General features: G+C 43.9%; 1 long non-coding RNA gene across 1 annotated transcript; it reads right to left on the reverse strand.

The window, feature by feature from the left end:
• Window positions 1–10,677: 10,677 nt before the first annotated feature.
• Window positions 10,678–111,746, reverse strand: LOC124774880. The gene is made up of 3 exons (XR_007015568.1): window positions 111,680–111,746; window positions 90,774–90,876; window positions 10,678–10,758 (listed from the first exon to the last, which is right to left on the reverse strand). It is a non-coding gene; the product is annotated as an uncharacterized LOC124774880 (long non-coding RNA).
• Between the last annotated feature and the right edge of the window lie 32,433 nt (window positions 111,747–144,179).

A 144,179-nucleotide genomic window follows, 5' to 3' on the forward strand; every position in this document is an offset into this window, starting at 1 on the left:
GAGGAAACTATTTAGTAAAAAAGAAAGAAATTATTTTTCCGCATCTTAAAGCCGCAAATCACAGCTCGACAATGAACTGATTTTCTTTTCGTTATTGCCTATAGGTACTGTATAAAGTACAGCGCCGCGGATACTAAGTTTTGCAGATGTGACGAGCTTGGCACAAATCCTCGGAAATCAAAGAAACAGATAAGAAAGTGCTGCGGACTTTGTGCCATCGTTTTTACCTCATTATCTTCGTTATACATGTACTACACTAAATAAAGTACCACACTATGTGCTCTTATTAAAATAAACTCTTCATGGTAGCTATTTTAATGTAATTTAAACACATTCAACATCTTACCGTATTGTAATGAGTAGGTTATCAGCGGGAGACATTGCAAGACTAAAATTTGTCTTGGTTTATCAAAGTAGATGATACTGCTTGCTCTGAAAAGTGGAAACTGTCTGGACTGTTTCTGTAATATTCGTGGAATTTGTGTCGGTGTGTGAGAGAGCTCACGAGAGACTGAACCGAATTACGCTGATGAGCCAAAACATAACGACACTATCCACCGCGACGTGGGATGCTGCCTGGAGGCATTGTGGGCACATAACGTGGTAACAAAAGCATGTAAGGGGAGCAGACATGGATGAGGAATCATCCTATAGAAGATATGATCTCCAAATGGGAAAATCCATTGAGATAAGCGGCTTCGACAAAGGACATATTATTACTATTATTATTCAGAGATTGTGAATAAGTGTCTCGAAAATGGCGAAGCTGGTCGAATGTCCACGTGCTTCTGTCGTGAACATGTACTGAAAGAGATAGGACAGTGAAACTAGCACTAGGCGCTAAATGATTGGATGTCCACTACTCTTCACAGAATGTGGGGTACGGAGGCTTGTCTACTCTGCAAAATAGGATAGATGGTGATCTGTGGCATCTCTGGCGAAAGAGCACAATGCTGGTGCACGCACAAGTGTTTCGAGCACACCATTCACCAGACATTGTTGAACACTCAGCTCCACAGCAAAGCACTCCTACGTGTTCACATGTTGACCCAACGACATCGCCAATTACGACTGCAGTGGACACGGGACCATGGGGATTCAAGCATCGATCAATGGAAGCGGGCCGGCTCTTCGTCTGAATCACATTTTTCGTACTCTAGGTGGGTGGTTGTCTCCACAAATGCCGTCATCGAGGTTAACGGCGGCTCTAAACGTGCAGCACGCCACGGACGCAGGCCGGTAGAAGCAATATTACGCTACGGGAGATATTCTCCTGTGCGTGCTAATGTAGCAATCGAAGAGAGGCTGACAGATACGAACTACCTCCATCGCTTCATGCTTAACGTCTTCTCCGACGAAGATGACAACTTTCAGCAGTATAATATAAAATTTTTGAATACATTAGCAGTCAGTTCAGCGTCGTGGATCGGCGCAGCCTGCTCCATGGAAGTCCACATGCCTTTCTGGAGTCTGAAGATGATCCTTAAGGATTGAAACCGGCCACCCCGATTAAAAGAAACATGAGATCAAGGCTGCTTCTTAATTATCGTAATAATATGCCGTGCCTCGGAGCCAAGAACCGTGCTACAGTACTTTTGAGGAGCCTTATAGGGAACTGATTGTGATGTCTCGGCGACACAACTGGCTCATCTGGCTCGCTATTGGGCGCCATCACTGCGTACGCAAATCAGCGGCCGTTATTTAAGCGAATTACATTAGTTGTGAGTAGACGTATAATTCCACGTACCTCCATAAACCTACCAACAGAATCAGTGATGTATTTCGTTCTAAAGACGGACAACCATGCTATGCTTTGGTTCGTCAGTGTATGTTTGATATTAATAGCATTGTATGGGTGCACCTAGTAGTTCCTTCTCTTTTTCGGTTGTTTGAGCTTTAAATACTGATAAAGTCACAATAACGCCCTCTTCAAAAGAGCTCGTAATTGCAGCTGAGCCAGAAAAAGGATTCGTGCTCTCTTGTTTGTAGTAACGCAGGTCGCATCGCGTATCCTATCGCCCCAGTAGGAACACGACTGTTGCACCGATATGCGTCGTGTCGCGCGACCTTACACTGACGTAAAAAAATCGCAACACCAAAAAATTATCACTGTAGAGTAATGAAATTTACGCAGTAATTTGTCTAGGTAGCATATTATGCTATTAACATTGCAAGATCGCAGGTTAACATAAGACCGAAATACAAATGTGAAATGATGGTACATGAATAATCAGGGTGGCCTCCAGAATGCTGACTAAAAGCATGCAAACGTGCACGCGTATCGTACAGGTGCCGAATGTCAGTTCGTGCGATGGAGTTCCGTGCCTATTGCACTTGGTCCGGCAATACAGGGAGCGTCAATGCTGTTTGTGGAGGACGCTGGAGTTATCACCCGACAATGTCCCACATATGCTCGATTGGCGACACATCTGGAGATTGATCAGGCCAAGGAGCGTATTGGGTTCCAACAGCGGTATTTGGGCGAGCGTTATCCTGTAGTTCTGTAGTAAAACACCTTCTGGAGTGTTGTTCATGAATGGGAGCACAACAGGTCGAATTACCAGCTTTATTTACGAATTGACAGTCAGGGTGCATAGGATAACCGCGAGAGTGTTGCTGCTGTCATACGAAATCGCACCCCAGACCATAACTCCAGGTGTGCGTCAATGTGTCCAGTACGCAGACAGGTAAGATGCAGGCCTTCAGCTGGTCTCCTTCTAAACGGTACACGGCCAACACTGGCACCGAGGTAGAACCAGATTTCCATCAGAAAACACAACAGATCACCACCCCGGCCTCCAATGAACTCTAGCTTGAGACCACTGAAGTCGCAAATTGTGGCGATTCTGGGTCAGTGCGAGCCGGGTTGCGGCTCGCGTTGGTGCTGTTGGTAGGTTGGCATTGTGTAATAGGGATAGTGCCGTCTAATTCTCTTCTCGTGTTTACTGGCTCCACTACATTTGCTGGCGTGGTCTGTTCACGAGTGGCAGCAACAGCGGTTATCGATATCTAGTATGGTGGTACTATCTATGGTGGGACGTCAAGTGTTTTCCGGATCGGTGTCTGTCGAGGAGTTGGGACGGAGCAGGAGTGAGCTCCAGCAGCGCTAGGACATGCCGGGACCGCTGGCAGCACGCAGGCACTGCCTGATTGAGGGGCTGTAGTTGCGAGGGCCACAACCTCTTTGTCCACTGGACCCAGGACGTTTGTGTTGAGTGAACATTAACCAAGTAGTGAAACCTCATCTATATTGAGATCACGCCGTTTGTTTGCGCGTCGCTGCTCGCAGGGTCACTGAGACAAAGAGCAACGAGTGGAGTGTTTGGAGTTGGCGAAATTAATTAGCCTCCACTTCTTATTATTAATCATTGAATTCCTTGTGTTATTATTGGTGAAGTTCAACCAGAGGTACTTTTCTGCCTAGTGGCCGCTAACGCCCCAGTTACCTGCCCTGGAGGTTACCGTATTTTCGTGGCAGTGTATCTTTCCTCGCCTTTCCGCTGCTGTCCGGTAAGGCGTGTAAGTCTGACAACTTCTTGATTGTGGTGCGGATATTTGTTTCTTTTGGACTACTCTGGTCGTAGAGGTTCCATCTGCTTCTGGATGTTCTAAACACCAGATTCAGAAGACGCAGTGCTGTCCGCCGGTTCCACCTTGCCTGAGTTATTCCATCGTTGTGTTGGTTACCAGACGTTAGGTAGATTTTGCAAGAGTGTTGGTCTGCGTTTAAACAGTCACTAGTTTGAGTTGCCATCCGGTTAAGTGAATACAACTCCTAGCTGCCTTTCTCATCGTTTACGAAGTTGAGCGACTTTCCCAGATCAATCCTCGGAGCGCTGTCTGAGGCCCACTTCTCTCTTGATTTGGTCAGATTGTATTGATTTTGTTTTAATACTTTAATTTTGTATTATTACTGTTTGGGCCTTCAGCCGACAAAGAGTTTGAATTTCTTGTTAATAAGGCCTTCTGCTGCGAGTGTATCTTGTCTTAAGAAATTTTAATTAGACAAAATATCTTAACACTGAAATGTTGATGATCGTTCTTTAAATATCTCTCAAAGAAGTTTAATTGCTTCTCAAAAATTTGCTATCCAGATCTTCAGCCATCCAAATGTTTTCTGAGTTATTACTGTTGGGGCCATCAGCCGACAAATAATTTGAATTACTTGTCAATGAGGCCTTCAGCCATGAATGCAATTGGTCTTAAGAATTTTTAATTACGTATTGTCTCTTAATAGTGAAATTTTGATGATTGTCCTTTTTTAAATATTTTAGTATCTCTTGGAGAAGTTTAACTGGTTCTTAAGAATTTGCCATCCAAGCCTTCAGCCGTCAAATTGTTTTTTGTTATTACTATTGGGGCCTTCAGCCAACAAATAATTTGAATTACTGGGTGAATAAGGCATTCAGCGGTGAGTGCAACTTGCTTAAGTATTTTTTTAATAAGAGATTGTGTCTTAACATTCAAATTTCATGATTGTTCCTTATTGTCAACTTTATTTGAAATTATTTCCAAATAAAGTGCACGTGATTTAAAGAAAAACTGAGCAACAAACGCTAACTGATTACCACCCTGTGCACACCGAATACTGCCTTTCCCTAAGTACCACGTCTCAGTCAGTGGAATGTACTACGTCACAGTGCGTCTGGCTCGGAGCTTCCTTGAAGTAACAGATTTTTAACTGTTCGTTGTGTTTCTGTGATGCCAAATGCTGCTCAGATTGCTGCAGTGCTGTGAGCCATAGCCATACACCAAACAAGATGGTCTTCCCTCTTCGCAGTACCTTGTGGCCATCCAAAGCCGAGTCTTCTTGCGACCGTACAGTCCCGTGCCCACCGCTGCCAGCAATCATGTACAGTGGCTACATTCCCGTCAGGTGTTTTTGCACAGTATCACAGACGGAGCATCCAGCTTCTCGTAACCCTGTTACGCGACCTCGTTCGAACTCAGTGAGGTGTTGATAATGGTGACTTTGTCGCCTTATAGGCATCTTGACTAACGTCAGTTCATCACGTCCATTCTCAAAGGTAACTAACAAATGCTTCAAATTGCTCTGAGCACTATGGGACTTAACTTCTAAGGTCATTAGTCCCCTAGAACTTAGAACTAATTAAGCCTAACTAACCTAAGGACATCACACACATCCATGCCCGAGGCAGGATTCTAACCTGCGACCGTAGCGGTCGCGCGGTTCCAGACTGTAGCGCCTAGAACGGCTCGGCCACCCCGGCCGGCGGTAACTAACACTAAGGATCGTTATAGCGTGTATTTAAAACAAATATACCAACATCGCCCACACGCTGCTGGGGTAAAATACACTACTGGCCATTAAAATTTCTACACCACGAAGACGACGTGCTACAGACGCGAAATTTAACCGACAGGAAGAAGATTCTGTGATATGCAAATGATTAGCTTTTCAGAGCATTCACACAAGGTTAGCTCTGGTGGCGACACCTACAACGTGCTGACATGAGGAAAGTTTCCAACCGATTTCTCATACACAAACAGCAGTTGACCGGAGTTGCCTGGTGAAAAGTTGTTGTGATGCCTCATGTAAGGAAGAGAAATGAGTATCATCACGTTTCCGACTTTGATAAAAGTCGGATTGTAGGGTATCGCGATTGCGGTTTATCGTGTCACGACATTGATGTTCGCGTTCGTCGAGATCCAATGACTGTTAGCAGAATATGGAATCGGTGGATTCAGGAGGATGATACGGAATCCCGTGCTGGTTCCCAACGGCCTCATATCACTAGTAGTCGAGATGACAGTCATGTTATCCGCATAGCTGTAACGGATCGTGCAGCCACGTCTCGATCCCTGAGTCAACAGATGTGGACGTATGCAAGAAAACAACCATCTACACGAACAGTTCGACGACGTTTGCAGCAGTATGGACTATCAGCTCGGAGACCATGGCTGCGGTTACCCTTGACGCTGCATCACAGACAGGAGCGCCTGCGGTGGTGTACTCAACAACGAACCTGCGTGCACGAATGGCAAAACGATATTTTTTTCGGATGAATCCAGGTTCTGTTTACAGCATCATGAAGGTCGCATCCGTGTTTAGTGACATCGCGGTGAACGCACATTGGAAGCGTGTATTCGTCATCGCCATAGTGGCGTATCACCCGGCGTGAGGGTATGGGGTGCCATTGGTTACACGTCTCGGTCACCTCTTGTTCGCATTGACGGCACTTTGAACAGTGTACTTTACATTTCAGATGTGTTACGGCCTGTGGTTCTACCCTTCATTAGATCTCTGCGAAACCCTACATGTCAGCAGGATAATGCACGACTGCATGTCACAGGTCCTGTAAGGGCCTTTCTGGATACAGAAAATGTTCGACTGCTGCCCTGGCCAGCACATTCTCCAGGTCTCTCACTAATTCCAAACGTCTGATCAATGGTGGCCGAGCAACTGGCTCGTCGCAATACGCGTCGCTACTCTTGATGAACTGTGGTATCGTGTTGAAGCTGCGTGGGCAGCTATACCTGTACACGCCATCCGAGCTCTGTTTGACTCAATACCCAGGCGTATCAAGGTCGTTATTACGGCCCGAGGTGGTTGTTCTGGGTTCTGATTTCTCAGGATCTATTCACCCAAATTGTCTGAAAATGCAATCGCAAGTCAGTTCTAGTATAATATATGAATAGACAGCACCTTTCAGATGTAGAAATCCATACACCAACTTTCGCTTACGTCGTACAGCTCCTTCTTGTTGTTGTGATTCTTTTGCCGTCGGTGCACAACGAATCGTACCAGAGCGAGAACTGCACCTTACAGTTACACGCTGCGTTAATGCAGAGTATGATGCGATACCGCGTGGCCCATTTTCGCTGAGAACGCCACCGGGCACCTTTCAAATGGAGCCGGGTCCCAGCAGAATGCGGGTCGCGGTACAAAGGCAGAAAAGTGCTGAACAGCGAACAGCGGCCGGCCGAGATGTATCCACTGTGCCGTGGACACCGCAGACGGCTGCTGCGGACAATGGCCGCCACTCTCCCGGATTACAACCGCGGCGCGCGACCCGGACCCACAATGCCGTGCGGCGTGGTGCCACGTCACGGCTCCCGCCTTCCCCTCCGCTGGAACTCGCGGCCGCAGCGGCCCTCCAGAAATAACCCCCTCCCCTCTTCCAGGTTTCTGCACGATGTACCCTCTGCGATGATGCCCGTGCTCAGGTGCTACAGCGATCCTGCGCCTTCTGCAGAGAGTATGCTACCGTTCGCTCTATTGTCCGAGAGCAAGAAGGCTGCTAAACTCGTGGTCGTCGGCCGGAGTAGTTCTAAGTTCTAGGGGACTGATGACCTCAGACGTTAAGTCCCATAGTGCTCAGAGCCATTTGAACCATTTGAACTCGTGGTCACGCCCACAGCAACATCACTATAACGGAAGGACGCTCCACGAAAGCACATGAAAGTATTACCCTCGGAGCTAACACTCTCACGGGCTCTAATGCATTTTGGAGACTGTGGAAATTGTTGTATAACTCTTGAATACTAGCATGTTTCCAGATACAAGTAAGTTGCGTGGTGATCGGGCAGTGACATTTGTTGTGTGAGAAAAGTATTATTTTTACATATGAACGACGTTAGTTCCATGTCCTCTAGTCGAGTAGCAGCTTTGTTTTCGGCCCACCCGAAGGCCTACTGGCTGTGTGACAAAGTTTTAACTGCCGATCCATTGTAAAATCAGTGAAAAACAGTCTAGATCGGTATGGTTATTTTATTAAAATGACCAGTTTCGATCTAGTCTTGGGCCATCTTCAGAAAAGCACCATTAGCTGATGTTGATGATGTCTAGAACAGTCAGTAGACCTTAGTGGCTGAAACCGCTCAAGTTTCGCTGGAACAATTTCAGCGACTGAGAGCGATGTGCTCACCACATGCCCCTCCATATCTGCATCCAGTGACGCCTATGGGCTGAGGATGACATGGCGGTCAGTCTGTACCATTGGGCCTGCATGGCCTTTTCGGGCGGAGATTAATTTTTTTAAGTAACCTGACAGAAAATATATAGAAAATGAAACACAATAATTTGTTATGTTACAGGTCCAATTGAAGGACTTGGGAGTTACAGCTACACGGCATGCTTCCACCTGGTGCAGCAGTTACAGGGAGCATCGAATGTTGACGCTTACATGATATCTTAAATACGGTACCAAAGTGTAAGGAATGAATCTATATCATCAGATTTATCATTACTTTATATTTAACATGAAAGAAGAAAACCTATTTCTTGTGTGTCTAAAGAGGGCTACCTACTTACAGTGATCGCAGGCAATTCTATTCGCACAACACCTATCCTGGGGCAAATGAGTAGCACAATAACAGTAGGGCAAGGGCGGCACGAGGACAGTTTGTACTGTGGGTTGCCTACATCAGGGGCAAGCATGTCTCAGAGGCCAATCTATTGTTCTTTTTTCATTGACATGTTATGAACCCCTGGGCATAATCCTTCCTTTTAATTGACAGGTCCTTAACCTATTGTTCCCCCATTCCTTCCCCCCCTTCCTCCCTTCCAACCCCTCAGGAAACCTCCAACTCCCCCCCCCCCCCTCCCCCTCGCTGAAACAACTACACTTTCAGACCTGAGTTATTCAAGTAGAATCCTCTCACTCTATCAATTTGATTGACTGGTTAATTAAGCTGATCAATTAATTAACGCCTCACCCTCTGGTAAGCCCCTCCACCCTGCCCTCCCCTTTATCCCTCCCCTGCCTGGAAATTGGAGGCTCTGTGGTGAAGAAGAAGGCTCTCAAGACAGAAAATTCAATCACACAGCAGAGGGTATATTCTTTACATATAAAAAATTAAGTTTTCAGGGGTTGGATTTCTCTTCGTCATCACTCTCTGTTGTTTGGGAAGATGCAGGTCTTGTAAAGAAGTAACTAAATTGATCGCTTTTTTTATTCCGATCGCGCAAGGAATACTGTCATGCAACACCCATCGTGTGTAATTACGCTGTTAAAAATCGTTCCATCGCAAAGCATGCGCCGTCCACTGGACCACACAAGTTGCCACCTGTGCAGGCTGGCCGGAGTCGGGGTGCACGGGCGAAAGCCTGAGAGGCGGCTACGACGTGCACAGCTGTCCGCTAGGGGTCCATGACTGACAGACTGTCTGTCATGCTAAAACCCAAACGCAGCATGAAGCATCCGAGAAATTCCCGTCGAAACACGTGCCATTGCTGGGCCTGGACGCTCCGTTGGTCGTGATCGGACCGAACCGCAAACAAAGCAGCATTTACCCGGTAAACCCCTTTGGAATTCCGACGGACGCGAGACACCTTCCTTTCAAGCTAAATTCCTGACTGAGAATGGATTCCGCCATGAGCTCTAAGCTGCCATCTACGCTGGAGAGAAAGGATCTCACGACAAGAAATTCAATAAAATAGCATAGGCTTATAAAATTCAATTTGAAGGGGCTGGATCTCACTTTTACTTGGTGGGAAAACCTCACATCCGGCAACTACCTGTCCTAATCACGTAATTACATGGCGGCAGATTGGAGGTGTCGTCTTATTGGAAAATTTTCCTTTGTGCACTCACCTTGACATGCGGGGATCGACTGAACTAGTGCATAGTGCTACCACCAGAGGACGTTCCACCCTGCCTACCCTCGCCCCCTCCCTTCCCAACCCTCCAAGAAAAAACTGGTAGGCAAAAGACTCACTCTGTGCTGGAGCAGAAGGATCTCATGACACGAAATTCAAATGAAAGTCAATAATATATTGATACCAACTCCTTATTTAATCACTCTGCGGGGGATGTGGTTCCCCCATTTATGTAGACATCATGACTGCACTCCCCCCTCCAACCCCCCACCCCTACCTTGCTCCCCATGAAGCAATAACTGTAATCACAAGGGAATGGAATGAAGAGCGATATAGCAGCTACGGTTGGGGTCTCTCGCGTTTGTGTGCACCGCCACGAAAGCCAAAATAGCCCAAAATCCTAATTACAGATCACGTTACTAAATACCACCGATCACGGACCAGGTATCGAACTCTCTTGGGCTCGCGGCCCGTGACTGAGTGGCAAACATTTACGTTGCATAATTATGTAAGTACGCCACTTTCCCATCTGTAGCTTTCATTTTAGTATATCAACCTCCTCGTACTTGTATGTTAGTAGTCCCTCCTCTTTTTCTCAGTTGGTTGAACCTGAAGAAGTATTAAGCTTCAAAACTGGCCGTTGAACAAATTAAGTAAATTACTGGCAGTTGAAGCGGATTTTTATTCTACAAATATCTACAGGTACCATATTTCTTAAGTACTAGCATTCACTCAGTAACGGTGGAAGTTAGGTGCAATTTTCGTTTAACTCACACCAAGCCTCCTAAGTCGCAATGGATCATGATGCTCCACCCCTACATTATTTTTCGTGTCATGTAGTGTCATGACGTGTCGCCATTGTCTTCAGGGTGAAAGGATGGAGTACACGCTACAAGGCAGATATTCCTGTCTAATTCAGATGTTCATGAAAGTACTGGGTAATACTGCTTTTGATACCCTGGCTAGAGCAGATCCGAGTAGCCATGTGACGCCCGCTCCTTGAGCCGAGATAATGTTTGAGCCCGGCTCGGGACTGACCTGAGCAGTGTGAGGTTGTTGGTGGCATGCAGCAGCGCCTCCTCCAGCTCCGCGCGCCGGAAGTTCCAGGAGGCGACCGCCGCCCCCGCTCCAGCCGCCACAGCATCGCCCGCCCCCACACACCAGCACGTGTAGTTGTCCGCCGACGCCCGTTCGCACTGCAACAACATACATCACTATCATGTGGTGCATCTATGGGGGTGTATTTGGAAGCGAAACCAACCTTGCTCTCCGTCTCTAGTCATATCGTTTGTGATACCTTAATTCAAGATTAAGTTAATGAGTGGGAATGTGTTATCTGCACAACAGTTACAAATACGACAACAAGTCTACAATGTCTGTATTTTTCAGTGTTTGTATAGTACTATGCAATGTCCTTCAGACATGCGTGTGTAGCACTATATAGATCCTGAAGAAGACAGAAACTGCAAATTTGTATTGCATGCCAAGACAGGTCAAAACCATGACAGTAACATATTCTCTCCCTGTGCGGGAATACACACAACGAGAGCGAGCACTAATGGACGTATACGCTATGACAAGTGGAGTTTTCGATTGCCTAGGGAGGTGTGCAGGGATAGCTAGAGAGGTTAAGGCGACTGCTGGCATTAAGCACTAAATCTGGGTTCAAGTCCTGATCCAGTAGAGATTTCATGTGTCACTAATAAATTGTACAGCAGATGTCTAATCATAATCACAGCATTCGCATTTATGAATACATTTATTCCACCTCATACGGCTTTAGATCATCGGTAGTAACTGTTCCTTCAGAAGGACTCCGCATAGTGCTATACGGACGCTGAAAAGTACCACATTACAAACTTGTATTACTTGCCAAGATAGACGAAAATGATGATGGTAACATACTCTCTCCCTGTGTGGGAATACACATAATGAATGTGTGCACTAAGGGACGTAGGCGCTGTGACGTATGGAGGTTAGACTGATCTGGGAGACGTGCACGGATAGATGAAGTAGTTAAAGCGATTACTTGCATTGAGAGAGATGAGGTGGAAGAAGCATGTGAGAATTGTGGTAGGGAAGGCGGATGGTCGACTTCGATTTATTGGGAGAATTTTAGGAAAGAGTGATTCATCTGTAAAGGAGACCGCATATAGAACGCTGGTGCAACCTGTTCTTGATTACTGCTAGAGTGTTCGAGATCCGTACCAGGTCGGATTGAAGGAAGACATCTGAGAAATTCAGAGGCGGGCTGCTAGATATGTTACCGGTAGGTTCGAACAACACGTCTTACGGAGATGCTTCGGTAACTAAACTGGCAATCCCTAAAGGAAAGTCGACGTTCTTTTCCAGAAACACGGCTGATAGAATTTAGAGAACCGGCGTTTGAAGCAGACTGCCGAACGATTCTAGTGCCGCCAACATACTCGTACATTGCTCCTAAGGACCACAAAGATAAGATACGGGAAATCAGGGCTCATTCGGAGGCACTTAGACAGTCGTCTTTCCCTCGCTCTGTTTGCGAGTGGAACAGGAGGGGAAATGTCGGTATTTCGCGGAGTGTAGATGTAGAAGTAGGTGTACATCCGCGTTAAAATCCAGATCCAGTACAAATTTTCATGCGTCGCTAATAAGTTGTACAGTGACTGTGTAATCGAAGACATGCGTGGAGAAACAGGCAAACTCTCAAATGCGAAAACTTAGAACGAGTGCTGCCACCTACTGCTGGGTACGCGCTTTATCAAAATTGACATTTGTCTCACCCCTAAGTGATATTTACGGGTGACACCACTTTTAATGTCAATTTAGATACTTCCCGTACACAGCAACAGCTGGCAACACTTATCTCTAAGATTTTACAGTTGAGGGTTGCTCGTTTCTCCGCGCATGTCTTCAGTTGTATTCGCAATTTGCGAATTCATTTCTTCCACACTTTCGAAGTATTTCTGTCCTAAGGAGAATTCCATGAGTTTTCTTTTTTCACTGGAGGCTGACGGCGCAAGTTAGACGTCAGATGAGCATGACCGAGACAAGTAGCTGTTCAAGTCCAGGGTATTCCTATATATCGGCAATATTACCACTCGCTCCTTCCAGCTTCTTGATTTTTCCCTTACAATCTGCGCCTGTCCTGTTCGCCTCACCCCCACCCTCACCGTTGACCGTCACCTCACCTGGATTCCCTCATCTCCGCTCTATCCACTCCAAAGCCCACAACCACCTCCGACTCCTTAAACTCGTCTCTGGACGGACGTTAGGGGTTGAATCCCTCTGCCATCCTCCACACCTACAAATCCTTAATCAGTCCCATCCTCTGCTGCGCCAGTCCCGCCTGGATATCCGCCCCCCCCCCCCCCCCCAAATTCTATAGCTCCTGCAGATCCTCGAGCTCCATGCACTCCGCCACATCTTCGATATACGTCTCCCATCACTCACGTGGATCCTCTATGACCTGATTCCTTTCCCCCCTCTCTTCCTTTTCCTAGAACATATCAATGTCTCATCCTCACCTCCCCCTACCTTCCTCCGTCAAAAGGACTTGGCTTCTTCTCCCCCTCCTTGCATCCTGTTTTTTCCTCGCCTATCCTCTCCTTGACTTCGTTCTCTCCCCCCTGAGTCCTTTTGCTTTCTCCTCCGCTGCCTTCCCCCATCCTTCTCGCATCCACCCTGCCCCCCCTTTTCTGTGTCCTCTCCCTCTTTCGGCTCCCTCCATTTTGTTTTCGCCACCCTTCTTTCCCCTCATCCATCTGCCCCCCGCCCCCCCCCCATCTGCCTTAGGCTGTTGTGTGTTATTTTCGTCTCTAATCTTTGGTGCAGTGTTTGAGTGTTTAATGTAGTGTTCCCCGTTTTTACACTGTTGCGAACAGAAAACATACTGTCGGCGTGTTTTTTAAATTGTGCCTGAGAACTAACTGTATTTCTTCGTCAGCATCGTCAACCCCTGTTTTTTTCTATTTTAACTTCCGCAACTTTTCCGCCACTTTACTGTTTTTAACGAAGTCACCGTTTTATCACCTTTATTATATTGTTTGTTATCTTCCCATTAGGTTTTTAATAACTCTTCTATCGGCTGTAGAGATGCGTATTAAGCTGCTATCAACCCCCCATCTGGGGGGGGGGGGGGGGACGGAAATTACGAATTAAATGACGTACCCCGTTCATTTGCATCTAATGTTATCCCATGAGAAAGTGTCAGAACGTTCTCGAAATGTTTGTGAATGGTGTAACTGGGGCTGTTATTCCCCTAGTCAGACGTGGCGATCCGCCTAGCGCCCACATTCAAGCTGACAGTCATACCGGCCTCGGGCTCGTCTTCAATCAGCTGGGTGGATTCTATCCGAGGCCGGCGCTTCTCCCCGAATCCGGAAGCGGCGTGCTAACACGCGCAGCCATCCAGGCGTGTAATCGTAAAGGAACGCAGTGTCAAAGTAAGTCCTTTATCCTCCTTGATAAAGGATGATATGAGATTGCGGAAGGGTAAATAACACAATGAGAGTGTGGCAAAGCCTGCATTGCTCGGACCACACTCACAAGTGAAAGGTGTTTTGAACATGATAGCCGCACTCTCCTTTCGCAGTCCAGTAAGTCAGCTATAGCCGAGCATTGTATCCGCACAGGACATTCTATGGATCATTCCGCCAGGGAAATCTTGGCTCCGGTGGGATCCTTCTGGGATACAAATGTTTGGGAATCTGTGGTACTTGTGCTGTCAACTACACAGGGAGTTCACCTAAAAGTCGTCAGGCGCCTTTCTTCTGGTATTCCACCGGATATCTGCAATTTCATTTTGCAATGTGTAGCTAGAGTCAGCTCGTACAAACACTGCTCATCATGTCCTTCATGCGAAGTCCAGCGCCGATGGAAAGCGACGGTTTTTTTCCCGTTGCAAATAAAATGTATTCAAAGTGCAGAAGCGCTGTTCAATCGCTGCTGGAGTATTGGTCGTTCTTCGTGCTTTACAGTCCCTGCTAAAGCACATCGATAAAACGAATAACGCATTAATCTGGGACCGCGGCATCGTAAAATTTCACTTTAATTTTTTTTTTTGTAATGGGAAACGAAGCGACGCTTTTTGTCGCAGCTGGAAGTCTTAGAAAGATCTGTTTGGGCTCAATACAGCTATATATTGCAAAAACCAAGATTGCATTTATTTGCCCAGTCGCCAGAGTAAGTGCTCCTGGCAACCCAAATGAGAAATATCCGGTAATCCAAGTCCAAAGTAAACACTAGCGTGGACCAAAAAGTAATGCCTCCTTTGTCATAAAAAAATTAATAACGAACATATAACATTCTAATTAGTGCAGTTCATAGCCTGAACTGTCCTCTACATAAAATTACAACATAGTTACCGTACATTTGAACATATTTGCCCCATTGTCGAAACCATGCATCAAAACTAGTTTGGGGAAATCTATACTATTGGACATTAAAATTGCTACACCAAGAAGAAATGCAGATGATACACGGGTATTAATTGGGCAAACATATTATACTAGAACTGACATGTCATTACATTTTCAGACAATTTCGGTGCATAGGTCCTGAGAAATCAGTACCCAGAACAACCACCTCGGGCCGTAATAACGGCCTTGATACGCCTGGTCATTGAGTCAAACAGAGCTTGGATGGCGCGTACAGGTACAGCTGCCCATGCAGCTTCAACACGATACGACATTTCATCAAGAGTAGTGACTGACGTATTGTGACGAGCCAGTTGCTCGGCCACCATTGACCAGACGTTTTCAGTTGCTGAGAAATCTGGAGAATGTGCTGGCCAGGGCAACAGTCGAACATTTTCTGTATCCAGAAAGGCCCGTACAGGACCTGCAACATGCGGCCGTGCATTATCCTGCTGAAATGTAGGGTTTCGCAGGGACCGAGTGAAGGGTAGAGCCACGGGTCGTAACATGCTGCTGCAAACGTCGTCGAACTGTTCGTGCAGATGGTTGTTGTCTTGCAAACGTCCCGATCTGTTGACTCAGGGATCGAGACGTGGCTGGACAATCCGTTACAGCTACGCGGATAAGATGCCTGTCATCTCGACTGCTAGTGATACGAGGCCGTTGGGATCCGGCACGGTGTTCCGTATTACTCTCCTGGACCCACCGATTGCATATTCTGCTAACAGACATTGGATCTCGACCAACGCGAGCAGCAATGTCGCGATACGATAAACCGCAATCGCGATAGCCTACAGACCGATCTTTATCAAAGTCGGAAACGTGATGGTAGGCATTCTCCTCCTTACACGGGGCATCACAACAAAGTTTCACCAGGCAAAGCCGGTCAACTGCTTTTTGTGCATGAGAAATCGGTTGGAAACTTTCCTCATATCAGCACGTTGTAGGTGTCGCCACCGGCGCCAACCTTGTGTGAATGCTCTGACAAACTAATCATTTGCATATCACAGCATCTTCTTCCTGTCGGTTAAATTTCGCGTCTGCAGCACATCATCTTCGTGGTGTAGCAATTTTAATGGCCAGTAGTGTATGTATTGCTTCTTGACCCGTGATTTTAAGCTCATCTAAGTCACTGAATCGGTAAACACGTAAGTTTAGCTTCAAAGGTCGAAACAGGAAGAAGTACGACGGTAGCAAGTCAGGTCCGAGGATGTAAGAAGCAGCACTGGCGAGCCCATTTTTGCTATGGCTCGAGTTGTGAAAAATGACGTACGGGGGCCTTGTATTATTGTCTACTTAAGTCTCACAAGTATGGTTACATCGTTTTCGCTGTTTGTTGTCAACTCTAATGTGTCTCTCTCATCGAATAAATATATCAGCACTCCCATAACTTCCATCTGTGACAGATGATGTGTGTCATCCCTACGCGGTTTACCTGGAATATCTGTTTCTCCGAAACCAAACTTCTCCACCCAACGCTGCACGTTGCCCTAGCCCATTGCAGCGTCCCCATACATTTCTTCATGGACGACGTGAAAACATCGTGGGATAAGAAACAAAACTCTGAATTTTTTCCATACTCGTTTTGATGCCTGTCTTCAATCGTGGTACGGATGTATACAAACGCATGGTTTGGTTGGTTGATTTGGGGGAGGAGACCAAACAGCGAGGTCATCGGTCCCATCAGACTAGGGAAGCCTGGCGAAGGTTCAAATGGCTCTGAGCACTATGCGACTTAACTTCTGAGGTCATCAGTCGACTAGAAGTAGAACTAATTAAACCTAACTAACCTAAGGACATGACACACATCCACGCCCGAGGCAGGAGTCGAACCTGACGATGGAAGTCGGCCGTGTCCTTTCAAAGGAACCATCACGGCATTTGCCTGAAGCGATTTATGGAAATCATGGAAAACCTAAATGAGGATGGCCGGACTCAGATTTGAACCGTCGTCCTCCCGAATGTGCTTCCAGTGTACTTACCACTCCACCATCTCGTCCTGTATTATATACACTGAAGAACATGCAGAAGTACCGCAAACTGGCATATACTCGACTAATAAGTACTGCTGGACACCACGAATACTGCAGGGCTGCCCATAATCCATAAGAGTATGAGTGGTTGGAGATCTCTCCTGAACAGCATGTTGCAAGGCATCCCAGATATGCTCAAGCAGAAGTGTTTAAACTCATAAGAATGTTCCTGGAGTCACTCTGTGGCAATTCTGGACGTGTGGGGTGTCACATTGTCCTCCTGCAATTGCCCAACTCCGTCGGAATGCAGGCCGCCGTGGCCGAGCGGCTCTAGGCGCTTCAGTCTGGAACCGCGCAACCGCTACAGTCGCAGGTTTGTTAGGTTCAAGTAGTTCTAAGGTCTAGGGGACTGATGACCTCAGATGTTAAGTCCCATAGTGCTCCGAGCCATTTGAACCTTTTTTGAACCGCCTGAATACACAATGGATATGAATGGATGCAGGTGAGCAGACAGCATGCTTACGTAACCTGTCAGAGTCGCCCCATACCATAACAGAGCCCCCACCAGCTTGAACGGTCCCTGCTGACATGCAGAGTCAATGGATTCATGAGGTTATCTCCAGACCCGTACACGTCCATCGGCTCTATGCAATTTTAAATGAGACTCATCCGACCAGGCAACAACAACCAACGTCGGTGCTGACGGGCTACAGGCGAGGCGAAAAGCTTTGTATCGTGCAGTCATCAGGGTTACATGAGTGGGCCCATATCGATGATGTTTCGCCGATGGCCCAGCACTGAAATGTGCAGCAATTTATGTAAGGGTTGCACTTCTGTCACGTTGAACGATTCTCTTCAGTCGTCGTTGGTCCCGTTTTTGCAGGATTTCTTTTTGCTGCCACAGAGATGCCGGAGATCTGATGTTCTACCAGCTTCCTCATATTCGTGGTACACTCGTGAAATGGTCGCACGGGAAAATTCCCACTTCATCGCTATCTCAGAGATGCTATGTCGCATCGCTCGTTCGTCGACTACAACACCACGTTCAAACTCAACTTAAATCTTGATAACCTGCCATTGTAGCAGCAGGACACGATCTAAGAACTGCGTTAGACACTTGTTGTCTTACATAGGCGTAGCCAACCGCAGCGCCGTATTCTGCCTGTTTACATATCGAATACGCATGCCTCTACCAGTTTCTTTGGCGCTTCAGTGTAGCGTGTATAGGGCAGTTAACGCTGTGACCTGTAGTAACACCGCTGTTATATGTTCAACATTAACTTTTTTAAAAACACACAGGGCATTACATTTTGATCCACCATCGCAGTAATTAATCAAGCACATCTTCATAGTTCACCATTTACTTGCTGAACAACTGACAGAAGTCACATGAAACTCTCATATGGTATGTTTAAACACTTTTCCCAACTTACATTTGGATTTCACAAAAATCGAAGGCATTGTACATCTCCGTTATCTGCCACAACTTTAACTGACTTGAGATGTGGCATTGACAGTTACAACCACTGACCTTGTTCAATGTCGATGTACTTGCTTCTATAAACATAAGAACTGAGTAACAAGTGAAAGAAGTTGGCTAAGGCATATCGATGCAGTCATTTATTTAATTTGTGATCAGTGTTATGGTTCATGAGATATTTCAATTTAATTAAACACTGAAGGCAGAATTCTTTATTGTAATGGTATGTGCGAGTAGCCAATTACGTGGGACGGAGTTGTCTTGTCAATCTGAATTAGTTGCATCACACGTTAGGGCAGGTAAGTAAACAGGTTGAGAACGTGTGGCTGGACTTCTCGTGCCCCGCATTAGATTGTACGTCTGCGTTGTATCTAAGTCGCGCATCCTTGTTCAACGGCCCTCGCACGCTCAATATTTATTGCACGATACTGCCCATTACCGAACAGTATTGACTGTCTGAAGGGGTAATGACGGTTTATTTAGTACATTAGAAGATTTTGCTGAGCTTTAGAAATATTGACGCCCAACAGATTCCACAGTACAAGGTGAGTCACTATCTATTGCTACCTACAATAACTCCGAAAGAATGATAGTTGCTGAAATGTTTGTGGGACAAATGTTGCATGGGACAACGGGGGCCATAATATGACGCTGGTTTTTCGTTGATAGGTGGTGTCGCTTCAAAGATAAGAAGATCAACTTTGTGTTTTTAAATGGGATGCTGTAGTTTGATACTTATTTTCTGGTAGCGCCTACCCAGACGAATCCAATGAAGTGGAACAGTAAGTTCTTTGAAGGTCAACGAAGGTCACAATGGTGGGATGAACGTCCATTTACAGAAGGTGTTCGAAATGATGACCATTGGTATCAATGCAGTGATGCAATCTTCTTGTCATGGATTGAGTGATATTCCTTATCACATCGGCACTTAGCGAAGCACATGCTCTGACAATTATCTCTCGTATATCATGCCAATACTAAATATTCGCCGAATACGGCGTATCCACCTAACGTGTGATTGACATGTAAACACTATTCGCCGGTTTCGCAACACAACACTAATAGGAACGGTAAGACTAGTACCGTCGAATCAAGCGAATGTGAATGATGTATTCCTTCTAAGACCAAGTCGACATGCTTCTCATTTACGGAGAATGCCAACGAAATTCAGAGAGAGAACTACAGACTTATACGCTGAAAGATATACTCAACGTACTCACCGTATACGTCGTAAATTTAAATATGTGTATGATAAACTGGGAAAACTGGATCTTTAACGAATCGGACACATATCCGGCAAAGGAAAGTTATTAATGAGGAAACGAAAATGGGTACTCTTGCCACTGTCGTTCGCGTCAGATCACAAGGGAATCCGGCAAGAGCCAGAGTATTGTTGTTCCCGTTCAGCAGCGCAAAAAATATCATCCTTACGATGTCAGTCTCCACCAAGGATTAACTGGTACGGATTGCGTGCGTTGCATTGAAAAACTGACGGGGATACATTCACGAACCTTGGAAATCTTAATTTGCATAACATGCATTACTGAGCAACTGAAAATCTATGTAGGCTGCCGCAAGTTGCACACCAAAAACCGTGGTCGGTGAATGTAAGGTGTGGGTTTCTGGAGGGCAGAATTATAGGCTCCTGTTTCATCGAAGGAAATCCTAATGGTAGGAAGTACACCACATTCAATCAAGAAACATCAGGTCTGTTATTGGAAGAAATACCTTTAGGAACAAGGAACAGAATGTAGTTTCTCCACGATCGGTGTCCGGCACATTTTCACTGATGGGTAGAAATGAGTTGCAGAGACAATTCCCAAATCGTTGGATTGGATGCGGAGGAGATGTGTCGTGGCTGGCTCGTTCGCCAGACTTGACGCTTCCGGAATTTTTCTTGTGGGGATTAGTAAATGACGTTGTTTATAAAGACATTCCAACTACACCTGAACATATGCGACAGAGAAGTGTCAGAGCATGTGCTTCGATAAGTGCCGATATGATAAGAAATACCACTGAATCCATGATAAGAAGCTTGCAGCACTGGATTGATACCAATGGTCATCACTTCGAATACCTCCTGTAAATGGACGTTCATGCCACCTTTTTACCTTCGTTGACATTCAAAGACCTTACTGTTACACATCACTGGATTAGTCTCGATAGTCGCTATCAGAAAATCAGTACCAAACTATAGCATCCCATTAAAAAAAAACCAAGTTGACCTTCATATTTCTGAAGCGAACCCACCTAGCAACAAAAAACCTTATCCCATGCAACTTTTATCGCACAAACTTTTCAGACCAACTGAAATTCGATTCGATCCAAGCGAATTTCCGTAAAGAACTTAAAAAGTAAGTGACAAACGACCGGAGTGTGTGCTGCCCGGTGTATATTGAAGTACGTATGTGACACTTTAAAAAACGAAATTACTGACTGTTTAGTAGACGCTAGATACCTCATTGTCCCTAACACCAGAGGAGACTGAAGATCATGGTGTCATGACAGTAAGAAGAAGTGTTTATTTTACTTGAAGCGTAAGATCAGGTCAGCTGTTCAGTGAGCACAGTTTCTTTTTCTTGGAGTAGTTGACCTACCATGGACATAGGCTTATGTAAGCCAGTGCCGGCCACAGCATGCCCAACAGCATGCGAGCCAGATGTACGGGCGGCATGCCGTCTAAGTCTCGGCCTATCTCACCTTTTTTCGGCCATTCTCGGAAGTACTCGGTACTGCGTCACATTACACGTAGAACTGCGGCGGGGCATTTAGCGATCGGCACAACTATCTTTGGTTCAGGAGAAGCGTGATATCAGTCTTCGCTATTTGTTTGTTGTATGAAGGACATTCACAGGTCCAGTGGCTGTTCTCACAAAAGGGTGGCAGTCAAGAAATCTGTCATCACATGCTTTTAAAAATGATTGGAAATAGCAAAAGAAAGGGATGAGAATTCTCAACGTCTATTTTGCAGTCGCATAATCAATGAGTATTCCATATTTGCTATGAAATGTCATTACAACACCATGGAGAAGGAATTTTAAGATTTAGTTTACAATTTAAGAGAAAAAATTACGATCCACAAATGGGATTCATTATTCTGTACATCAAGAAGGACTTTATGCTAAATTCTCGGGATTGAGCACGTGAAGAAATTGGTGGTGCGAATAGCAAAATTTCTAAACTCGCACACATTATTTCGCTGTCAATTAAAATAGTTTTTGATCGAACTGCGTGGGAATATGGAGACTTTCTGTATTACTGCAAAGTACTTTGGTGTAGTCATGGGGCATGCCTGTAACGATCTTTCAACAAAAATTCTGTTATTGTTAAATTTATGAAGGACTGCAGTAAGGAAAATTAGAACACCCAGAATAGACTGCAGACTCTCATTTTAACTGAATTTGACTGCAGACTGCCCACGGTAAGGTAGTGCAATGTGAGAAACAACATATTTCTGGTTTGATGGGGATGTATTTAAACAGAAAACTGCACTGTAGAAGCGACAAAATATGCGAGATTTGAAGAATTCACTGTTGCCTTGAAAGAATTGCAATGATAGTTTCTAAACGTTTTGAGAACACTGCGAATCCTATATCTATTTTGGAGCTGTTTTGGAGGCCGTTTGCTATTTCAGTTGGAAGTCCCTTGTGCATATGCAGATGTAGCTAACTGATCTGCAATGTTATTTCTGCTTTAAAGACAAATCCTTTTACATTAAAACCGTCGATGATGTCTTCTCTGTATTTCTCAGATAGACGTTCGATGTCTCCCTTGTGAGGTTTTAAGAGTGCTGCAGTTTTTTGATCGACAAAAGAGGGTGAAAGAGGGTTTTTTGATTATGAAACTAAATAAGTCACGATTGTGTGGCATCCTCATTGCGAAAATCTGTGAAACTGTCTGTATATGTCCATACGCCGAAAAATTTTACCAGATAAAATTACATTATGCCTTAAGTGCTCCAAAAATAAATAATACGGAAAATTTGTTTCGTTTGTGGTCTTTGTTGTTGAGAAATGATATGAAACCAAGTTGTATGCAGTGTAACTGCAATGCCACCTAAATATGATGTGTTTGCGGGTTCCCCTCCACCCCTTTCTCCTCCCACTCAGACAGTGTGGCGTTGCAGTGGGGGGAAAGTCTACAGCTGGGTTGGGGGCAGTGGCAGGCGAGTCAGGGCACGGCCCAAGAGCCAAAAACTTGGCCATCCCGGCTGTAAACTTTCAATCATTATCAGTTAATAACTCTTTTATTTCGTTTACAACAGTTGTTACAGTAGAAAATTACACAGAAAACAGCACATGTACACCATTGCACAATTCGCGTGTTTACTCTGTAATTAAATTGACTTTACTTTACGTCTATGGTCACAAAATATTTGCTATACGACGCCCGTTTCGGTCTATAATGACATTCTTTAGATCTACACCAGAATATGGGAAGAACATAAATACACTAGCAGATTGTCTACAGCTTAAAACAATAAAATAGTCCATAATGAAAAGTACTACTGACATACATGTGCATTGTGCGCTTTAAGTACGACGGGGCATACCTGTCTTAGAAAAACATGTCCCCGAGCGGTCTAAAGCGCTGCAGTCATGGACTGTGCGGCTCGTCCCGCCGGAGGTTCGAGTCCTCCCTCGGGCATGTGTGCGTGTGTTTGTCCTTAGGATAATTTAGGTCAAGTAGTGTGCAAGCTTAGGGACTGATGACCTTAGCAAACACATTTGAACTTTTGAAAACATGTCCTAATGTACTGGAGCCATAGTGGCATCGTCAAATGTTAAACACAAAATCAGCACCAGCATCGTCAAATATATAAAAATAATAGCATATGCAAGAGTCATCTTGTCAGCAGCGCTACTGTCCAAAACAAACTGCCATACAGCAGCCACAATTTTTGTGGCTACTGTACGGCAGTTTGTTTTGGACAGGACGAGTTTAAACGTCGACTTCACGCCAGGCTTTATGGCCCAATATCATTACCTTCTCTCGTTTCGGCTCTTCAAGAAGACTGGGTTGCCATTCCTTCACAACCATTGCAACACCTTTTTGAAAGCGTCTCCAGCAAAGTTCAAGACCTCATAATGGCGAAAGGGGGACGCAACCCATGTTAATGTCCGCTAATAGATGTCCGAACAATTTTGGTGACCTAGTGTATACATGCCGTGTAAACAGACTTGTTTCACCTCTTTCCAATAAAAAATTACTTCTAATCGTCTACAGAATTAACTAACTAAGAACTAAAATGTAATTAATAAGAACTGAACAACTGTTGAATCAGTGCTTTTTCAGCTCGTGTAATAAAATACTTTTTGATTGATAAAAACCGACGAGAAACTTCTGATAACAGAACAAATAATGTGTACCACCAGTCGTTACACACCCGGGATTCACGTCTTTTCGACTGCGCTCTATACAGTTTCATCCATTGTCGCTTCACAATCGCCCGAACATTTTCGTTGGCCTCTATCCATTTGCACCCGTTTCTCTCTAGAGGATTTTCGAACTACTGTGCCAGCTTAATTCTGTGCGTCCGTGTGTGAATTTCCGATGCAGCGGGAGATCGGAGCACTGAAATGGAGAGCCATTTGGGAGCGTCAATAGCGGCGATAACTGCACAAGCCGGTAGCTGGCCGCCGGCGCGCATGCGCAGTGTCCAGTGGTAGAGACTCTGAAATGCTATCTGCTCGGCCCAAATAGGCTTAGTTAGGTGGCACATGTGCGCGCGATCGCAGAAGTGTAGTTGCGATTCACTGGAGCACAGTTCTTTGTCACTTACATGAACGGACAAATAAAAGATATTGTTAATTTAGAGTTACTGAAGTACAATTTCAATGTGAGAACTTGCGTTGTTCACTGTCTATTTTGAACGGCATGTGCAATAAACAGCTGCAGCTATTGTCTGTCAGCGGTAACTTTGTAAGCGGCACAGAAGAAAATACACCGTGTTCCAGGAAATACGTCAACTACTCTATACTTACAAGTCGTTGTTGAAAGTTGTTACCAAAAAATCTCGAAGTAAGTTGTTCGTGGGTTTGTTTCCAATTTGTACATTATAATCTAATAAACGTTTGGACGTAAATGGTATCCACATTGTTTCAGAAGTGATGGTCAATAATCAGGCGTATGACGGGAATGATCATTCGGAACAAAAATGTCAAGTAAACATGGGTTCTAAAACGCGTACTGTAACAGCTATAAGCAATTCTTGATCTTAGATACTGTGGAACAAATCTCTTCTACTGCAAGCTCTTTGCTTTCCATATTTTTGGAAGTGGTAGTATGGTCAAAAAAAAAAAAAAAAGAAAAAAAAAGTCCAGTAAACATATGCTCTAAAATGCATACCTCAAAAGTTATGAGCACTTGTTCATTAGGAGAGTTGTGTTTCAAAGTAGAGAGGACGAATTGTGTTTCAAAGTAGAGAAGATCAACAAGCGCTTGTTCATTAGAAGAGGTGTGTTTCAAAGTAAAGAAGATGAACAGGTGCTTTATAAACAATGTCATTTACGAATTCCCACAAGAAAAAAATCCAGAGGCGTCAAGTCTGGCAAACGAGCCGGCCACGACACATCTCCTCCGCGTCCCGTACAACGATTTACCAATTGTCTCTGCAACTCATTTCTAGCTATCAGCGAAAAATGTGCCGGAAACCCATCGTGTTGATACCACATTCTGTTGCTTGTACTTAAAGGTATTTCTTCCATTAACAGACCTAATGTTTTTTGCAGGAATGTGGTGTACTTCGTACCATTAAGATTTCCTTCTATGAAATAGGGGCTTATAATTCTGTCCTCCAGAATCCCACACCACACATTCACCAACCACGGTTTTTGGTGTGCAACTTGCGGCAGCAACAGGGGTTTTCAGCTGCCCAATAATGTGTGATATGCAAATTAACATCTCCATGGTTCGTGAATGTAGTCTCGTCAGTAAATAAAATCAAATTAATAAATTAGTCACCCCTCTGAATCTGAAGTTGAGCCCACTGGCAGAATTCAAAGCGACGCATATAATCCGTACCGGTTAATTCTTGGTGGAGACTGATATGGTAAGGATGATATTTATGGCGATGCAGAACACGAACAACACTACTCTGGCTCATACCAGATTCCCTTGCGATTTGACGCGAACTAACACAAACATCTCTAACCAGGGGTGGCAAGAGTACCAATTTCCGTTTCCTCGTTGGTAACTTTCATTTGCCGCATACGTTTCCGATGCGTTAAAGATCCAGTTTTTCTCACTTTATCATACACATATTTAAATGTACGACGTGTAGTGTGTGTGCCTTAAGTATATCTTCGAGCGTATAAGTCTCTAGCTCTCACTGAATTTCGTTGGCATTCTCCATAAATGAGAAGCATATCGATTTGTTCTTCGAAGGAATACATCATTCACATTCTCTTGATCCGGCGGTACTAGTCTTACCGTTCCTATTAGTGTTGTATTCCGAAACCGTCGAATGGTGTTTACATGTCAATGGCACGTCAGATGGATACGCCGTTATCGACGAATATTTACTATTTGCACGATATAGGAGAGAGAATTGTCAGAGCTTGTGCTTCGATAACTGCCGAAGTGATAAGGAATACCACTCAATCCATGATAAGATTGAGCACAGCATTACTCCAATAGTCATCACTTCGAACACCTTCTGTAAATAGACGTTCATACCACCTTTGTGACCTTCGTTGACATTCAAAGACCTTACTGTTACACGTCGTTGGATTCGTCTTTATAGCCGCTATCAGAAAGTAAGAACCAAACTACAGCACCCATTTAAAAAAAAGCAAAGTTGACCTTCATATCTCTGACGCGATCCTACCTAGCAACAAAAAACCGGCGTCATATTATGGCCCCCGTTGTCCCATGCAACATTTTTCCCACAAACTTTTCAGTTCCTGTCATACTTTCGGACTTATTCTAGGTGGCAATAATTAGTGACTCACCCTGTATAGTTTTTGCTGAAAACATAGTTTTAGTTGAAAATGATACATAAGGAGAAAGTATATATATTCTCCCTCCCAGTCAGTTTTGACAGAAAACAAGAAAGTCGTATTTATGTATTTTGGGCTTATGATTAACATACTACTTCAAAATCTCATTCATCTGAAATTTTTAATCCTACCAGTTTACATTTTAAAACTATGCGTAATTCTGTCAATGAAGCTACTATCTTCCCACATCTATCAGTAGGAGAGGTCTCTCATAGCCCGTATACAAGCGCTCCAAACAGATTTACCTAGTGGCTTGAATTCTCAGTAAGAGATTCATTGGCGATATTCAATAAACAATGGAGTTAGGGAATGTACATAGAGAATGGGGAAGGACGAGATGGGGAGAGACAGAGAGAGAGAGAGAGAGAGAGAGAGAGAGTGGCGGAGGGATGAGGTGGAGATAAGGGGGCGGAGGAAATGGTCAGAGAGAGGGGATAAGAGGTGATGGACAGAGAGAGGGGAGCGAGAGAAGATGTACAAAGAGAGGAAGAAAGCGGGGGAGGGGGAAGCAGATGAAGATATATACACTCCTGGAAATGGAAAAAAGAACACATTGACACCGGTGTGTCAGACCCACCATACTTGCTCCGGACACTGCGAGAGGGCTGCACAAGCAATGATCACACGCACGGCACAGCGGACACACCAGGAACCGCAGTGTTGGCCGTCGAATGGCGCTAGCTGCGCAGCATTTGTGCACCGCCGCCGTCAGTGTCAGCCAGTTTGCCGTGGCATACGGAGCTCCATCGCAGTCTTTAACACTGGTAGCATGCCGCGACAGCATGGACGTGAACCGTATGTGCAGTTGACGGACTTTGAGCGAGGGCGTATAGTGGGCATGTGGGAGGCCGGGTGGACGTACCGCCGAATTGCTCAACACGTGGGGCGTGAGGTCTCCACAGTACATCGATGTTGTCGCCAGTGGTCGGCGGAAGGTGCACGTGCCCGTCGACCTGGGACCGGACCGCAGCGACGCACGGATGCACGCCAAGACCGTAGGATCCTACGCAGTGCCGTAGGGGACGGCACCGCCATTTCCCAGCAAATTAGGGACACTGTTGCTCCTGGGGTATCGGCGAGGACCATTCGCAACCGTCTCCATGAAGCTGGGATACGGTCCCGCACACCGTTAGGCCGTCTTCCGCTCACGCCCCAACATCGTGCAGCCCGCCTCCAGTGGCGTCGCGACAGGCGTGAATGGAGGGACGAATGGAGACGTGTCGTCTTCAGCGATGAGAGTCGCTTCTGCCTTGGTGCCAATGATGGTCGTATGCGTGTTTGGCGCCGTGCAGGTGAGCGCCACAATCAGGACTGCATACGACCGAGGCACACAGGGCCAACACCCGGCATCATGGTGTGGGGAGCGATCTCCTACACTGGCCGTACACCACTGGTGATCGTCGAGGGGACACTGAATAGTGCACGGTACATCCAAACCGTCATCGAACCCATCGTTCTACCATTCCTAGACCGGCAAGGGAACTTGCTGTTCCAACAGGACAATGCACGTCCGCATGTATCCCGTGCCACCCAACGTGCTCTAGAAGGTGTAAGTCAACTACCCTGGCCAGCAAGATCTCCGGATCTGTCCCCCATTGAGCATGTTTGGGACTGGATGAAGCGTCGTCTCACGCGGTCTGCACGTCCAGCACGAACGCTGGTCCAACTGAGGCGCCAGGTGGAAATGGCATGGCAAGCCGCTCCACAGGACTACATCCAGCATCTCTACGATCGTCTCCATGGGAGAATAGCAGCCTGCATTGCTGCGAAAGGTGGATATACACTGTACTAGTGCCGACATTGTGCATGCTCTGTTGCCTGTGTCTATGTGCCTGTGGTTCTGTCAGTGCGATCATGTGATGTATATGACCCCAGGAATGTGTCAATAAAGTTTCCCCTTCCTGGGACAATGAATTCACGGTGTTCTTATTTCAATTTCCAGGAGTGTAATTCCTATGGTGACAGCCTCGACGTGGCCTACCCCCCAGTATCGTGCCGCACAACGATCGCATTGTGAGAAGAAAATCGAAATGCTCAGAACGAGCTGCGACACGAGAAGCAAATGTCACCACCAAACGGCGGCCGGACGTAGTAATACCTCCCGGCCCTCACAGGCGAAGTTACCAAGAGAGCGAGACAAATGCCTCAGTTTCCCCCCCGGAGCCAAGTGCGTGGACGAATACGTATATGCCAAGTTAACATAGAAGGATACACGAGGACAAAAGGAGACATCCTCACAAAGCTACTAACAGAAGAAAAAATTGATGTGCTGACCTTGCAGGAAACACATCTATCAGAAGAAAATATCTCGAGACTTCTAATACCAGGCTATGAAATTGTGGGCTATAAAGCCCATAATAAACACGGTATTGCAACACTGATCAAGAAAGAACTGGTTGATAATATTGAGGAAACTATGCACCACGAATTTGCCGTGGGAATCAAACTAAACGATATGACTGTGTATAACGTGTACAAGCCACCTTCAGAAAAATGGGAACAACCTGTTTTACCTAACCCACAACACCCTGCAGTCATAATTGGCGATTTTAACTCCCACCACCCCAGATGGGGCTATCAGTCTTGCGAGAAAGAAGGACTCATGCTGGCAGACTGGGCAGATATAAATAATTATACATTAATATATGATGCAAAAGATACCCCCACCTTCTGTCCAGGAGCGTGGGGCACAACATCAACGCCCGATCTTTGTTTTGTCTCATCTGGAGTAACTGGAATAGCACTTCCGTCCAAGAGAACTGTACTGAGCCGTATTCCTCGGAGCCAACACAGACCAGTTATTATAGACCTTGGGATCCAAATACCAGTAATAAAGAGCCCCCCTATAGCCCGCTGGAACCTCAGGAAGGCTAACTGGGTTAAGTTTAAAGATACCATTGAAAATAATGTAAACAGAATTCCCCCAATTCCAGAAAATTACGACAGATTTACGAAGTTAATTATCAAAGCGGCACATAACTCAATACCAAGAGGAGCGCGGAAAGAATACATCCCATGCTGGACAAAGGAGTGTGAACAACTACTCGATGAATATAACAAAACAGAGAATCCAGAACTAGGAGAACAGCTCATAAGAGCTATGGACGAGGAACGCAAACAGAGATGGCAAAAGCGGATGGAACAAATGGACTTTACGCACTCCTCACAGAAGAGCTGGAGTCTACTGAGGAAACTTGGCGGAGCACAATTCAAGGGACGGAACATTAATAATAAAATGACCCCTAACAAGATATGCTCTTCTATACTACAAACATCCAGAATCCATGCCTCCGCCTCGAAGAAAAAAGAACTGCACCAACTGATGAACGAAGAGCTAGATGCAAGCGAGGAGGAAGCAGGTTTAGCGAACTGGGTAACACAAGAAGAGATAAATATAGCACTAAAGAAAATGTCACCTGGTAAAGCAGCTGGCTGTGACGGCCTTCTTCCAGAATTCTTGAAGAACCTCGGGCCAAAGGGAAGAGTATGGCTGTCTTCTCTTTTCTCTAATATCATAGATACCAGCCGGTTACCAAAGCAATGGAAAAACGCACAAGTCATTGCCATCCAGAAACCAGGGAAAACAGGAGAGAATGCTAAAGATTATAGACCGATATCTTTAATGTGCACCACTTACAAGCTGTTTGAACGAGTCATCCTAGGCAGAATAGAAAGTAAAATAGAAGCTGCTCTTCCCCCAGAGCAAGGCGGTTTTCGAAAAGGAAGAGACTGTTGCGACCAAGTTCTCGCCCTAACCACTTTCATTGAAAGAGGTTACCAAAACAAAAAGAAAACGGGCATGGTATTATTAGATCTCACCTCAGCATACGACACCGTATGGACAAAAGGGATACTGTATAAACTATCAAAAGTCGTGAAATGCAAGAAGATCATAGATCTAGTCAGAAATATGTTGATAAACAGGAGATTCAAGGTATCTCTGAATGGGAAAACAAGCAGCTACAGGACACTACAAAATGGTCTCCCCCAAGGGTCTGTGCTGGCTCCATGCCTTTTCAATTTATACATAGCGGACATCCCAAACCTGGAATCTCGTTCTTTTATGTATGCAGATGACATCGCTATCGCGGCTCACGCCAACACTTTCGAAGAACTGGAAGAAATTTTAAACAGGGATCTGGAACGACTACAACAATATTATGACAACTGGCACCTCAAAGTAAATCCGACTAAATCCGTGGCATCAATAATGCACTTGTGTAACAAAGATGCCAATCGTGAGCTAAAAGTGCAAATAAAAGGTAAATTGTTGAAAAACGATAGAACGCCAAAATATCTGGGTGTTAAGCTAGATCGCACTCTCACATATAAGAGCCACCTGTACGAAGTCGCCCAAAAAATGAAAACAAGAAACAACATCATAATGAAACTGGCAGGAACAACCTGGGGATGTTCCACTGAAACTCTACGCACATCAGCACTGGCACTTCTGTATAGTGTAGCGGAATATTGCGCACCCGTCTGGGCCCGCAGTAGGCATGTCAGATATATTGATGTGCAACTTAACGAGACAATGAGGCTCATAACAGGAACAGTAAAACCCACCCCGAAACCTTGGCTGCCCGTCCTTGCCAATATCGAACCACCCTCGATTAGACGTGAAAGAGCAATCCAGAGGTACAAAGAAAAGTTCAGGGACCTACCTCCTCCCCCTGACAGATTGATGTCAAGAAATCCCTTCTGGAAAGAACTCAAACAACAGATTGATATCGATAACCTGTGGAAACAGCAATGGCAGGAAAGCAAAGTGAATAACAGTTTCCTTATTGAGGACCCATCTCAACGAGTTCCAGGCTTCCAACTCCAACGTAGAGTGTGGGTAACTCTAAATCGTCTGCGGACAGGTGTTGGTCGGTGCGGATATTTGTTGAAAAAGTGGGGTTTCTCCCAGGACCCCAATTGCGAGTGCGGAGAGAGTCAAACCATGCAGCATATAGTTGAGTGCGACGTACACGGACTTAAGGGAGGAAATCTGATGGACATACATGTGATAAGTGACCAAGCACTTTTGTGGCTGGAAACCCTGAAAATTTTATTGTAAATCATTGTTAATGTTAATTTAAATTTTTATGTTGATGTTTGTAAGTGTATCACGCTTTGCCTGTAGCTGAACGAGAAATAAAATCCGATACATATTTAGAAGATGGGAAGCATTCCTTGTTCGCTAGTAGTACGTATCTTTTAGTCAGTGGTAGTATAGACTAATTCGAATAAAACGTTCCATACGTCTCGTGTCCAGTTTTTATCAGTTACAGAGGTACAGCTGTTAGAATGTATCCCCAGAGAAATACCCATACACAGTGATAAGCAACGGTAATGTTAAAAGCTGATTTTCATAAATTCGACGTCCCACTCAAATGCACTTTCGAATTATTTTGACAATACCACATACAGCTCTTCAGAAGTGAACTAGGCATTCTTTCATGAAAAAGAGACTATGCACAATTTGAATGATCAATTTATATCTTGCGTTTTTGGAAGTTTTTTCTTTTTCTCAGATGTAACCTTTTAGCTTCATAAAGTTTCATGCTGAGAGTAATACAGGGTGATTCAAAAAGAATACCACAACTTTAGGAATTTAAAACTCTGCAATGACAAAAGGCAGAGCTAAGCACTATCTGTCGGCGAATTAAGGGAGCTATAAAGTTTCATTTAGTTGTACATTTGTTCGCTTGAGGCGCTGTTGACTAGGCGTCAGCGTCAGTTGATGCTAAGATGGCGACCGCTCAACAGAAAGCTTTTTGTGTTATTGAGTACGGCAGAAGTGAATCGACGACAGTTGTTCAGCGTGCATTTCGAACGAAGTGTGGTGTTAAACCTCCTGATAGGTGGCGTATTAAACGTTGGTATAAACAGTTTACAGAGAATGGGTGTTTGTGCAAAGGGAAAAGTTCTGGACGGCCGAGAACGAGTGATGAAAATGTAGCACGCATCCAGCAAGCATTTGTTCGCAGCCCAGGAAAATCGACTCGCAGAGCTAGCAGAGAGCTGCAAATTCCACAATCAACTGTATGGAGAGTCTTACGAAAAAGGTTAGTTATGAAACCTTATCGTCTGAAATTGGTTCAAGCACTGTCTGCAGCTGATAAGATTAAAAGAATCGATTTCTGTGATTTTATCCTTGCTCAAATGGAAACAGATGAATCTTTCGTTTCAAAGACTGTGTTTAGTGATGAAGCAACTTTCCACACTAACGGGAAAGTCAACCGTCACAATGTCTGTATATGGGGCACTGAGAATCCGCGGGAAACAACTCAGTATGAAGGTGACTCGCCTAAGGTGAGCGTTTTCTGTGCCATTTCAGCCAATAAAGTTTTTGGTCCCTTTTTCTTCGAAGGTGCTACTGTAACTGGACTACAGTATCTGGAGATGTTAGCGAACTGGCTGTTCCCTCAGCTCGAACAAGAAGCACAACAATTCATATTTCAGAAGGATGGAGCGCCACCACATTGGCACTTATCTGTCCGTAACTACCTGAACGTCAACTACCCGAGGCGATGGATCGGCCGCCAGGCAGCCCGTGACAGAGCACTTCATCACTGGCCTCCAAGAAGCCCTTATCTTACCCCCTGCGATTTTTTATTATGGGGGTATGTTAAGGATATGGTGTTTCGGCCACCTCTCCCAGCCACCATTGATGATTTGAAACGAGAAATAACAGCAGCTATCCAAACTGTTACGGCTGATATGCTACAGAGAGTGTGGAACGAGTTGGAGTATCGGGTTGATATTGCTCGTGTGTCTGGAGGGGGCCATATTGAACATCTCTGAACTTGTTTTTGAGTGAAAAAAAACCTTTTTAAATACTCTTTGTAATGATGTATAACAGAAGGTTATATTATGTTTCTTTCATTAAATACACATTTTTAAAGTTGTGGTATTCTTTTTGAATCACCCTGTATTTAGTGCGATGTTTTCACAGGGTGACAATTATTGAACTATATGAAAAAAAACATAAATTAGTTACAAACTGCGGCGCCCAGACACTTTATTCAACATGTAAACGTCACTATAGAAATTCGGAATTAGGTTATTACGTGTTCGATACGCCCGTCATTATTGGCGACGATATGGAAGTCTCGGAACACCGATGTTGTTGATAGCCTCTCGTGAATGGTTGTTTTCAGCTTAGCGGTGGGTTTGGGGTTAGTGCTGTACACCTTGTCCTTAATGGTGTCGCGCTCCAACTTGCATGAACCACATGTTGTCGAAAACAGGGTCATTTTGGGTAATGGGTATAATAAATAAATATCGTGTGATTGGGGCCTCCCGTCGGGTAGACCGTTCGCCGGGTGCAAGTCTTTCGATTTGACGCCACTTCGGTGACTTGCGCGTCGATGGGGATGAAATGATGATGAATAAGACAACACCCAGTCCCTAAGCAGAGAAAAATCTTCAACCCAGCCGGGAGTCGAGCGCGGGCTTTTGGGACTGATTGTCTGTCTCGCTGACCATTCAGGTACCGGGGGCGGACGGTAATGCGGGTGAAACAATATTTCAAAACCTTCACGTATGTGCGGTAGTCACCGTGCCATCAAGGAATATCGCACCGATTATTGGGTGACGGGACATTGCGCATCGCACAGTCCCCCGTTGAGAGTGAAGAGACTTCTCGACCGCGAAATGCGGATTCTCAGTTCTGCAAATGCGCCAATTTTGATTATTGAGGTACCTGTCCAAATGAAAGTGGGCTCCGTCATAAACCAAACCATGCATGCGCATGCAAATTCCCATCATGCCCCGAGGACAACTGTGCGGTTTGAACATACTAACGGAAACGTTCAGAAGTTATGAAGATCTTATTTCATAAAGTTCAATGATTGTCACCATGTACTTTCTGAGTTCATTTCTGTGTGACATTAAAAAAGAAGAGCGACTTGTTTGGAGAACGACCTTCTCCTCTACAAAAATCAATATGGATCTGCACACAGATATCTTGCGAAACTCAGCTCAGTTTGTCCCTACATGTGATCCATAGCGCTGTAGACAATGGCGCTCAGGATGATATCGTGTTCCTTGACTTCAAGAAGGTATTTGACACCGTTCCGCACTGCTGATTACTGACAAAAATAAGAGCTTACAGAGTATCTGATCAGATTTTCAACTGGGCATAAGACAATTGCAAAATGAATTCAACACGTCACTCTTAACGCAACAAAGTCGATAAATGTAAAGGTAATTCTGGAGTACGCCATGGAAGTGTGGTAGGACTGTACTGTTTACTATGTACATAAATAATTGGTACAAAGACTCGGAAGCTCTTTAAGACTTCGAAGATGATGCGGTTGTCTATAAGAAAGTAATAAATCCACAATATGGTATCGATTTGCAGAATGACCTGCAGAGGAATGATGAATGATATCGTAACATATTGCGCATACGTAGGAAAAGAAATCCTCTACTGCTCAACTACACTATTGGTGATAAATAGCTGGAAACAGTATCTACAGTAAAATATCTACGAGTAACTATCCAGTGCTACCATAAGTGGAATAAACACATAAAGTAAACATTAGCAAAAGCGGATGCCCGGCTGTGATTCATAGGAAGACTCTTAAGGGACTTTAACTCATCAACGAAGGACGTGGGTTACAAGTCGCTTGTTCGCCCGATTCTTGAGTATTGCTCACCATTCTGGGATCCTTACCAGGTTGGACTGATAGAAGAGAGAGAGGACATTCAACTGTTTCGCGCGTTTCTTCACGGAATCGTTCAGTTGGTGCGAGAGTATTACAGAGACGCTCAACAAACTCCAATGGCAGACGTTGCAAAAGAGGGGTTGTGCATCATATAGAGGTTTGCTATTGGAATTTCGAGAGAGCACTTTCCGGGAAGAAAAGGACAACATATTACTACCTCCCATACACACCTCGCAAAATGCTTAAGACGAGAATCCTCCATAAATTAGAGCCAACATAGAGGCTTAGCGCTTAGAGACTACCATTCTTCCCAAGGGCTACTCGCGAACGGAACTCGGAATGGGTAATCAGTAGTTACCACAAGCACACTCCGCCACCCACCGTTAGATAGCATTTAGAGTATGATGCAGACGAAGGAGAGAGTTTTTACTTTTGCATCGCAGTGAAACCTTTGGACTTAAATCGTACTGTGTCCGTAATGTAACTTCATGCACGGTAGTGGCTGTATGTAACCGTTACTTGTACTGCATATGAATTTTCTGTGTTGTGAGTAAACACGCACGATATTACGTACACCGTATGCAACGCTTATGAACACAGTGCATCTGAAGTATTACATGTGAATAATCTTAATACACTCCTGGAAATGGAAAAAAGAACACATTGACACCGGTGTGTCAGACCCACCATACTTGCTCCGGACACTGCGAGAGGGCTGTACAAGCAATGATCACACGCACGGCACAGAGGACACACCAGGAACCGCGTTGTTGGCCGTCGAATGGCGCTAGCTGCGCAGCATTTGTGCACCGCCGCCGTCAGTGTCAGCCAGTTTGCCGTGGCATACGGAGCTCCATCGCAGTCTTTAACACTGGTAGCATGCCGCGACAGCGTGGACGTGAACCGTATGTGCAGTTGACGGACTTTGAGCGAGGGCGTATAGTGGGCATGCGGGAGGCCGGGTGGACGTACCGCCGAATTGTTCAACACGTGGGGCGTGAGGTCTCCACGGTACATCGATGTTGTCGCCAGTGGTCGGCGGAAGGTGCACGTGCCCGTCGACCTGGGACCGGACCGCAGCGACGCACGGATGCACGCCAAGACCGTAGGATCCTACGCAGTGCCGTAGGGGACCGCACCGCCACTTCCCAGCAAATTAGGGACACTGTTGCTCCTGGGGTATCGGCGAGGACCATTCGCAACCGTCTCCATGAAGCTGGGCTACGGTCCCGCACACCGTTAGGCCGTCTTCCGCTCACGCCCCAACATCGTGCAGCCCGCCTCCAGTGGTGTCGCGACAGGCGTGAATGGAGGGACGAATGGAGACGTGTAGTCTTCAGCGATGAGAGTCGCTTCTGCCTTGGTGCCAATGATGGTCGTATGCGTGTTTGGCGCCGTGCAGGTGAGCGCCACAATCAGGACTGCATACGACCGAGGCACACAGGGCCAACACCCGGCATCATGGTGTGGGGAGCGATCTCCTACACTGGCCGTACACCACTTGTGATCGTCGAGGGGACACTGAATAGTGCACGGTACATCCAAACCGTCATCGAACCCATCGTTCTACCATTCCTAGACCGGCAAGGGAACTTGCTGTTCCAACAGGACAATGCACGTCCGCATGTATCCCGTGCCACCCAACGTGCTCTAGAAGGTGTAAGTCAACTACCCTGGCCAGCAAGATCTCCGGATCTGTCCCCCATTGAGCATGTTTGGGACTGGATGAAGCGTCGTCTCACGCGGTCTGCACGTCCAACACGAACGCTGGTCCAACTGAGGCGCCAGGTGGAAATGGCATGGCAAGCCGTTCCACAGGACTACATCCAGCATCTCTACGATCGTCTCCATGGGAGAATAGCAGCCTGCATTGCTGCGAAAGGTGGATATACACTGTACTAGTGCCGACATTGTGCATGCTCTGTTGCCTGTGTCTATGTGCCTGTGGTTCTGTCAGTGTGATCATGTGATGTATCTGACCCCAGGAATGTGTCAATAAAGTTTCCCCTTCCTGGGACAATGAATTCACGGTGTTCTTATTTCAATTTCCAGGAGTGTATTTTTATTTCTAATGAGAAACATTTGCACAGCCACTGAATGAAATACCATCAGTTATGGTTCTAATAATCACTTTGGCTTACCTGCGCGCAGTGAGATAAACCGCTTTACCTTGCGACTGCGTGCTTGAAATTAATCACGCAAGCTTGCTTCTGTTCAATTAATCTTGCCATGTGTTATGAAAAATCCTGCGCCAGCTAAACAAACAGTTAACAGTCGGATTCGGGTACTGCAATGCGTGAGGAAATACTTTTCGTTCAAAACCTTTGGACAGTAAGTAGGATGTGGAGGATTGATACTGAGCAAATTGAAAAACTGGCTGCATTTCAGATTTCTGTTTTGATCATTGAAATTAAAAGAGTGTGGACAAAAAAGTATTACTGATCACTGTTAGTATAATGAGAACATCAAATTAATACTTTAATTCAAATTAATACTTTGGGCAAAACTTTAAAATTCGTAGACTTAAATGTTTCATCAAAATTCACATTCGTTAGTTAGAGATGGAAACGGGTAAAAAATGATGTATTGCTTTCCAGAGCTCATGAATTTATGAGACAGTGAAATAATAGTCCCGTCAAACAATGTGAGTTACCAGATTTAGAAAGGAAAACTGAAAATGCTACGTAAATACGACATCTCACTTTCGGCAAAGCTAGCGTATGCGACTGGGTATTTCTTCCTTTTTTTTCTTTTTTTTTCATCTCAGATAAGTATTTGCAACAAACGTCCTCAGTTATTTGCTAGATGTATTTCAGTCTCTGACTTCCTCTACAGTTTTTACCATCTACAGTTTCCTCTAGTACAATGGAAGTTATTCCCCGATGTTTTAACAGATAACCTTCCGTCCCGTCCCTTCTTCTTGCCAGTGTTTTCTATGTCTTCCTCTACTCGCCGATTCTGCGGGGAAACTCGTCATTTCTTACCTCATCAGCCCACCCAATTTTTAATATTCTTCTGTAACAATATATCTCTCATGCTTGGATTCTCTTCTATCTTTCCTATAGTCTATGTCTCACCACCATACAACGCTGTGCTCGAAATTTCCATTCTCAGAAATTTCTTCCACAAATTAAGACTTATATTTGATACTAGTAGACTTCTCTTGGCCAGGATTGCTCTTTGTGCCTAAGACAGTCTGCTTTTTATATCGTCCTTGCTCCATCAGTCATGGATTATTTTGCTGCCTTGCATGCAGAATTCCTTAAGTTCGTCTACTTCGTGATCACCAATTTTGGTGTTAAGTTTCCAGTTGTTCTCATTTCTCCCACTTTCGTCTTTCTACCGTTTACTCTCAATTCATATTCTATAGTTCTTAGACTGTTCATTTCATTCGACACATCCAGTAATCCTTCACTTTCACTGAAGATAGCAACGTTATCAACGAATCTTATCACTGATATCCTTTCACCTTGGATTTTAATCCCATTCTTGAACCTTTCTTGTATTTGCGTCTTTACTTCTGCGACGCCTTGCAGCCTTTTTAATCCGACTAATTCTTTCTTTGTCTTCCACTCTTTCTCTTCCCTCTTGCTACTTCCACATTTTGTGCATTACCTGTCTTTCCCGGTAGCTTACAACTATTTCCTCAGAATTTCGAACATTTTGCACCATTTTACATTGTCCATCACTTTTTCTAGGTCGCCAAACCCTATAAACAATTTCATATGCAGATTTGTATCCTAGATCTGTTCTTTTGGTTCCTATAAGGTGTTGGAAACTGCTGTATTCTTATGTGCAATTTTATATTTTGTATCCAAAGATAGGTGGTGTGTAGCTGAAACTAGTATTCACAATAAAATTGATTTCGAGAGTTTTAATCCTTAATATGTTCTGAATCACCATTAAAAAATTCAATTATGTAAACCCTGGCACTACTTTTCAACTTGAACTTCAAACCGAAAATGACGGTGAAAACACCCGCAGTAACTAGATTATGAATATGCGAAATTAAAACTTATATTTCTATCGCCGTTACCGATAAAAACTGGACCGATGTTATATGGAATGATTTATTCGAATTTACTATTACTTCCTGAAACATTTAATATTCCTCATGAAAACACGGTTTATATGGCTATAAGCACACTTACAGTATGATTAATGCTGTTGCCTGACGCCTGCAATTCACACGTATCCGATTTTCCGTTACGCCTTCATCTACGTGCTCCTGTTTCACCGACTTCATGCACTCCTCCACAATTAATTACTGCCTGCCTGTTGTACGAAAACTCACTGTTATGAATCATGAATCTGTGGTAACACTATTCGTGTGTTGACACCAGAGACAACATGGGCATATGTGGGCAGCATTGTCCACTATTTGTAGTGATTGGTGTGCTAACTTTACTTCTAGCCGTTCTCTAAAGAGAATCCGTTGTTTATGTTGCTTGATAGATGCAATTTCGCAACATATACGGTTATTTCGCCCTAGTACGCACGGTTCATGATACTTACGTTAACACTTTGTTCCTATGGTTAGGGCGTGCGTAATCGTCGAATGTAGTCTCCACGCCACGATAAAGAAGCCAATATTCAGCCGCTCTAAGAATACGAGGGCTATTCGAAATAAAAGGTCCGATCGGTTGCGAAATGGGCACCACAGAGAAAATGAAAAATGTTTTATTTGAAACAGTTTGCCATACTTTCCAGGCGCTTCTCTGCATAGTCGCCGTTTCGACTTAGACGATTGTCGTAGAATTGTAGCAATTTTCCAATACCCTAGTCATAGAAGGTAGTCGTCTGTGCTTTCCGCCGTTTCTCTACGCTGGTCTGTGCCAAAATGTTGTCTTCATAGCCAGCGGTTAACGTGACCAAAGATGAGCGTCAGAGGAAGCTAAGTCCAGTCTGTATGGTGGATGATCAAACACTTCCCATTCGAAATGCTGCAGGGCCGTCCTCATTGTGCCTGCAGTTTGCGGCCGAGAAGTGTCATGAAGAATGAAATGCATCACATTTACTTTAATTTAATTATTTACACGTCTAGTACCGTAGGACCAAATAAAATGTTTATGAACCAAAAAAGCCATAAGTTTAAGTAATATCAATCAACAATATAACATAAAAAACAGCTTAATTTGTTAAGGATCTCGTCCGACGAGGCAACATGTTTCCAATCATCAACAGACCAATGTCGGTGTTGACGGGCCCATGCAAGGTGTAAAGCTTTGTGTCGTGGAGTCGTCAAGGGTACAAGAGGGGGCCCTGGGCTCCGAAAGCCCGTATCGATGATATTTCGTTGAATGGTTCGCACTCTGACACTTGCTGATGGCCCAGCATTGAAATCTGCAGCTATTTGTGGAAGAGTTGCACTTCTGTCACGTTGAATGATTCTCTTCAGTCGTCGTTGGTCCCGTTCTTGCAGGTTCTTTTTCTGGCTGCAGTGATGTTAGAGATTTCATGTTTTACCAGATTCCTGATATTCACAGAACACTCGTGAAAGGGTCGTATGGGAAAACACCAGCTATAACACCATGTTTAGACTCACTTAAATCTTGAGAACCTGCCATTGTAGCAGCAGTAAACGATCTAACGACTGCGCCAGACACTTGTCTTATATGGACGTTGCCGACCCCAGCACTGTAATCTGGCTGTTTACATATCTCTGTATTTGAATACGCATGCCTATACCAGTTTCCTGGGCGTTTCAGTGTAAAAGTGTATGCATGCATGCATATATGTGTATGTGTGTTGTTGTTGTTGTTGTGTGTGTGTGTGTGTGTGTGTGTGTGTGTGTGTGTGTACGCGCGCAAAATGGTTTAAATAGTTCTGAGCACTATGGGACTTAACTGCTGAGGTCATCAGTCCCCTAGAACTTAGAACTACTTAAACTTATGGACATCACACACATCCATGCCCGAGGCAGGATTCGAACCTGCGACCGTAGCGGTGGCGCGGTTCCAGACTGTAGCGCCAGAACGGCTCGGCCACTCCGGCCGGCCTGTGTGTGTGCATCACGTCTCCTCCTAAGCCACTGCACCGATCTGAACCAAACTTGGCACGCAATAGTCCCTTACTGTCGTCCAAAAATTGTTGTGAGGATAAGAACCATCCACCTATAATAGCTCAGGAGATAGGACGTCATAAACGATGTTATGCGTGAATAAATTTCGAAATTATTCTCACACTGTAAGGGAGTGTGGTCTCCTGACCTTCATTTCTGACATATTACGACCTCACCATCGTATTCTGCGTATCAAGACGTTTCATTCGAGCCCAAACCCGATAGGGTAGAATCAGTTTTACATATTTCCATTTAATCGATATGTGAATCTAATAAATAAATTGCAAGTGCGCACCGAGATTAAAAAGTCGAGGCTGGCGTACACAAACATTCAAGACACAACTGCCACAGAAGTTTTTGTTTGGCGGAGGCAATAGTCTACTGGAAAATCTGTAGGAGGATGGGTTAGCATGCAGCTGTACCGGCCGGCCGACCGCCTATGGACAGAAACAGTTATTGCCAGAGAAATGGGATAATGGCCTGCGTGTTCACCTTAAAAGCAAAACCAACTGTATTGTTTGGGAGAGCCCCAGCATACACATTTTTTGATGGACCTAGTGCACAGTTTTAGAGTTCTCACAAGTGGACAGTAAATGCCTACCGCAGATGCTATATATTTTCAGATTGGTCGGTTTAGCCATTTTCCCATTTGTAAGAGTAGCGCTGATTGGTCTACTATTTCTGACGCAATGAGCCGGAGGAGTGAGGGAAAGACAGCGGATGATATACCCTTTTCGCTTTTTGCGTGGAGGGAAGTCGTTCTGGTAACACTCTTGTAGTGGGAACACATAGCGGGAGAGAGTGCGCTCGTGCGTGTACGCAGAGAGCGAGGAACAAAGTCTCTACTCAGTACTGCACTGAGACAGCACCTCCGTCGCTAGCGAATCGGAGTGATACTCTGTATTGACTCGCTAGCGATTAAGCGTTTGTTCACTGTGTTGGCCGCGACACTTAATGTGTGGTGTGAACACATACAGAGTATTAGTTAGTGCCTGCGAACGAATATTGAGTGGCATAGTGGTGGACTGGTTATCTGACCAGTGTACCACGCCAGTAGTTAGACTAGGGGTAAATAGGCGTCCTTGACTTCATCAAGGCATAGTGAGAGTTCGATTGCTGAAGGTCAATCCAGATAGAAAGAGATAGTTTTATTATTTTTCAGTGGCGAACGAAGCAGGCAGCAGTCGTCGCAGCTCACGGTATTGTGTGCTACAGCGTAGGCGAGCCCCATCTTTCCTCCATTAGAAATAACATAGTTCATTAATGTCACTCCATTACATTTCTCACGCGACAGCCTCGACCATACTTAGAAAAATTCAATCAGATAATTATTCAAGTTGAGTAGGCAAGGCTCTCAGCCATTCTGCCAAGTAAATAACATTCTTAAAGAAAAGGGATAACAGAGCTTTCCCACACTTTGTATATAAATATCATCAACAGGATTCCTATACATAAGAGGTAACCTCCTATTCCAAAAAGAACCCAGAAATTTGTGTATCAGTTTATAAATAAAAGTTTCATTTGATTTTTCTTAAATTTTGCAACAAATAGTATTTTCCGTTTGTTTAATGTTTTTCTTACAGTAACCAGCAATACTCCAGTTATGGAAGAAAATAGAATATTTTTGTATGTTTTCCTCACAGCGGACGACTCCAGAAAATATTTATTGCTGAAAGTTTTTCAGGCATTTCTTTTTGGTACGTTAGGAGCGTCTGTCTGTCTTGTGTAGTTGTGTGGGGTGGAAATTGCTTCTTGCAGGAGCCAAAGAGTACTTGTCAGATCAATCCGTTGCGCAACTCGTCAACATAACACCCACAGACTGACAACACTTGACAACGCTTTTGACAAATATAAACTACGAAGTGTAAATGGCTATAGGTGTAAACGATAGCTGTCTATACAGCTATGAAGAGGCATTGCCATACAGACGATTTTACAAAATCCCTTTGTAGTCACGCAAAGGAGCTGCACCCAGTTGCCTCGACATGTAAATCGAGATATAGTTGACAATAAAGTTCTGAGTTAAATAAACATTAAAGACAATTTGTATATTACATACTATGGTTCATAATTTGGCTACTTTACTTAATCATTTGAACATTATCATATTTCTTTGTACGATTGTTTGATAATTGCAAAGGTCTTATCATGAAGATATGGATATGAAATTATTTCGATGTTACACTGTGAATACAGTTGTTTTTGTTTTCCTTTCTAATAGAAAGTCTACAAAATGAGCACCCAATCAATGCCGGGTTTGTCAGCTACTATACTTACATTATTGCGGTCACTTTGTCCAGCGCAACATGTCCAGGGTCTCATGTGCAGTCTGAGACGACGACAATGGATTAAATAACAGAATGATAAAAAAGCTGGGTTGCGTGTACTGTAAAGCAGACCCAGTTTCAGCAATTTGTTAGCACAAACATACTGATAGCGCCCCATTGTCCAGATGTTAGTCCTAGCTCTCTGTCCAGTACAAGAGTGCTGGTACCTGCCCAGATAGCGTGGCAACGGAGGGGACAAGGGCAGTGGTGTGCGTCCGCTTGTGAACGCCCACCACAGGGGGTGGAAGGTTTAGCCTGGGAGTTGCGGCCAACACACAAACGCTTACTTCACACAACTTTTAACCGGCAGTCAGCGAGTCTCTAAATGATTGTGTTAATAGGTTATATCAGTAGGACCAATTATTAGACAAAAACAGACGTTCCAAGGTAATAATTACACATTGGAGTGCCGATAAAGAAAGTCAAAAGAAACAGAGGATCAAGCAAACCGAAACAGTTCCAACAATGTGCTGCCAGAAGAAAATCTCATAAAACAAAAATGGTGTAAATAAATTTGGCGTAGTAGACAACGTTGCTTACTAACACCGAAAATGTAAAATGAAGAACACATCACGTGAATAATAATAATGAGCGTATGGCATTGGTGGCCGGGAGACCCCTCGCGGGGCGGTTCGGTCGTCGCTCCACAAGTTCTTTAACGCCACTACGGCGACTTGTGAGTGAATGAGGATGAAACGGTGATGAAAGACACACAAGTCATCTCGAGGCAGAGAAAATCCCTGAACCCGCCGGGAATCGAACCCGGGACCCCGTGCGCGTGAAGCGAGAACGCTACTGCAAGACCACGAGTCGCGGACACGTCACGTGAAAATAATGCGACAGTCAACTGATAATCTATTCACCAACACACAATCTTTTTCTCCTTTCTTCAGATATATGCTGAAGTACTGAAGCTTTGAGAAACAGTTGTAGCTGTTTTTCCGTCCCCTCCTCCATTATTATTACAGCACTGCAAAACTAGCAGATCCTGCAATAGTTGCAAGCACACTTTTAAATGAGATTGTTTCTTTATTTTCATCATCTGACATGAATTTAATGATATCGCAAATAAGCACCTACAGTGCGCTGAGACTGCAGTATAACATTTCCGAGTAGAGACATGGAAATGCTTGCAAGTGGGAAGCTAGGACTGGTAAGGTACCAGGGCACAAAAAACGTAGCACATCATTCAGAAAAGATAAACTGATTTTATACAAGAAGTCCCGCCCACTGTCATTATCGTTGTTTTTATACGTCGTATTAGACAATTGAGATTAATGCAATTCAGAAAAACAGGCAATAAGCATTCAGTGTTTCAGATTTGAGCAGTATTAGAGATTGCGAAAGTAGGAGAATTCTGTAGGTTTTGGCTCAAATTTGCCTCACAACTCGTTCATTTCGTTCGCTCTCTTTTTCGCCAAAATTTACCCAAAACCTACAAAATTCTTCTACTATTCACGCATTTTCAGGTCTAATGCACTCATCATGGTCAATGTAAGAAAATAATGGTGAACATAAGAAAATAACGAAAGAGAGGAACTGTCTAATTTTCCACAGATGAACGCTACTATCTGCTTTCTTCTTCAACAGCCATAAGATTTTTATGAGCAGATGTTCGTAAATGTGTTTTCAAATAAGACCAACTTACAGTTCTATCACATTCGCATGTAACATTAATTTTTCTAAGTCTCGAGACACAATCTTTACAAACATAACGATGTCCAACTCTTCGATATTTATCTTTATGAAATTCTTCAATATAATTTTTATTCATGCATTCACTGCACTGTCTTAATTGTAGCCAGGTGCCATCCATTTTAAAGATTACAAAATTTATTAGAAAAATGTTTTACATACTGAATTCGAGACCATGAAATTCATTGCATTTATTTTTATGCATTTTCATCCCTTTATATGTCAACTTCATCTGTCCACCTACAGAATATTGAATAAATCTCAAACTGCCACATACAAGTTAAAGAATCTGCATTGCTTGGAGCAAGTGAGCAGGGAAGTATGGACTTTAAGTAGTAACAGTGGTAGATGGAACTGTTTGCTATAGAAGAAAAAGCTGCTGACATGCTAGCTGCCGCAAAGGAATCCAAAAGACTATGGCTGTTGACTGGGGCAGTATGAGGGCAGATCCAGTTGCTAAACAACCACGTACAAGTAAAAAAATTTCATATATATATACTGTCCAAAGAACCTACATAGCTTGGTGCAAGTGAGGAGGGATGCATGGACTTTAAGAAGTAACAGTGATACGTGGAACGCCTTGTTATAGTGGAAAGCTGCTGACACGCTACATGTCGCCCAATAAATCCAGAAAATTATAGCTGTTGACCGGTGTACTATGAGAGCAGATCCAGTAGCGGAAAAAACCACCTGTAAGTTAAATTATATATATATATATATATATATATATATATATATATATATATATATGTGTGTGTGTGTGTGTGTGTGTGTGTGTGTGATGTCCTTAGGTTAGTTAGGTTTAAGTAGTTCTAAGTTCTAGGGGACTGATGACTACAGATGTTTAGTCCCATAGTCCTCAGAGCCATTTGAACCATTTTTTGCTAACTGTCGCTCAAAGAATCCAGCAGGCTGTGGCTGTAGACTGGAGTAGTATGAGGGTGGATCCAGTAGTGGAAACAACCATGTACAAGTTAAAAAAATTATATATACATATGTATGTATACACACTGTCCCAAGAATATACCTTGCTCGGTGCAAGTGAGCAGGGAAGTGCGGACTTTAAGAATTACCAGCGATGGGTGGAACTGCTTACTGTAGTGGAAAAGCTGCTGATGTTCTAGCTGTAGCCCAAGGAATCCAGCAGACTATGGCCATTGACTGGTGTAGTATGAGGGAAGATAAAGGAACGGAAACAACCACTTACATATTAATACATATAATCTCTCCCAAGATCTACCTTGCTTGGGGCAACTAAGCAGGAAAGTATGGACTTGAAGAAGTAACAGTGATGGGTGGAAGTGCTTGGTATAGTGGAAAAGCCGCTGACATTCTAGCTGTCGCCCAACAAATTCCGTAGACTATTTCTGTGAACTGGGGTAGTATGCAGTAGTGGAAAGAACCATGTACAAGTCTAAAAGTACTTATCCATAGGTATATATATGTACTGTCCTAAGAATCTACCTTGCTTGGTGCAAGTCAGCAGGGAAGTATGGAGTTAAAGGTAAAGTAGTAACATTGGTAGTTGTAACTGTTTGCTGTAGTGGGACAGCTGCAGACATGCTAGCTGCTACCCAAGCAATCCAGCAGACTATAGCTACTGAGCAGCATGGTATGAGTGCAGATCCAGTAGTGGGAACAACCACGTATAAATAAAAAAGTATATCCCAAGAATCTACATTGCTTGGTGCATGGCATGTGAGCAGTGAAGTGTGGTTGTTAAGCAGAAACAGTGATGGTGGAACTGCTTGCAACATTGGAAAAGTCACTCACGTGCTAGCTCTCACCCAAGGACTCCATCACAGTATGGCTGTTATTTCGTCCTAAGAATCTTCATGGCTTGCTGCAAGTGAGCAAGTAAATGTGGACTTTAAGAAGTAACAGTGATGGCTGGAACTGCTTGATTCCTTGGGTGACAACTAGCACATCAGTGGCTTTTGCACTATAGCAAGCAGTTCAACCAATTAGTGTTACTTCTTAAAGTCCACACTTCACTGCTCACTTGCACCAAAGAATGTAGATTATTGGGGCGGTATATATATATATATATATACATATATATATATATATATATATATATATATATATATATATACACTCCTGGAAATTGAAATAAGAACACCGTGAATTCATTGTCCCAGGAAGGGGAAACTTTATTGACACATCCCTTTGGTCTGATACATCACATGATCACACTGACAGAACCACAGGCACATAGACACAGGCAACAGAGCATGCACAATGTCGGCACTAGTACAGTGTATATCCACCTTTCGCAGCAATGCAGGCCGCTATCCTCCCATGGAGACGATCGTAGAGATGCTGGATGTGGTCCTGTGGAACGGCTTGCCATGCCATTTCCACCTGGCGCCTCAGTTGGACCAGCGTTCGTGCTGGACGTGCAGACCGCATGAGACGACGCTTCATCCAGTCCCAAACATGCTCAATGGGGGACAGATCCAGAGATCTTGCTGGCCAGGGTAGTTGACTTACACCTTCTAGAGCACGTTGGGTGGCACGGGATACATGCGGACGTGCATTGTCCTTTTGGAACAGCAAGTTCCCTTGCCGGTCTAGGAATGGTAGAACGATGGGTTCGATGACGGTTTGGATGTACCGTGCGCTATTCAGTGTCCCCTCGACGATCACCAGTGGTGTACGGCCAGTGTAGGAGATCGCTCCCCACACCATGATGTCGGGTGTTGGCCCTGTGTGCCTCGGTCGTATGCAGTCCTGATTGTGGCGCTCACCTGCACGGCGCCAAACACGCATACGACCATCATTGGCACCAAGGCAGAAGCGACTCTCATCGCTGAAGACGACACGTCTCCATTCGTCCCTCCATTCACGCCTGTCGCGACACCACTGGAGGCGGGCTGCACGATGTTGGGGCGTGAGCGGAAGACGGCCTAACGGTGTGCGGGACCGTAGCCCAGCTTCATGGAGACGGTTGCGAATGGTCCTCGCCGATACCCCAGGAGCAACAGTGTCCCTAATTTGCTGGGAAGTGGCGGTGCGGTCCCCTACGGCACTGCGTAGGATCCTACGGTCTTGGCGTGCATCCGTGCGTCGCTGCGGTCCGGTCCCAGGTCGACGGGCACGTGCACCTTCCGCCGACCACTGGCGACAACATCGATGTACTGTGGAGACCTCACGCACCACGTGTTGAGCAATTCGGCGGTACGTCCACCCGGCCTCCCGCATGCCCACTATACGCCCTCGCTCAAAGTTCGTCAACTGCACATACGGTTCACGTCCACGCTGTCGCGGCATGCTACCAGTGTTAAAGACTGCGATGGAGCTCCGTATGCCACGGCAAACTGGCTGACACTTACGGCGGCGGTGCACAAATGCTGCGCAGCTAGCGCCATTCGACGGCCAACACCGCGGTTCCTGGTGTGTCCGCTGTGCCGTGCGTGTGATCATTGCTTGTACAGCCCTCTCGCAGTGTCCGGAGCAAGTATGGTGGGTCTGACACACCGGTGTCAATGTGTTCTTCTTTCCATTTCCAGGGGAGTATATATATATATATATATATATAAATGTATTTTTTAACTTGTATATAGCTTTTGCCAGTACTGGATTCACTCTCATACTACCCTGGTCAACAGCAATAGGCTGCTGGATTCCTTGGGTGACAGCTTGCAAGTCAATGGTTTTTCCACTATATCAAGCAGTTCCACCCATATACGTTACATCTTAAGTTCACACTTCCCTGCTCACTTGCACCAAGAAAAGTAGATTTTTGGTATGGTATGTATATGTAAATACATACATGTATTTTTAAAACTGTACGTGGATGTTTGCACTACAGGCTCTGTCCTCACATTACCCTGGTGAACAGCCGTAGTCTGCTGAATCTTGGGCGACAGTTAGCAGATGTGCTTGTTTTCCTGTGTAGCAAGCAGTTCCACCTATGATGGTTACTTCTTTAGTACACACTTACCTGCTCACATGCACCAGGTATAGTGAATTCCCTTTTTAACTTGTAGATGGTTGTTTCAGCTACGTATCTGCCCTCATTCTACCGGGGTCAACAGCCATAGTCTGCTTGGGCGACAGTTAGCACGTCGGTGGCTTTTCCACTATAGAAAGCAGTTCCACCAATTACTTAACTTCTTAAAGTTTACCCATCACTGCTCACTTGCTCCAGGCAATGTAGAAACAGCCATAGTCTGCCGGACTCCTTTGGAGGTGGCTACCATGTCAGCGTCTCTTCCACTATAGAAAGGAGTTCCACCCCTCACTGTTACTTCTTAAAGTCCACTCTCCCTTCACACTTGCACCAAGGAATGTAGATTCGTGATATATATATATATATATATATACCTATTATCTTGATTTCATTGTTTCTGCTACAGGATCAGCCCTCATACTACCGTGGTCAACAGCCATAATCTGCTGGATTCCTTGGGTGGCGATGAGCAAAACTGTGGCTTTTGCCACGATAGGAAGCAATTCTACCCATCACTGTTACTTCTTAAATTCCACACTTCCCTGCTCACTTGCACCAAGCAATCAAGATTCTTGTGGTCTGAATACAAATATACATGCATATATGTACTTCTTAAATTGCACATGATTTTTTACGCTACTGGATCCGCCCTCATACTACCCTGGACAACAGCCATATTCTGCTGGATTCTTTGGGTGATGGTTAGCATGTCAGTGGCTTTTCCACTATAGCATACAGTTCCACCCATCACTGTTACTTTTTAGAGTCCATACGTCCCTCCTCACTTGCATGAAGCGATGTAGATAATGTGGACATTATATATTTACATATATACACGTATATATACTTTTCAACTTACACATAGTTGTTTTCGTTACTGGATCCGCCCTCATACTACCCCAGACAACAGCCATAGTCTACTGGATTCCTGGGACAACCGCCAGCACATTAGCGGTTGTATCCGCCATTTGATCTGCCCTCATACTACTCCGATCAACAGCCATAGCTTTCTAGATTCCTTGGGCGAAGCCTAGCAACTCAGTGGGACTTCCACTACAGCAAACAGTTCAACCCAGCACTGTTCCTTCTTAAAATTCCCACTTCCCTTCTCACTTGTACCAAGCAATATGCCTTATCTATACAGTATATACACACACACACACACACACACACACACACACACACATATATATATATATATATATATATATATATATATATATATACACACACACACACACACACACACACACACACACACACACACACGCACACACACATATATATATATATATATCTGGTGTAATGTCGCCGCAGGCTGCCACAATACGTTGTTTGATATCCTCTGGGGTTGTAGGCACATCACGGTACACATTCTCCTTTAACGTACCCCACAGAAAGAAGTCCAGAGGTGTAAGATCAGGAGAACGGGCTGGCCAATTTATGCGTCCTCCACGTCCTATGAAATGCCTGTCGAACATCCTGTCAAGGGTCAGCAGGTGCACCATCATGCTGATACCACATACGTCGACGCGTTTCCAGTGGGACATTTTCGAGCAACATTGGCATATCATTCTGTAGCAACGTGATGTATGTTGCAGCTGTTTGGGCACCTGAAATGAAGTGAGGACCAATGAGGCGGTCGCCAATGATTCCGCAACATACATTGACAGTCCACGGTTGCTGTCGCTCTACCTGTCTGAGCCAGCGAGGATTGTCCACGGACCAGTAATGCATGTTCCGTAGATTCACAGCCCCGTGGTTTGTGAAACCCGCTTCATCGGTAAACAGGTAGAACTGCAACACATTCTCTGTTAATGCCCATTGACAGAATTGCACTCCATGATTAAAATCATCACCATGTAATTGCTGATGTAGCGACACATGAAACGGGAGAAAGCGGTGACGATGAAGTATGCGCATGACACTACTTTGACTCAGTCCACCAGCTCTCGCAATGTCCCATGTACTCATGTGTGGGTTCATGGCAACAGCAGCTAACACACCAACTGCACCCGCTTCTCCTGTGATGGACCTGTTATGGACCCGTCTGCGTGCTACGACCATACCTGTTGCATACAGTTGGCAGTAGATGTTTTGCAATGTGTGGCACATTGGATGCTCTCTGCCACCGTTCTGCATACACCCTGCAGGCTTCAGCTGCATTTCGTCGACACTCGCCATAGATGAGTATCATCTCCGCCTTTTTAGAGTTCGAATTCACCATGGTCACAGTTCCTACAACACTACACTATCACAGACGTCTGGTAACACGGTGTACTACAGTTGGTCTGCGTGCGGAGACGAATGCAGAATAACAATAGCAGCAAGCGCTACATGCGGACACTGCGACAGCTAGACCAAACCACAACAGTACACTACGGCTACTCTCGTAAACACGGTCGACATCGTAAACATGTCCCTGCAGATGCTACTCGCCGACTGTGGCCCGTGTTTGTTACAACACGCAACTGAACGTCGGAGCTTTCAAGCGTCAACTTTAGGTTACAGTATCTCCGGATGTAATTAAGATTTTACAATGCAACAAACGGCACTGATTACGTATTTGTTCATATGTTCAGATGTGCTAAAAAAACTAACGTGGTTCCATTTAAAGAAACGTAGGTTTGTGTTAAAAAACATACTTCCGTGCATTTTTGTATGGCCTGTATCAAACAATTACACTAGCCCCTCTCCTCACATTCGGTCTGTGGAATCGGTTCGTCAGTATTTGATGTGGTTTATGAAATATATCCAGCGGTAACGTTAGGTGACTTACCGTGGATATATATATACAAAAAAATGAATCTTTTACTTGAACCCATTTGCTTCTGCTACTGGATCCAACCTGATACTACCTTGGTCAATAGTCATAGTCTCCTGAACTCCTTGGGCCACGGCCAGCACATCAGCAGCTTCTCCACAATAGCAAGCACTTCTACCCATCACTGCAATTTCTTTTTGTCCACACTTCCCTTTTCACATGCACAATGAAATGTATTTCTTTTTGACAGTAAATATAATATTTATATGTACATTTATATATGTACTTTTTAACATGTATGTGGTTGTTTCCATTACTGCATTGGCCCTCATACTACCCCAGTCAACAGCCACAGTTTGATGCATTCCCTGTGCGACGGCTAGCATGTCAGCAGCTTTTCCACTGTAGCAAGCGGTTCCACACATCACTGTTTCTTCTTGTTTTCCACACTTCCTTGTGCACATACAAAAAGCAATATAGATTCTTGGGACAGTATGTATATATATATATATATATATATATATATATATATATATGTGTGTGTGTGTGTGTGTGTGTGGGTGTATTGATATATTTACATATATATATATATATGAACATTTTAACTTCTACAGGGTTGTTAGAGTACTTGATCCGCCCTCATACTACCCCATTTAACAGCCCATAATTGGTGAATTCCTTGGGCATCGACTAGCACCTCAGCGGCTATTCCACTATAGCTAGCAGTTCCACCCATTACTGTTACTTCTTAAACTGCAAAGTTCCCTGCTCACTTACATCAAGGAATGTAGATCCATGGGACAGAATATATATATATATATATATATATATATATATATATATATATATATTCTTTTTAAATTGTACTTGGTTGTTACCACTACAAGATTGCCCTGATATAACCCTAATCAACAGCACTAGACCGCTGGATTCTCTGGGTGACAGCTAGCTCATCACTGTCCTTTCCACTACAGGAAGCAATTCACCCATCATGGGTAGATCCTTTGGAGAATATACATATATACATATATGTTAGCATGTATCATTTTGTACGTGGGTGTTTCAGATAGTAGATAGTCCCCATACTACCCTGGTCAACAGGCATAGTCTGCTGGGTTCATTGGGTGACGGCTAGCACATAAGTGACTTATCCACTATAGCAAGTACTTCCACCAATCACTGCTACTTCTTGAAGTCCACACATCCATGCACACTTGCACAAAGCAATGTAGATTCTTGGTATATATATATATATATATATATATATATATATACACATAAGAATATGTGTATATTTTTATATCTTGTATGTGGTTTTTCCAGTTACTGGATCCTACCTCATACTACCCCAGTCAACTGGTATAGTCTTTTGGACTCCCTGGGTGAAGGCTGGCATGTCAACAGCTTTTCGACTATAGCAAGCAGTTCCACCCATCACTGTTACCTCTTATATTCCACACATATGTGGTCACATCCTCCATGAAGTGAAGGTTTTTTTGTAAAGTACATATTGTATATATATATATATATATATATATATATATATATGCACACATAATTTTTAACTTCTACATGGTTGTTTCCATTGCTGGATCGGCCCTCATACTGCCCCAGTCAACAGCCATTGTCTGCTGGCTTCCTTCAGCGATGGCTAGCATGTCAGCAGCTTTTTCACTGTAGCAAGCAGTTGCACACATCATCATTAGCGCTTTATTTCCACAGTTCCCAGCTCACCTGCATCAAGCAATGTGCATTTTTCGGTCTATATATATATATATATATATATATATATATATATATATATATATATACACTCCTGGAAATTGAAATAAGAACACCGTGAATTCATTGTCCCAGGAAGGGGAAACTTTATTGACACATTCCTGGGGTCAGATACATCACATGATCACACTGACAGAACCACAGGCACATAGACACAGGCAACAGAGCATGCACAATGTCGGCACTAGTACAGTGTATATCCACCTTTCGCAGCAATGCAGGCTGCTATTCTCCCATGGAGACGATCGTAGAGATGCTGGATGTAGTCCTGTGGAACGGCTTGCCATGCCATTTCCACCTGGCGCCTCAGTTGGACCAGCGTTCGTGCTGGACGTGCAGACCGCATGAGACGACGCTTCATCCCGTCCCAAACATGCTCAATGGGGGACAAATCCGGATATCTTGCTGGCCAGCGTAGTTGACTTACACCTTCTAGAGCACGTTGGGTGGCACGGGATACATGCGGACGTGCATTGTCCTGTTGGAACAGCAAGTTCCCTTGCCGGTCTAGGAATTGTAGAACGATGGGTTCGATGACGGTTTGGATGTACCGTGCACTATTCAGTGTCCCCTCGACGATCACCAGTGGTGTACGGCCAGTGTAGGAGATCGCTCCCCACACCATGATGCCGGGTGTTGGCCCTGTGTGCCTCGGTCGTGTGCAGTCCTGATTGTGGCGCTCACCTGCACGGCGCCAAACACGCATACGACCATCATTGGCACCAAGGCAGAAGCGACTCTCATCGCTGAAGACGACACGTCTCCATTCGTCCCTCCATTCACGCCTGTCGCGACACCACTGGAGGCGGGCTGCACGATGTTGGGGCGTGAGCGGAAGACGGCCTAACGGTGTGCGGGACCGTAGCCCAGCTTCATGGAGACGGTTGCGAATGGTCCTCGCCGATACCCCAGGAGCAACAGTGTCCCTAATTTGCTGGGAAGTGGTGGTGCGGACCCCTACGGCACTGCGTAGGATCCTACGGTCTTGGCGTGCATCCGTGCGTCGCTGCGGTCCGGTCCCAGGTCGATGGGCACGTGCACCTTCCGCCGACCACTGGCGACAACATCGATGTACTGTGGAGACCTCACGCCCCACGTGTTGAGCAATTCGGCGGTACGTCCACCCGGCCTCCCGCATGCCCACTATACGCCCTCGCTCAAAGTCCGTCAACTGCACATACGGTTCACGTCCACGCTGTCGCGGCATGCTACCAGTGTTAAAGACTGCGATGGAGCTCCGTATGCCACGGCAAACTGGCTGACACTGACGGCGGCGGTGCACAAATGCTGCGCAGCTAGCGCCATTCGACGGCCAACACCGCGGTTCCTGGTGTGTCCGCTGTGCCGTGCGTGTGATCATTACTTGTACAGCCCTCTCGCAGTGTCCTGAGCAAGTATGGTGGGTCTGACACACCGGTGTCAATGTGTTCTTTTTTCCATTTCCAGGAGTGTATATACAGCGTGTCCCAGCTATCATGTCCACCCAAAATATCTCTGGAAAAATAACAGCTATTGGAAAACGTCTTTCACCGGTATCAATGTAGGGCTGGGGCCCATGAATGTACATATTTGGAAACATTCTAAAACGAGAGCATATGGGTTTTTTAACACAAACTTATATTTTTTTAAATGGACCTCCTATATTTTTTCTTCAGCAATCCATAGCATGACAAAGCACATACACAATGGCGTTGATTGCATCGCAATATTCCCATTACATCCCGAGATATTAAGACGCGAAGTTGACGCTTGAAACACCCGACAAGCGCTGCTTGCGCACGTCCTGAGGCTCAGGCGTGAACCCCATGCTGCCCATAATCGCGATGTGATTGACATGCGTAATCACACTTCCACACTTATCAAGAGGTCCGAAACGAATAATACGGTCTGCTGCCATCCTGCATTAACGTCGTACATTCCAGCAGGTATTTATCCAATAGGCTAGGGTGATGCGGTTCTGTAACATATCTCTGTACCGCAACGTTAGTCACAAAGTTAACTTCGCTTATCGTTAATCAGTTACTAAAACGGTAATACCGTTCAACGTTAAAACTTTACTTTACTGTAGATCTAGCGCAAGTGACAGTTAATCATTCACTCGTAATAGTAAAATTCGTGTTGATGGTTTTAGTGAAACGAGCAAGTGGACTAAAAGTTTTACCGTTGTTTAGGTAAAAATGTTTTGATTTGGGAAGTTCAGGTAGGACATAGAAGATGAATGTAAACATGTTTAACCAATTAGTTTTATTATCACATAATTATCAATGTTATGTTTATCTAATGCGTTAAATTACAAATTGTTGAAAACAAATGTTTCTTAACATCACTGGGTAAAATGGCCCTTTGTAGAAACTTCCACTGTGATACCAGCACTACATACTAAACATAGCGTTTACATCTCATGTTCAAAGTGATGCCCATTGGCTTGCATACATAGGGTCACTCTGCAGATGAAGGATGCCCTACTTCGTGCCACTGTTTCCTCTTTGATGGCTGTACAAGCATCAATAATGCGTTGCTTCATGTCCTCTGGTGTTGTTGGTTCATGTTGCTAAACATCATCCTTCACTGCTCCCCAAAGAAAATAATCCAGCGGTGTAAGGTCCGGAGATCGGGCAGGCCACCTAACTGGGCCACCTCGTCCAATCCACCTACCAGGGAACTTACGGTTCAGAAGTCGTCGCGCTCGTAAGGCGTTATGTGCAGGGCATCCGTCATGCTGATACCACATGACCATTCTCCGGTTCAGAGGTACGGTGTCCAAGAGAACAGGAAGATTGTGTCGTGTAAATCTGGAGTACTGTCTGCCATTTTGGATGCAATTTATAAAGGAAGGTCCGATAATGGTATCTCCAATAATCCCACACCAAACATTAACTTTCCACGGACGTTGATGCTCTACCTGACGGAGCCATTTTGGATTGTCTGCGGACCAATAATGCATATTCCTCATATTGACAATTCCTTTGTTGGAGAGTGATGCCTCGTCGGTAAAGAGAACATCTGCAAAAAATTTGGATTAGTCAGAAGTTTTTGTTGAGCCCACTGACAAAATGTTACCCTATTGCGGAAGTCATTTCCATGAAGGTCCTGGTGTGAAATGAAATGGTAAGGATGAAATTTATGACGTTTGACAATACGCTGTGCACTTGATTTCTGCACACCAATTTCACGTTCAATTTGACGTGTGCTGATTTGAGGATTCACAGCTATGGTAGCGAGCACAGCAACTTCAGCACGTTCATCTGTGCGTGTTCCAGGACGATGTCGAGGTCTTGCATTTAAGTTTCCCGTTTCACGTAGATGAGATGTGAGACGACCAAACATCCGGCGCGAAGGCGATGGCTTGTCAGGGAATCGTCCTCTGTACAGTCGTTCTGCCTGATGTAGAGTAGGGTAGAAAACAGACATATTAATAATCATAATGTTCACTAACAGTACTATCAACAAACAAGCAATCTCATAACGTATTTCCCGTCAACGTACATTCTCCATAAATCAGCAGCGTTTCTACCATATCTTCATGCGTGTACATTATACTGTACAGTTTAAGTTCCACAACACAACGTTTATCCACAATGTGTACTACCTCCGTGCCATCACTAGATTACTCTGGTGCACGACTACACTGGCAACAACAAATGGGATGCTCGGAGGGTGGTAGAGTACAGGAGTTTGCATGGGTCGCAAATCATAAACAAGGCGAAGTGGTAACTGTGGCAGTAGTGGGAACTACTTTGGACACTTGACTAGGTAGAGTCAGGCCCTGCGCGACAGGCACAATGGGTCATATAACGCATTAGATAAACCTTATTGTGTGCAGGATAAATAAGACAACCTGACAGGTGTACACCGATCGGTACTGGTTCATATTGTGTACGTAGATACGTAAAACGTGCAAGAGGGAAACCATTATGTGCTTATGAGAGTTGATGGCAGCAGACCATATTATTCGTTTCGGACCTCTTGATAAGTATGGAGGAGTGATTACAAATGTCAATCACATTGCGATTACGGGCAGCATGGGGTTCATGCCTAAGCCTCAGAACGTGCGGCATGTCGGGTGTTTCAAGAGTCAACTTCGCGTCTCAATATCTCGGGATGTAATGGGAATATTGCGATGCAATCAACGCCATTGTGTATGTGCTTTGTCATGCTACGGATTGCTGAAGAAAAAATATAGGAGGTCCATTTAAAAAAATATAATTTTGTGTTAAAAAACACATATGCTTTCGCTTTAGAATGTTTCCAAATATGTACATTCATGGGCCCCAGCCCTACATTGATACCGGTGAAAGTCGTATTCCAATAGCTGTTATTGTTCCAGAGATATTTTGGGTGGACAAGATAGCTGGGACACCCTGTATATATATATATATATATATATATATATACTTTTTAACTCCTACATGGTTGTTTCCACTACTGGGTCTTCCCCCATACTACACCGGTCAACAGCCGTACACTGCATACACTGCTGGTTCGCTTGGGAGATGTATAGCACCTCAGTAGGATCTCCACTATAGCAAGAATTTCCACCCGTCACTGTTACTTCACGAATTGCACACTTCATTGCTCACTTGCGCCAAGAAATGTTCATTCTTGAGACTATATATATATATATATATATATATATATATATATATATATATATGTGTGTGTGTGTGTGTGTGTGTGTGTGTGTGTGTGTACCATTTTAATTGTAATGGTTGTTTCCCCTACTGGATCACCATAACACTTCCCCAGTCAAAACACCCATAGTCTGCTGGATTCTGTGGGTGACAGCTAGCATCACAGTGGCTTTTCCTCTATGGCAAGCAATTCCTCCCATCACAGTTACTTCATAATGACCATACCATGATGGATTCCTTGGGTGGCAGCTAGCACATCAATGTTGAATCTTGCTGCAATATATATATATATATATATATATATATATATATATAGGCATATGTATGCACATATATTACATATACATATATTATGTACTTTCTTTTAAGGTATACATGGTCTCTTCTGCTACTGGAACTGCCTTCATACTAACCCAGTCAACAGCCATAGTTTGTTGGGTTCCTTGGGCGACAGCTAGTATGTAAGCAGCTTTTCCACTATAGCAATCAGTTCCATTAATCACTGTTACTTGTTAAATTCCATACAACCTGCTCACATGCACAAAGCATTGTAGATTCTTGGGACAATTCGTATATATATGTACATATATGTACTTCTTAACTTGTGCATGGATGTTTCCTCTGCTGGTTCAACCTTCATACTACCTTGGTCAACAGCCAGAGTGAGGTCGATTCCTCTGGCGATGACTAGTATGTCACAGGCTTTTCCACTATATCAAGCAGTACCACCCATCACTCTTACTTCTTAAAATTCACACTTCCCTACTCACTTGCACCAAACAATGTTGATTCTTAGGACATGACTGTTGAACCTGTAAATGGTTGTTTCGGCTACTGGATCAGTCCTAAAACTACCCCAATCCAAAACTATAGTCTGCTGGTTTCCCTGGGTGACAGATAGTACATATGTGGCTTATCCACAATACAATCAGTTCCACATATCACTGTTACTTCTGTAAGTCCACACTCTAATTCTCACTTGCACCAAGCAATGTAGATTCTTGACACTATGGGACAGTATCGTATATATACACATAAATATGTACTTTTTAACTTGTAAGTGGCTGTTTCCGCTACTGTATCCGAAGTCATACTACACTGGTCAACAACCATAGTCTGATGGATTCCTTGGGCGATGGCTAGCACATCAGTGGCTTTTGCACTATAGTAAACAATTCTACCAATTACTGTTACTACTTAAAGTCCACACTTCCCTGCTAACTTGCACAAAGCAATGTAGATTTTGGGGCAGGATATATAGATACATATATTTATGTACTTTTTAACTTGTATGTGGTTATTTGCATCACTGGAACTGATCTCATACTACCCAGGTCAAATGCCATAGTCAGCTGGACTCATTGGGCGACAGCTAGGATATCAGCAGCTTTTACACTGTAGCAAGCAGCTCCACCCATCACTGTTACGTCCTGAACTCCACACATCCCTGCTCATGTGCACCAAGCAATGTAGATTCTTGGGACAGTATATATGTGTACATATATATATGTACTTGTTATTTTGTACATACTTGTTTCTGCAACTAGATCAGACCTCATTGTACACCAGTCAAAAGTACACCAGTCGACCGCTAACACGCCAGTTGCTTTTCCACTATAGCCACTATAGCAAGCAGTTCTACTCATCACTGGTACTTCTTGAAGTCTACACACTTCCCAGCTCACTTGCCTCAAGCAATGTAGATATTTGGTATAGTATATATATATATATATATATATATATATATATATATATATATATATATATATATATACACACTCCTGGAAATGGAAAAAAGAACACATTGACACCGGTGTGTCAGACCCACCATACTTGCTCCGGACACTGCGAGAGGGCTGTACAAGCAATGATTACACGCACGGCACAGCGGACACACCAGGAACCGCGGTGTTGGCCGTCGAATGGCGCTAGCTGCGCAGCATTTGTGCACCGCCGCCGTCAGTGTCAGCCAGTTTGCCGTGGCATACGGAGCTCCATCGCAGTCTTTAACACTGGTAGCATGCCGCGACAGCGTGGACGTGAACCGTATGTGCAGTTGACGGACATTGAGCGAGGGCGTATAGTGGGCATGCGGGAGGCCGGGTGGACGTACCGCCGAATTGCTCAACACGTGGGGCGTGAGGTCTCCACAGTACATCGATGTTGTCGCCAGTGGTCGGCGGAAGGTGCACGTGCCCGTCGACCTGGGACCGGACCGCAGCGACGCACGGATGCACGCCAAGACCGTAGGATCCTACGCAGTGCCGTAGGGGACCGCACCGCCACTTCCCAGCAAATTAGGGACACTGTTGCTCCTGGGGTATCGGCGAGGACCATTCGCAACCGTCTCCATGAAGCTGGGCTACAGTCCCGCACACCGTTAGGCCGTCTTCCGCTCACGCCCCAACATCGTGCAGCCCGCCTCCAGTGGTGTCGCGACAGGCGTGAATGGAGGGACGAATGGAGACGTGTCGTTTTCAGCGATGAGAGTCGCTTCTGGCTTGGTGCCAATGATGGTCGTATGCGAGTTTGGCGCCGTGCAGGTGAGCGCCACAATCAGGACTGCACACGACCGAGGCACACAGGGCCAACACCCGGCATCATGGTGTGGGGAGCGATCTCCTACACTGGCCGTACACCACTGGTGATCGTCGAGGGGACACTGAATAGTGCACGGTACTGTGGTGTCACCGCCAGACACCACACTTGCTAGGTGGTAGCTTAAATCGGCCGCGGTCCAATTAGTACATGTCGGACCCGCGTGTCGCCACTGTGTGATCGCAGACCTAGCGCCACCACAAGGCAGGTCTCGTGATACGAACAAGCTCTCGCCCCAGTTGTACGGAAGAACTAGCTAGCGACTAGATGTACGAAGCCTTTCTCTCTCATTAGCCGAGAGACAGAATAGCCTTCAGCTAAGTTAATGGCTACGAACTAGCAAGGCGCCATTAGCCTTACAGTGATTGTAATTAAAGTCTCCTGTGTATAGTCAAGAGCGATGTACCACAATGATTGATTAAAGATAAGTATTAATCCAGCTACGTACTTTTCTTCATAGTATTAATTACGTAGCCTGTTCCAGTACTTCACGCCCGTCTGCGTTAGTCTAGCGTGCATTTTCAGCCATCTCGATCTACAAGGTGTTGGCCCAGCTGCCGACACATCAGGTACATCCAAACCGTCATCGAACCCATCGTTCTACCAATTCTAGACCGGCAAGGGAACTTGCTGTTCCAACAGGACAATGCACGTCCGCATGTATCCCGTGCCACCCAACGTGCTCTAGAAGGTGTAAGTCAACTACCCTGGCCAGCAAGATCTCCGGATCTGTCCCCCATTGAGCATGTTTGGGACTGGATGAAGCGTCGTCTCACGCGGTCTGCACGTCCAGCACGAACGCTGGTCCAACTGAGGCGCCAGGTGGAAATGGCATGGCAAGCCGTTCCACAGGACTACATCCAGCATCTCTACGATCGTCTCCATGGGAGAATAGCAGCCTGCATTGCTGCGAAAGGTGGATATACACTGTACTAGTGCCGACATTGTGCATGCTCTGTTGCCTGTGTCTATGTGCCTGTGGTTCTGTCAGTGTGATCATGTGATGTATCTGACCCCAGGAATGTGTCAATAAAGTTTCCCCTTCCTGGGACAATGAATTCACGGTGTTCTTATTTCAATTTCCAGGAGTGTAATAACTTGTACGTGGTTGTTTCGACTGCTGGAACTATGCTCCTACTACCCCAGTAAACAGCCATAGTTCACTGGATTCCTTGGGTGAAGGTTTGTACACGGTTGTTTCAGCTACTCGATCGGCCCTCATACTACCCTGGTCAACAGCCATAGTCTGCTGGATTCCATGGGCGACAGCTAGCATGTAAGCAGCTGTTCCACTGTAGCAGGCAGTTCCACTCATCATTCTTACTTCTTAAATTCCACACTTGCCTGCTCACTTGCACCAAGCAATGTAGATATATATAAGGAAGAAATTGAAGAAATGTATGATGAAATAAAAGAAATTATTCAGATAGTGAAGGGAGATGAAAATTTAATAGTCATGGGTGACTGGAATTCGTCAGTAGGAAAAGGGAGAGAAGGAAACATAGTAGGTGAATATGGATTGGGGGTAAGAAACGAAAGAGGAAACCGCCTGGTGGAATTTTGCACAGAGCACAACCTAATCATAGCTAACACTTGGTTCAAGAATCATAAAAGAAGATTGTATATATGGAAGAAGCCTGGAGATACTGACAGGTTTCAGATAGATTATATAATGGTAAGACAGAGTATTAGGAACCAGGTTTTAAATGGTAAGACATTTCCAGGGGCAGATATGGACTCTGACCACAATCTATTGGTTATGAACTGTAGATTAAAACTGAAGAAACTGCAAAAATGTGGGAATTTAAGGAGATGGGACCTGGATAAACTGACTAAAACAGAGGTTGTACAGAGTTTCAGGGAGAGCATAAGGGAACAATTGGCAAGAATGGGGGAAAGAAATACAGTAGAAGAAGAATGGGTAGCTTTGAGGGATGAAGTGGTGAGTGGTGAAGGCAGCAGAGGATCAAGTAGGTAAAAAGACGAGGGCTCATAAGAATCCTTGGGTAACAGGAGAAATATTGAATTTAATTGATGAAAGGAGAAAATATAAACATGCAGTTAATGAAGCAGGCAAAAAGGAATACAAACGTCTGAAAAATGAGATCGACAGGAAGTGCAAAATGGCTATGCAGGGATGGCTAGAGGGCAAATGTATGAATGTAGAGGCTTATCTCGATAGGGGTAAGATAGGTACTTCCCTTAGGAAAATTAAAGAGGCCTTTGGAGAAAATAGAACCACTTGTATGAATATCAAGAGCTCAGATGGAAACCCAGTTCTAAGCAAAGAAGGGAAAGCAGAAAGGTAGAAGGAGTGTATAGAGGGTCTATACAAGGGCGATGTTCTTGAGGACAATATTATGGAAATGGAAGAGGATGTAGATGAAGAGGAAATGGGAGATATGATACTGCGATACTGCGATACAAAATCCCATTAGAACCACTGACAGCCTTGGGAGAGCCAGTCCTGACAAAACTGTACCATCTGGTGAACAAGATGTATGAGACAGGCGAAATACCTTCAGACTTCAAGAAGAATATAACAATTCCAATCCCAAAGGAAGCAAGTGTCGACAGATGTGAAAATTACCGAACTATTAGTTTAATAAGTCGCGGCTGCAAAATACTAACTCGAATTCTTTACAGACGAATGGAAAAACTAGTAGAAGCCGACCTCGGGGAAGATCAGTTTGGATTCCGTAGAAATATTGGAACACGTGAGGCAATACTAAACCTACGACTTATCTTACAAGCTGGATTAAGGAAAGGCTAACCTACGTTCCTAGCATTTGTAGACTTAGAGAAAGATTTTGACAATGTTGACTGGAATACTCTCTTTCAAATTCTGAAGGTGGCAGGGGTAGAATACAGTGAGCGAAACGCTATGTACAATTTGTACAGAATCCAGATGGCAGTTATAAGAGTCGAGGGACATCAAAGGGAAGCATTTGTTGGGAAGGGAGTAAGACAGGATTGTAGCCTCTCCCCGATGTTACTGAATCTCTATATTGAGCAAGCGGTGAAGGAAACGAAGGAAAAATTCGGATAGGTATTAAAATCCATGGAGAAGAAATAAAAACTTTGAGGTTCCCCGATGATATTGTAATTTTGTCAGAGACAGCAAAGGGCTTGGAAGAGCAGTTGAACGGAATGGATAGTGTCTTGAAAGGACGATATAAGATGAACATAAAAATAGCAAAACAAAGATAATGGAATGTAGTCGAATTAAGTCGGGTGATGCTGAGGGAATTACATTACGAAATGAGACACTTAAAGTAGTAAAGGAGTTTTGCTATTTGGGGAGCAAAATAACTGATGATGGTCGAAGTAGGGAGGATTCAAAATGTAGACTGGCAATGCAAGGAAAGCATTTCTGAAGAAGAGAAATTTGTTAACATCGAGTATAGGTTTAAGTGTCAGGTAGTCGTTTCTGAAAGTATTTGTATGGAAGTGAAACATGGATGATAAATAGTTTGGACAAGAAGAGAATAGAAGCTTTCGAAATATGGTGCTACAGAAGAATGCTGAAGATTAGATGGGTAGATCACACAACTAATGTGGAGGTATTGAATAGAATTGGGGAGAAGAGAAATTTGTGGCATAACTTGACCAGAAGAAGGGATCGATTGGTAGGACATGTTCTGAGGCATCAAGAGATCACCAGTTTAGTATTGGAGGGCAGCGTGGAGGGTAAAAATCGTAGAGGGAGACCAAGAGGTGAATACACTAAGCAGATTCAGAAGGATGTAGGTTGCAGTAAGTACTGGGAGATGAAGAAGCTTGCATAGGATAGAGTAGCATGGAGAGCTGCATCAAACCAGTCTCAGGACTGAAGACCACAATAACAACATATACAGGGTGTTACAAAAAGGTACGGCCAAACTTTCAGGAAACATTCCTCACAGACAAAGAAAGAAAATATGTTATGTGGACATGTGTCCGGAAACGCTTACTTTCCATGTTAGACCTCATTTTATTACGTCTCTTCAAATCACATTAATCATGGATTGGAAACACACAGCAACAGAACGTACTAGCGTGACTTCAAACACTTTGTTACAGGAAATGTTCAAAATGGCCTCCGTTAGCGAGGATACATGCATCCACCCTCCGTCGCATGGAATCCCTGATGCGCTGATGCAGCCCTGGGAATGGCGTATTGTATCACAGCCGTCCACAATACGAGCACGAAGAGTCTCTACATTTGGTACCGGGGTTGCGTAGACAAGAGCTTTAAAATGCCCCCATAAATGAAAGTCAAGAGGTTTGAGGTCAGGAGAGTGTGGAGGCCATGGAATTGGTCCGCCTCTACCAATCCATCGGTCACCGAATCTGTTGTTGGGAAGCGTACGAACACTTCGACTGAAATGTGCAGCAGCTCCATCGTGCATGAACCACATGTTGTGTCGTACTTGTAAAGCTACATTTTCTAGCAGCACAGGTAGAGTATCCCGTATGAAATCATGTTAACGTGCTCCATTGGGCGTAGGTGAAAGGACATGGGGCCCAATCAAGACATCACCAACAATGCCTGCCCAAACGTTCACAGAAAATTGTGTTGATGACGTGATTGCACAATTGCGTGCGGATTCTCGTCAGCCCACACATGTTGATTGTGAAAATTTACAAGTTGATCACGTTGGAATGGAGCCTCATCCGTAAAGAGAACATTTGCACTGAGATGAGGACTGCCACATTGTTGGATGAACCATTCGCAGAAGTGTACCCGTGGAGGCCAATCAGCTGCTGATAGTGCCTGGAAACGTGGTACGGAAACAACTGGTTCTCCCGTAGCACTCTCCATACAGTGCCGTGGTCAACGTTACATTGTACAGCAGCAACTTCTCTGACGCTGACATTAGGGTTATCGTCAACTGCACGAAGAATTGCCTCGTCCATTGCAGGTGTCCTCGTCGTTCTAAGTCTTCCCCAGTTGCGAGTCATAGGCTGGAATGTTCCGTGCTCCCTGAGAAGCCGATCAATTGCTTCGAACGTCTTCCTGTCGGGACACCTTCGTTTTGGAAATCTGTCTCGATACAAACGTACCGCGCCACGGCTATTGCCCCGTGCTAATCCATACATCTAACGGGCATCTGCCAACTCCACATGTGTAAACATTGCACTGTCTGCAAAACTACGTTCGTGATGAACACTAATCTGTTGATGCTACGTACTAATGTGCTTGATGCTAGTACTGTAGAGCAATGAGTCGCATGTCAACACAAGCACTGAAGACAACATTACCTTCCTTCAATTGGGCCAACTGGCGGTGAATCGAGGAAGTACAGTACATACAGACGAAACTAAAATGAGCTCTAACATGGAGATTAAGCGTTTCCGGACACATGTCCACATAACATCTTTTCTTTATTTGTGTGTGAGGAATGTTTTCTGAAAGTTTGGCCGTACCTTTTTGTAACACCCTGTATATATATATGTCCTTTTTAACTTGATGGTTGTTTCTGCTACTGGATCTGCCCTCTTAGTATCCTGGTCAACAGCCATAGTCTGCTGGATTCCTTGGGCGACGGCTAGCACGTCTTCGGCTTTTCCACTATCGACCAGCGGAAAAATGCTCCTACAGGAGAACAAGAAAGGCGAATAATATTCTGTTAAAAAAAAGCTTCTGGCCGAAGAACTGAGTATGAGCTGTGTCAGTCTAGCTTTCTCAACACGTTTAAAAATTTTTCCCAAAAATTTAAGCATGAGAATGTATCAGCACTCTTTGAAAAAACTCTTGTTTCTGATTCAGGGTACAGTTGATAGCGATTATATGTTTTAAGTATTGAAAAGCTATAGGAACAGATGTATCTGAACATAAGGCGACAACCATTTCGTATGGACAGACTGAGTGATTATTTACAAAATGGTGAAAGGCGACTAACAAACGAAGTAAACATTGCCCCCAATTAGGTTATCCTTCCCTTTTTTTGCTCGATAACCACAGCACGTACGAGAACTGTAAGTAATAACTGAGATATCTATATGTAGTTTTGTTGCTTGTTTTCGTACTGACACTGTACGGTGCAGATGAGTTTGTGGTTGCAAACGTGTACCATTATTAAATCACTAGCTGGCATTTCTGGGGCAAGTATTTATTCTATTATTATATGAGTCCATTTCTTACTTTCCCCTCTCTCTGTCAATCTCCTCCTTTCCCCCTCCCCTCTGTCCATCTCCTCCTGCCCCTCTCTCTATGTGCTGCTCCTGCCTCTGTCAAGTCTGCCTCATTTCTCCACTGTCCATCTCCTTCCACCTCTGTCCCTTCTCCTACCTCGTCCTCATTCCCTCTAGCTTCATCTCCTCCTTTGCTCTCCCTCTGTACATCTCCCTCTCGTCCCTTTCTCTATGCATTCCCACCTCTATTTCCCTCTCCATGTCCTCATCCACCTACCTCTGTCCATCTGCTCCTTCCACTTGTTCTATGTTATCAGCGTCATCCCATAGAAGGCCACTGCATCTCGCCCCCAGAGTATTTTTTTCCAGAAAGTAAGTAATACGTTTACCAAAATTAGTTGAGATCGATCCAGAGGCTTAGGAGAAAATTTTTATCTGTGACTTTGCACGCGTTCGCACATGTCAGATATTTTTCACGTTTTTTTATACTATTTCATTTGTATCTCTAACGACTTTGCCCCGCATTTTCGTTTTCAAGCAACTCAATGTATATGACGGCATATCTAGTGAACCATGTGTCGTACAGTGATGTAATTTTACAGAGACATCTTATGGTATATCCGAATACTGTCTGCGAAATATGTTGCGAATAGAGTTTGTACAAAGAATTAATAAATTTAAATGTCATGCATGATACGGCAGTTTTTTTACGCATTTCAGTGTTTATGACGTCATATCACTTGATCTATATCTCATACAATGATATAATTTTACAGGTACATTCAGTAGTATACAGGATGTTCGGAAACTCCCGTCAAAAACTAGCACCACTTGTAGAGGGGAGTGAGTGCATAATAATTTTAATAGGAACCCACACACGGAAACGTATCGTTTCCATGCTACAGACGTTTGAAAACGTGCTAGCTAGGTACGTTATACAACAAGGTAGTCATTGCGGGGGGGTCATTTCGTCGGATCTACTGACGTCATTTGACGTCTATCCTACTTTTCTGACCTGGTTATAGTCAGATTCACGCGTTTGTGAGTGTTAGAGCCAATGGTTGAGGAGAATACATCGACGTGATCCTTCTGAATGGCGAAGCTCACAGTGGTGGAAGAGCTACTCGTCGCCCTTATCAGGGTCGTCCTCCACAACGTCCGGCTCCATTGCATACCCTTTTCACCACATTTATGCAACAGCTTCGGGAAAGGATACCTTCATCGTCAGGAGGCGTGATTTTGGTTCTACAAGGAGACGCCGCACATCCGAATCGGAAGAGGTCGTCCTGCATCACGGTGATGAGAACCCATCAGCGAGTACGTGAGCTAGTAATGAGTGGAAATCTATGTGATGTACTTGGTCACGCCTAACCAATTACTTGTAACATTGGTTTTTTTAATGGTTGTAGCACGGAAACGGTACGTTTCCGGACATGGGTTCCAATTCAACATTACCTTCTCAATACCTCTACAAGTCGTAAAAGTTTGTAGCGTGAACTTCCAAGCATCCTGTATGTAAATATTGTCTGCGAAATTTGTCGCAAATACAGTCAGTAGTAAGGGAGTACTAAATTACGAGTAAAATGTCTTTCAAATGCGGCAGTTTAACTACACCAATAACGAAAATTTAGAAAACAATAAACATCTTGATTTTTATTGTTTTGTAGGAGTTGTCAATGTGAAAAAGTTTCTTAAAGGTTTGAAATTATGTTGAAAGGTTGTTGCAACTCATTAAGTGCTCTCATTCTCCGATAATGGATGAGTAAAGTCTGGGTAATCCCACGTCGAGGGCCACACTTCTTTTTCAACCTGTTTGGTAGGTTAATGGTTCTTAGCCCCAATGGGATTATTTCTAGACTGACATTAAAAGCAACGGTGGTAACATTAAGAGTGCAACGGGAATTCCACTGTTAAATGCAGAGGAGAGAGCAGATAGGTGGAAAGGATACATTGAAAGCCTCTATGAGAGTGAAGATTTGTCTGATGTGATAGAAGAAGAAACAGGAGTCGATTTAGAAGAGATAGGGGATCCAGTATTAGAATCGGAATTTAAAAGAACTTTGGAGGACTTACGGTCAAATAAGGCAGAAGGGATTGATAACATTGCATCAGAATTTCTAAAATCATTTGGGGAAGTGGCAACAAAACGACTATTCACGTTGGTGTGTAGAATATATGAGTCTGGCGACATACCATCTGACTTTCGGAAAAGCATCATCCACACAATTCCGAAGACGGCAAGAGCCGACAAGTGCGAGAATTATCGCACAAGCAGCTTAACAGCTCATGCATCGAAGCTGCTTACAAGAATAATATACAGAAGAATGGAAAAGAAAATTGAGATTGCGCTAAGTGAAGATCAGTTTGGCTTTAGGAAAAGTAAAGGGACGAGAGAGGCAATTCTGACGTTACGGCTAATAATGGAAGCAAGGCTAAAGAAAAATCAAGACACTTTCATAGGATTTGTCGACCTGGAAAAAGCGTTCGACAATATAAAATGGTGCAAGCTGCTCGAGATTCTGAAAAAAGTAGGGGTAAGCTATAGGGAGAGACGGGTCATATACAATATGTACAACAACCAAGAGGGAATAATAAGAGTGGACGATCAAGAACGAAGTGCTCGTATTAAGAAGGGTGTAAGACAAGGCTGTAGCCTTTCGCCCCTACTCTTCAATCTGTACATCGAGGAAGCAATGATGGAAATAAAAGAAAGGTTCAGGAGTGGAATTAAAATACAAGGTGAAAGGATATCAATGATACGATTCGCTGATGACATTGCTATCATGAGTGAAAGTGAAGAAGATTTACATGATATGCCAAACGGAATGAATAGTCTAATGAGTACAGTGTGTGGACTGAGAGTAAAGGCGAAGGTAATGAGAAGTAGCAGAAATGAGAACAGCGAGAAACTTTACATCTGGATTGATGGTCATGAAGTAGATGAAGTTAAGGAATTCTGCTACGTAGGCAGTAAAATAACCAATGACGCACGGAGCAAGGAAGACATCAAAAGCAGACTCGCTATTGGAAAAAAGGCATTTCTGGCCAAGAGAAGTCTACTAATATCAAATACCGGCGGTAATTTGAGGAAGAAACTTCTGAGGATGTACGTATGGAGTACAGCATTGTATGATAGTGAAACATGGACTGTGGGAAAACCGGAACAGAAGAGAATCTAAGCATTTGAGATGTGGTGCTATAGACGAATGTTGAAAATTAGGTGGACTGATAAGGTAAGGAATGAGGAGGTTCTACGCAGAATCGGAGAGAAAAGGAATATGTGGAAAACACCGATAGGAAGAAGGGACAGGATGATAGGACATCTGCTAAGACGTGAGGGAATGACTTCCATGGTACTAGAGGGGGCTGTAGAGGTCAAAAACTGTAGAGGAAGACAGAGATTGGAATACGTCAAGCAAATAATTGAGGACGTAGGTTGCAAGTGCTACTCTGAGATGAAGAGGTTAGCACAGGAAAGGAATTCGTGGCGGGCGGCATCAAACCAGTCAGTAGACTGATGACAAAAAAAAAAAAAAAAAAAATGCATACCAAGATTGCCTGAAAAGGGTTCACTAGTTTAGTAGGAGACGTGGAACATACGAGAGCGTTCAATAAGTGATGGACAAACATTTTTTCTCTTCCAATTTGGGACAATCGTGAAATATTCCCTCTTCGCGGAGATGCGTTCCAAACAGAGAGAGATTTTCTCCGCCCGGTGGCTGGATGTTCGTGTTGTCCTCATCATTTCATCACCCTTCTTGAAAGTGGCGAGACTGGACTGTGTACAGATTGGGAATTTGTACGGGCGCTGATACCGCGCAGATGAGCGCCCCAGAAACCAGATATAATCATCATCATCGAAGCAGAGAGATGTCATTTTCTTTTGGCGAAAAACTAGAGCGCTGCTGATATTCATTGGCCCTTGCAGAATGTCTACGGAGAGCTAGCAGTGAAAAAAAGCACGACGATTCGTTGGGGGAGGTGTACGTCATCATCGCAATAAGGTTGCACAAGACTGATCTCCAGCGTGCCGACCAGTCGCACAGGGCTGTGACTTCCGCAGTGTTGGAACTTTCGTACACTCTTATTCGTGGTGATCGATGGTTCACAGTCAAACACCTTCTACATCTACTTAACTACATATATACTTCACTTGCCACCAAACAATGTGTGGCGGAGGGCACTACTCGCGCCAAAGTCATATTCCCCCCCCCCCCCCCTTTCTGTTCCACTAGAGGATGGCACGAGGGAAAAACGACTATCTAAGCGCCTCGATAAGAGCTCTAATTTCCCTTATCTTTGAATGGTGATCATTACGCGATTTGAAAGTTGGTGGTAATAATATATGTTCTACATCCTCGCCCAAGATCGGATTTTGGAATTTAGTGAGCAGCCCCTTCCGTTTAGCGCGTCGTCTATCTACAAACGTTTCCTACTTCAAACTTCCTATGAGATTTGTAATGCTCTCGCGATAGCTACATGTACCAGTGGCGAATCTTGCCGCTCTTCTTCGGACTTTCTCAATCTCTTGAATCAGACCCAACTGGTAATACTCTAAGACTGGACGAACTAACGTATTATAAGCGATTTCCTTTGTTGAAGGACTGCATTGCTTCAGGATTCTACCAATAAACCACAATCTGGAGTTCACCTTGCCCATTACTTGTGTAATCTGATCATTCCATTTGAGATCATTTCCAATAGTCACACCCAGATACTTGAAAGATGTTACCACTTCCAAAGATCGGGCATCTCTTTTGTTCTCGCACATTAATGGGGATTTTCGCTTTTTTGCATGCAGCAGATTAAACTTACTAATATCGAGAGTTAACTGCCAGTCATTACACCACACATTTATTTTCTGCAAATCCTCATTGATTTGTTCACAACTTTCGTGTGATACTACTTTCCTGTACACTGCAGCATCATCGGCAAACAGGCTAATGCTACTGTCAGTACCATCAACCAGATCGTTTATGTAAACCGAAAAAAGAAGCGGACCTATTAAGCTGATCTGAGGCACACCTGATGTCACGCTTGTTTCTGTTGAAGTCTCCCCATTCAGGACTACATACTGCTCCCTGTCTGTTAGAAGACTTTCTATCCATCCGCATATGTCATCGGATAGACCGTAAGCGCGCACGTTCTGGAGCAAGTGACAATGAGGAACTGAGTCGAACTCCTTTCGAAAGTCGAGGAATATGGCATCAACCTGGGAGCCGGTATCTAGAGCCTGTTGTATACCATGGACAAAGAGGGCCAGCTGTGTCTCGCATCACCGCTGTTCCCTAAAACCGTGCTGGTTTCTGCAGATGAGCTTCTCAGAGTGTAGAAAGGTCATTATGTCTGAACACAAAATACGTTCCATGATTGCCGGCCGAAGTGGCCGTGCGGTTAAAGGCGCTGCAGTCTGGAACCGCAAGACCGCTACGGTCGCAGGTTCGACTCCTGCCTCGGGCTTGGATGTTTGTGATGTCCTTAGGTTAGTTAGGTTTAACTAGTTCTAAGTTCTAGGGGACTAATGACCTCAGCAGTTGAGTCCCATAGTGCTCAGAGCCATTTGAACCATTTTTTTTTTGTACAACAAATCGATGTCAGGGAAATTGGCCTGTAATTATGTGCATCCGATTTTCTACCCGTTTATAGATCGCTATGACCTGGGCCTTCTTCCAGTTCCGTGTAACTTTCCGCTGTTCCAATGATCTCTGATAGATGATGGATAAGAATGGTGCTATGTTTTTAGCATAGTCAACATAAAATCTTACGGGGATACCGTCTGGGACAGATGCCTTCCTGTCGTCTAAGCATCTTAACTGTTGTACAATTCTAGATACTCTAAACACTATGTCAACCATCCTTGCGTTTGTTCGATAGTTGAAAGGGGGAATGGTGCTGCAGTCCTCCACCGTAAACGAGTTTTTGAAAGTTAGGTTTAGAATTTCGGCCTTCTGTTTATCATAATCCGTTACATTACCCGTAAGAGAATGTATTGGATTATCTACATCTACATCTACATTTATACTCCGCAAGCCACCCAACGGTGTGTGGCGGAGGGCACTTTACGTGCCACTGTCATTACCTCCCTTTCCTGTTCCAGTCGCGTATGGTTCGCGGGAAGAACGACTGCCGGAAAGCCTCCGTGCGCGCTCGAATCTCTCTAATTTTACATTCGTGATCTCCTCGGGAGGTATAAGTAGGGGGAAGCAATATATTCGATACCTCATCCAGAAACGCACCCTCTCGAAACCTGGACAGCAAGCTACAGCGCGATGCAGAGCGCCTCTCTTGCAGTGTCTGCCACTTGAGTTTGCTAAACATGTCCGTAACGCTATCACGGTTACCAAATAACCCTGTGACGAAACGCGCCGCTCTTCTTTGGATTTTCTCTATCTCCTCCGTCAACCCGACCTGGTACGGATCCCACACTGATGAGCAATACTCCAGTATAGGTCGAACGAGTGTTTTGTAAGCCAATTCCTTTGTTGATGTACTACATTTTCTAAGGACTCTCCCAATGAATCTCAACCTGTCACCCGTCTTACCAACAATTAATTTTATATGATCATTCCACTTCAAATCTTTCCGTACGTATACTCCTAGATATTTTACAGAAGTAACTGCTACCAGTGTTTGTTCCGCTATCATATAATCATAGAATACAGGATCCTTCTTTCTATGTATTCGCAATACATTACATACATTACATTCGTCAGCTGCCACTCCCTGCACCAAGTGCCTATCCGCTCCAGATCTTCCTCCATTTCGCTGCAATTTTCTAATGCTGCAACTTCTATGTATACTACAGCATCATACGCGAAAAGCCTCATGGAACTTCCGACACTATCTACTAGGTCATTTATGTATATTGTGGAAAGCAATGGTCCCATAACACCCCCCTGTGGCACGCCAGAGGTTACTTTAACGTCTGTAGACGTCTCTCCATTGAGTACAACATGCTGTGTTCTATTTGCTAAAAACTATTTAATCCAGCCACACAGCTGGTCTGATATTCCGTAGGCTCTTACTTTGTTTATCAGGCGACAGTGCGGAACTGTATCGAACGCCTTCCGGAAGTCAAGGAAAATGGCATCTACCCGGTAGCCTGTATCTAATATTTTCTGGGTCTCATGAACAAATAAAGCGAGTTGGGTCTCACACGATCGCTGTTTCCGGAATCCATGTTGATTCTTACAGAGTAGATTCTGGGTTTCCAGAAATGACATGATACGCGAGCAAAAAACATGTTCTAAAATTCTACAACAGATCGATGTCAGAGATATAGGTCTATAGCTTTGCGCATCTGCTCGACGACCCTTCTTGTAGACTGGGACTACCTGTGCTCTTTTCCAATCATTTGGAACCTTCCGTTCCTCTAGAGACTTGCGGTACGCGGCTGATAGAGGGGGGGGGGGGGGGGGGGGGGGCAAGTTCTCTCGCGTACTCTGTGTAGAATCGAACTGGTATCCCGTCAGATCCAGTGGACTTTCCTCTGTTGAATGATTTCAGTTGCTTTTCTATTCCTTGGACACTTATTTCGATGTCAGCCAACCAGTGGACTTTCCTCTGTTGAGTGATTTCAGTTGCTTTTCTATTCCTTGGACACTTATTTCGATGTCAGCCATTTTTCCGTTCGTGCGAGGATTTAGAGAAGGAACTGCAGTGCGGTCTTCCTCTGTGAAACAGCTTTGGAAAAAGGTATTTAGTATTTCAGCTTTAAGTGTGTCATCCTCCGTTTAAATGCCATTATCATCCCAGAGTGTCTGAATATGCTGTTTCGATCCACTTACTGATTTAACGTAAGCCCAGAACTTCCTAAGATTTTCTGCCAAGTCGCATCTGTAGCGTTCATAAATTTTACATACGACCAAAACTTTTTGGAGTTATTTTTAGAATCTGCGGATAAAATATTGCTTTCAAATTCGTTGCTACTCAACTGGACGTCTCTCTTGGTAATGATGACACACTAGCGAGGGTATTTGAAGGTATGTGTCTACTGGGTTCTTTCCTGTCTAACAGAAGACAATAAAAAGGAACGAAGGACCATCTATGCGGAATTAATTCCGCGTAACGGGATTGATCTTGACAACTTTTTGTCGAACACCATCACAGGCGATGAAAGATAGATTCATTACTTCGAACCGGAAACTAAACGGCAGTATATGGAGTGGCGCCGCACCACCTCTCTTTCGGAGGAAAAGTTCAAAGCCGCGCCCTCACCCGGTAAAGTAATGGCAACGGTGTTCTGGGACTCGGAAGGTGTTACTCTCTTTTGATGTCCTCTGAAGTGTACTGCGATACCTTTAGAAAATTTAAGAAATAATTTCAGCGTGTTCTTCGCCATAAAAATGAAAAACGAACTTCTCCTTCTCCGTGACAACGCAAGGCTTCACCCAAGTCTGCGTACCCTAGAGATCACAAAACTTCAGTGGACTCTTCTTCCTCATTCACCCTACAGCCAGGATGTCGCATCTCCCGACTGCCATCTGTTTGGCCCAGTGACGGATCCGCGGGGAGCAGTAAGTGAATGATGGGTAGGTTATTGACGCAGCAAGACGTTGGCTTCAACGTCGACCAGTAGAGTGGTGCCATGCGGCCATACAAACCCTCCCAGTTCGGTGGCTTATGCCGCCACGTTGAACGGAGATTACTTTAGTATTTTATCCACCTTCAGCAACTGCAGTTCCATATATCGAAATAATTAGTAACCAGTTGCACAAAAGAAATTTAATTTCTTTCTTCTTCTGAAAAAGGTCACTAAGAAAATAATGATAGCAATGGAGATACTGTCGAAGACAATGCTGTAAAGGCACAGTTATTAAACACAGCCTTAGGAAATGCTTTCACAAAAGAATACGAAGTAAATATTCCACAATTACAATCAAGAACAGATGCCAACATGAGTAATGTAGAAGTAAATATCCTCGGAATAGTGAAGCAACTTAACTCACTTAATAAAAGCAAGTCTTCTGGTCCAGAGTGTATACCAATTGGATTCCTTTCAGAGGGTACTGATGCATTAGCTCCATACTGTACTGTTTCTCCTGGGTGGCCTTGGGTTTAAAAAATGTAAAATAAATATTACGATAAATTTTATAAAGAGCCGACAAGTTACGTCAAAGAAGAAGAGAGAGAACTACAATGGATATGTTATTCCATGGACTCTTGCGCTTCTATGCATGAACTATCTTTCCTTTGTTATTCGATTATATTATCTTCTTGGATTCGGACCTAAGAGGACTTCTTGTGTAAAGCTCATCTTGCTACACCAGCTAATAATGTAAGTTGTACTTAAAACCAGAAAAATATAATGGTTATTTTGTCAAAACAATTTGTGTATGAGTTCAATCAGTTTGTAATCAGATACCTGGATTGTCCTAAATAGATATATGGGCCTTAACAAAGAATTTTCATTGTTAGGCGCCATCTTAGAAAATCTTCAACATTTTTCTTATAGCTCATATACAAGACGTGCCGTCGGTTAGGGCAATTAACTTTTTTTCAGATCCTACGAGCCCGGCGGCCGTTGATAATAATTTAACAATTTTTAATTACACTTTTTCTTTATATAATGAGATAACATTCCTGGCAGAAAAGGTCTGGTCGCAGGATTCCGATTCCATAATATAATTTCATTTGTAGATGCTACTCTTGTTATCTTGTATTGGGGAATCGAGACGAAACCACGATATTAAGTTACGTATTGCAGTAGTTTACATCGAACAGACTTGTGAAATATTCTCTGGTGGAATAAGCACACGACTTCTCACGAGCCTCCAATAATATCTGTGGTGTTGAGTAAAGAAGGAAAGGACAATTAACTATCGACGATTACGTAACTACCCTGAGAACTAAACTAGTTTATTAATTGCTGATTTGTGTCGGTCTAACTTAAAAGATATTGCACTATTAAGAACATTCTTGTGAGTCATTTGCACAAAATTGTTTTCAACCGCTACTATTGAGTCATTAAGAATACGATTACATTGGCAGACTGCCGTTTATTTTATACATATCACTGTTTTTATATTTTTACATTACAATACTTAACAATCATATACAATCGGTCGCCCGACGAAAGATACGTACCCAAAGACTGGAATATTGCACAGGTCACACTGTAAGGGGTCCGTAGGCCCTTACTATAAGTTTTGCGACAGCACAGGTCGACAGAACAAACAATCGATAGTGTGTGTCGGGTTGCGAGAGCGAGAGCGAGTGTTGAGTAGAGTAGAGTGTGGTACGCGCTGTGGGCCGAGCCGGGTGGAGGTCTGTTGCTGGAATGCAAGACCGTACCGACAAAGGGAGTGGCCTTCGCCGTGGTTTAACGCCTTTGTGTTAGGAATATTCGGGAAAGTGAAAAAGTATAATTACTAGTGTGATCCAGTGACATTTTTGTGCCGATACTGTAATTACGCGTCTACCGCACCGGCATCATTTGGATTGCAGTGTTGGATTGCAGTGTTGGATTGTAGTGGTGAATTACAATGATTGAAATTGCGTGTGACGATAATGAATAACGAGAGGGCCTGTGCTGAGATTAACCGTTATTAATTCTGTACGACGAAGGCAGTGGCTGTCTCCTTACTTTGTGTTTTTGTGATGAATATAGGTTGTTGATTAATGAAGCTGTGTTGTCGTTCTTCTTGCCACCAGACATTTTATTATTACAGCATTCGAGAAGGACAAAATGGAATGTAACAACTCCGTAGCAGTCCAATCCGATTGCCAGCCCCATTAGGTACACGGTCACATTAATTAATGTCTGTTTAGGGCTGCTATCAGATCTCGATCGAGCGGGATAAGTAAGTAGATTAAACCGGAGTGTTACAACACCAATATTCAAGAAACGTAGTAGGAGTAATCCACCAAATTACAGGCATTGGCGGCCGAAGACTTCCGGCATAAGAAGTCACCCTCATTCTGCCAATGGCCTTGTCAAATAGAGCGGAGGAGCGGACAGGGGTACAGAGCACTCTTTTGTCCTAGAAGTGGGAAACTGCCCCTAAGGGTGGAAGAATCACCAATGATCAATGGCATGATGATGCAAAAGGCCATGGAAATCACTGCATTAAAAACACGTAACGTGTATCCACAGGATATGTGGCCTATAATTGAGGAAGTGTCATGACGATCTCTCCGTTGGCAAAAGATTCCAAAATAGTCCCCTATTCGGATCTCCAGGAGCGGAGTGCCAAGGGGGACGTTACCATGAGAAAAAGATTGAATAACCAACGAAAGCATTACGTTCTATGAGCTGGGGCGTGGAGTATCAGAAGCTTGAACGTGGTAGGGAAACTCGAAAATCTGAAAACGGAAATGCAAAGGCTCAATCTAGATATAGTACGGGTCAGTGAAGTGAAGTGGAAAGAAGACAATGATTTCTGGTCAGATGAGTATAGGGTAATATAAACAGCAGCAGAAAATGGTATAACAAGAGTAGGATTCGTTATGAACAGGAAGGCAGGGCAGGGAGTGTGTTACTGTGAACAGTTCAGTGACAGGATTATTCTTACCAGAACCGACAGCAAACCAACACCGACAACGACGGTTCAAGTATATATGCCGACGTCGCAAGCTGAAGACGAAGAGATAGAGAAAGTGTATGAGGACATTCAAAAGGGTAATACAGTATGCAAAGGGGTATGAAAATCTAGTAGTCGTGGGGGACTGGAATGCAATTGTAGGGGAAGGAGTAGAAGAAACGATTACAGGAGAATATGAGTTTTGGACAAGGAATAAGAGAGGAGAAAAACTAATTGAGTTCTGTAACAAGTTTCGCCTAGTAACAGCGAATAGTCTGTTCAAGAATCACAAGAGGAGGAGGTATACTTGGAAAAAGGCCGGGTGAAACGGGAAGGTTTCAGTTAGATTACCTCATGGTCAGACAGAGATTCCGAAATCATGTACTGGATTGTAAGGCGTACCCAGGAGCAGATGTAGACTCAGATTACAACGTAATAGTGATGAAGAATAGGTTGAATTTTAAGACATTAGTCAGGAAGAATCAATACGCAAAGAAGTGGGATACGGAAGTACTAAGGAACGACGAGATACTGTTGAAGTCCTCTAAGGCTACAGATGCAGCAATAAGGAATAACTGAGCAGGTAGTACTGTTGGAGAGGAATGGACATCTCTAAAAAGGGCTATCACAGAAGTTGGGAAGGAAAACATAGGTACAAAGAAGGCAACTGCGAAGAAACAGTGGGTAACAGAATAAATACTTCAGTTGATTGATGAAAGGAGGAAGTACAAAAATGTTCCGGGAAACTCAGGAATACAGAAATACAAGTCGCTGAGGAAGGAAATAAATAGGAACTGAAGGGATGCTAAGACGAAATGGCTGCAGGAAAAATTGAAGACATCGAAAAAGAAATGATTGTCGGAACGACATATTCAGCATGCAGGACAGTCAAAACAACCTTCGGTGACATTAAAAGCAAGGGTGATAACATTAAGAGCGCAATGGGAATTCCATTGTTAACTGCAGAGGAGAGAGCAGATAGGTGGAAAGAATACGTTGAAAGCCTCTATGAGGGGGACGATTTTTCTGACGTGATAGAAAAGAAACAGGAGCCGATTTAGAAGAGATGAGCGATTATAAATGAATTTAAAAGAAGTTTGGAGGACTTAATATCAAATGAGGCAGAAGGGATAGATAACATTCCATGAGAATTTCTAAAATATTGGAGGAAGTGGCAACAAAATGATTATTCACGGTGGCGACATACCTTCTGACTTTCGGAAAGATACCATCCACACAATTCTGAGGGCGGCAAGAGCTGACAAGTGCGAGAATTATCGCACAATGAGCTTAACAACTCACCCATCCAAGTTGCTTACAAGAATGGAAAGGAAAATTGAGGATGCGCTAGGCGACTAGCACTTTGGCTTTAGGAAAGGTAAAGGGACGAGAGAGGCAATTCTGACGATGCGTTTAATAATGGGAGCAAGACTAAAGAAAAATCAAGACATGTTCACAGCATTTGTCGACATGGAAAAAGCGTTCGACAATGTACATTGCTGCAAGATTTCAATATACTGAAGAAAATGGGGGTAAGCTATAGGGATTGATGTGTCATATATAATATGTGAAACAGCCAAGAGGCAATAATAACAGTGGACCATCAAGAACGAAGTGCTCGTATTAAAAAAGGTGTAAGACAAGGATTCAGCCTTTCGCCCCTACTGTTCAATCTCTAACCCGAGGAAGCAATGATGGAACTAAAAGAAAGGTTCAGGAGTGGAATTAAAATACAAGGTGAAAGGATATCAATGATACGATTCGCTGATGACATTGCTATCCTGAGTGAGAGTGAAGAAGATTTACATGATATGCTAAACGGAATGAATAGTCTAATGAGTACAGTGTGTGGACTGAGAGTAAAGGCGAAGGTAATGGGAAGTAGCAGAAATGAGAACAGCGAGAAACTTTACATCTGGATTGATGGTCATGAAGTAGATGAAGTTAAGGAATTCTGCTACGTAGGCAGTAAAATAACCAATGACGGACGGAGCAAGGAAAACATCAAAAGCAGACTCGCTATGGCAAAAAAGGCATTTCTGGCCAAGAGAAGTCTACTAATATCAAATACCGCCCTTAATTTGAGGAAGAAATTTCTGAGGATGTACGTCTTGAGTACAGCATTGTATGGTAGTGAAACATGGACTGTGGGAAAACCGGAACAGAAGAGAATCGAAGCATTTGAGATGTAGTGCTACAGACGAAAGTTGATAATTAGGTGGACTGACAAGGTAAGGAAAGAGGAGGCTCTGCGCAGAATTGCAGAGGAAAGGAACGTGTGGATAACACAGATAAGGAGAAGGGACAAGATGATAGGACATCTGCTAAGACATGAGGGAATGACTTCCATGGTACTAGAGGGAGCTGTAGAGGGCAAAAACTGTAGAGGAAGAAGAGATAGGAATACATCCGGCAAATAATTGAGAACGTAGGTTGCAAGTGCTACTCTTAGATGAAGAGGTTAGCACAGGAGAGAAATTCGTGGCGGGCCGCATCAAACCAGTTAGAAGACTGATGACCAAAAACAAAACAAAAATCATTAAAGTCGATATGCAGCAGGTTTTTGGAACATATATTGTGTTCGAACATTATGAATTACCTCGAAGAAAACGGGCTATTGATACGCAGTCAACATGGATTTTGAAAACATCGTTCTTGTGAAACACTACTAGCTCTTTACTTGCATGAAGTGTTGAGTGCTATTGACAAGGGATTTCAAATTGGTTCCGTATTTCTGGAAGGCTTTTGACACTGTACCACACTAGCGGCTTGTGGCGAAATCGCGTGCTTATGGAATATCGTCTCAGTTATGTGACTGGATTTGTGATTTCCTGTCAGAGAGGTCACAGTTTGCAGTAATTGACGGAAAGTCATCGAGTAAAGCAAAAGCGATTTCTGTCGTTCGCTGTTTCTTATCTATATAAACGATTTCGGAGACAGTCCGCGCAGCCCTCTTAGGTTGTTTGCCGATGAAGCTATTATCGACTAATAAAGCAATCGGAAGACCAAAAAAAGTTGTAAAAGGATTTAGAAAAGATACCTGAATGGTGCGAAAATTGGCAGTTGACCCTAAATAACGAAACGTGTGAGGTTGTCCACATGAGTGCTAAAAGGAATCCGCTAAACTTCGGTTACACGATAAATCAGTCAAATCTTATGGCTGTAAATTCAACTAAATACCGAAGAATTACAATTACGAATAACTTAAATTGGAAGGAATACATAACAAATGTTGTGGGGAAGGCTAACCAAAGACTGCGTTTTATTGGCAGGACACTTGCAAAATGTAACAGATCTACTAAGGAGACTGCCTACACTACGCTTGTCCGTCGTCTTTTAGAATACTGCTGCGCGGTGTGGGATCCTTACCAGTCAAGATTTACGGAGTACATCGAAAAAGTTGAAATAAGAGCAGCACGTTTTGTATTATCGTGAAATGTATGAGAGAGTGTCACTGAGATGATTCAGGATTTGGGCTGGAATCATTAAAACTAAATCATTTTTCCTTGGGACGGAATCTTCTCACGAAATTCCAATCACCAATTTTCTCCTCCGAATGCGAAAATATTTTGTTGACACTGACTTACATAGGAAGAAACGATCACCACGATAAAATAAGGGAAATCAGAGCTCGTACGAAAAGATATAGGTGTTCGTTCTTTCGCGCGCTATACGAGATTGGAATAATAGAGAATTGTGAAGGTGGTTCGGTGAACCCTCTGCCAGGCACGTAAATGTGATTTGCAGAGTATCAATGTAGTTGTAGATGTAGATGTAGACCTATAGAAATTCGATTCTTAAAGTTAGAGATATTCTGTTCTATAGTTACAAGTAATGATTACCTGACAAGCACTTTAGTCATTCACGCCCAGGTAGTGAAATCTATTGAACTTATTTCATGTAACGTATGTGAATGTTGATAGTCATGTTTACTCAACGAAGCGTATTTATGACTTTTTATATTTTCTGAACTGGTTATTCCACTGCCTCGAAAGCATAAAACGATGCCCACGTTTCTTTTCTCCTATAGTTAATTTTGACTCTTCGTTTTAGCTACTGACAAGGTAATGTTTCTCCGTTGACTCCAGTTACTGCTTCTCGCCCCTTGGTGCATCTCGCGCGCTGTTTCGTGGCAGTATTTCCTGTTTCCGCGCTATTGATATCTCTTCACTAGTTCAGCGACGTGTTCTATAACTTACAGTACCATGCAACTACCAGAGCCGCTAGATACAAATCTTTCACGAAAAATATTTGCGACCTGCAGACATTCCAGTAAGAGTTGTTTCACTGTAATATAATTATGCCCACACTTCTTTTCCTCCAAATTCACTTTCAGGTACTTAATGCTAGCTAATAATTGAGAACTGCCTTTGCACTTACTACAGTCACAGATACATTTTGCACTTCGTTTTTGCTGACAGGTTCCCTGTAACATGCTAGTGACATCACTACAGCTGTCTGGAGATTAATTTCCAAATTTATCCTCCACAGAGCCACTTGTCGTTGAAATTAACTTAACGTGCTTATCATTAGGTTTTTAAATATTACTTAGTACGTTGCTTAGGTGCCCCTAAATTTTTGACTGTGCGTTGTGACAACTACGTTGTATACGGTTTTGTTTTACTATTTTATCGTACTTCAACCCATACCCTAAGACCTGTTTCAAGATATGCATGTCATTAGTTGATTAGCTCCAGTTCTGGCATGATGTTAGCACTTGTTGTTTGGATGCTTTACACTATTTTTGTATAGGCACTTCGAACCACATGTAAGAATTTGTGAGCTGTTTTTGTATTAATCGATTCATTATTGTATTATTAATTGTTCTTGTATTTTTTTCAGGAGCACGGTAGTATGTTGTATGCATCTTACTGTTTATACACGCAAAGAAAGCGATAGATATACACTGAAGCGCAAAAAAAAAAAAATGGTATAGGCACACGTATCCAAATACAGAGATACGTAAACAGGCAGAATACAGAGCTACGGTCGTTAACGCCTATATAAGACAAGAAGTGTATGGTGCAGTTGTTAGATCGGTTGCTGCTGCTACAAACGCAGTTTATCAAGAGTTAAGTGGGTTTGAACGTGGTGTTATAGTCAGGGCACGAGTGCCGGGCACAGCATCTCCGAGGTATCGATGAAGTGGGGTTTTTCCCGTAAGACAATTTAAAGAGTGTGAATTTTAGAAATCCGGTAGATTATCGAATGGCCGACATCGCTGCGGCCGGGAAAAGATCATGGAAGAAAGTGACCAACGACGACTGAAGAGAATCGTTAAATGTGGCAGAAATAGAACCCTTCCGCAAATTGCTCCAGATTTCAATGCTGGCCCATCAACAAGTGCCAGCATGTGAAAAATTTAACGAAACATCATCGACATGGGCTTTGGGGCCGAAGGCCCACTCGTTTACCATTGATGACTGCACGACACAAGGCTTTACGCTTCGCCTGAGCCCTTCAACGCCGACAGCAGTCTGTTGTTAACTGGAAACATGTTGCCTGGTCGGACAAGTCTCGGTTCAAATCGTATGGAGCGGATAGACGTGTACGGGTACGGAAACAACCTCATGAATCCATGGACGCTGCATGTCGGCAGGGGACTGTTCAAGGTGATGGAGGCTGTTTAATAATGTGGAGCGTATGCAGTTGGAGCGAAATGGGACTCCTGATACGTCTAGATACCACTCTGACAGGCGACACGTACGTAAACACCCTGTCTGATCACCTGCATCTGTTAATGTCCATTGTGCATTCCGACGGATTTGGGAAATTCGAGCAGGACAGTGCGACATCCGACACGTCCAGAATTGCTGCACAGTTGCTCCAGGAACACTCTCCTGAATTTAAACATTTCCGCTGGCCCCAAAACTGTCTAGACATGAACATTATTGAGCAAATCTGGAAAGCTTTGCAACGTGTTGTTCAGAAGAGATCTCCACCCCCTCGTGCTATTACGGATTTAGGGACAGCCCTGCAGGATTCAAGGTGTCAGTTCCCTCCAGCACTACTTCAGACATTAGTCGAGACCAAGCGACAGAGTATTGTTGTACTTCTGCGTGCTCGCGCGGTCCTACATGATATTAGGCAGGTGTACCAGTTTCTTTGGTTCTTCAGTGTAAGTATGAACCATTTTCTACCTTTAAATTTTTAAACTCTTTTGAAACGTTTCGTCCTTAGTTTTAATATTTTTATCTAACCTCTATGAACCGTGGTAAAATTGCTGTTTTGAAGAGCGCGCCTCAGCACGTAGTGTGAAGCAGTCGCCCTCCGTTTCTGGCGGTGCGACGCTGTGGCAATCGCAGATTTGGTGTCTGCCTCTGGTGGGAAAGGGGAATGGTTGCCTGTTCACGTGCATTTAAGGGGCGCTATGAGCTCGCCAGTCGGTCACTACACAGGATCTCATTGCTACACTCCGCACGAAACGCAACACCGCTCCTGGTCAGGATCGTGTCACCTACCGTCACCTTCGTGAAGCTCCTGTCTCTTTCCTCTCTACCCTGGCCAGGCTCTATAATGTAGTTCTGTCCACCGGGTACTATCCCGACCTGTGGAAAACCTCCCGTATCCTGATGTTCCTTAATCCTGGTAACCCGCCGTCCGCCGTCTCCTCCTACCGTCCCATCAGCCTTACCTCGGTCTTCAGCAAGGTCCTGGAATCTATCCTCACCCGCCGCATCCACCAGCATCTCCGCCAGCACCGCCTCCTTCCCGTTACCCAGTGTGGCTTTCGGCCGTCCTTCTCTTCCGACGACCTTCTCCTTCACCTCACTCATCTCCTTTCCCGTCGCTCCGCAATCCCTCTCCCTGGACTTCGAACGTACTTATGACCGCGTATGGCATTCCAGTCTCCTCTTCAAGCTCCAAACCTTCGCCCTTCCCATTAACTACGTCCGTCTGATCGGCTCATTTCTCTCCCACCGTCCTTCCTACGTCACCATCCACAACACGGATTCCTACACCTTTTTTCCCTCCGCCGGTGTGCCCCAAGGCTCCGTTCTCTCTCCCCTTCTGTACCTTTTATATGCGGCGGACATGCCACCGCCGTCACCCCCGTCCACCTTCAACAGTTTGCCGATGACACCGCCTTCCTTGCCCTTTCCCCCACCCTGTAGCGCTCCCAACACCTTCACCAACCCCATCTTGACCGGTTCACCGCTTGGTGCAACCAGTGGTTGCTCAAGGTCAATCCCTCCAAAACCCAGGCGATCATTGTAGGCAAAACCACCCCTTCCTTCCGCCTCCTTGATTTCTATCTCACTGTCTATGGCCGTCCTATCGCCCTAACCCCCACCCTTAAGTACCTTGGCGTCACCCTCGACTGTCGACTCTCCTGGACCCCCCATCTCTGGACAATCCAAGCCAAGGCACGCTCCCGACTCCGTCTCCTCAAGCTCCGGCTGTACGTGGGGTCTGGACCCCTCCACCATATTCCACACCTATAAATCCCCCATCCGCCCTATCCTTTGTTACGCCCATTCAGCCTGGGTCTCCGTCCCCCTGCCTTTTATAAATCCTTTCAAATCCTTGAACGCCATGCTCTCCGCCTCGCCTATCGCATCCGTCTCCCCTCCCCCATGCGGATCCTGAATGATCTCATTCCGTTCCCCCACCTCCTCCACTTCCTTGAAAGGATACGGATCCTGTACACCTCCCGCAAACTCGATCCTCCTCACCCGCTTGTCTCACCCACCCTCTCCCACCGTGCCTGTATTCCCACGTCCCACCTGGTCTCCATCTCTCCACCATCCTTACCCTCTCCCAAGGTGGCTTCCGCCAGCTCCCTCTCCCTGATGATGCCCTCCTCCCCTCCGTCTACCCCTCCTACCAACTTTGATCCTCCCTCCCTCTTCTTGTTTTTGCTCCTTCTCTCCCTCTTCCCTCCATCCTCCATTTCTCCCCACTCCTCCCCCAGGCTTCCCCTCCCCTGTCCCTCTCCTCCTCCCCCCATCTCCTCAGCCATTGGCATCTTTGTTCTTCCCTCTCCATCACCTCACCCTTCTTCCTCTCTTGGCAGGTCCCCGGAATTGCACACGCTCAGTGGACATTCGCGCGCCGGAGATCATCGCCATCAGTGTCTCGTGTGTGCCGTCGTGTTTAGTGTTCAGTGTTCACCGTCACACTCCATCGTTCACCTGCGCCATCGCCATCTTCAGTGTTAGTGCATCGTGACACCAGTTTGTAGTGTGGATTATCGTCGGGTTTGAACGGCTCCGTGTTTCTCTTTATGTGTCTACTGTTTTATTACCCACCGTTATGCCACATCTGTGTATTCTTTCTGTTGTTTATTTATCTACTAGATGGCTGAAGAGCGGCGTAACGTGCTGCTGACAGCCTGCCTGTTTTTACGGGTTTGAAAATAACAATAAAGAAAAAAAAAACTCGCCAGTCGGTCAGTCTGGGTCAGTCTCTCGTCCCCACCTTGCTAGTCTGTCTCTCGTCCGCATTTGTTAGGCAGTTACTGTATGTCTGTCGTTCGGAGTGCTAGTATGTCTGTCGTTCGGATCAACCTTTAAAGCCGGCAAAATGAGAGTCTTTCCACTCCACCAGTAAGAGAACTCAGCGAGTGGTCACCCGGTTGAGGCTTAGTTCCTGCGTCTGAGTCTGCGCGTTACGCCGCCAGTCTGCTAGAGTGGCAATGGTCATTGGTGGTTGGATCGATCAGTTGGTCGGTCGCGCACTGAGACACTGCTCTCGTGTCGACCGCGAAGTCACTACCCCTCGCTATACGCCGCGGCCCAATGGACTCACGTGGCGACCTCACATGCGCCGACGCTCAAGACGGATATGTCATCTTGTGTCTCAGTGCGTGACCGACCAACCGATCGATCCAACCGCCAATGACCATTGCCTGAGCAAACTCGAGCAAACTGGCGGCCTAACGCGCAGACTCAGATGCAGGAACTAAGCCCCAACCGGGCGACCACTCGCTGAGTTCTCTTACTGGTGGAGTGGAAAGACTCTCATTTTGCCGGCTTTGAAGGTTGATCCGAACGACAGACATACTAGCACTCCGAACGAAGACAGACACTAACTGTCTAACAAATGCGGACGAAAGACAGACTAGCAAGCTGGGGACGAGAGACTGACCCAGACTGACCGACTGGCGAGCTCATAGCGCCCCTTACATGCACGTGAACAGGCAACCTCTGCCCCTTTCCCACCAGAGGGAGACACCAAAGCTGCGATTGCCACAGCGGCGCCACCGCCAGAAACGGAGGGCGACTGCTTCACACTACGCGCTGCGGCGCGCTCTTCAAAAATGTTCAAATGTGTGTGAAATATTATGGGACTTAACTGCTAAGGCCATCAGTCCCTAAGCTTACACACTACTCAACCTAAATTACCCTAAGGACAAACACACACACACCCATGCCCAAGGGAGGACTCGAACCTCCGCCGGGCTCTGCAAAACGGCAATTTTTACCACGACTCACTCTACTTATTTGTGGTGTCCGCTCCTGTACAGTCATCTGAATAGCCGGTTAAGAAATTGAATTTCTTTTATGCAATTGGTTGATGATTATTTCGAATTATAACGGAGATTATGCTGAAAAATAGGGTTTGTAGTCAAAAGAATGGAACATAGTGTGGTGTACTGTAATCGTGAATAAAGCAAACCTGCTTTCAGAAAGAAAAAACGTGTCGCATACTTATTGAACACCCTTCGCACATACATACATTTTTATAACATGTGCCATGAACGCAAGAGATTAGCAGCAATTTGGTAGCGGTCTCTAAAAAAACTTTTTCACATCTTTGAAACAGTCATGGACTTATAGCAGTCATTAAGGTTTCAGATATGTTATCAGCGTCTGAAAGCAGAACTTACACTGAGGAGGAGCTGACGGCGCCGCTGAGAGGTCAATAAAAACGGGCGTCCGCTGCGCCCGCCTTTCCCGTGGCAGCGGGCGGTAAGCGGATTTGTGAGGCGCGGGGGTCCCGCCCGCTGCAAGAACCCAGAGCGCCAGAGGGAGGCGGTCCAGCCACCGGCAGAGGAATGGCCGTGCTGTCCGCTCCTGTCCCTGCTGAGTACGCCGTCCCTGCTAAGCCGAGCGGCCAGGGCCGGCTTCTTGCCGCTTCGGTGACCCGCCACGCGGGCACTTCGCCCTCCAGAGCCTATGAGGCCTGGCAGGGTCGCCAACTGGCCGGCCAGAACCTGTGGCCACCGGCGGAGAACTTAGTTTGCAAACTTTTCGTGGTTCTCCTCCTAATATCTTAATAACCCTTTGGCAACTGCAGATGGGCTCTGCATTCCGGAATGAGGCGTGCTGAAAGACGGCGATCCCGCCGAAATAAAATACTTGCTTTTTTTTTTTTTTTTTTTTTTTGAGTCTTCAGTCTTCTGACTGGTTTAATGCGACCCGCCACGACTTCTTCTCCTGTGCCAATCTCTTCATTTCAGAGTAGCACTTACAACGTATGTCCTCAGTTATTTTCTCGATGTACTGGAATCTCTGTCTCTACACACGATACCTGGGCATCATCACTGATGAGAAGTGGAATTTCGGGAAACACATCGAAACTGTAACCTAGAAAGCCCTTCAAACACTGAACAATCTCATATCCATAGGACATAAAAGATTTCATCTTCCACCTCACCTCATAAGACTCTATCATAATAGTATATTAACATCAATAGTGGGTTACAGCTCGGGAGTCTGGGCACACAGGCTCACGAGGGTTGTGCCCGCCATGACAGTGAGAAGGGTTCAAAGGAACATGATACTTAGATCGGTAGGGGCTTACAGAACATCACCAGGGGGAGCACTACTGGTCATAATGGGGCTATGCCCCCTGGACATCAAAATCCGAGAGCAGGCTGCATGGTTCTGGATTAAGAAGGGAAATGCAATAAAAATAGAGGAGATCTTAGGCATTGCGGCAGGGGACAAGGGTGAGATTCGGCAAAGGGGAGAACAACTATGGCAAGAACTGTGGGACACGGATGAAACAGGGCATAGGACATATGAACTGATTCCAAGCATTAGGGAATGACTAAAAATGAAATACTTTGAACCCACCAGAGGACTAATCCATTTTCTCACTAGACATGGGCCTTACCCGACATACTTACATCGGTTCGGGAAAAGGGCCACACCCGCGTGTGAATGTGGTGAACCGGAGGGCACTTTACCACCTGATAAGACAACAAGACACCTTCCAAACATTAAATAAACTTGCTGACGAGGTATCACGAAAAGTGCTAAGAGAATACATGAGGGAACTAAACTAAATAGCACAGATTACAATAAACACGCGCCCTACTCCCATACCGCCTGCGCGTGGATAGGCCGACCCTATAGTCTGGAATCCGCCACGAACGGGATTAGGGGGAGTGGGGTATAAAGACAACAAGGACTGGACAATGCACCGGAATTGACTTCGGTTAGAACTAGTTAGTAGAAATTACACTAGGAATCTAGAATTAGAAACCTGCAGCGATTAACATCCTGGCCTGCCCAGTGTCAGGGGCACGCCCATCGGGATTAGCTCGATGGGCAAGGCAATAAAGTAGGTTTATATATTTCTGACACATCTGTGACGCTGCAGGAAGTAGAAGTAGGGTTAGTTAAAATCTTAGAAGTTAAAAACTAATAAGTGTATATAGCTGCCCATTGTAATTAGAGTATAGCTGTAGCTCACGACTTAATATATTGTAATTAACTGCTAAGTGTAACTAACATTTAGAAAGTAAGACCCACTAATCACATAAGGAAGTGGGTTATGATGTATAATTATTATTGATGGTAAATAAATATTAAAAAAAATCTCTGTCTTCTGCTGCAGTTCCCTCTAGGACAATGGAAGTTATTCCCCGATGTCTCAACAGATGTCCTATCATCCTGTCCCTTCTCCTTGTCAGTGTTATCCATATATTCCTTTCCTCTCCGATTCTGCCCAGAACCTCCTTGTTTAGAATGTGCAATATACTCTACACTTAAGTGGAGAGTATATTACACGTTCCACATAAGTTAGTCAAAAATAAACATGGCATGAATAAAGAACGCATAATCGAACTTGGCGTTCAATCAGATAAGTTTTTAATGATCTGAGATGACAGTATTACCTGTCGAAACCGGTCAATGAAAAAAGTTTTGAACGTGATATTGACTATAAAGAAATATTTAAAACTCATGCAGATCAAACACATACAGATCGCTCCTTCTAATTTCTCATTTCGAGAAACGTCAGTCAAATTCTCTATGCATATGTGATTGTAAAACTGCAGAATGAGAGTCTGTCTGACCTGTGCGTGGTGGCGAGTGCAAGTCCTGCCCGCCGGGAGTAGCACCAGGCTGTGGTTGCAGGCGGCCACCTCGAGGGGTAGGAACACCAGGCCGCCGTCCGATCTGCAACAACACGGGCACAAACACCTTTCACACAGGCGTCTCGTAAAAGTCATGTGAGGGTACTCATACTTGTACGACGGACAGTTGGAAAGTTTCAGTTATTACCTCGAAAGAACAAAGTTACATTACTAATTACTTGTTTGTTCCTAGGTACACATCTGCAGTCTTCCATGACAGAGTAGAGTGGCATGCCGACCGAGGAGCCCAAACAAAATGGCGGAGCAGTATCTTGCAGTAATTCGTTATCTGCATTTCAACGCTACAACAGTCGATGCTGAGTAGACAGAAGCGTACGCCGACAACGCACCATCACCTGAAGCAGTGTGATCGAAAAAGTTCGAACAAAGTAGAAAGAAGAGTGACAGCTCTCTGTGAGGGACCGGCAAAAAGCGAAAAACCTGTCATCCGTCAGTTTCAACATCCCGCACGCCATTGTTCACACCATTCAAAACGGCATCCCAACCGTGGCAGTAACGGTAATGTTATAGCTATGTCACGCCAGTTCACATCTATAGCCACCTAATCACTATGGAAGAGTGTTGCGAGCATCACTATGACCCCGAGACACTGTGCAAAGCAAGCAGTGGAACGTGTATGTTCACTACTGCCCGAGAATGCGTTGACCCATCCATCATTGGTCACAATGATGCTAAGTGTTTCTTGTTGCTTTCATAAAGCTGCAGCACAAGGAGATAGTACAGGAACGGGAGAGTAAAAAATTTTCTAAGGTCTCACAGACTAGGGTTGCTTCAGTGCACGAATGTTTCAAAACAAGCCAACTGCAAGGTGTAAACATTTCGAGAAAATTAGTCACCAAGAGTGTGATAATGATACTTCCGTGTGAGAGTGCGAGCGAGCTCAGCAGAGAAATGTAAGACAAGCACACACTGCACTCCCTTCATTGCCCTTGTGACATTAAGTAAGATGCACTAGATGAAATGCAACAACGCTTGTCGAGGACCTGGTGTAGCAGTTAAGGTACCGAAACAAATCCGTTAACGAAATGTAGTGGGACTAGAGACCGCTGACCACATCTCATAAACTGGACGAATTACGAATGATTCTACACTGATACTTTGTAAATCACACTTAAGTGCCTGGGAGAGGGTTCATCGAACCACCTCCACAATAATTCTTTATTAATCCACTCTCGAACAACGCTCGGAAAAAACGAAAACCTATATCTTTATTTTGAAGGTCGTTCCTCCCATTGTAGGTCGGCGTCAACAACATATTTTCGCATTCGGAGAAGAAAGCTAGAGTTCGAAATTTCGTGAGAAGATTCCACCCCAAGAAAAACACCTTCGTTTTAATGATGTCCACCCCGAGTCCTGTAACATGTCCGTGTCACTGTCTCTCCTATTTCACGATAATACAAAACGTGCTGCTCTTCTTTGAACTTTCGCGATATACTCCGTCAACCCTATTTGGCAAGGATCCCATACTGCGCAACAGTACTCTAAAAGAGGACGGACAAGCGCAGTGTAGGCAGTCTCTTCAGTAGAGCTGTTACATTTTCTAAATGTCCTGCCAATAAAACGCAGTCTTTGGTTTGCCTTCCCCACGACGTTTTCTATGTGTTCTTTCCAGTTTAAGTTATTCGTAATTGTAATTCGTAGGTACTTAGTTGAATTTACGGCCGTCATATATTTGACTGATCTATCGTGTAACCGAAGTTTGACGCATTCCTTTTGCCACTCGTTTGGATGACCTCACACTTTTCGTTAGTTAGGTCAATTGCCGATTTTCGCACCATACAGATACATTTTCTAAATCGTTTTGCAATTTGTTTTGATCTGTTGACGACAGCATAATTTGCAAACAACCTAAGACGGTTGCTCAGATTGGCTCCTAAATCGTTTATATGGATAAGGCACAGCAAGGAGTCCATAACACTACATTGTGGAACGGCAAAAATCACTTCTGTTTTACTCGATGGCCTTCCTTCAGTTACTACGAATTGAGAACTTTCTGACAGGAAATCACGAATCCGGTCACATTGTTGTTGTTGTGGTCTTCAGTCCAGAGACTGGTTTGATGCAGCTCTACATGCTACTCTATCCTGTGCAAGCTTCTTCATCTTCCAGTGCCTTCTGAGTCTGTTTAGTGTATTCATCTCTTGGTCTCCCTCTACGATTTTTACCCTCCGCGCTGCCCTCCAATACTAAATTGGTGATCCCTTGATGCCTCAGAATATATCCTACCAATCGATCCCTTCTTCTAGTCAAGCTGTACCACAAATTTCTCTTCTCCCCAATTCCAATCAGTACCTCATCAGTTATGTAATCTACCCATCTAATCTTCAGCATCCTTCTGTAGCATCACATTTCGAAAGCTTCTATTCTCTTTTTGTCTAAACTATTTATCGTCCACGTTTCACTTCCATATATGGCTACACTCCATACAAATACTTTCAGAAAAGACTTCCTGACACTTAAATCTATCCTCGGTGTTAACAAATTTCTCTTCCACAGAAACGCTTTCCTTGCCATTGCCAGTCTACATTTTATATCCTCTCTACTTCGACCATCATTAGTTATTTTGCTCCAGAAATAGCAAAACTCATTTACTACTTTAAGCGTCTCATTTCCTAATCTAATACGCTCAGCATAACCTGGTTTAATTCGACTACATTCCATTATCATCGTTTTGCTAGTATTGATGTTCATCTTATATCCTCCTTTCAAGGCACTGTCCATTCCTTTCAGCTGCTCTTCCAGGTCCTTTGCTGTCTCTGACAGAATTACAATGTCATCGGCGAACCTTAAGGTTTTTATTTCTCCTCCATGGATTTTAATTCCTTCTCCTAAGTTTTCTTTTGTTTCCTTTACTGCTTGCTCAATATACAGTTTGAATAACGTCGGGGATAGGCTACAACACTATCTCACTCCCTTCCCAACCCCTGCATCCCTTTCATGCCCCTCGACTCTTATAACGGCCATCTGGTTTCTGAACAAATTGTAAATGGCCTTTCGCTCCCTGTATTTTACCCCTGCCACCTTCAGAATTTGAAAGAGAGTATTCCAGCCAATATTGTCAAAAGCTTTCTCTAAGTCTATAAATGCTACAAACGTAGGTTTGCCTTTCCTTAATCTGTTTTCTGAGATACGTCGTAGGGTCAGTATTGCCTCATGTGTTCCAATATTTCTACGTAATTCAAACTGATCTTCCAGTTTTCCATTCGTCTGTAAAGAATTCGTGTTAGTATTTTGCTGCCGTGGCTTATTAAACCAGCTTTCTTTGGAATTGGAATTATGATATTCTTCTTGAAGTCTCAGGGTATTTCGCCTATCTCACACATATTGCTCACTAGATGGTAGAGTTTTGTCAGGGCTGGCTCTCCAAAGGCTATCAGTAGTTCTAATGGAATGTTGTCTACTCCCGGGGCCTTGTTTCGACTTAGGTCTTTCAGTGCTCTGTCAAACTCTTCACGCAGTATCGTATCTCCCATTTCATCTTCATCTACATTCTCTTGCATTTCTATAATATTGTCCTCAAGTACGTCTTCCTTGTATAGACTCTCTATATACTCCTTCCACCTTTCTGCTGTCCCTTCTTTGCTTAGAACTGGGTTTCCATCTGAGCTCTTGATATTCATGCAAGTGGTTCTCTTTTCTCCAAAGGTCTCTTTAATTTTCCAGTAGGCAGTATCTATCTTGCCCCTAGTGATATACGCCTTTACATCCTTACATTTGTCCTCTACCCATCCCTGATTAGCCATTTTGCACTTCCTGTAGATATCATTTTTGAGACGTTTGTATTCCTTTTTGCCTGCTTCATTTACTGCATTTTTGTATTTCATCCTTTCATCAATTAAATTCAGTATGTCTTCTGTTACCCAAGGATTTCTATGAGCCCTCGTCTTTTTACCTACTTGATCCTCTGCTGCCTTCACTATTTCATCTCTCAAAGCTACCCATTCTTCTTCTACTGTATTTCTTTCCCCCATTCTTGCCAATTGTTCCCTAATGCTCTCCCTGAAACTCTCTACAACCTCTGGTTCTGTCAGTTTATCCACGTCCCATCTCCTTAAATTCCCACCTTTTTGCAGTTTCTTGAGTTTTAATCTACAGTTCATAACCAATAGATTGTGGTCAGCGACCACATCTGCCCCTCGAAATGTCTTACAATTTAAAACCTGGTTACTAAATCTCTGTCTTGCCATTATATAATGTATCTGAAACCTGACAGTATCTCCAGGGTTCTTCCATGTATACAACCTTCTTTTATGATTCTTGAACCAAGTGTTAGCTAAAATTAAGTTATGCTTTGTGCAAAATTCTACTAGGCGGCTTCCTCTTTCGTTCCTTACTCCCACTGCATATTCACCTACTACGTTTCCTTCTCTTCCTTTTGCTAATATCGAGTTCCAGTCACCCATGACTATTAAATTTTCGTCTCCCTTCACTTTCTGAATAATTTCTTTTATCTCATCATACATTTCATCAACCTCTTCGTCATCTGCGGAGCTAGTTGGCATATAAACTTGTACTACTGTGGTAGGTGTGGGCTTCGTATCTATCTTGGCCACAATAATGCGTTCACTATGCTGTTTGTAGTAGCTTACCCGCATTCCTATTTTTTTTATCATTATTAAACCTACTCCTGCATTACCCCTATTTCATTTTGTATTTATAACCCTGTTTTGGTTAGTGTTACAAGGCCAGATCAGTGAATCATCCAGACTATTGCGCCGGCAACGACTGAAAAGGCTGCTGCCCCTCCTAAGGAACCACAAGTTTGTCTGGCCTCTCAACGGATACCCCTCCATTGTGGTTACACCTACGGTACGGCTATCTGTATCGTTGAAGCACGCAAGCCTCCCCACCAACGGCAAAGTCCATGGTTAATGGGGGGGCGGGGGAGTCCAGTCACAGAACTGAGACGATATACCATAAGCACGCAATTTCACTACAAGCCGCTTGTGTGGTACAGAGTCAAAATCCTTCTGGAAATACAAAGGTAACACTCAACACTTCGTGTGAGAAAAGAGCTAGTTATGTTTCACAAGAAGGATGTTTTCTAAATCCGTGATGACTGTGTGTCAATATGTTCCAAAATCCTACTTAATGTCGACGTTAATGATATGGGCCTGAAATTCAATGGATTACTCTCCTACTACCTTTCTTGAATACTGATCTGATCTGTGCAACTTTCCAGTCTTTGGATACGGATCTTACGCCGAGAGAGTGGTTGTATATGATAGTTAAGTGTCACAGCAAATCCTCTCCTTAGTTCAGTACAAATACTCTGACCAGATAGCTTAGAGGCAACAGATCAGTAGGGCCAATGGCGTCCATGTCATTCGCATTCAGTCCTCTGATTATTGTATCATAATATATCGTGTAAAATTGTTCCAGTATTGTCATACTGTGCCAGTCACAAGCTCGCTGCCTGGTGTAATGACAGAAATTCTGTAACCTCAGACATTTCACGCCAAAGACAGAAACTGCCACTGATGGGCAGTCCATGGGACCACCAACACCATTTCGGATCAGGGCCCGAGTTGCTTTGATACTTCGGGATTGTACATTCCAGAGGACCAGTGGGACGGGGTTAGTGTACGTCACGAAATCAGATTTATCGGCACCTAACGTCACGGTCGATCTGACAGGACAACATTAGCAATGACCAAAGAAGGACAGAACACTCTCAGGCACGTAAATCAGTCACATACGCACCGTGGTCACGCCTCCTTCTCAGCGCATCTACCGCACGGTAAGCGCCTACGGATCGACGTGCGGGCAACCCGCCGGACAGAGTCGCCGGCATACGCTTTGGCTGATACAGCACCCTTCGACAGCCTTGAGTCTGCCACTCATGACAGAAGATTCCTCTACAGCCTACGCAGCAACTATCTGTCATGGAGCCCACAGCTAAGAGGTGTGTATTGAACAACAAATTGAATAATAATTAAGCTTGTTTTATCAGCATCAAACGATGCCCAAAAGGTCCTCAGGCCACATACCCGGAAAATATAGTAGGGGTTTCCATCATGGAAGTAAGCGACTCCTACAATCCGGTGCTAACTGGTTATGCCGGTAAGCGAGAAATAGTCGCAGGAGCAAATTTCTCCTGACTGGGTAATCAGAGGCTAACAAGACGAAGCATCACGGGAAGCAGTCCACACGATGTTTTTACTCTAAAACAGCGTCACCGTCCATTACACACAGGTCACAGTCACATACCCTTCTTCTTTGAGCTATCAATATTTTGCTTCCCTCCTTGTATTCTCCTGGGTTGACTCTTCGTCTTAGCTCTTACCCCACTGCGTGTAAAAAATTTCCATAACGTCGAAGAGGTGATTTTCAGGGATGATTCGTTTCCTGAACAGCCACAATGGACAAACTTCTACAATCAAGGTCATACTATGAGTGCAGTTCTGTGATTTGAAACTGTTACTGCAATTCGTGTACAACTGATCAATTTTTTTCAGCAACCAACAAGCATTTTTGGAGCTATTTTTGTAATATTTGTCATGGTTGCCTACCTCTACCAACACTTTCAGTCTGAAATAAATTTATTTAATAGCATCACCGCTGAATGTTTACTCTGTATTATAAGACCTATCTATTAATGTTTATGCCCAAGAAATGTCTACTTTCTCTTTAGTTATTAATTTTACAACGAATTTACTTTTCTATCAACTCGCGAATGTGCGAAAGGAAATACACACATACTCAGACACAAAAATAGTAATAAGAAGAAGGAAACACAGTCCGAAGGAATTATGCGAATCGAACGCAAATCGGTAAATGTGGTGTACATGTGCAGAAAAAGAAATGATTACAATTTCAGAAAAATTTGATAGCTTATTCAAGAGAAACAGATTCGCAAATTCCGCAAGTCAGTAACTTGTTGGTTCACTTCTGACCATTATGTAAGCAGTTATTCGGATTGGCTTGACTGATAGAATTGTTGGTTATGCTCTACAGGGATATCGTGCTAAATTCTGTGCATCTGCCCTGACCTGCTAGCGTCCGACTCACACTGACTTGAAGTCCCTTACCCCGGCTGCGTAATCCTGCGTTGCACTGTGAGATCATGTACACTCTGAGATGACAGTAACAGACATGAGTTTTTCACATGATTGTCGGAGAGTAGTAGTACCTTATTGCACATTTCCTTTTCTTTAAGGTACTTTTACAATCGAACAGCTACACTCAGGGACATTCAGCTGCGGGACGAATTTGGATATTCATCTACTTATAAGAGGCGATCAGAAAGCTTCAGTTTGAGGGTAATGTTTCAACTTATATGCAACCCAGCGCGGCTCCGATACGGGTACATAAGCACCGACGTATAGGCAAGGGGTTGGGCTGAGAGTTCATAGGAAGCGTATTCGTCCGACTAGTTGAACGACCTGAAACGACCGCACCAGGCCGGCTAATCCCAAGACACGTAGTGACGTTTGCACTCGTCCACTGCACACAACCAATTCGGCCGTACACAGCTGGCTGGCGGACGAATGCCAGCGAAATGGAATTGGACGAAGCAGGTACAAGCGTTCGCCTTTTGCTTCGTGTGTCTGGGTGTATTGCACACTTAACTACCAACTACGGATATAGAGAAGTTTGTAAGCCTTACGAATAAGAACAGGTCATTATAGGACACAGGTTCCGCCTTTTGGAAACACTCTGTTTTTTCTTCTTACCCAAACATGTTTCAGCACCTCTGGGCCAACATCAGTGGGTTTTGTTTGTTGAGGGCTCTAAAAAGTAAACATATTTTAGGTTGTAGCTGATCTAACAAAGTGAACCCTAAAGAACGTTTTTGTTCGTTTTGCTTCTTACCGTGATGTTACATTATATGGTTTTGCAGGGTGATCTGTATGGTGTCTTGCACTCACAGCTTGTCATCTGCTAACCAAACGATGTAAATGTGAATTTCACCGGCGACTTAACACATCACTAGATTTTTAAGCAACATTATATCGGCGTGTCAAAATGTTTTGCATATATATTTGTTATTAGTCACGTTTTTTTGTGACTCATCCTTCTTTTTCTGCATTCTGCACATAAAAATTAGCGTACTTTGTGTAATTTCGTTGTTTAATGCGTATGTACAGTGCAAAACCATGTAACGTAAAATCACCTAATAAGCAAAACTAACAAAAACTTCCTTTAGTCTTATACCCTAAAATATGTTAACTTTTTACAGTCTTCAATAAACAAAACCTACTGATGAAGGTACAGAGGTGCTGAAAAATATTTGGGTAAAAAGAAAAAAACACTGCTCGCAAAAAGATATATTATAATTTGACTGCAAACACGGAAGGAGAGACAATAGCTGCAGATGCAAAAGATGAAGAGAACACCGCGACTTACGGAGAAAACTGTGGTTGAAAGCTGCAGAGGACATGAATGTTGAAACAAAGTGGAAACGCTAATCGTAACATAGCAAAATACGTAATACTGTGAGATCAGATTTATGAAATATGTGATACGTCACGTTCAGTATATATTCAAGAACACTGTTTAGCAAATTCTGTAAACCGAATTTAAAAACCAATCTGAGAAGTACCTAAAGACACTCCACAATCATGTCTTGCCTAGCGTGTCGGGTCATCATAGTGTGGTCTGGTGACGGAAACAGTACGGATATTTGAAAAGAAACAAATGTTGTGATATTTTTCCATTGAATTCTCTGCTCTTTTTGTACTTGAGGGACCGATTTCAAGCGCTTCATTAAACAAAATTGATTAAAAACTGCTAGAAACTGTTCAAAAATCTATAGTAAAAACTACTCCTATAATAGTACGTTCACTCTATGTAGTGGTATTCTCTGCATTACTCAGACCGCTTTCGCGCATGGGCCACCCGTGAGCAAAAGAACATCCTCAGTGTATCTCGTATGCTCTGATACCGCGGATCTCGCCGGCAGAAGGATATATTTTGTCGACTGTGTTAGCTGGCAAGTGAATGGAGGTGCTGGTTGTTCCCCCTCCTTGTCAATTACGATGCTGTGTAACCAACATATATACTTGAGAATGCCAACGTTATCAGACATACCAATTTCAGCAATCTCCATTTACTAGTCATCACTCCACGCTCCCATTCTGTCTCTTGTTTACATCTTCATCTACATACATACTACGCAAGCTGCCGTATGGTGCATGGCGGAGGGTAACCTGTAACAGTACTAACCGTTTCCTTTTCTGTTACATTTGCAAATAGAGCGAGCCAAAATGACTGCCAATATGCCTAGGTACGAGCCATAATCTATCTAATCTTACCTTCATGCCCCTTATACGACGAGTACGTTACCGACAGTAGAATCATTCTGAAGTCAGCCTCAAATGCCGACTCAATTTTCTCAATACCTTCTCAATTCCTTGATCGATGAAAGGAGGAAGTACAAAAATATTCCGGGAAACTCAGAAATAGAGAAATACAAGTAGCTGAGGAACGAAATAAATGGGAAGTGCAGGGAAGCTAAGACGAAATGGTTGCAGGAAAAATGTAAAGACATCGAAAAAGGAATGATTGTCGGAAGGACAGACTCAGCATACAGGAAAGTCAAAACAGCCTTGGGTGACATTAAAAGCAAGGGTGATAATGTTAAGAGTGCAACGGGAATTCCACTGTTAAATGCAGAGGAGAGAGCGGATAGGTGGAAACAATACAATGAAAGCCTCTATGAGGGGGACGATTTGCCTTATGTGACAGAAGAAGAAACAGGATTTAGAAGAGATGGGGGACCCAGTATTAGAATCATAATTTAAAAGAGCTTTGGAGGACTTAAGATCAAATAAGGCACAAGGGATAGGTAACATTCCATCAGAATTTCTAAATTCATAGGGGGAAGTGGTAACAAAACGATTATTCACGTTGGTGTGTAGAATGTATGAGTCTGGCGACATACCATCTGACTTTCGGAATAGCATCATCCACACAATTCCGAAGACGGCAAGAGCTGACAACTTGGAGAGTTACCGCACAATCAGCTTAACAGCTCATGCATCCAAGTTGCTTACAAGAATAATATACAGAAGAATGGAAAAGAAAATTGAAGATGATCAAGATGACGATAAGTTTGGCTTCAGAAAAGGTAAAGGCACGAGAGAGGCAATTCTGACGTTGCTGTTAATAATGGAACCGAGACTAAAGAAAAATAAAGACACGTTCATAGGATTTATCGACCTGGAAAAAGCGTACGGCAATGTAAAATGGTGCAAGATGTTCGAAATTCTGAGAAAATTAGGGGTAAGCTATAGGGAGAGACGGGACATATACAATATGTACAACAACCAAGAGGGAATAATACGAGTGAACGATCAAGAACGAGGTGCTCGTATTGAAATGGGTGTAAGACAAGGATGTAGCCTTTCGTCCCTACTATTGAATCTGTACATCGAGGAAGCGATGATGGAAATAAAAGAAAGGTTCACTAATGAAATTAAAATTCAACGTGAAAGAATATCAATGATACCATTCGCTGATGGCATGGCTATCCTGAGTGAAAGTGAAGAAAAATTACATGATACGCTCAATGGAATGAACTGTCTAATGAGAACAGAGTATGTATTGAGAGTAAATCGAAGAAAGACGAAGGTAATGAGAAGTAGCAGAGATGAAAACAGCGAGAAACTTAACGTCAGGATTGATGTTCACATAGTATATGAAGTTAAGGAATTCTGCTACGTAGGCAATAAAATAACCAATGACGGGTGGAGCAAAGAGGACATCAAAAGCAGACTAGGAATGGCAAAAAGGGCATTCCTGGCCAAAAGAAGTCTACTAATATCAAATATCGGACTTAATTTGAGGAAGAAATGTCTGAGAATGTACGTCTGGAGTACAGCATTGTACGGAAGTGAAACATGGACTGTGGGAAAATCGAAACAGAAGAGAATCGAAGCATTTGCGATGTGGTGCTACAGATGAATATTGAAAATTAGGTGGACTGATAAGGTAAGGATTGAGGAGGTTCTGCGCAGAAGCCGAGAGTAAAGGAATATGTGGAAAACACTGTTAAGGAGAAGGGACAGGATGATAGGACATTTGTTAAGACAGGAGGGAATGACTTCCGTAGTACATCACCGAGCAAATCATTGAGGATGTAGGCTGCAAGTTTTACTCTTAGATTAAGAGGTTAGCACAGGAGAGGAATTCGTGGCGGGCCGCAACAAACCAGTCACAAGATCGATGGAAAAAAAAGAACGTAACTTCCCTCTAGCGATTCCCATTTGTGTCCCCGAAGCATCTCGGTAATACTGCGCGTTGGTCGAACCTAATGGTAACTCGAACAGTGTCCTATGTATGTGTGAATTCCTAAGGGACCAAACTGCTGAGGTCATCGGTTTCTCCACTTACACACTACTTTAACTAACTTATACTAAGAACAACACACACACCCATGCCGAGGGACGACTCGAATCTCCGGCGGGAGGGGCCGCGATATCCATGCATGGTGACTCAAACCCGCGCGGCCTGTCCGCGTGTCTAATAATTTCCTATATGAGGCGCTTTGCAGATTATCCACACGTCCCTAAAATTCTCCTAATAAACCGAAATCAACCATTTGCCTTTCCTAATACAGACCTCACACGCCCATTCCACTTCACACTGCTTTGGAACGTTGTGTCTAGGTATTTATTCCACATGAGTGTGTGAGGCAGCACGCTAATAATACGGTATTCGAGGATTGTGATACCCATTTGTCTCTGATGAAAACTCGCCGTCGAGGACAACATACTGGCCTCTGTTACACAAGAAGTCTTCGAGTCACTGACGTACCTGAGAATCTCTTCCGCATGATCGTTAAAAGTCGGCAGCGTGGCACCGAGGCAAGTGCTTTATGGAAATTTAGAAATATCGAATCCGCAAGATGCTCTTCAGCCTTGGTGTGCAGGATTTCATGTGAGAAAAGGGCAAGCGGAGTTACACAAGAGCGATGCTTTCTAAAACCACTTTTCTCTCTCAAGGAAATTTAGTATATTCGAACTGAGAATATATCGAAGGATTCTGCAGCAAACCGATGTTAAAGATATTTGTCTGTAGTTTTTTCCTGCGCTGTTTTATAGTCGCTTGGGAATTTGCACTGGGCGAAAGATACGCCAAAAATGCAAGCTAAGGAAGGCGTCAATGCTGTAGAATAATCTTTGTAAAACCGATTTGGGATCCCATAAGGACCTTCGACTTATTTGCTTTCAGCTCCTTCAGTTGTTTCTATACACCAGTGATGCCTATGCTCGAGTCTTAAAAAGACGTAGAAAGTGGTTTGCTTTGGTCCGAGTTTAGACACTGTGAATGATCTCTTCAGGCAGGTCCTCAGTTTAGTTGCCGGCCGTGTGTCGGACGTTAGTCGGCTGCGAGGGACGAGCTTCATCGGTCGGTCGTAGTCGTGGGGATATACGGACAACTTGTTTGTTGAAGGAATACGGCCCCATTGGACCTCCACGCTTAGTGTGGCCTTCGAAAGGAAACTTGTTGATCGCCGAGTATAGTTTTCTGAGCACAAATAAACAGACTCGACTTTTGATTTGTTCAGCTTCATTTGTCGCAATTTAATTTTCAGTTAAATCTGTAGACATTTTAGTTTTCGAGTGAAACCTTGTGTTACACGTATGATAGTTTTGCTAGTCTTTATTCGTACTGTCCCATTCTCGAAGGTCAGCGTCGTTCCAAACGTCATCTCAAGGTTTCGACTTGCTGAATTCTTGCTGATTCAGATTCGTACACTGACTTTCACAGACATTTCGAGCTGTGGGATGTTAATGAAATTCATTTGGCGGTCAGCGTACAACGATCTTTTATGAAAGTAAGTGTAATGATCTCACTGCGCTTTCCTGGTAGAATCGGCATCACGCCCTTTGTGCTTAATGCATTTTATGTTTTGTTCATTTGTGGAACAAAATGGCTCTGAGCACTATGGGACTTAACATCTACGGTCATCAGTCCTCTAGAACTTAGAACTACTTAAACCTAACTAACCTAAGGACATCACACAACACCCAGTCATCACGAGGCAGAGAAAATCCCTGACCCCGCCGGGAATCGAACCCGGGAACCCGGGCGTGGGAAGCGAGAACGCTACCGCACGACCTCGAGCTGCGGACATTTGTGGAACAAATTATGCAGTTGAGGTGATCTCACTATTGCTCGATTAATGTGAGCCTTCAGCTGTTGACAGAAACATTTTATGTTCGTCCATGAAATCAGTCACATACACGCTGGAAGGGAATGAAAGTATTGAAAACAAACTGAAATCGTTTTCATTTTGCAACTACTTATATCCTACAGACGAATTTCTGAGTAGACAATATATATATGGGGTAGGCTCACATCTATCAAATTAAGATAAAAAGAAATCCAGTTACTTAAATGGCCAGCATGTTTTCCCAGAGAAAATGTGTCTTATTTTTAAATCTATTGACACTTTACACATTACGACGAGGAAAACGCAAAAAAAAAATAAAAAATAAAAAAAAATAAACTTAACAAGCTGAATCCCGTAAAAACGTCAGCTCTTTTCACTAATTTCACGATACTCATAATCCCCTGCTTTCCCGAATCCAAACGGTATCTCTGCGGTAAAGTAGTCTTCTTAATGTGTTGATACATATTTCATTAATGTGTTTCTGCTATCAGTGAAGTACACAGCAGCTTAGTGGAGCTGCAGCTGGGGATCAGAACAGCAGACGGATCCAGATTACTTTAGTTTCATGTTTGTAGGGCATCCGTTGCGTATGTGAATACCATTACAAGGTCACACGAGTACAAATTTCAATAAGGGTACTAAACGCAAACGCTACTCTTTAATGTCAGAGGTTGGCAAAAATTTACTGTTTGAATAAAGTGTTTTGTGAGCACAATATACGGTTGTAATTAGATTCTAGTTTAATAATATCAGGTAATGTACACGTGCATATTTATCCGTCTCACCAAAATGCAGAGCGTGCTTCGTCCGTGAATCGTCTCATATTTGCTTTCTGCAGAGGATCCTAACTTAATGGAAAGATGGAATTACTCGTTGGTTCGCTACCCTGTTTCATATTTTTGAGCTGGATGCACTGCATGCACAGTGCACTGTTAACTATCAGCGGGCAGATCACTCACAAACTAAAGCAAAGAATACCTGTTTTCCTTAGCAAGTCATGCGTAGTCGAAATTGTGTCGTAGTGCAATGGAGCAAGGTGTTAACATCAGTGATTGATACAAATTGCAGAAATAATTTGTGTTAGCTTACAGAGAAGAAACCCGTGTGAGGTTGCTAGTCCCCCATCGGGCGCCTCCCCAGGTGGCGGATAGGGGAACACTCACCAGATATGGCGGGTACCGGGAAAATAAAATACCTAGGGTGGACCAAAACTAGCGTGGCTAGGACAAGTCACTGAGCCATAGGGAAGGCAATGTTCCTAGGGCTGGACCCCCGAATGCAAGGTCTCTGGGCCTCCAGGTTGGGGGTTGTGCAATGGGCTACCTCCCCTCTCATGGAAAACAAGATTTGGTGAGGATACTCTACACGTGCCTTGGAAACAGGTATGTCTTAATTGGAACAGAGCTCGGAAACGCAAACCAAGATTTGAAACGTGGAATGTAAGAAGTTTGTTCAGGCCAGGAAGCATGAAAACTCTAATGTAACTCTTCAAGCTTTCCCGGCGAGATCTTGACTGTGAAATAATCGGGTGTACTGCCGGATGTTTGTGTCGCTCTGGCACAATATTTCGGCCACGTAACACGTTGCATTCTTCAGGTGCTACTTGAGACTGTCGTATTGTAGGATCTTGTCCAGTATTTATGCCCAGAGGGCGCTGGGCAGGCGCGGACATGTCTGCGCAGAAGGTTCGATGACGTCTACTGAGTGCCGGACGAGTGGCTTGCCTACCCCGTCACTGGCCTGCTGAGTGGAGAAATCTAGTATTTTCGGACAAGTCTCACCTCAACAGTGATGGCCGCTTACCTATAAGACGATGATTGGTGAACGCTTTTGGGCTGCGTATAAGAACAGTGGAAGAACGGACCCGCAAAATTACAGTCCGATATACTTACTACCGTTAATCTGTAGAATTGTACAACGTTTCCTGAGTTCGAATATTATAAATTTCCAAGAGACCGAAAAGCATATGTCCACGAATCAGCACAGTTTTAGGTATCATCGCTGTTGTGGAATTCAGCGTGCCCTCTTCTCAAATGATATACTGCGAACTATAGATGAAGGGCAACAGGCAGATTCCAGACTAAGGAATTGACACGGCGCCCCTCTGCAGACGTACAAGGATATGGAATACATTCTCGGGTATGTGAAGGCTCGAAGACTTTTTAAGTAATACGAGGTGTTCAAAAGTCTTTCCGCAGTGCCGTGTGATTGTCAGCCGCGAGTGCCGTATACCGCAGTTATACCGAAATTAAACTCAGTGAAATACAAGTTATTAATTTATTGAATATTCATTTTTACTTACAAATTTTCACGTTAAATGTTGAAAGTGTCCCTCCTGTTGTTGAATACACAATTCAACTCGTCTAATCATGTTTCCAAACACTGCGAACTATAGATGAAGGGCAACAGGCAGATTCCAGATTAAGGAATTGACACGATGCCCCTCTACAGGCGTACAAGGATATGGAATACATTCTCGGGTATGTGAGGGCTCGAAGACTTTTTAAGTAATACGGGGTGTTCAAAAGTCTTTCCGCAGTGCCGTATGATTGTCAGCCGCGAGTGCCGTATGCCGCAGTTATACCGAAATTAAACTCAGTGAAATACAAGTTATTAATTTATTGAATATTCATTTTTACTTACAGATTTTCACGTTAAATATTGAAAGTGTCCCTCCTGTTGTTGAATACACAATTCAACTCGTCTAATCATGTTTCCAAACACAAGCTGTAACATTTCTTCTGTAACAGAAGCAGTGAAAGTGGATATTGCAGTTTTCAATTTATCGATGGATTTTGGACGGTTTTTATAGACAGCTGTTTTCGCTGCACCCCAGAAGAAAAAGTCAGGTAGCGTTTGGTCAGGTGATCGTGGAGGCGATCACCAAAAACATCAGCAAGCAGTGACATCGAAACGCGAGCTGTATGCGCGGTTGCACCACCTTGTTGAAAATAACCGTTCAATATTTCACTTAACACAAGTTCTCCTATGAATGGGTACAGAATATCACTGCAGTATCGTTGTGCGTCTATTGTTTCGTTGAAAAGTTTGGGACCCACAATCCGACGTCTAGAAATTGCAATCCAAACTCCTATTTTCACAGAATGAAGTGGTTCCTCATGAATACACAATGGATTTACAGTACTCCACATACGAGAACGTTGCGAGTTCATGTACCCGGATAAATGAAACCACGCCTCGTCAGTGAAAAACGTTTTGTTGAACGAAATTTTTGAACCATTGACAATAATGCATTCTATTGCCATGATCAGTATTTTTCAGTTCTTGCACGACTGTAACTTTGTATGGGGAAAGTTCTAATTTTTTCCTTACAACTGTGTGGGCCGTTCCGACACTAAAATCTATTTCCTGGGCGAGTTTTCTTACTGACTTGTTCGGACTCATTGACATTTTATCTGAAATATCGAGTAGTTTATCCTCATGCAAAACGTTAGGACGACCACTTCTTGGTGCATCTGTCACTGAACCCGTACTTCGAAATTAGTTAATCAGATCTCACACAGTATCGCGATGTGGGAGTGTTGTCTGCGGGAAAACTAAATTAAATGTTTGACGTGCTGAAACTGTGTATTTACCGCCAGCTTTGAACACTTGTTCGACTAAAAACACACGTTATTCAGTGGTTAGCATTCTAACAGTGACAAAAACGAAACAAACTAACAAAGGAACTAAACTTCAACGTTCCCGTCAACACGTAACGACACACACCAACGATACTACTGACGTTGGCTGAGATAAACGAAAACAGTGGAATGATGGGACAGTCCACTTGAAGGGAAGTAACCCAGGCAGACAAACAATCATACGACACGCGCGGCTAACAATCATACGGCACTGCGGAGAGACTTTTTCAACACTCCATAGTGCCCATTATGTTGTCACGTTGTCACCGACAGCTAGTTTTCAGCAGAGGCAAGGGTATCGTCAGCAATATGCCAGGGAAATGTGACGGGACCGTTATTATTTTCTGTATACATATGTGGTCAGGCGGACAGGTCAGCAGCAATCTGCGGCTGTTGCTGATGATACTGGGGTATATGGGAAGGTATCGAAGATGAGTGACTGTACGATCATACAAGATGACTTAGGTAAAATTTCTAGTTGGTACGGAGGTACAAGCATGTGGAATAGGTTCCCAGGTATGTGAATGACTCGAAGAATTCTTAAGTAATACTACTCAGTATGTTGCCATGTTGTTCTCGAATGGCAGCTGGCACTAAATGTAGAAAAATGTAAGTTAATGCGGGTGAGTAGGAAAAACAAACATATAAAGTTGGGATACGGTATTAGTAGTGTCCTGCTTGACACAGTCATGTCATTTAAATATCAGGGTGTAACATTGCAAAGCGATATGAAATGGAACGAGCATGTCAGGACTGTAGTAGGGAAGGCGAATGGTCCACTTTCGTTTACTGGGAGACGTTTAGTAAAGTGCAGTTCACCTGTAAAGTTGAGCGCGTATAGGACGCTGCTGAGACCTACCTTTAAGTATTACTCGAGTGTTCGGGATCCACACCAGGTCGGATTAAAGGAGAACTCCGAAGCAATATACAGACAGACTTCTAGATTTGTTACCCGTAGGTTCGAACAACACGAAAGTGTTACGGAGATGCTGCGGAAACTCAAAGGAAAGGCGACGTACTTTTCGATGAACGCTATTGAAAAAATTTAGAGAACCGGCGTTTGAAGCTAACTGCAGAACGATCCCTGCCGCCAACATACATTTCTCATGAGGACCACGAAGGTACGAGAAATTAGGGCTCTATCTGCGAGCTAAAAGCAGAACAGGAAGGGAGATGATTACTAGTGATACATGGTATCCTCCTCCACGCACCGTACGGTGGCTTGCGGGGTATGTATATAGACGTAGACTGCATTTATGAGCTGTGTGGGGAACAAACGATATGTGTGATGGTTTGTGACACCATTGGATGAAACATGCTATCTCGCCTCCTGCCCTAGACCAGGAAGGATTTAGGGCTCGAAGCATCGCCTTCCTTCTCGCGGTTCCACACGCATATTTCAGCAGAACTATGTCCGGCCATATGAGGCGAGGATTGTCCAAGTATTCTTCAAAGAATAACGGGTACTACTGCTTCCTTGGCCTGCCACTACATCCCACGTGTGGCCCAGCGACCAAGTCTACATCTGCATGTTAATCCGTACTCGGCAAGCCGCCCCAATAGCAAAATCTCGCCCCCTCCCCCCCTTCGCCGGTCCCCCTTTTCCTGTCCCACTCGCGAATGGCGCGTGGGAAAATATTACTGTCGGTAAAGCTGCATGTAAATCTAATTTCGCCGGCTGGAGTGGCCGTGCGGTTAAAGGCGCTTCAGTCTGGAACCGCGTGACCGCTACGGTCGCAGGTTCGAATCCTGCCTCGGGCATGGCTGTGTGTGATGTCTTTAGGTTAGTTAGGTTTAAGTAGTTCTAAGTTCTAGGTGACTGATGACCACAGCAGTTAAGTCACATAGTGCTCAGAGCCATTTGAACCATTTGAAATCTAATTTCTCTAACTTTCCCGTTGTGATTATTTCGCGAGAAGGAATTAACAAGTTGCCCAAATTTTTTTGGAACGTAAGCCCCAGAAATTTCAACAGAAAACCTGTCTGTAATATACAACGCCTCTCTTTTAGTGTCTGTCAATTAACTGAGCATCTCAGTAACCTTTTCTGCTGAATGAACGATCCCGCGAAAAAATGAGCCGCTCCTCTATCATCGCCATCTCGTCTATTAGTCATAGTTGGTATGTGTCCCAGACTGATAAGCAGTATTCAAGAGACAATAGAACAAGTGTTTTGTATATCACTTCTTTCGTGGATGAAAAAATGGATCAAATGGCTCTGAGCACTATGGGACTCAACTTCTGAGGTCATTAGTCCCCTAGAATTTAGAACTAGTTAAACCTAACTAACGTAAGGAAATCACAAACATCCATGCCGAGGCAGGATTCGAACCTGCGACCGTAGCGGTCTTGCGGTTCCAGACTGCAGCGCCTTTAACCGCACGGCCACTTCGGCCGGCTTTCGTGGATGAAGACGTTCCTTAAGGTTCTCCTTGTAAATATCAATTTGCCATCTGCTTCCCGAATATTTGTTTTATGCGGTAATTGAACTTTGGGTCGCTGGGGATGGTTACTGGCAGGTATTTTACAGTGATTGCTGCTACCCGTGATTCGTTACCTATTGTGTAGTTGAAGACCTTGCCGTTACCACTGGAGGTAAAATCTTTTTGGATACAAAATAGCTTGTTCAGTTGATCGTGGCCTGAAGAACACCCCAGCAGAGTGGTCGAAGCGTCGACCACAAGTAGAAATACCACGCAGCCTAACAACACAGATAATGTTTCCCTTCAGTAACAACTCTCTTTGTATATTTCTGCTCAAGACGTTATATTTATTTACTTTCAGGGTCAACTTCCCGCTTTTGTTTTAGTCGAAGACCGAGGATGCTTTACTTCAAATTCCTCCATTTCGCTACAGTCTGGGTTTCAAATCTTCGTATGGACAACAGTATCACGGAGCCTTCAGCGTTACCTACTACGTCACTAATATACCAGGGCTACTAGGAAAGTGAGGTCCGATCGATCGCGAAATGGAAACCACAGTAAAAATCTGACGAAACTTTGCTTAGCTCAGCTGAGAGTACCTCTAGTTGGCCGTCGGTCGCGCCACATAGCTCTTTTCAATTCTCAGCGCACAGTGAACACTTAAAGATGCCTACAAAATAATGTCTCCTGCGGAGTGTGAATGTCTGTGAGAGATTTCGCCTACATTTGTGAACCTCATACAACGTAACTCTCATGAGTTTCCTTCTTGATGACACTTCTCGGCCGGACACTGCAGGGGCACTGAGGACACTGCTATAGATTTTTCGTCACCCACGTACAGCCCGGACTTGGCTCCTTATGATTTTCATCTCTGCTCATGTGAATTGCTGTTTTTGAAGTCAACATTGTGGAACAGACAACGAGCTGCAGATCGAGGTATTGGAAAGTTGGTACAACACTACGACAAAGTCTCAATCGGAGCGACGACTATGTAGAGAAGTAGCTGGAGGGTGTAGCTAACTATTGCCAATAAAACATTTTTGATTCTCAATGTAGTTTCGTTTTTGCAACCGACAGGATCCTACATTTCGGATAGCCCTCGTAGACTGTCTGCTGGTTGGAAACTTACTCTTACAACCACTGTCCATGTTGTGTGGCCGTGCCAACAAACCCGACGTAAGTTTTTTCTCCTGCAACATATCCACAATTTGTTTCACTCCATGACATGACGTATAGAGGTTCTAATTGCAGCACTCGGCAACTTCTGACTGTATTGAATTCTCACGATCTAATTGTTTACACAGTTCTATAATGCTAATCATTTGTGAATTACCATGTATGTACTGCGTGGAATAAATTTCGTTGTAACGATATGTTTCGGTTTTCAAGAGTATAACTACATAATGATGAGCATAAAAAATCTGATTCTAGCTGACAGCGTGCCGTACAGTTTGAGGTTTTCAGGTTACTACGTGGCAGTACTGCGTAGGTATTGGTTCCCTGGATGTGATTCCGGGGTGAAGGTCTTGGAGGGACAACAACGAGGTGATCTGTTTGGATGGCGCCTGCGAAGTCTCGCTAACAAGAGTGCGACGTGAGAAAGCACTTGTTAGCAGGAGTCTGGAGCGGGACTCACCCGGAGAAGCCGGCGAGCCAGGCGTCGGCGGCGCAGCTCCAGAAGGCGGTCGTCACGACGCCGCCCCCGCCGCCCCCACTGCCCGCCTCCACGTGGGCGCCGCGCAGCTCGCGGTCCTCGCACTCTACGGGGGCTGCCGTCGGCGCCACGGCGGCGGGTCCAGGCGCCGGCCCAGGGTTGGGGTCGGGGTTCGGGTTCGGGTTCGGGTTTGGGTTTGGGTTTGGGTTTGGTTTGGGGTTTGGGTTGGGGTCCGGTGCCGCCGCGGCCGCCGCCGCCGCCGCCAGCAGCAGCAGCTGGCGCACCACCGCCCCCGCCATCACGGCGCCGCCCCCACAGTCATCGCGATACTGCCTCCTGTTGGCAGACAGAAAAGACCTGTTGTTACTGTTGTCTCGCCATAAACGATCTGACGGATAGGTTGAGCAGCAGTCTGCGGCTTTTGATGATGATGATTCTATAGTATACAGAAATATCATCGTTGAATTACTGTATGAGGGTACAAAGTGACTCATCCAGAATTTATAAATGGATGATAAGTGGCAGCTTGCACTAAATGTAGAAGTCTAATTCAGATGAGTAGGAGAAGGAATCCAGTAATATTCGGATACAGTATTAATGGCGTGCTGTCTGACATAGTCAAGACGATTAAATAGCTATGCGTAACGTTGCAAAGCAATGTAAAATCGAACGAGCACGTAATGGGGATAGTATGGAAAGCGAATGGTCGTCTTCGGTTTATTGGAAGAATTTTAGGTAAATGTAACTCATCTATGAATAACACCGCGTATAGAACACCACTGCGATCCATTCTTGAGTGCTGCTTGAGTGTTTGGGTTCCCCACGAGTGCGGAATAAAGGAAAACCTCGTAACAATTTTCGACTTCACCATGCCTTATCGCTCATTAATGCCTCATGATCTCAAACAACATCGACCGGAAGCAGACGGATGTTGTTAACCAGTGTATGGCTCCAATTGAAACTGCTGCTCGATTTAGTCAAAGTTTCAAGCCGTACACGTCTGTCCATGGGATAATTTAGTTGAAGAAATATTTACTGTCTGTGCTTGTACGATCAAATAGTCCAAGCGTTGGCAATTTACGTAAATTCTAAGTAATAAGAAGTAACAATGAAATACGGTAATGATAAAATAACAGAAAAGGCTATAATCTACTGATACATTGACGTAGACCCCACTGCGCGATTTATGTTAATTCGTAATGTTTTCATTTAGTCACTGCAGACGAAAACGTAGAAATGAGTACAATAAGTCAGTTTTCAAAAATGGTTCAAATGGCTCTGAGCACTATGGGACTCAACTGCCGAGGTCATTAGTCCCCTAGAACTTAGAACTAGTTAAACCTAACTAACCTAAGGACATCACAAACATCCATGCCCGAGGCAGGATTCGAACCTGCGACCGTAGCGGTCTTGCGGTTCCAGACTGCAGCGCCTTTAACCGCACGGCCACTTCGGCCGGCTAAGTCAGTTTTATAAGGAATAAAATAATACACTACTGGCCATTAAAATTGCTACACCAAGAAGAAATGCAGATGATAAACGGGGCCGGCCAGGATGGCCGAGCGGTTCTAGGCGCGCCAGTCTGGAACCGCGCGACCGCACCTTCGAATCCTGCCTCAAGCATGGATGTGTGTAATGTCCTTAGGTCGTAACACATCTGAAATGTAACGTCCACTGTTCAAAATGCCGTCAATGCGAACAACAGATGACCGAGACGTGTAACCAATGGCACCCCATACCATCACGCCAGGTGATACGCCAATATGGCGATGACGAATACACGTTTCCAATGTGCGTTCACCGCGATGTCGCCAAACACGGATGCGACCATCATGATGCTGTAAACAGAACTTGGATTCATCCGAAAAAATGACGTTTTGCGATTCGTGCACCCAGTTTCGTCGTTGAGTACTTCATCGCAGGCGCTCCTGTCTGTGATGCAGCGTCAAGGGTAACCGCAGCCATAGTCTCCGAGCTGATAGTCCATGCTGCTCCAAACGTCGTCGAACTGTTCGTGCAGATGTTTGTTGTCTTGTAAACGTCCCCATCTGTTGACTCAGGGATCGAGACGTGGCTGTACGATCCGTTACAGCCATGCGGATAAGATGCCTGTCATCTCGATTGCTAGTGATACGAGGCCGTTGGGATCCAGCGGCGTTCCGTATTACCCTCCTGAACCCACCGATTGCATATGCTGCTAACAGTCATTGGATCCCGACCAACGCGAGCAGCAATGTCGCGATACGGTAAACCGCAATCGCGATAGGCTACAATCCGACCTTTATCAAAGTCGGAAACGTGATGGTACGTATTTCTCCTCCTTACATGAGGCATCAGAACAACGTTTCGCCAGGCAACGCCGGTGAACTGCTGTTTGTGTATGAGAAATCGGTTGGAAACTTTCCTCATGTCAACACGTTATAGGTGTCGCCACCGGCGCCAACCTTGTGCGAATGCTCTGAAAAGCTAATCATTTGCATATCACAGCATCTTGTTCCTGTCGGTTAAATTTCGCGTCTGTAGCACGTCATCTTCGTGGTGTAGCAATTTTAATGGCCAGTAGTGTAATAGTACTGAATTGTAGTAAGGTTTAATGAATTCCGCAGATATAATTGAATCATCACTGGTCTGCGAAAAGAACAGAATCACACAATTTTTAGCTAGGCACAAAGTAGCCGCTTTCTTTTTCTCTGTCATTTCATTATCCTCGTCCCATATGGCAGAAGGGTGGGCTGGCAACAGATACAAGTCACCGCTCTTCGTCCATACGAGAGTAAAAGCTTAAAAACATATTTCAAAGTTGTACACACTGGTTGACAAAATGAATGTTTCACACAATAAAAGACAGATTGTCAGTTTCATAATAAAAAAAAAAATGCTGATTTGTTGATTGATTATGTGAGACAGTTGTAACGGTAAATGGTTGTTTCACAAGACATGAAAGTCAGATGGACAGTTGCAAAAGTTGAAAAAGTAAAACGCCGGTGCGTTGACTGGTTAAGACACGTGACGAGTGGGCTTAGAGTTCCAGCGGGAGGGGTGTCGTTGTAACTTAGCAGTTGAGGCAGTGCGTAAGACGATGAATGTGAGTGGATGTTTGAAGAAGGAATTTGGGAGAGTGAAGAGGGATGCTGTTCTGGACTAAGTCTTAGGATCAGGGTGGAGAGGAGTGAATAGGAAGGGGAGCCCTGACCAGGGTAGGTGGGGTGGATTTTTTAGATCACGTGGGAAGGGTATACATCAGGACGGACTTCATAGACGGGTAAAAAAAGGCGATTTAAGTTTCGTTGGGAAAGGACGTGGGAAGTGTGGAGCCGTAGCTTTGGGGTAATGTGTTGGTAGAGGCGAGGCAGAGAACAAGCAGCAGTGAACAGGAGGAGAATTGAAGCGATGGGTAGTGCCCAGTCTGGGAGTTACGTAGGATGTTCCGAGATGTTCAAAGTGGAAGAGTAGGGTGACGAATTTCATAAGCTAGTAAGGGGTGCGGATGGAGAATGACAAGTGGATCCGAAAGGCTAGCCGGAGAGCACGGAATTCGAGGATTTGTAGGGCGTGATAGACGGAGTGAGGAGCGGAAAGACCATTCCGGAAAAAATTACAAATACATACGGAGTGAGGTTTTCATATTGAGGCAACGAAATGTCTCAAATAACGCAGTTGAGTTCCAAAAGGTTAATATCTCGAGAAATTCATTGGATCAAGAACACAAAAACTGACGTGTGACAAAGAATTCAGTGTTTTGCAGTTTTCTCCGTATACCTGTTTTGAAACTATCGTTAATTCCTTATTTGACCTGATCTCATCGCGTACACGTCGTCCCTCATTTCTCAAAGATGTTCCGTCATAACCTGACTGCGTTATGCGGTAGAATGTACGCTGTTGGAAATTGGAAATTTGTGGTAAATTTCTCTATGGGACCAAACTGCTGAGGTCATCAGTTCCTAGACTTACACACAACTTAACCTAACTTTAACTAACTTACGATAAGGACAACACACACATCCATGCCCGAGGGAGGACTCGAACCTCCGAAGGGGGGGGGGGGGAGCCGCACGAACCGTGGCAAGGCTCCTAAGACCACGCTGCTAACCCGCGCTGCTGTAAGCTGTTGCAATAGAAAAGAAAATTTAAATGGTTGACATTTATGGAGAAAGTGGCGGGATGTCGATGATGCTGTTTTCCAAACAGGTTGCGATCACGCGTTTATTTTTGCCGGATTATTTAACATATCTGCACCAGGAAACTACACTGCAACGAAAAAGGAATCATCGATGTGCAGTCGGTGGGGGGAATAATAAAACCACGATATTAGCTGCAATTCATCAAAACGCCCCCCATTTGAGTATTCGGCAGTTAAGTTGTGAAACGGGAATTATTAGACTACTGTTTGAAGAAGTCTGAAACGTAGAAAACGTCATCTGTTTGATATTTTCCTCCATCACGAACCTCATGGCAATGATTTCTAGAACCGAGTAAACTTTTGCCAATCGTTGCCTCAGCAAAGACGGAGAGCTCGCAATTTTTGTGCTCGAGTAATGTTCTCTGAAGAGTCGGCCATGATGAACCACGATACGATTAATGGACATAAAACGCATTATTGGAATGTGTAAGCTCCACATTTGTTACACTGAACATCAGTGTCCGTAGGATGTGAATGGTTGGTATAGAATAATTGATGATAACGTCATTGGTCCATTTTTTATCGATATCACCTTCAATGGTGACAAATGTCGAACATCCATAGAGAACGATCCTATATTACTTGCAGATCCTCCCTTGGACATGTGACAAACAATGTGGTTTCAACACAATGGATGTCCAGCACACTATTCTGTAACAACATGGGCAGTATTACATCGCGAGTACAGTCGTCGTTTGATCGGAAGAGGCGATCCAGTGTTTTGGCCTGCAAGATCACCAGATCTTACTTCGCCTGACTTTTGTTTATGGGGTTACTTGGAGAGTAAACTGCCAACAACGCATGGTAACGCGATTCAGCGAAACATTTTTCCGTTGCCTCGAATCGTTCCATGTGCTGATAAATAAGTGCATCGCAGTGGGCGGCGATATTTTTGAGCACTTGCTATGAGATAATTTTTACAAACAAGCACCCCAGTGGTGAGAAGTGAGAGCACACACCTGAAAAAAGCTTTCTTCGCAATTTCTGAAAACGTCTGGTTTTCATTTCCTTATCCGATGCATTTCACTCAAGAGAATACTATTTATGGACTCAATTTCGTTTTTTGTTGGTTCCAGAGCCATCTATCACGCAGCGAAGAAAGAGATATGTACAAAAGTTATGTATTTTTCCAGTAGAATCCGAATCTACTATAAAAAGGCCTGTTTAAGTTTTCGAAGATGCCCCTAGCCGCACCACTCTGGAGGCAGTACGGGAGGGTCGACATTTGTATCGTGGGATAGCATTTATAAAAATACTGAACACCTGTTTTTCTGTTTCTTAATCCGATGCGTAGTTTTTAGGATACTTCGTTGTCACAGAGTAAAAAAACTCACCCTGTATAGTCCACTAGGGTGATCAATATATCAGAGTTTGCAAAATTATGATCAGATTCACGTAATATATTCAGTATTTAATAACAATTCCCCTCATCGCGTTCCTCCAACCCACACACCCACAAGCTACTGCTCCCAAGGCCTCGTTATCCCACTACAAGCCACAACACCCAACATCACTTAAATCAAACACAGGTGTTGTGGGGTCCCACCACTCTATTTTTTTCATGGAATTTCATGAACAAATCATGTCTATAACACCCATAAATCACAGGAGACTCTTCTTTTTTACGTCTATGAAACGTACTTCGATCACTATCCGCCTGTTTACATACAGTAATACGTGTGGGATGATAGGCGAAATCTCACGCAGTTGTTTTGTGAACTTCCTCACCATTCTCCGCAGATTACACTTTCTTATTGTGTGACTTACAACGCGTAGTCATTGTCTGTCAGTAATTAGAGAACCCCTATAACATCAACCCAAGTTTCGATCATGTCAGAGTGCCTTCCGTTTCAGCAACAATGTACCGTAGTTCTCTAGAGGAGCGAAGCTTTCCTAATGATTAGGAAAGGTAATCCTCTAATTCAAGAAAGGTCGTAGTTGCTCTGTTGTAAAATTTTGGAACATGTTTAATGGTCGCGTATTATGACATTTCTGGAGTCGGAAAACGACCAGGAACCAACATGGGTTCCAGAAAAAAAAGTCGTGTGAAACCCAATACGCTTTGTTCGTCCACGAGACTCAGAAAGCAGTGGATACAGGCTACCAGATAGATGCCTTGGTCCCAGAGTTGCGGAAGGCATTTTATACAGATACACACTGCCGCCTGATGAAGAAGATACGGGAATGCGGAATATCAGACCAGGTGTGTGATTGGATTTTCTGGCAAACAGAACACAGCATGTCATTGTGAATGGAGAGAACTCTTCAGACCTAAAAATAACTTCGGACGTGCCGCAGAGGTGCGTTACAGGACTGTTACCTTCTACAATGTATATAAATGACCTAGCAGACAGCGTTGGACAGCGTCGGCTGTTCCATGGGGCTTTTCGCGGATGTCGGCGTTGCGTAAAGAAAAGTCGCGACGCTAGATAAGTGTAGCGAAGTGCAGGAGCCGGCCGAAGTGGTCGTGCGGTTCTGGGCGCTACAGTCTGGAACCGAGCAACCGCTACGGTCGCAGGTTCGAATACTGCCTCGGGCATGGATGTGTGTGATGTCCTTAGGTTAGTTAGGTTTAATTAGTTCTAAGTTCTAGGCGACTGATGACCTCAGCAGTTAAGTCGCATAGTGTTCAGAGCCATTTGAACCATTTTTTTTTTTTTTTTTGAAATGCAGGGAAAGCTGCAGAACGTCAAAGCTTTGTTCAAAGAGTTGAAACTGACTTTCAGAATAAAAAAAGTAACTGATTCTGGACACATACATAGAAAGACCTTGTATTAGATTGATTACACAACTAGAGAACAAATCAATGGAAGCAGTTACCTCCATAAAATATCTATGAGCAAGCGTACGGAGCGATTTGAAATGGAATGACTACATAAAATGAATTTTAAGGTAGAATCCTCAGGAAATGTAGTCCATCATCAATGGAAGTGGCTTACAAAATACTCTTTTGATCAATATTTGAATACTGGTCGTCCATGTAGTATCAGTACGAGGTAGGACTGACAGAGGAAACGGAGAACATTCAAAGAAGAGCAGTACGTTTCATTACTGGTTCATTTAGTATGTACGGAAGCGTCACTGAGATACTCAATCAATCGGTAGACGCTACAAGAGGCGTTTTGCATCACGTTATAGTTCTATTGTTGAAGACCCGAGAGCGTACGTTCCTGCTACAGCCAACCAATATATTGCTTCCTCTTACGTAGATCTCGCCAAAAGACCACGAAGAAAAAGTCAGAGAGATTCGCGCCCACTTGGAAACTTACCAGCAACTGTTCTTCGCCTCTGACCATACGTGACTGGAGCGGGAAAAGGGGGAAGTGCCCTCCGCCACACACAGCAAGGTGGCTTGCGAAATATAGGTGTGGATGTAGATGTGGCGCTGATCACGTAACACACGTGTTAACCATGCAGCAGTTGATGTCTTTTCTCATCGGAAAAGATAGCGATTCCTGTGGATTCAGAGAAAGAGGCTTCAGTATGTGAACAGGGGCACTACCTGAGTGATTTACCAGCTGACGGTTGTTCCCTGGTGGTTTAGTGCTTCGATATGGCCCACTGTGTTGTGTACGAGCGGTACATTGGGTGTATTAACTAGCAAACAACATTACGTACACAAATTCGTGATTATCATGTGACAAGTTGTGGTTGTTGTTGATTGATGGCACTTTTGGCAAGAGGGTGTGTTCTCCGTGAGCGAGAGCCATACATGTTAATTGACGCGCTGTGACCGTGATTAACTGCATTATACTAAAACTGATATTGTTTGAGATACGCCGTGAACGTAACTGACTTGCTGACGCAATTTGCACTACGAACTCACCTTGTGTTTGTTCGGTGTGAGTGATCAAGTTGTACATGTCATTGTACGACATTTTGTTGAAATACGTGCGTATGTAGTTTGGTAGAGCGTTGTCAGTAGCTTGTTGTAATAGCTACTTGTCTTAGCAGCAGCAGCAGTAGTAGTAGTAGTAGTAGATCAACATGTAGTTACGTGCATTTTCGGTGATCCCAATTAAGTCGGAGAGGTTTTTTTTCGTCTGCTTTATTTCCTGTTTGTCGTTGAGGGCCATATATTGCAATTGCTTATGTATCCTGGGGCAAAGATTGGATTCTAATTCTGTTCATTGTATGGAAGATATTTTCTTGCCTTGTTCCGTGTAGCTCTGCGCAAGGAACTATGTTGACTATACAATCATATCCTGTTTTATTGTTAGTGTTATCCAGAAGTATGTTGTGTTTAGTAAAGTAATTGTTAAATTGAGCCCCACATCTGGAGAACCCGTACCCAATCCTCACTCCACTCAAATCGCATACCACAAACGTCTCTACTTCTTAACTCTGCGTTAGGGAAAATGGCTAAAGAATGGAGGAAGATCGTATGCTAGGTGTGTGAGATACGTAATGAGACTGATAGCACAGCGAGCGATCTGGCAACGCTGTGTTGATCCACTTGGGTAGACCGGTGTGTTCATCACTTCCAGACGCTCAGTTCGAGTTTCAGTTCCGTACAGTCATTACGTGATTTTTGAAAGCGCCATCAGTGAAGTTGTGTTTTTGTTGTTTTTTACGAAAACGGAACGGCCGCACTTAAAGAAACGTAATCCCATCAAGTTTTGTGTTGAACTTGGGTACACTCGAATGTGACCTTTGAACAGGTGAATTATGCCTATAGGGCACATTTCTTATCAAGAGCACGAGTTTTCCACTGGGACAAACCATTTTTGAAAGGCTGAGAAGATGCTGAAGATGAACGTCGCACAGTGAGACCTTCAGTTTCAGAAACCGACGAAAAATTCGAACACGTGGGTGTCTTTAGGAGGTCACACCGAGCTTAACAATGATATGTCAGCTGTTAAGCTTAAAAAGTTTCATCGAACATAAAATTTTGACGGAAGAGTTGTATGTGCGAAAGGCTGCTGCCGAAAAACCTCACAACTGAGCAGAGTGACGATCGGAGAATCGTTTGCGTTGGTCTCGTAGAAAGGGTTGCCAGTGACCACGAATGGCTCAGTCGCATGATCACAGGTGATGAATCTTGGATTTTTTTTTTTTTTTATTGTTCCGTGGGACCACATTTAGGAGAAGTCTCCATGGTCATGGAACGAGTCAATACATGAAATTATAACACGATTGTAGAAACAGATAAAATGAAATATAAGAAACATATTCAGGCGACAAGTCGTTAGTTTAAATAAAGAAAATCAAGAATGTAACACTGGAATTTGCTTAATTTTTTAGCTCTTCCAGGAGCTCCTCGACAGAATAGAAGGAGTGAGCCATGAGAAAACTCTTCAGTTTAGACTTAAAAGTGTTTGGGCTACTGCTAAGATTTTTGAGTTCTTGTGGTAGCTTATTGAAAATGGATGCAGCAGAATACTGCACTCCTTTCTGCACAAGAGTCAAGGAAGTGCATTCCACATGCAGATTTGATTTCTGCCTAGTATTAACTGAGTGAAAGCTGCTAACTCTTGGGAATAAGCTAATATTGCTAACAACAAACGACATTAAAGAAAATACATACTGTGAGGGCAATGTCAAAATTCCCAGACTATTGAATAGGGGTCGACAAGAGGTTTTCGAACTTACACCATACATAGCTCGAACAGCCCGTTTTTGAGCCAAAAATACCCTTTTTGAATCAGAAGAATTACCCCAAAAAATAATACCATATGACATAAGCGTATGAAAATATGCGAAGTATACTACTTTTCGTGTTAAAATGTCACTTATTTCAGATACTGTTCTAATGGTAAATAAAGCGGCATTTAGTTTCTGAACAAGATCCTGAACATGGGCTTTCCACAACAGCTTACTATCTATCCATACGCCTAGGAACTTGAACTGTTCCGTCTCGCTTATAACATGCCCATTCTGTATGATTAAAATGTCAGTTCTTGTTGAATTGTGGGTTAGAAACTGTAAAAACTGAGTCTTACTGTGATTTAGCATCAAATTATTTTCCACAAGCCACGAACTTATATCATGAACTACATTATTTGATAATATTTCAATATTACACACAAAATCCTTCACTACCAAGGTGATGTCATCAGCAAACAGAAATATTTTTGAATCACCTGTAATACTAGAAGGCATATCATTTACATAAATAAGAAACAGTAATGGCCCCAGCACCGACCCTTGGGGAACGCCCCATTTAACAGTGCCCCATTGGGACTGAACATCATTACCACTCTCAATATTGCCGAGGATTACCTTCTGCTTTCTGTTCTTAAAGTAGGAGGCGAACCAATTGTAAGCTACTCCCCTTACTCCATAATGTTCCAACTTCTGCAGTAATATTTTGTGGTCAACACAGTCAAAAGCCTTCGTTAAATCAAAGAAAACACCTAACGTTCGCAACCTTTTATTTAATCCGTCCAAAACCTCACAGAGAAAAGAGACTATAGCATTTTCAGTTGTTAAGCCAGTTCTAAAACCAAACTGTACATTTGACAGCAAATTATGTGAATTTAAATGCTGCAGTAACCTTGTATATACAACCCTCTCGATAACTTTAGCAAACACCGATGGCATAGAAATAGGTCTATAATTGTCAACATTATCCCTGTCTCCCTTTTTATAAAGTGGCTTCACTACCGAGTACTTTAATAGGTCAGGAAACCGACCACTCTTAAAGGAAAAGTTACAGATATGGCTAAGTACTGAGCTAACATATGTGGAACAATACTTCAGTATTCTGCTAGATACCCCGTCATATCCATGAGAGTTCTTGGTTTTTAGTGATTTAATTATTAACTCAATCTCCCTCTTGTCAGTATCATGGAGGAGCATTTCAGGTAACAGTCTCGGAACACTTTTTTCTAAGAGCGCTATATGATTCCCTGTTGGGACTAGGTTTCTATTTAGTTCACCTGCTATATTCAGAAAGTGATTATTAAGTACTGTACATATATGCGACTTATCAGTAACACGGACATCCCCACTACGCACTGATTCTATATTCTCGACCTGTCTCTGCAGACCAGCCACTTCCTTTACGACTGACCATATGGTTTTAATTTTATCCTGAGACTTAGCTATTCTATCTGCATACCACATACTTTTTTGATAGGATGCTTTTTGGACAGTACCAACGGCCTTGCCGCGGTGGTAATGTAGTGGTACCACCGGTTTCTAACAGTTCTACGAAGTTAAGCGTTGTCGAACTTGGCTAGCTCTTGGATGGGTCACCGTCCTGATCTGCCGAGTGCTATTGGCAAGCGGGGTGCACTCAACGTTTGTGGAGCCAATTGAAGAGCTACTTTAGCGGCAATGGTCACAAAAACTGACAACGGCCGGAGGAGCTGTGTGCTGACCATATGCTCCTCCGTATCTGCATTTGGCGACGCCTCCGTAAGGGTATGGCGTAGCACAAACTATCAACCAAGTGTTTTACAAAGATGTCCTTGAAGTGACCAGAAAAGGGTGAATCGAGTGAAACCGATCATTGCAGATAAGCGGATGCTGCATCATAACGCCCCATTTCACACAGCCACTTTCATCACGAATTTTTTACCTCAAAAGCATTCCTTTTCTTCCACAGCCTCTATTCATGTGATCTGACTCCTCGTCACCTTTTTCTTTTTCCGAAATTGAAAAATGTCTCAAAACGACGTCATATGGGGGTTCTGGCGAACATTCTAAGGAATGTGACTGACATGTGGAAGGTTTTATCAGTTGAAGACACCGCTGCTACTAAGACTGACAACAAAGACTCCACTGGTGTACAGTTGCCGTAGGTAACTGCTTTGAAACAGACACTACCGTTGGTTGAAGACAATAATAACTTTGTTAGATATGAAATCAGCCTCACTACTTTTCTCACACATCTCGTATACTATGGGTGTAGATCTAGGAAGAAAGCAAAACAAAATGATTGTAGATTTTCTAGTTCTTGCAGATAACATGACACCTATTACAGATTCAGTTGAAAGTGTACGAGGACAAGTGGCGGAACTGCAAAGTCAGTCCGCAAAAGTAGGGTTACAAATATCGTTTGAATAATAATAATGGTTCATGACAAACATCAGCTTAAAATAAATAACAACAGAATGTCTCAGAGTGTTTCAAATATATGGGACAGAGGATAACAAAGAGCATAAAAAAAAGACAGTAACAGAGACTAGAACACATTAAATAAGAAACGTATATATTTTAAAGTCTTAATCGTTGAACACGAAACTGAAACACTATGAAAGAGTGGCCTGACCGGAAGTACCCTATACAATGGACACTCTCACACAGACTACGTAATGAGCGCTCTTGAAATTAGAGAACCGGGTAGCAGAGTTCAAAAAAAGCACTAGGACCCAAAAGTAGCACTGAATCGGAATACGGATTAAAGTCTTTTTTTTCCCTTTATTGATTTTCGATCCCCCCCCCTCGAAGAAGGCGGACTGGCAGCAGCTTAGGACGTCGTTCTTTAGCCTACAGAACTTTCTAAACATAAGAAGAAGATAATGAACAAGAAATGCAGGCAACAAAACGGTGACTTAAATTGTAAAACGGCGGAAAATTGTGGAAAGTTAAAACATAAAACAAAGGATTGGCGAAGCTAATAAAAATACTCAGGAAGCAGACAGGTGAAATAGCAGACAGACAATTAAAAAAACATGGCGACAGTCTGGTACTGTTCGCAAGAGACAGAAAAACTACACCCAGCGGCCGGATGCGGTGGCCGAGCGGTTCTAGGCGCTACAGTCTGGAACCGCGCGACCACTACGTTCGCAGGTTCGAATGGATGTGTGTGATGTCCTTAGGTTAGTTAGGTTTAAGTAGTTCTAAGTTCTAGGGGACTGATGACCTCAGAAGTTGAGTCCCATAGTGCTCAAAGCCATTTGAATCATTTTTTTGAACACCCAGCGACAGTATGATTTCCGTTCGTGACATTTCGGAAAAGACGTACAACACTTAACACTCACTGGCAACACTGCACTAAAAATTCGGCACAAAGATGACACACCACAGCCAAGGGCAGATGGAGGTGGGACCTGGACAGATGAGGGGAAAAAGGGGTGAGGAGAGGAAAAACGAAGTGGGGGGGGGGGGGGACCGACGGAGGGAGAGCACTCACAAGGGGGGGCAGGGCAGACATGAGAGGGAATGGGGAAAGGCAGAGGAGGGGAATGCAAAAGGACTTGGGGGAGAGAAGGGAGGCAGTGAGAGGGTAGGTGGGGAAAAAACAGGATGGAATCGGGGGGGGGGGAGGGAGAGGGAGCCCTGGAAAAGGACAAAGGAAGGGAGAGGGAAGTGAGGATCAGAGTTGATAGGACAGATAAATGGAGGGAGAGAGGGCATCATCTAGGAGGGGGAGTCGATGGCAGCCACCCTGGGAAAGGAGTTGAAGGGTGTAGAGATGGAGGGTAAGGGGAACACAACAGTGAAGTCGCAGCAAAGGGTGGTGGTTGGAGAGGAGAGGAGCAACCAGGGGATGAGGGGGATCAAGGCGGCGGGAGGTGTAGAGTACATGGATATGTTCGAGGAATTGGAGCAAATGGGGGAGAGGAATCAGATTGTAGAAGATCCGTGTGGGGACGGGAGGCATATACGGAAGGCAAGGCAGAGTGCATGGTGCTCGAGGATCTGGAGGGTCTTATAGAAATTGGGGGAGGGGGGGCAAATATCCAGGCGGGACTGGCATAACAGAGGATGGGACGGATTAAGGATTTGTAGGTGTGGAGGATGGTAGAGGGGTTCAACCCCCATGTCTGGCCAGAGAGGAGTTTGAGGAATCGAAGGTGGTTGTGGGCTTTGGATTGGATAGAGTGGAGATGAAGGATCCAGGTGAGGTGACAATGGTGAGCCCAAGGTAGGTGAGGTTGGGGGAGAGGCGGACAGGACGGGCGCAGGTGGTAAGACAGAAATCAAGGTTCTGCAAGAAGCGAGAGGTACGACCTATGATTATTGCCTGGGTCCTGGAAGGATTGATGTTCAGGAGCCACTGGCTACACCATGCGACAGAAAGGTCAAGGTGATTCTTGAGAAGGTGTTGGGACCATTGAAGGGTAGGAGCGAGGGCAAGGAAGGTGGTGTCATTCGCATACTGCAGGAGGAGTACTGGAGGGGCGGGTTGGGGCATATCTGCCGTGTACAGGAGGTGGAGGAGAGGGGAGAGGAGAAGAGAGGACAGAGCCCTGGGGCACACCTGCAGAGGGGTAGAAGGTGCAGGAATAGGCGTTATGGATGGTAACATAGGAGGGACGGCGGGAGAGGAGATTAAAGTCTAAAGCAGAACTGTATTTCAATGCTCAGAAACTGACAGGTGTAATGAGAAAAAAAAGATTAAAATTCCATGGAAACATGTGTAGGGTGAACGTGAATTATGGGGGTTGCCCAGAAAGTAATGCACCGCATTTTTATTTTCTCAGCTGAAAACAATGCTACGAATGCGAAACGTTACGTATGTATTATTTTAAGCCTCCTGAGTGTGCGCACCAAGTTTCCATCACTTCTGATAGATAGTGTAGCTGCAGGACAGTTTCAAAATGGCGTCTGTAGGTGGCGTGCATTACAAGCAATGTGCCGTCATTGAATTTCTCACTGCAGAGGAAGAAACTGTGAGGAATATTAACAAAAGCTTGTGCAAAGTCTATGGAGCATCTGCTGTCGACGGAGGTTGAGATGGGCACGGAGGGTAAGATCATCAGAAGGCGGTTCGGTGGAGCTCCACGATTTGCAGCGGTTGGGGAGACCATTCACGGCTGTTACATCCGACAGCCCTGACCTAGCCCCCTCGGAGTTCCACTTCTTTGGGTCATTAAAGGATGCCATTCGTGGAAGACGTTTTGAGGACGATGCGGAGGTGATTCACACAGTGAAGCACTGGCTCCGTCACCAGAACAAGGATTGGTACCGACAAGACATACATACCGTTTATTCACGCTGGAGGAAGGCCGTAGAACGGGATGGAGATTACGTTGAAAAATAGGATGTGAATTCTCTTTATGTTCAATGAAGAATTGTTGAAGACAAAAAATGCGGTACATTACTTTCTGGGCAATTACAAAATCAAAATCACATCTGTGAGGGAAGGAGGAAGAGAGATCGAAAATACGAGGATCGACATGGACACAATAAGAAACAGAATACGTTTTAAGGAAGGAACAGAAGAGACAGTCTTTCAGGAGATTATAAAACAAAGAACTGGAAGAAAATAGAGACAAGAAGCGAAGAAACGGCAATCCCGAAGAATGGAAAAAGTGTGGGAACTGCAGCTGAAAACAAAGAAGCAGAAATAACGTCGATTTATGATGCCCTGTAAAAGAGATATTCAACATAAAAAGGTAATGGCTCGTGTTTTTTGTTGCGCAACTTTCACCGGAGATGACAAGAACGTAGTGTAGTGATTATTTTGGCTAATGAAGTTCTACATAACACAGCACCAATCTACGCAGGAGAGTCGGGATTATGTCCAAACAGTCAAAGAAGAGGTCTCAAGCTGTGACAGGCACTTCACATAGCTAGAAGCAGATTCGAAAATGTCACAGTCATTAATAAAGTTGTATGGCGGAGAGTAAACTGCTGTCGGCGAGAACTGTTTCATTTTCCTAATGGAGCTGGTGGCGCTCTGAGGAAGGGAGAGAGCGAAGAGCGATAGGGTTGGTGGAGGGGGAGGGGAGGGTTGGGGACGAAGGAGGGAGCGTGACCGCGAGGTGGCAGGGTAGGGGTGGGAGTTAGGTGGGTGGTCGGGGGTGCGGACGTATTGGCGGGTAGCGGTGGCTCCCTCGGCGCAGCCCAACTTGCCGAGTGTAACTGGGGCGCGCCGCAACTTGCCGAGTGCCGGCGCCGGAAGCTCGCGGGAGGCTGAGAGACTCAGTTGGCGCAACACGTCACACACTGAGACCTCAGACGAAAACCGTAAAGATTCTCTCGGGAACGTCACCTGAATCTGAAACTTTGGTCACCTCAGACACACACGGGAGGCCCTGCCGCAGGACACAGAGATGCATTTGCGATGTAAGATCGCGACCGAGGTGTGCGCCATTGTCCATACTACATAAGATGGGACATGGATAAACTGACTAAACCAGAGGTTGTACAGAGTTTCAGGAAGAGCATAAGGGAACAATTGAAAAGAATGGGGGAAAGAAATACAGTAGAATGGGTAGCTTTGAGGGATGAAGTAGTGAAGGCAGCAGAGGATTTAGTAGGTAAAAAGACGAGGGCTAGTTGAAACCCTTGAGTAACAGAAGAATTATTGAATTTAACTGATGAAAGGAGAAAATATAAAAATGCAGTAAATGAAGCAGGCAAAAAGGAGTACAAACGTCTCAAAAATGAGATCGACAGGAAGTGCAAAATGGCTAAGCCGGGATGGCTAAAGGACAAATGTAAGGACGTAGAGGCTTATCTCACTAGGGTAAGATAGATACTGCCTACAGGAAAATTAAAGAGACCTTTGGAGAAAAGAGAATTACTTCTATGAATATCAAGAGCTCAGATGGAAACCCATTTCGAAGCAAAGAAGGGAAAACAGAAAGGTGGAACGAGTATATAGAGGGTGTATACAAAGGCAGTGTACTTGAGGACAATATTATGGAAATGGAAGAGGATGTAGATGAAGACGAAATGGGAGATATGATACTGCGTGAAGAATTTGACGGAGCAATGAAAGACCTGAGTCGAAACAAAGCCCCGGGATTTGACAAAATTCCATTAGAACAACTGACGGCCTTGGGAGAGCCAGTCATGACAAAACTCTACCATCTGGTGAGCAAGATGTATGAAACAGGCGAAATACCCTCAGACTTCAACAAGAATATAATAATTCCAATCCCAAAGAAAGCAGGTGCTGACAGATGTGAAAATACCGAACAATCAGCTTAATAAGTCACGGATGCAAATTACTATCGCGAATTCTTTACAGACGAATGGAAAAACTGGTAGAAGCCGTCCTCGGGGAAGATCAGTTTGGATTCCGTAGAAATATTGGAACACGTGAGGCAATACTGACCTTACGACTTATCTTAGAAGCTAGATTAAGGAAAGGCAAACCTACGTTTCTAGCATTTGTAGACTTAGAGAAAGCTTTTGACAATGTTAACTGGAATACTCTCTTTCGAATTCTGAAGTTGGCATAGGTAAAATACAGGGAGCGAAAGGTTATTTACAATTTGCACAGAAACCTGATGGCAGTTACAAGAGTCGAGGGGCATGAAAGGGAAGCAGTGGTTGGGAAGGGAGTGAGACAGGATTGTAGCCTATCACCGATGTTATTCAATCTGTATATTGAGCAAGCGGTGAAGGAAACAAAAGAAAAATTCGGAGTAGGTATTAAAATCCATGGAGAAGAAATAAAAACTTTGAGGTTCGCCAATGACATTGTAATTCTGTCAGAGACAGCAAAGGACTTGGAAGAGCAGTTGAACGAAATGGACAGTGTCTTGAAAGGATGGTATAAGATGAACATCAACCAAAGCAAAACGAGGATAATAGAATGTAGTCGAGTTAAGTTGGGTGATGCTGAGGGAATTAGATTAGGAAACGCGACACTTAAAGTAGTAAAGGAGTTTTGCTATCTCGGGAGAAAAATAACTGATGATGGTCGAAGTAGAGAGGATATAAAATGTAGACTGGCAATGGCAAGGAAAGCGTTTCTGAAGAAGAGAAATTTGTTAACATCGAGTATAGATTTAAGTGTCCGGAAGTCGTTTCTGAAAGTATTTGTATGGAGTGTAGCCATGTATGGAAGTGAAACATGGACAATAACTAGTTTGGACAAGAAGAGAATAGAAGCTTTCGAAATGTGGTGCTACAGAAGAATGCTGAAGATTAGATGGGTATATCACATAACTAATGATGAAGTACTGAATAGGATTGGGGAGAAGAGAAGTTTGTGGCACAACTTGTCTAGAAGAAGGGATCGGTTGGTAGGACATGTTCTAAGGCATCAAGGGATCACCAAGTTAGTAGTGGAGGGCAGCGTGGAGGGTAAAAATCGTAGAGGGAGACCAAGAGATGAATACACTAAACAGTAAGTACTGGGAGATGAAGAAGCTTGCACAGGATAGAGTATCATGGAGAGCTGCATCAAACCGGTCTCAGGACAGAAGACCACAACAACAACAACAACAACAACATGATAGTAGTAAAATAGCCACAAATTTTACTTCATAAGCAGCACGCATAGTGCATGGCCTCACGTTGCACACTAGCTTTTCTGCAACTCCTACAGCAAAAGGCCACTAACAATAGGCCAGTTCAACAATTTATTTCATGCTATATGTATAAGTTGTACTCTTTGTTTCCTATGTTTCATTTTTGCTATGGTCTGCATACAGTTGTATAGTGACAGGAATGAGAAACCTGAGAGTTTTTTTATCTTCTCATATACATCATGATATTGCTGTGTACCCGCATTATCAAGATATAAAACTATATGCACATGACTTTTTTTATCATTATGATTACTGCCTTTCTGTATGAGATTTTTGGCATTGTTGCCTTCTCTTGTGTGTGATAAGCTGCCACCAAGAGGCCACTTTAGTTTTCTTCCGTGACTCTACACCCGCGGATGTTCAGTTCCTATTCAATATGGCACACTTAAGTTGACTCAGTACACTGTATGACGTCTTTCCTTAATCCGTATGTGTAATATCTAGCTATACCACATTTGTACAATGTGTCTGCAACTCATAATAGGCTTTGCAAAAATGTCTTTTCAGAATCCGATGACGATATTTTCGAAACGCGTCATTAAAAAGAGTGGGCACAAAAATACCTGTGGCTATTTTGCTGTTATTATAGCGCCCATACAGCTATTAACGCACTCCTATCTAAGATACATACAGCTGAAGCGATTCACTTTAGGTTGGACCTTTCGCGCCTTTTCACACGACAGGCGCATAAACTCTTCATTTCATTGTGGCTATCGTGTGGGCTTTCCAGAGAACCATCGCTTGCAGCTTATATATGGTGATTCCTTGATGATTTTACAAACTTTCAGGGATGATGCAGAAGGGTAAATGTATCAGTTTGAAGGGAGAGACCCTAATCTGAAAACGTTGTTACTATGGATGGCGGGATTGGCAGCCCCGACTAGCAACCGAGTGGAGGGGTTGAGGTACTGATTCAGTCGGACTATGTGGACAACTTACTATTGAAATATATCACGAGAAATACTAATAATCGAGATTACCCCGTGATCCATCGCCGAAGTAACGAAATCTATAAACAGTGCATCGCAGTTATAAGGCAAGAGTGGCAATTACGACTGCAAGATCATGAGACTGTGGATGTAATGTTTACTCTGTACTTGAGGTGAGAGAAAAGAGGACAAAGATGAATACTGGGACGAGGAAGATTGGACTGAGGAAAGGGATTAAATCTTGTGTGACCGAGCTGCTAAAACAGAGTTACGAAATTCAGTCTTCCGAAATTCTTTCACTAAAGAAGATGAAGTAAATATTCCAGAATTCGAATCAAGAACAACTGCAACATGAGTAACTTAGAAGTAGATATTCTCGGAGTAGTGAAGCAATTTAAATCACTCAATAAAATCAAGTCTTCCGGTCGGTACTGTATACCAGTTAGGTTCCTTTCAGAGTATAGCTCCATACTTAATCATACACAACCGCTCGCTCGGCGTAAGATCCGTACTCAAAGACTGGAGAGTTGCACAGGTCACACCAATATTCAAGAAGGGCAATAGGAGTAATCCACTAAATTATAGACCCATTTCATTAACGTCGATGTGCAGCAGGATCGTAGAACATATATTGTGTTCAAACATTATGAATTAAATCGAAGAGAACGGTCAACACGACTTTAGAAAACATCGTTCTTGTGAAACACAAATAACTCTTTACTCAATGAAGTGTTGTGTACTATTGACAAGGGATTTCAGATTTATTCCGTATTTCTAGATTTCCAGAAGGCTTTTGACACCGTACTTCGCAGGCGGCTTGTAACCAAATTCCGTGCTTAAGAAGTATCCTTTCAGGTATGCGACTGGATTCGTGCTTTCTTCTTCGTAGTAATTGACGGAAACTCATCGTGTAAAACAGAAGTGATTTCTGGTGTCCCGGAAGGTAATCTTATAGGCCCTCTGCTGTTCCTTACCTATATAAACGATTTAGGAGACAATCTGAACAGCCGTATTAGTTTGTTTGCAGATGATACTGTCACTCATCGTCTTGTAAAGTCACCAGAAGATCAAAACAAATTGCAAAACAATTTGGAAAATATGTCTGTATGGTGCTAAAATTGGCATTTGACCCTTAACAATGAAAAGCCTGAGGTCATTCACACGCGTGCTAAAATAAATCCACCAAAAATCGATTACACGAGAAATTAATCAGATCTAAAGGCCGTAAATTCAACTAAATACCTAGGAATTACAATTAAAAACAACTTAAGTGGAAGGAACACATAGAAAATGGTGCGAGGAAGGCGAATAAGAGTCTGAGATTTATTGGCAAAACACTTAGAAGATGCAACATACCTACTAGAGAGACTGCTTACACAACACTTTTCCGTCCTCCTTTGGAGTACTGCCATGCATTGTGCGATCCTTACCAGATAGGATTAACGGAGTACACAAAGAAAGTTCAAACAAGAGCAGCACGTTTTGTGTTATAGAGAAATAGGGGTAGAGTGTCACGGACGTGATACAGGATTTGGGGTGGACATCATTATAAAAAAAGCGTTACTCATTGTGACAGGATCTTGTCACCAAATTTCAATCACCAGATTTCTCCTCAGGATGCGAAAATATTTTGTTGCCGCCGACCTACATAGGGAGAAACCGTCATCATAGTAACATAAGGGAAATCAGAGCTCCCGCAGAAAGATACAGCTGTTGGTTTTTTTGCGCGCTATTGGAGAGTGAAATATTAGAAAATTTCTGTGAAAGTGGTTCGACGAACCACCTGCCAGGCACTTAAGTGTGATTTGCAAATCCACGCAGATGTATATGTAGATGTAGGTGTTGCAGAGATTTTGTTGAGCCGATATTGGCGAAATCTTGTATCATTCGGAAATTTACGAGTTATTAACTCTGGTTATATTGTCAGTGTTAGCGCTCTGGAATGTTAATAGTTTCAAAATGTAGATCGACAATTACCAAAGGTACGTCGTGCCAGTTTTCATTTAAGCAAACCACGTCCTTGTTAGTGGTGTAGTTCGTAAGTCGAGTAGATCGATGGTTTCAGGATCCTTGTAAAAAGGTCTGCATCATACGGTCCTGTTCTCATTTGCAGAACAGATTTTTTTTCATTTTTCAATTTTTTAGAGATTACTGCTTTATTGGATGACTGTCATCCATAGTACATCGAAATATTCGTAGCTGCACACGGATGATTCCATGGGGCGTACGAACATAAGAAATAATTTCGGAGATAATGCTAGATAAGCCGCTGAATTTCGTAACGCAGCTGACGGCAGATGCAGCCAAGCAGACCTGCAGCAGAAATATTCCGTTAGCTTGAATCAAGGCAGGTTTAGTAGTTTTACACTGAACTATACAAACGTGTGCCTACCTAAGTCGTAGCTGACATATATTACTCACAAGGTTTATGTAGCTAGCTGTTTTATCTGATTCCTGACTGTTGTTGCCTTCAGTCCTGAGACTGGTTTATGCAGTTCTCCACGCTGCTCTATCCTCTGCAAGCCTGTGCATCTCCAAGTAACTACTGCACCCTACATAATAATACCGGTTAGTAGGAGGAGAGTGTACAACAAACCCTTCTGAAGGAAGAATCTGTCTAAACCTAGTCTAAATATTGATAACAATTTTGAAATGGGTGGAATTTAGTGCAGTTGCTCACGAAGCACATGGGGAGCAAAAGTGGAGCACGTGATATTTAATACAAAAAGATCCACTAGGGCAATTAATATCCAAAAACCTAAGAAAGGTAATGGCAATGAAATTAAGCAAATAATCACTGGCGTGGCAACAGAAGGTTAAATTAAGTTGCTGATTAAATAAGTGACTGATTTTAACTGAAACTTGTTATGTAGAAAATTACTTTCAGTAAACTCAGCGTAGTGTAACGCAGAATTTGGAAAAAGGCAAGCAGTTAACTATTAATTACTGAAAGATTAAATTGAATTTATGTTAAGCAAGTGAGCAAGTGATTTAACATAAGAACAATAAAATACGTTACAAGCCAGCAGAATTCACTCGCTAAAATAAATACGGAATAAATGAAGTTGCGCACTCTTTCAAGAGTCAAGCTGCAGTGGCTTCTCTCTGCTCGCAGCGCGACAGAGACCCTCCGTACGCAAAGATAAACAACGGCACAGCTGCTACCATTCCTTCGTTGCTATCAATACATTTAAACAAAGTTCCCTTGGCTGTTACCCAGCAATTTACAGTATTTAGATTATAATTACAATCAATTATATACGTTCACAAATAAGTACACTATTCTAGCCATTATGTATCGAAAACAGTTTCTGTAATAAAGCTTACAGATTCAGAAATAGCGATATATTCCAAGTTTTCAAATGATATTAAACGGCGAAAAATTTTGGGTGGCGCAAAAGGTATGTTATCTGCATTTTCGGTGTTTCAGTGTCGCCACCCAACAAAAACTTGCATCACTGTTGTGACGGGACTGCAGTAGGTCAAGATACAAGAAGTTGTGACATCACATCAAACTGGATACTCCTGCCGGAAAAACCATACTTTAACGTGGCTATTGGGTCAATTTTTACACTGCGTGATATCATTAGAGACATCGAGTTTAAGGGAGTTTAAGTTTAAATTGACAACATTACACTATGAACCGCAGAAAAATTAAATGAACGGAACGATTTTGCAAACCACGCAAGAGCATGGTATCTTTGCCTTTGATATATTAAGAGCCATGTATAGATTCCTGAGTCCTCTACTTTTACTTTTTAATTATGATTTATACTTTTTCTCATTACGGTACGTGTATTTTTGTGTCTCTCACGCTCTCGAAGTACTAGGATACAGGTAGTAAAAGGAAAATGTGTTACAACGAAGAGGAAGAAATTTATTTTATTTATTCATCTAATTTACCTTGAAAATAGAAGAACCACTGTTTCTATATGTGACAAGGTAATGAACTTAGATATCAGAATTCTTTGCATTTATAAAGAATATTAAATTCAAGTTTTAGAGTAAAGAGAAACGAAGAGGATTTCAGAGAAAGAGAAATTACTTTACGTTTTAAGGATGGCGGAATGTATAACCATAAAAAAAGTGGTTAAGGTGACCGCTCGCGATTAGTGGAAAATTCGGTTTCCAGTTCCGGTCGGTGGACAGTACATCCAGCCCTACAAGAGTCGAAGTTAGCGACTTCGCATTCGGCGAGTTAATTTGGAATTCTTTATCACCAAACGGAAATTCGAGAGCCTCACGTGACAGTTACATCGATATTCCTACCTGTGACACGGTGTGGAACATTTTGCAAAAACCAATTTGATATAGAGTACACAGCAGTAACATACAGCGAATTGGCACTGCTTCTCTGATAACGTCTTGTCGTACACACACGTCCTAATGGTAATGAAAACGTTAATGGATCTGACGATGCTCTGAAAAACGGTCAAAATCAGTTATCCTATAAAACTGAACTGTTACCTGAACGCACAGAGAATCAGCTGTCTGCTACTTAAGAGTAAGTGTTTCAGTGACTGTTACAACTTAACGTGTTACCAAACTGATCCAGTTTACAGTCACCTTGATATTGTATTCACCCTTATGTCCTACTTTGCGTTCTTGTGAAACCTCTTCATCTACTCCTGTCCAGCACCGCAAATATATGCAAGAATGGACGGGCTAAAATTTCACCCCGCCTACGTACCTGAGGTCGCTTAAGTTCAGCGGCACGTGACTGTGGACGCAAGCGAACCTAATCAAGCCAGTGAAGGGACTTTCCCTCGCCATGACTACGTTAGCAGCAGGGGAGTGGCGATGAGACACTATTACTGATAGTCAGGTTATCTGTAGATAGCCTAATGTAAATAAGGATCTCCCTGCTCTGTGTCACACAGTAAGAAAGTACGATCTCGACCGTTGATAGTAAGATACGTAGCCCCTTAGACATTAAGCAGTGTGTAGACACCGGATTTCAATTCATACCTTCCTTAATCAACAATAATAACAAATGGTGTGTATACGGTAGTACAGTACTCATGGGAGTTTGTCAACCAGTGGTAGTTATAAATATGACGGGACAAAAATGTGAGAAAGTCAGTACTGTCGCCACTCTGAGTAATGAGTACAAAGATTCTTTATGTCAAGTTCAAAGACTCAATGGTCAATACGAAGTTTTACATTTGAACAACATATTTTCCACTGTTCATGGCATATCTTGGATGGAGAGGTATCCGCAGGTATAGAAGTAATTTCAGACTTGTTTCAGGGAAATGTGTTGGACCCTTGCTACTATGCTACAGCCGCTGGTTATAATTAAAATTCAGCTGCTCACAGAGATGAGGTGTTGGCTGTAACTATTGTGTGGCAGAGAAACTTCGTGGATATTCTAATGCATTAGCGCGGAACCGATTTACACTGGAAAAAAATGTACTACAATTTTGGCCAACAGGTGAAAAGCTAGCGCTGTGAATGCAAGAAAAGCGTATAGAAATGTTTCCATATCAGTAACGAGATGTGGACAGAAAAGATCGAACAAGTGAGAAAGGCACAATGTTGATTTTATTATTAACCGGCGCTTAAACAATTTATTCATCGTGAGCGCCGAAGTCGTCGACGAGATTATGCATCCGTAAAACGAAGCGATCAACAGCTGCTCGCAACAGTTCAGGTGGAATCCCAGCAACGTGTTCCTAGATCAGGTACAGCCTAATATGTCCCTGGTGAATGTGTTCTGTTACATATTCCCAGAGCCAAATGTCACATGGATTCAGATCAGGTGCTCCTGCAGGCCAGGCCTCTGGAAGATCTCTGTAGATCGGGGAAGGTTGGATTAAGCAGATGTTTCATTGGGCGAGCAGGAATAACATACTATACAAGGAGGTCTCGAAAACGTGCAAACATCACGGTACACCTGACAGGCACTCTGGGTGCATTCTGTTCAAAGAAGAACGGACTGAGAATAAAGGTGTTTGTTAATCCACACAATCACATTAGGTGATTGCAATGGCTCTTCGCGCACAACAAGTGGCTTAACAGTACCTCAAATTCGGTGTTTCTGTGTCTTCAGTAAACTCTGGAGCGTAAAATGTTCCTCCTCACTCCATAGAATATTGCCCGGCCACATGTCATGAACTTCGCTCCGTGCCACAAACCGGAGAGCAAATCCAGACCGTTGCTGAGGATCATGAAGTCTTAGTTGCTGTATCGTCTGCATCTTGAACGGATGTCAGTGTAAAATAGAGCGCAAAACTTTGTGTATATTGGTGAAATGAAATGACCATGTTGCGTGTCCGCAACTTGTGGTCTAGCGATCCACATAAAAAGACGCCGGTACGGTAACTCAGCGTGTTCGGTCAGAGGGCTACTCGCCTTCTGTAATACAAAAAACTGAGTAAAGAAATCAACGATCAAATTTAACGGATGTCTTGTGACGTCCGCCCAGACCAAACCTAACGAACGTTGCTGCCTCTGGATCACGGGGCCCCGCGTTCAAATGGTTCAAATGGCTCTGAGCTCTATGGGACTTAACATCTGTGGTCATCAGTCCCCTAGACCTTAAAACTACTTTAAAGCTAACTAACCTACGGACATCACACACATCCATGCCTGAGGCAGAATTCGAACCTGCGACCGTAGCAGTCGCGCGGTTCCAGACTGAAGCGCCAAGAACCGCTCAGCTATAGCGGCCGGCGCACCGGGTTCGATTCCCGACCAGGTTGGGGGTTTTCTCTTCCCGGAGACTGGGTGTTTGTGTTGTTCTCATCATTTTCATCATCAGATACAGCGGCTAGCTTGTACTGTGTAAAAATTGGGACTTTGTACGGGCGCTGACGACAGCGCAGTTGAGCGCCCCACAAACCAATCATCATCATCATTATCGTGCTGCACTGATGGTTGGGGGTCCCCACCTTGCAAGTTTGGTCGCCGAGTGGCAAGTTTTTTCAGCTGACGCCACACTGGGTGTGTCAATGATGACGAGGACAACGCATACAACACCCAGTCCTCGAACGGAGAAAATCTCCGACGTTGTCGGAAACCGAACCCGCCCTTGCTGCAAGGCAGTCAAACGCGCGGACCACTCAGCTAAGGAGGCGTAAATATGTTGGTATATTATCAAGGCAACTCAATAAGCCTGTAACGGAAACTACTTACAAAACACTCGTGCGAACAGTCCTAGAATATTGTTTAGTCGTGTGGGGCCCGCACGAGATATGATACGGGGAAAACTGAACGTATACAGAGGAAGGTAGCACGAATTGTCAAAGTTTTGTTTGAGCCATGGGAGGGAGTCACAGATATGCTGAAGAAACTGAACCGGTCAACTTAGTTAAATTATCCCAAGAAAACCTACTTAAAAAGATTCAAGAACCAGCTTTATGTAATATATCTAGGAATAGACTGCAACTCCCCAAGTATTTTTTCCGCAGTGATCGTGAGGAGAAAATTAGAATCATTACATTGCTCTACAGCTGGATGGAACAGAAAGATGCTCAAATATCCGGAACAACGAGAAGTACTCTCTGCTCTGTACTTTACACTGGTAGCCAGACTATGACTGTAGATTTTGTGTTAGCAGAAGAGCCAACACCGTGTTACGAGTGGAGTCCGAAGTGCACGCGTTTTAGCTCACGCAGGCTGGCGTGAGGAGGGAAGAACCATACTGACGTGAGTTTCATACTTAACTTTAATCCATTAATGATGAGCTTCGCTCTTGACGGTACATGACTCACAATATTATCTGTTCAGAATACATTCTTGAAGTAATTATAGTAACTGAATATGGCGCCTTGCTAGGTCGTAGCAAATGACGTAGCTGAAGGCTATGCTGAACTGTCGTCTCTGCAAATGAGAGCGTATGTAGACAGTGAACCATCGCTAGCAAAGTCGGCTGTAAAACTGGGGCGAGTGCTAGGAAGTCTCTCTAGACTAGACCTGCCGTGTGGCGGCGCTCGGTCTGCAATCACTGATAGTGGCTACACGCGGGACCGACGTGTACTAAAGGACCGCGGCCGATTTAAAGGCTACCACCTAGCAAGTGTGCTGTGTGGCGGTGACACCACAGTAGATACATGGTTACAGCATTTCTTCCAGTTGTATATAACTCGATGAGATAGTTCTGATACTAATTAATTTATTTTAAATGCGTGCTATGAACGAAACATCCATAAAATCCATGATCATTAAGGTTGATTTTTCTCGTACTGTGTATCTGTGCTTCTCAGAAAATTGTCATGAGCGTTAAAAGTTCGACGCGAGTATTATTATTGAGTCAGGTTAAAGTGGTGACCTTATTCATTTCTAACTCATGTAAGTAGATCCCATGACGAAGACTCTTCGAGGACGTATAAAAGAAATCGTTTAAAATTAACAGTGAAGAGTAATGTTGCTGTCACGCATCTGACGTATTCTATATGCTTAGAATAGCATTGAATATAATACAGTAAATAGAAATGTTTATACACCTCTAAAGGCTTATGGGTCTGGCTTACACAAATTACTTACTGTTTTTATATCGTTGCTTCCTGGATATAAAATTCTAATGGTTGCACCTGCACTGATAGTTGTCAATAAACAACATAGGCCCATTTGCAAGGACCATTAATACGAACCACCCAATAACATGGATTTAGTGCCTCCGACAGAATATTTTTATTTGTAGGTCTGTAAGATTCTTTTGATACCGTTATTGCAAGTCTGTGCGACTATTCTTCTACAATTATCCAGAAATTCTGGGGTACTGTAAGAACTTGGTTCTTGTACATACACCAATGAAGGAGGTAATTCATTCGTAAGGTTTGTCCTGGAGACAGAAATCCCGAAGAAATCCGACAGATCTAGAATAGATACAGAGCAATTATAGGGCGTTCTATTCTTTGAGTCGACACGTGAGGTATACAGAAGCGCCTGAACTGGTATTGCATGGCTCACTGAAGAAGAAACCAATTTTCCATCCCTGCGTACCAGAAGATCGCATTGCTTATTGATACGACAAGAGGAAGGAAAAACTACTACACGACAAATTTGATGAGAATCTAAATTCCCTTTCAATGCACTTGACGTAGCTTTGTCACTACGAGGGGTTTACGAGTAAACATCAATACAAAACCAGACAGAGAGAGTCTCATTATACGGAAATCACAAATACCCTAGATTACTTATATTTGTTAAACAATACGGAGGAATACCGGGTTAAAATTCGACTGATATACCTATAATTGTTAATTTTGTGGTTGCTTCAGAGTCAAAAGTCGGTACCATCTAAAGTGACGATATAGGGAAATCAGGAACTTGCGACTTTTCGCTCTCGCTGTTGCCGTCCCCCGTCTCCTTTTCCATCGCAATGTTTCCTGGAGACAGTGAGATCGATTGGTGCCACAGCCTCGATCGTGATTCTACTCCTTCCTCTTTATTAGAATTTCTCAATATTTGTTCGATGTCTACTTTTATTACTGGAAATAATAGCAATTTATAAAACCGAAAATCTGCTATTTCAGAAACCGGTTTTTAGTGGTTTTATCAGTCAGGTTAAATTGGAGACGGAGGGAGCCGGTGTGAGGAAAAACTGGTTGTTTCAGTGACAAGCCCCACCCCTACAGCCGGGGACTGAGCCAACATAGTGAGGAAATAAAACTGCCTCAATCAGCACATAATTTGATTTTATAACCCATTTCACCAATCGCAGGCATCATCAGATTTGTAAGAATTACTGTATTTAGCAACAACGTCACACAAAGTTAATCACAGAAGTTCATCTTACGAAGAATGACTCAGAATCGTTGCTATGGCTGTTATACTTTATTGGACTGACACTACCGTCCGGTGCCACAATCAAACATTAATTGGTGTGCGTTGGATCTCTAATGTTTACCATAGGCTCACTGGTCGGGTAAATGAGCAAAGCACTCCTGCGGAAGCTACAACATTTGACTGGGAGATAAAATCGTACAAATATGTACAAACCACATACTAGCACAGCCTTCTATAGTACCTCACTAAGCAAACGGAAACGTCAATTGAAACTGAACTCATTCTGTTAATTTGATAAATTTTGCAAGTTTGTTTTGTTTCCTGTAAGAGCTCCAGAATTACTGCTTTCGACAACTTTTGTTTGCTGTATTCTTTGGTATGACTTTCATAAATAAAGAAATATGAATGAAGTTTCTTACTGTAAACCTTATGTTCTCAATTCCTTTACGACGCGTTTTCTTCAGTTACTATTTAGTTTTATCCAAGCATCAACAAAATGTGTATATCGGAGTTGCTCTGCGACTAATGTTGTTAGGTTCCTACATTTACTTCTGCAATATTACTTGCAGTTCACAGTGAACGATCTCGTAAACTGATAAACGGCTGGGAGAGTGATTTGCTGACCACATGCCACTCCATATCCACATCCAGTGTCGCCTGTGGGCTGAGTATGACACGGTGGCTGGTCGGTACAGTTGGGCTTTCATGGCATGTTCGGATGGAGTGTAGTTTTAGTTTAGTTTTAATTCGCAGTAAAGTGTTTAGTATAAGCTTCATGGAACCACTTCCTCTAACGCTCCACTTTCAAACAGCGTGTGGGGAAAATGAAAACCTAAATATATCTGTACATGCCCTTATTTATTTTAATCTATCACGATGGTTCTTTCTCCCTATATAGCTGTGAGTAACAAAATACTTTGGCATTCGGAAGAGAAAGTTGGTGATTTAAATTTCTTGAGAAGATCTCGACGCGAGGGAGAAAGCCTTTGTTTCAATGATTGCCACTCTTTCTGTCTTGTCATATTCGTGGCACTCTCTCCTGTTCCGTGATAAACAAAACGAGCTAGCCTTCCGTGCCAATTTTCCGATGTCCTCCTCATCGATATGTGGCAATAATCCCACATCACACAGCAATACTCCAGCAGAGGATAGACAAGCGTAATGTAGGCAGTCTCTTTGGTAGACCTGTTGGATCTTATGAGCGTCCTGCAAATAAAACTCACTCTTTCAGTTCCCTTCCCCTCAACATCTTCTATTTGATGGTTCCAATTTAGTCTGTTCTTAATTGTAGTGCCTAGGCAACTTGCTGAATCGAAAGCCTTTATGTTCGTGTGATCTATCATAGAATCGAAATTTAACGGCATTTTTATAATACTCGTATGGAACTCCTCACTTTTGTTTTATTCATACTGAACTGCTACATTTCGCACCATGCAGATACCTTGTCGATACCTTTCGGTAATTAGTTATAATATTTTGATGGCTTTACAAGACGTTAAACGGTAGCATAATCTGCAAACAATCTAAGACGCCTGCTCACGCTGTCTCCTAAATCTCTACGAGTGTATACAAATGGAAATATGCTGTTTCACTGACTCATCATCGCCCAGCCTTAACCCCTGATAGCGACATGAATTTTGGGGAGGGTGCTGATCTTAAGGGAAGGTTCAAATGGCTCTGAGCACTATGGGACTTAACATCTGAGGTCATTAGTCCCCCTAGAACTTAGAACTACTTAAATCTAACTAACCTAAGGACATCACACACATTCATGACCGAGGCAGGATTCCAACCCGCGACCGTAGCAGTGGCGCGGTTCCGGACTGAAGCGCCTAGAACAGCTCGGCCACCACGGCCGGCTTAAGGGAACGTCTTTTTCGGATTATCCCTAAGGGCGAGAAATAGGGGATGAAATATTCCAACGGAAATTTTGTACCTAAAACTACGAAAATCTGTATTTGGCTTATCGGACGGAAACAAAAAATATGTTTCAGCATTTTTTGGAAGTTCAGTCCCTAAGCGGGTCAAACAGTGGGAGAATTTTTTTTTGAAAATAAATCATTGTTAAAGCACCAGTAATGCACTTTTAAAGCTACATCTGTGAAGACTGGTATCTGACTTCCCGGTTAGAAATAGAAAAAAATACGCGTTTCGCTGTTTTTTGTACTTTCAATACCAAAGACAGAAATAGGGGATGAAAATTATGAAAATATTATGTTCTATTAAAATATTTTTAAAGCTAAATCTATGAAAACTGGTGTTCGACTTCTCTGTTGCAAATAAAGATATATGTGTTAGGGGATGAAAGTTTTTATACAAATGTCACCACAAGAACTCAATTGCACTTGTGAGCCAAATTAGAATAAGCTATTTAACTGACACCACGACTAATCGGCTTTGTCAGAATTGCATAGAAAATAAAACGGGTCTTTAAGACACTAATTCTTCAAGAGTCCTAATATATGCATATAAAATTATTTTTGTTGTAGTTACTACTCGAACTAGTCATTGCCGGCCTGAGTGGACGAGCGGTTCTAGGCGCTACAGTCTGGAACCGTGCGACCGCTACGGTCGCAGGTTCGAATCCTGCCTCTGGCACGGATGTGTGTGATGTCCTTAGGTTAGTTAGATTTAAGTAGTTCTAAGTTATAGGGGACTGATGACCTCAGAAGTTAAGTCCCATAGTGCTCAGAGCCATTTGAACCAATTTTGAACTAATCATTACTGATGACAAACTAGATACCACTTTCAAATGCTATTCCATGTACAGGAATACCTGTCTCAAATGACCAGGTACACTGTTTCTAGATTTTGATTTGTACATGAACAGTGTGAGAAAGAATACACAGATCCAATCAACTTTTTTTGAAGAAATGCCCAAACTTTATTCGAAGAATTACTTCATTATATTTTAATAGCCTGTCTGCAATTTTGTTTGCGTAGAACAGATACACTGTTTGCACAGTGTGTAGATTTACAGTTGAGCAATGGGTGTAACAACATACAAATTCGTTTAAAGAAAAACAAAAGAATGTGCAGATTATGCTGTCGATGGCAGCTAATTAGCGGGCGCTAATCTACGCGTAGTTATTAATACAGATAAAGAACAGCATAAGGCCTATAAGAACTCCATGAAGTAAGCCAGGTATAGCTTCGGTTTCATTAGATAGCTTGCTGCCGATTACTACGAACTATGATCTTCCTGACAGGATTCCACGAACTCACTGACAGCTGTGACGCTTCTTATTTTTTTTTTTTTTTTTGGTCATCAGTCTACTGACTGGTTTGATGCGGCCACCCACGAATTCCTTTCCTGTGCTAACCTCTTCATCTCAGAGTAGCACTTGCAACCTACGTCCTCAATTATTTGCTTGACGTATTTCAATCTCTCTCTACAGTTTTTGCCCTCTACAGCTCCCTCTAGTACCATGGAAGTCATTCCCTCATGTCTTAGCAGATGTCCTATCATCCTGCCC

This window comes from Schistocerca piceifrons, chromosome 2 (genome assembly GCF_021461385.2).
Source record: "Schistocerca piceifrons isolate TAMUIC-IGC-003096 chromosome 2, iqSchPice1.1, whole genome shotgun sequence".
Classification (NCBI taxonomy): Eukaryota; Metazoa; Arthropoda; class Insecta; order Orthoptera; family Acrididae; genus Schistocerca; species Schistocerca piceifrons.